General features: G+C 39.9%; 1 long non-coding RNA gene across 1 annotated transcript; it reads right to left on the bottom strand.

Moving 5' to 3' along the window:
• Positions 1 to 45,190: 45,190 nt before the first annotated feature.
• Positions 45,191 to 99,724, bottom strand: LOC134517423 (uncharacterized). The gene is made up of 3 exons (XR_010071625.1): positions 99,234 to 99,724; positions 56,013 to 56,388; positions 45,191 to 45,422 (listed from the first exon to the last, which is right to left on the bottom strand). It is a non-coding gene; the product is annotated as an uncharacterized LOC134517423 (long non-coding RNA).
• Positions 99,725 to 127,152: the final 27,428 nt, after the last annotated feature.

The following is a 127,152-nucleotide window of genomic DNA, read 5'->3' as shown; positions in this document are numbered from 1 at the left end:
AAGCTTTTTAAAAAAAATGTGATGGATCATCAGAGGCACATTTCAAAATATTCTAGTCGTAATTGAAACCCTTGCAGTGAAAGTGGTGCTCTCCGAACACCAGCAAGATAAAGGCAAGTGCTAAAGATTAACGAAACAATAATTACAAGGCCTCCAAAATGATGTCATATACACCATTTCCATCACAAAAATTTCCTCCCCATATGCATCATGTCCATCTCATGGGAACGAAGCTGTTACCAGCAGAAGGTAGAACCACTGCTCAGCTCATCCAGGGCACCCAGACCCTACAGGGCAAGTCAAAACAAGAGATTCATTGCCATGATTCCCGGTGAGTGACTGCTGCTGTCAAATCTTAAACACAGTATATAGGAATGAAGAACGAAGGTATGCCCCAACCTCCTCTCCAGATTTACTTGCACAAAGAGGACACAGAGGGTTAGCTCCTCTGTGCCCTGGCCGAGGCAGAGCTAGTCCCAAAGGAGGGGTGCCTCCTGCACTGATTGCCTTTGCTCCACAGAGCAGGACAGAAAGAGCAGAAGCAGCAGAAGCTGGGTCTATACGCTTCACGGGACTACTCAAGGAGAAATCACGTTGCCCCTGCTTTTGTCTTCTGGACTAAATGTAATTCCCATCCCATTTCTCCTTCAAAAGCTGTTTTTCCTTAAATCAAGGTGAGGAATGATATGCAGGCAGAAATCTTATCTTTTCCTAGAGCAGCTCATCCATTTGGGATGAGAGAGAAGCTCTGGGCCAGCTGACTCTCCTGGGCAGCAAGGTGCTGCCAAACCCGTGCCAGCCAGGACTGCCCCTGGCAGACGGCAGCTGGGGCAGCCTTTTAGCTGAGGAACTTCTGGGGCACAGGCTCAGCCTGTCAAGGAGCTGAGCAACATGATCCAGCAGAACACTTAAGGGTTCAGTTAACTACCCTTGTTTTCTCATTGACTGTAGACAGATGGTGAACATGCTTTAGCAGTCTACTAGACCAGGCACAGCACCACAGTACTTTGGAAGATGGAGCCCAGCCCAGGAAATGCTGCAGTACTGCCGCCTGATGCATAAGCAGAAATTTCCTTTCTCCAGGGCTTTCATTCTGGTACCTTTTATGACCACTAAAAAAAAAAAAAAAAACAACAACAACAACAAAAAAAAAAGAGAGAGAAGGAATCTCTCATGGGCTTTATCCTTCATTTCCATCTCCTTGCCCAGAGCAATTATTTACTAAATATTTGTAATAGCATTAACAATTTTATACAGCTGAAACTGTGTTCTCAAGTTCGGGAAGCTACAGCAGGTTGCTGTCATGTAGCTCTCATACTTACTACATATTTTGTGCTTGGTAGTGAATATTCCTATGAAGAAGAGTGTTTAGTGAAGAAAAAAATTATAAGAGTTACATATGATTGGCATATGGAAAAATATAAACAGAACACTATTTGCATAAGAGTACATTAGGAGAATTTCTTTTATGTTTATTCAACAAATGTTTCCTAAAAGGTTTTCCTCCAAACCAAGCAATTTAATTTTCTTTTTAATGTTATTCTCAGTGGTTATAAACTTAATTAGCTTTTTAAGCTTCACATTTATTTGCGTTTGAGATAAATGTAATCTGTTCTTGGTATAACTTTTTGAAATCAAAATATGGACTAAAAAGGTGCAAGTTTGATTAGTGGAACAGATACTGTAGCAAGTAATCATAGCAATGAGATGTTAATTGGTGTCTGGGTGGTTCTATTCATAGCAACAATAGGCCATAATAACACCCGGTGTCCTCTACTGTTCAACAGTACTTTGCCTTCTCATTTATCATACTGACAATTATATTGTTCTCGAATTTCCTGCCTGTCTTAACAACAGAAAGGTATATAAAATGAGTCAGACACCTGTGATTTTTTGAGGCAGAGGAAACCAGGAGGAGTGTGCTGTAGTTCACCGTAACTCCTGTTTGTTTCTGGAAGTTAGCAGGCTGGAACCAGTCTAATATTTTTTTCCACAAAAAAATAAAATAAAAAAAAAGTATGTGGTTTTTGTTGTTGTTGTTGGTTTGGTTTTTTTTTTTCCCCTCTCCTGAAAATCCTGCTCCATATACTTCCCCTAGCAGATCTGAGGATTGCAGTGATACTTCACCCAAGAGGAAAGGGATCAGGATGTGTCCCAGGTGTGGTCCTACCTCCTTTCAAAATGCATGCAGTAAAGGACAACATTTAGGGCTTGACACAACAATCTTCACCCTCCAGCCTAATTGCTCCTACTTTTGCTCCTCTCTAGGCATTTTTCCACCCCCATCAGACTTTCTTTATTCGACTAGAAAGATTTTCAGTATTGAGATTCTCTGGTTAGAGGCTCAACCGTCAGGATTCAAATCTACATGGTTTTCAATTACATGTCAAATAATCACCCATGCCTTAAAGCACAAGCACATAGGCAACACAGACCTCTGTGCTCAGGTTTTGCCCAGTTTGGTGGGCCCAACAGCAACATCAGTCGTGCCCAGTGATCCCAAGAGCGTAGAAGGAAACATTTCTCCGTGGTACATGTGAGCAGGCACAGGCTGAGTCAGAGACAGGGCTTTGAGAGGGAGAGCAAGGGCAGAAAGAAGAAATGCAAGAGCCCAGGAAAAATGCAGCCCCGATGCATTGCTCCTTCATTGCATGGCATTATATACCTTTAATTTTTACTCATTATTTTAAAGTGAATGTTACTCCTTTCTCTCCTTACCTCCACTACCATCTGCAGCGTTTCCAATTATATGGTCAACTTTATGCTCAATTGCCTTTAATTCATAATCCCCCTTGCATGATATTTGTACTGTTTAGCCCACAAGTGCAGATTTCTTTATTTGGGTAATTTAATTTCATTGATACTTCTGTTTTTCTGTTCCTAGCAGAAGTCTGGGATTCACATTAACTACCTTCCTTGCCATTTTCTGCTAATAGCATTCCCCTCAGTGAGCCACCCATACTTCTGGGTCAGAAGCCTTTTCCGTTTCCCTTCAGAATTTTGTTGTTTAATTCATCTGAACGTCTGCCAATTTGGAAAGTTACTGCATAGGTAGCAAGAGTAATGGGAAAAAAGAACAGCAAGTTCCCGAAATCCAGAAAAATACACATTCGTGAAAGGAAAAGAAAAGCCTTGCAGCTTATTTGAAGTTTATGAAAAAAGTGTCACATTCAATTTAAGAAAAAAATAACTCACTTTATGCACTAAGGTGCATAGTACCTGCTTAAGACATGCAGACCCTGAAATTGCATTTGGGCTGCATTAAGAAATCAGTGATGATACCAGGAAGTTTCTCTTTTTTTTCATGGGTCAAATCACTTTGGTGGATTGCAACGTTTACCTGCCAAAGATTTCTAAAAGCCATATTACATTCCAACTATAATGAAGTTTTACTTCCATTTCATACACAGAAGCATACATCCAATGCAGTAACTAGCTCATTCTCAGATAATGTACCTTACTCGGGTGGTAGACAGGGAAAATGACACTGCAAATGAAAAGAAGTCGAAGAGGAGAGACTTTTCCTCTATCCTAAAAATTTTGAGTAGATGAACTCTTCTTATCAAGAATTCCAAAAGTTGCCCTTAGAATTTATTACATGGCTATCCTTCACAAAACTCTTTCTGCAAACACTTTGATGTACTGTCTTAAGTAAATAAACAGCCCTTCAAAGATAAATGAGAGTTCTTGCACAGAAATCCTTTGGATTTCACCCAGCCTCGGCACTCTGCTACATATTCCCCAGCATTTTGAGAGCTTCAAGCTTTCATTCAAGAGACAGGATCGATCATTTAAAGGTGTCCGTATCAGTGAAGTAGGCTTAAAAGCTGTTAGAAATATCAGTCCTGGAGAGGGTTCCTCTCTTTTACCCTTTTATTTCTCTTTAGTATGGGGGTGAAAAAAATGAAAAAAATAAAAAAATAAAAAAAGCAGAGAGAGAGGGGGATAAACAGGTTTTAGAAAAGCTGAATCCAGAACAGTCCTATCCACATGCTCCATACCTTTGTTTTCTCATTATCAGAGGAAACTTTAACCCTTCTGAATTGTTAAACCATTTCAGCAGTTGTTATCAGAGGGATCTTTTTCTCTGACTTGTATACAAAGTGGCCATAATCACTATCCTCACAGCTCTGCTCATACGTATTCCAAAACCAGTGTCACCCAGTATATGCAAAACACTTAATCTCTTGCAATAAAGAAACAATTGACCTAAGGTAGTTTTCACTGCCACTGTGAACTGCCTGGAAGCAAACAACTCCTGCATGTAAAATAGGTTCCTGATCCCCTGAAATTGATTAGCTAAAACAATTACAATCAATTAACACTCTTCAAAGGATTGCTGCAATCCACAGAAAGAACAAAATCAGCCAGGTGACCTTTAGCATTAATAGACGCCAGAACATTTACATATTAAGCTCACATTAAAAAAAAAAAAAAAAAAAAGATTACTCCAGGCCCTGATCCTCAGCTGATGTGAATAAATAAACCTGAATATAAGAAAAAACAGGGAGCTCAGCAGCTTTGACCAGCTGAGCATGTAGCACTCAAGCACGCTCCAAGAGAAGAGTGCATCAAAGGAACAACTAAGTATTTAATATCAAAAAATGTGAAAAATGAGATGCTGAACTATGATTGCACTATGCAAAATTATGGAAAAAATAGGAAGATTTACAATCCATGAAAGGACACACAACAGTTTCAGCTTCTACGTACCCAACATTCCTCGACAGAAAGCCTTGTGAGCACGTAGGTTTTCTTCATTTTAAGGAATGTGAATTAAATCTTAACTTCTTGCATATAAGTAATTTCTGTATGGTTTTTACACATGCACATTCAGACTAGAGTGTACAGATTGGCTACAGGTGCTCCCAAGAATTGTATTACTGCTCTTCCCTGATGACTTCTGTTGATAAATGTGCTGGCTAAATTTAATTAGGCTGAGCTGCTTTCTTTCTTTCTTTTTTTTTTTTTTACTAAAATAAAAGTTGCTTAATAGTTTAGCAGATTGGTTTTGAGTACCAGAAAGTTCATTTTTGAAACTTGTTTCAAACAACAAATAATATTTTCACTTGCTTCTACATTTTATATACATTGCAAAAGAGATTAATAAGGAGCCAGTGACTTATTTCACAGTTGACAAGGCTCACGTATTTTTCCCATCCCTGTAGACTACAAATTCCCACAGAATTTGTATTTATGCGACTGATTGTAAAAGGCATAAGTATCTAAAACTTATTCGGTTATTAACAATTTGAAAGCCTGGATCAACTTCAGTGGTGAGAGGCCAAAGCAAAGACACCTGCCAGTACAGAAAGTGTTCTACATGCAAAGTGCTATGACTTGCTCAGGGTGACAAACCGTAAAAACCAGAGGAGATACCAAGGAGTTTTACCCAAAATGTCACATTGCTTGCCATTTCCAGCAATGAATTTTGCAGATTCATTAAAAAGAGCATTAGAAGACAATAGTGAACCTGCTTCCCACTAGTGGTATCACAATGACCAATTTCACTGTCTCTTGCAAGTCTGATAACCTCCAAGATACAAGCGTCAGCATTCATTAGCTATTGATGAAACATGAGTATTTCTCCAGGATAATAATAATAATATAGAACACAACTTTTCATTACTTCCTTAGAGAAAGCGGCATTCGTAGTTTTAGGATTAGTCAGTTTGGAAAGCCAAACAGTAGGAAAGGCCTGTCTTCCTCAATCTCGTTTTCTTTAAAAGGGTATTGGAAGTGGTAGGTACCGTGTAACACTGGGAAGAATGATTCTGACTACACACTGTCTCCAAAAATTAAGCGTTTCATTGTGTTAGATACAGAATCTCTTCTAAGACTTATGAAAGTGTCTCTGATTGTGAAGAGGCAAGGCTGAATCAACACTGTCTCACTGGATGCTTCTGTATCTGTAGATTAGACAACTCTTGTTCACAGTATAATGGCAAAAAATACTATTATTTCTCAGAGGATTAATACGTCTGTGCATGCTGCAAAGACGCTCGTTTCTGTTCTCTTCCTACATTTAAAGCTGAGGGAGTCTCAAATATAGTATCTGCTGCTCTCCAGCTGTTTTCTGTCTCCCCTCATACACATAGGATGCATCCAAGGTGCGTGTCATATTATGCACCTTCGTAAGTGTATTACCTACCTACAGACCAGTAATTTGTTACAGCAGTAACATTTATCTGCAAGCCTTTAACAGCAGCAGCAATCAGTGCATCATTCCAAATACTCTAAATGTTCTAGAGAGACGATTAACGCTGCCTCCTCTCACCCAGGCTGACCAAGTGCAAGCCTGGTGTACGAGCACCACACTAGCCAAGCACTAAGGATGTCCCACAACGCCACTTATGGCCTTCTTGCCACAACCAAGAAGTGGGATCACTTTCCTGAGAATGAGGAGGGAAGAATCCTCGTTCCTGCCCCCTGGGTAAAGGAGGAAGGAGAAGGCAGTGGGCTTCTGCATGGCAGACTGGCTGGAGGCAGCAGCATGGGTCCCGGCTACGGGAAGACACTCAAAGTTGATGAGTCAACCAAGGGTCAACGCATGTAGTCTAAAGCACATTGCTCTCTGTATGATCTAATTTCTTTGTTGGGGCCTAAGAGGAGAACAAAGCTATAGTAACCAAGATCAATTTACTCTGAATGGGATATTCACAAGGGAGAAGGGATAGCGGTTATGTGCATTAATAAGCTAAAAGTATCTTATTAAACTAAACCTCCCCCAATTGTCCCTTTGTAGTCCAGCCATCCAGCTCCTGCACTTAATACCAGATGAGTGGCTTTAATATGACCTTTTATTAAACCAAAGTCTCTTTCAAATTATCATAGATAACCGTCTGCTACGAGAGACACATAGGCCGCCAAGCTGAGCTGAACAAGGAGGAAAGGTAGATCTGGCACCGCCCCAAAGTAAGTGGCGTACTTAGTAAATACAATGTTTACAGACCCCGCTTGCAAAATGCCAGGTCTCTCTTCCTGCTTGAGGGACAGGAGCATAATCTGCTAAAAGACCAATTGATCCAGTATATATATATTTATATATATATAAAATATATATATATATATTTTATAAAAAAAAAAAAGAAAAAGAAAAAAAAAAAAGGAAGCAAGGGTAATACAGAGACCTAGAGAAACTGGGAAGCCAGCAGAGAAAAGACTGTAAACTGAAAGAACAATTTTATGGTTTTTGACAAGCAAAAGAACTAGGGAGTAAAAAGCTCCACCTGGAACATTTCTCACTTGCAAAATAAGCTCTTAAAAATATTTCCCATAGGATTTAAAGCATGTACAAAAGCTACTTAACCTACAGAAAAGTGGGTTGATGTCACTGCCTGCATATTTGTTCTTGTTCCAGACACCGTTACACAGTTTTGCTGATTTTAGTGATATATGACTTAGAGTGACCTTATGTTTTAAGGAGATAAGAACCAAATTAATAGTGATCTAGAAAATTTTTTTGAAGATCCACGTATCTTAGAGAATAGAGCTTTTAAAATTAGTGATCAGAATTCTGCTGCGGGTTATATGTCTCCAGTAAAATGTAGAGACAGTGTATCCCTTTGTTACAGCAGGACCTCTAATAGTGAAAATATAGTCCCTTATGTTTACCATTATTAGCTTAAATTCGTGATCAGACATTGAAATATTCTTGAGCTCTCCTCAGAGTTAAAATGACTTGTGCTAAAGTTCAAAACTCACTGAATTAGAAGAAATATTTCAATTAGGGGGATAAAGAAATGTCAGTGAGATTAATGGCAAGCAGGTACTAAAGATTTGTTACCAGCTTATCGTTGCTCACACTGACCCTGTGCCTCCACACCTCGTCTTACTGACCGTCCCGCTTGCACGTTAAACTGTCCCTACCTTTATCAGCGAGTGACAAAGAACACTCTTACATGGCAAAAAATTTTCTGTCACTATTTTCTTTAGTAATTATTGAAGCTATCCTTACTCTATACACACCACACACACGTTTTTTGCACTCATGTTAACATGAAAAAGATAAGGTGCAAAACCCTGAATTGTCTTTTGCATAGCATCACTTACAATAAAGCAGAAAAATTACTTCCAAAAAGGAAAAAGTCTATTACACAGGACCCGACGTCTGTTTAAGCTGAGTTTTACACGTAAGCTGCGTCTGTAACAATGAGGTTTATTGAGCTGGAATAAAATTTCCTTTCCTGAGTGACGTTCCATGCAATGCAAGTATGTGCAGAACACACTTCTTTTGTCATAAATGTGACATGTTTAAGTTGCACTGAATGCAGAGGAAAGCTGTGGTGAACTTTACAGACTCGCTGTGGTAATAGATCAATTCTGCCACTTCAGCGCTGAGCTGGAAATCACCCCCAGCTAATTACCAACCACAGGTCTTGGAGCCTGCGTTATATTCCCCAACGCCTTCCAGCACTTGCCCTTACCACCACCTTATTCCAAAATGACCTATACCATCCAGAAAGAAAGTAGACCCACATTGGCTTCTCACACTGTTAAGTCTTACTACCAGTTCCCAGGGAAAGGAAACCTTTGGTGGAGAGAAGGGAAAGTCCTTTGTCACCTTTGGAGTGCAGAACGTGCAGAGAAGCTGCAGACCAGTACTCCCTCCCTCTTTCTGGGTAGATCATGCTCCAGGCAGACACCTCTACCTCCTCCAAAGTCACCACAATGTCTCCTAACAGCTGACAGACTAAAATATTTATTTGTAGCTTTTAACTAATTTATAGTCTGCTGTTGTATATGTCATGTTATATTTTATGCAATAAGGCACTTTGGACTAAAATTTAGCATTTGACAGGGCCAGAACTGCAGAAGCAGCAATGAGGAGCAGCAGAATTTCCAGAGCAAATCTGATTTAAACCTCCAGGAATTTTAGACAAGAATTTCTCAAACTGCTAGTATAATCCAGTGCACGAAAACAGCAGAATGCTTCGAGAAAAAATAATCATTGTAAGAGATATTCATGTGGTATAAAAAAAAAAAAAAGATTAATTTTTCTGTTAACAGGGTACAATCAGCTGCTCCACCTCCAAACACTCAGCTAACAAAGACATCTTGCAGTATTTGAAGCTCTTACGACAAGACACTCTGCCAACACAGGCTGTCCCAATTTTCACCAGCTGGAGAGATGATTGGATCATTGAGTCAACCTCTGAAGTTGACTCATCTTGGCTGAGGGCAAGCTGATCCTCATACCTTATTGAGAGGAAAGGGCAAGGATCTGGAGTCAAGAGACTCCAGGGAAGCTCCAGCCCAAAGGAGACAGTGGCACAGCCCGGGGGCTCCGGCTCCCACCGCCCCACTCAGACCCTCCACCCTGGCAGCAGGGACGGGGCCTGCAGGAAAGGTCCCACATTGCCTCCTCTGAAGTTGTTCCACTCGAAAAGCTGCCACACATGAGTTTTATATCTATAGTGGATGGCAATCCAGCAGAGTGCAGCATGGATTACCAGATATCTACCCTGGCCCGTATTAGCACAGCACATCTCCCGATTCATGCATCTGCCGTCAGTCCTACTGGAAGAACTAGAAAAACAAAATCTGAATGATTACTTTCTATCTATAAAAAAAAAAAACAACAAACCTTTTTACTTGCTAACAAATTAAGTACTTCTAGAATAAAGAAAAAGAGGAAAGTACAATACAATCTAATGCTTGTTAAATTCAATATATATAAAAATGGTGGAAAAAAGGCTATTGCTTTTTTAATAAACCAAGAGCAGCTGTAATAAGCACACACACTTCCGATAGTCTGAAAGAATGAATAAGATGCAATCCAAATTTTAAAAAACATGTTTTGTTATAGAATGCTCTATGTTATTTGCCATCAACTACACAGTTAATTCAGATGAGTCAAAGAAGATTTCATTATATGAATAAATTGACAATTTTTTCAGCACCTCTGTTATAATTCCATGTAAATTACACACATTAAATAGAAAACACTACAAGGAACAGTCATGGTATCGTATACCGTAATTCTAATAGATCCTATATTGGGGAACAAGGGATAATCTATATTTTCTGGATTCCACTGTACTAAGATCATAATGTTATGAAGGTTTTGCAACTATTGCCTAAGCTACAATTTTAAATTCTAAACTGCTTGCATTTTTACTTCAGAATTCACCTCATTCATTGAAATGTTACCTCAGCATCTATTAAGGTTTTGCCTTGAGCAAGGAATTATTGGGCTTTTTGTTTTATTTTGTTTTTCATTTTTACATATAAAAGCTGTCTGCTTCCAAAATGAAGCTATTTAATCCCTTGTCATCACATGGCCATAAAAATTGCAGGCAGACAGAAGTTAGCAATGGCTGCTTCACAGGCCCCACAGCAACGCATGGTAACAGATTTTCAAAGCAGTTCAAAGAGTCCAGTTTCCATCTGTGTTTGGTGAAGGGTGCAAAAACCTTGGGGCCATGTGAAAACTCTGCTTCATCTCTAACACTTGGAATAACAAAGGTGTTATTTTTCAAAGCCACATTCTCCCCTCCTGGGGTGGCTCTGCAGATATAGTTCAGGGAAGGTGGGAAACTTCAGAGTAGATATTCTCCTTCTAGACTTTGCCTCCTTCAGGGAGTTCTTTTGAGGATGTCACAATGGTGGCCTATATAACATGGGTTACTGCCAGCAGAGGCCAACAGTTAATGAACCCTATAGACAAATTCTTTCTTCTGATTTCAGTACAAAAATCTGCAGGAAAACAGCATCGATGTTCCCCCTACACACCCTTCTCTTCAAGCCCAGGAAAGTTATTTGATCAAAAGAAAGTAGAGGGTGCTCTACACCCATTGTAGAACCCAAAATCATGCAATACAACACAGATACCCAGTACATCCAGCTAAGCCAGCTTCACTAAACAAAACAATACGAAAGCAGTAACAATGAAAGAGGATTATTAGTTTGCTTTCTTCTTGATAAGTGGCCAGTTGCTAATCTGCGTCTCATTGTCATACACAGGGCAAGTGCTTCTCTGATGTTTATTTCCACTTTGCAGCTGTATAAAGTAAAAAAAAGAAAAAAGAAAAACCAAAAAAACCAACTTGCTAATTATTTGTCAGGCATTTTGTGTAATATCCCTCTATTAACCATCTGCTATTGCATTTCTTGTGACCTGGTATCACACAAACACATACCAGAACAGACATACAGAGAACAAGTTGACCAGAGAACACCAACATATGCAAAAGGAAAGGGCAATAACTACGAGAATCTCCTTGAAGTTTCCTTAAAAAAGGTTCTGGGCAATAAAGGTTTTTGAAGTAATAAATTCTAACTCTTTTAAGCAAACACTTCTGCTTTGCACAAATGCTGCAATATATGTATAATATGTATGTTTAAATTCAAGTCTAGATGTTCACTTACAGTCAAATCAAAGCTTCAGTATATTCACATGGACTTCGATGGGCTTTGATTCAGTGGACTTCCAGCCCACCCAATGCGGTTGTGGTCAGGATAATTTCACAAGGCTGAAAGGAGTGTACATCTATTTAATGCAATATTTCTGTTAAAGTCCGAGAGACACTTTTATATGGAAGGGCCGATGAATGGTTTTGACTTTTGTGTTTTAGCATGCAAGTCTTAAAACTTAACATCCTCAAGAGAATTTGATTGATTTTTAAAGGTGTATTTTCCCCTAGGTAGCTTATTTGGTGATATCTACTGCAGCAAGACTTTATGACAGGTTATGTTTTGAACTTAACCTTCTTCATTAGCTCAGCTTCTAGAATTGGATGCATCTTCAATATGCCCTTCCATACTTCCCTCGAGACTCCTTCTCCCCTCTCCTAAAGACAACATGATTATTTTCTAGCCTTTTTACATTAGTGTTATGCAAATCATTTCAGTGGAAATAAACCAACACAAAATCAGCATGAAGGAGCTCTGTTCCAAGGTCCCTGCCTCTCCTGTAGTGCTGGGATTGGTAGGTGGGAGCATAGATGGTGGTTCATTTTGGGGAGGAGGTGTAACGTGCCATCTGTTCCCACTGCTGGTAGGAATCAAAGTGGAAGAGAGCACAACAACTGTACACTCACACCACCATTCCAAGAGCTCGCTGTTTATTTTCTACATTTGAATGAAATTCCGTGCCTACCACTGCCTACAGGGACCCACATTTGTCTGCAGGCATTTCTTTCTTTGTTGGAAGGCTCCAGGCCTCCTCTTTTTGTTCAAAGCTTCCCTCTCAGGGCAATCTCTACCCTGACTCACATCATGTTGCTTCCTCTTTGACGTCATTGCAAGTGAGAGTCAGGACAGAAGTCGGTCTTAAATCTTATGCTAAAGTATATTCTTTTGAGATCAAGAATTATTTCTTCATAGTTTTATCATTACCTCTATGCTTTGACTAGTATTTAAATCAGAGTTGGAAGGATAAATTTCCAAAATGAAAACTAGATTACTTCCTTTTGGCATGTGCTTTGTTGTCTTTATATTAATTATTCTATCGTTCTGAGCAATTCAAAATTGAAATACAATGAGAATTGGGTTACAGTGATTCTGATTTCTGAATAAAGATGGTTTTGGCAGAAGACTTTCTAAGGCACTGGAAGGTTTAGAAGGCACATGGAGGACAGCAAGACTTAGTTTAATAGATGATGAGGCTATTCTTTCTGCTCGTGCAAAAGCTTTTTAGGACTCCTCTGTAGTCCTGGCATATACTATTTGATGCATGGGAAGTGCTGGGGAATGGGGAGCAGTGACATTTTTGGTGGGAAGGGGAGCACTTTGAAGTCATGCATTGTTCTGTCTCTTCTCGTCTTGCACACTTCCCATCACCATGGTAACTGCCGGCTTCAGTGAAAGAGGAAACCTGCTTGGAATTTGTTTGAGTCATGCATGTACCATTACAACAGTGGTTTCTGACTAAATTATTAATTTCATGTCATCATCGAGCTTAGGTAAGCTATGCAAACCTGCAGCAGCTGAGGAATGAACCCTTGACAAGAATTTTTGCAGTATGTGCAGGTTGAAAGCAAACCACTGTTTTAAACTGAAGGGATTAAATATCACAGTCTAAGTCTAAATCTATCTAAAGTAGCTTTCCATGAATTTTTGTATCTTGTGCCATTATTTACCGACGATAGCTAGACCATTTCTGAAAGCTGGCATTTAAAGTTTATATTTACAGCTTGTTGAAAGATATTTTTATGGCATAGCAATCGTTGCTTTCTTTGCTTCAAATTTATACTCAAGAGTCTAGGTAGGCTATGTAGTTGGGAATAAATAGTTAAATACATGCTGATTAAAAAATATGAAATACAACACTTCCTAGCAGGTACAGAAAGTCTGAAGTGACCAAGTCTGTTCTTTTCATAAGGGAAAGAAGATAAAAATCAAATTATCAGGGCTACTTTGGCATGAGAACTCTTAACACTGATCGTCAAAATACAACTCCCTTCCACAGGCACTGCAGAGGCTTGGACTGATGCTTTAAACTCATCTTTCACCAGGTGCTACATCTAAAATCCAACTCAGTTTAGAACTGTTTCTGTCCCTGTCACTATCACAGTGCTTCAGGGAACATGGAACACTATGTCCAGCATTCACCAAATCCAGACTAGCACATATCCAAAATCTAATTCACACCACAAATTTTAGAAAATCTTTGTGCAGGGAGGTGCCCCTTGTGTATTTTAAACGATTCGTCTACTCTAACACTCACACTGTATTAATAGAAAGAAGTAATGGCTTATGCTTTCTTCTACATTGTGTTGTTATGTATCATCATAAAAGTATGAAAATTATTATTTTAATGTAAGGTATGCCATTTACTAGGCAAAGAATTTTCTTTATGTTGCAATAGTGGTACATGACAGCAAATTTTCTCCACACATTAAATCTCTAGACATTTCTGTTAAAATAAACAAACAGAACAAACCCACCACACTCCACGTTCCTCTTGATGTCTCTTACACCAAGAAATGTGAAAGTTATATGAAGTGATCTTTTAGGCCTAGGCTTTAGCATAATCCATCCCTACGCACATGCAACATAATACATATCTAAGAAAAAAGTAGCATCCGTATGTTGTATTGAGCCATTGTCACATAGACACACAAACACAACAGACATTAAAAGGCAGACTGTAAATGCATAAATTGAATGGGAAATCAGGCCTGTGCCTTTTACACAAAATCACTGGGTCTTTCTTAAGCAAGTTTATATACATTTCAGCTTAATTCACTTGTCTGCCCAGCAACTGGCTTGGGGCTGGAGCATACAGGCTTCCATAAAAATCAGCTTGTGAGTTCCAGGTCCATCAATACTACTGTGGCTGCAGTTCACAGAGACAAGGCTGAGCTAGTTTGTAGTTATGGAGTTCTGACTCCACCTAGATGGTAACTGCCAACATGAAACTTGGTCTGTGATGCCAAATGCTCACATTGTTGATCCATATTGAGCTTAAGCACCAAAGATACTCAGAATTGATCTGATTGTACTTTAGTACTTCCGTCCTGTATATACAATCACTTCAGTATAGACATGATTTTAATTAAATTACTGATGTTAAAGGCAAAAAGGCCAAGATAGCTTTACTGAAACTTGGTGGGTTTTTTAAAGATTATTCCCTATATTTAAAAACTTTTCCAGCTTTTATCTGCAAACCCAAACTCCCAAGCAAACTTAACATTTTTAATTAGTAAGAAAGACAGCTACACATTAATAAGTACTTAAATACTCTCTTGAAGGAGATAAAAAGTGCTAACACAAAGCAGAAAAACAATAAAGATATTATTATACTAGCATTCACATTTCCTCCTTAGCCCATTTCCTCACAACTTGCAATATACAAACCAGGAAAACCAAACAGAGTAATTTGACCTTAATAACTAAGCATAGGGAAAAAATTCAAAGCCTTTGAAAGAGAGAGACTGCTGGGTGCAACAGGAAAGCAACTCCCTTTATCCATTATAAAATACAACGATATAAGTGGATCATTTATAATCAGGTGAATTGTAACAAAGCATCTTTTCTCAGCTTTTGACCTGAATAGTATCCTGGCATAGCCATGCATGGCATAATTTACACAGTCATAGAGTCATAGAATCATAGGGTCAGAAGGGACCTCTGGAGATCATCTAGTCCAACCCCCCTGCCAGAGCAAGGTCACCTAGAGCAGGTTACACAGGAACACGTCCAGGTGGGTTTTGAATGTCTCCAGAGTTGGAGACTCCACCACCTCTCTGGGCAGCCTGTTCCAGTGCTCTGCCACCCTCAAAGTAAAGAAGTTCCTCCTCATGTTTAGGTGGAACTTCCTATGTTCCAGTTTGTGCCCATTGCCTCTTGTCCTGTCCCCGGGCACCACTGAAAAGAGCCTCGCCCCATCGTCCTGACACCCACCCTTTAAGTATTTATAAGCGTTGATAAGGTCACCCCTCAGACGTCTTTTTTCCAGACTGAAGAGACCCAAATCCCTCAGCCTTTCCTCATAAGAGAGGTGTTCCAGTCCCCCAATCATCTTTGTAGCCCTCCGCTGCACCCTTTCCAGCAGTTCCCTGTCCCTCTTGAACCGGGGAGCCCAGAACTGGACACAGTACTCCAGGTGCGGCCTCACCAAGGCAGAGTAGAGGGGGAGGATGACCTCCCTTGACCTGCTGGCCACGCTCCTCTTGATGCACCCCAGGATGCCATTGGCCTTCTTGGCCACAAGGGCACATTGCTGGCTCATGGTCATCCTGTTGTCCACCAGGACTCCCAGGTCTCTTTCCACAGAGCTGCTCTCCAGCAGGTCAGCACCCAACCTGTACTGGTGCATGGGGTTGTTCCTCCCCAGGTGCAGCACCCTACACTTGCCCTTGTTGAACTTCATAAGGTTTCTCTCTGCCCAGATCTCCAACCTGTCCAGGTCTCTCTGTATGGCGGCACAGCCTTCCGGTGTGTCAGCCACCCCACCCAGCTTGGTGTCATCAGCAAACTTGCTGAGGGTGCACTCTATCCCCTCATCCAGGTCATTGATGAATATGTTGAACAGGACTGGACCCAGTACTGACCCCTGGGGAACACCACTCGTCACTGGTCTCCAACTAGACTCTGTGCCCCTAATCACAACCCTCTGAGCTCTATCTTTCAACCAGTATCTATCTATCTATCTATCTATCTTTCAATCCACAGAAAGGATTAGTGTGCGTAGTGCTTATTCCTATTCCTAAATTTATTTTCTGCATGAATCAAGACTACATCATTCAATAAAGTACAATCCCTTTGAAACAGACTACTTACATATCATAAGCACATTTCCATTATACACATAAATTAGGATCCAGGTAAAGCTTTGTCTTTGGGACAAGGCATAAGCATTCAGATCTAGAGATTAAAATGGACAGATTATACTTAAAGTTCAGTCTCAAAACATGTGTTTTGGCTCATTTTGTCCATGCTTTTTGCATCCACAGGACAGGGCAGGCACACAGAGGAGGCAAAGATGACTTCCCCTGGCCGCAGGAGAGCAGCGGTACCCTGGCAGTTCCCAAATGGCAGAAGGTCCCTGGACCCCAGCTCCCTCCTGGAGCGACCCCACACCTCAGCCAGACCCTCCCGGCAGGATTCAGCCACGCACAGGCTTGTGTCCAGGCAGGTGACAGAGCGCAGGGCATGGGCAGTGCAGGGCTGTAGGTGACTGCAGAGAACAAACAGGCTTTCACCATTCCTCAACCAGATCCACTGGCAGATTTAAATTCCTTTTCTTTCATAGCAGCAGCTGGCTCATTGGATTTTCCTTCAACTAGGGACAGGTAGCTCATGTTTTCTCCATCCCTTTGTACTTGAAATTCATTGGAATTGAGCTTTTGGGGGCTGCTCGTCACAGGTCTGTCTTTTACTCCCCCAAATTCTCCCTCAGACATGGTTGTCCACCTCATTATTGCTTCTGGACATAATTGTGACTCTTCCATCACTCTGACAGGAGCTATTCTACTCTTGCTTTCATTAGGCCACTGAAAGTTGACTTGTACAGAACAGAGGGAGCTACCCTGCCTACCACGTATGATTTTGGTGTCATCTGCAAGGATGGGTATTGCAGCCTTGCAGCAAAGAATGATCAGTTTTCCTGGAAGCCTTCACTATTAGAGATTAACATACAAAGGAGAGTGCTGTTTGTACCCGACCACAATAAATTTTTAACTGGTTATCGCTAACTAGGCAGCTACATATGAAAACAATCCTCACAAAAAGATACAGACACTTACATTAAACACACATGTTTGCCTTGGTTTGGGAAATTAACTTTTGTATCCTTCCTGTTTCAGCAGTACAATCTAAAGGTAAGTCTGCATTTGGCTGCTAGATATTCCCATCCTGCTCAAATGAACTCAAAAATCTGGTTTCCATCCACGCTATGAAAAGATCAGCTAAAGCAGATTTAAGTGATTAGCAAAGCACCCCATCTGGTAGGAGGGCTCCATGCATGTCCTTCACACACTGACATCTGATGCTCCCAACCGGGAGCCTTATGGTCCAAATTCAGCAGCACTGCCGGTGGGTTGGAGAGGAGCTCACCCCCTGACCAATGGCAGCAGCTACGCTAAGCTTGTCTCAACTCGAACTTTTTTGTGCTTGCATTAGCCAACTATAAGCAGATTGCTGAAGCAATCCCTCTATCTGTCCCAGCAAGAGACAGACAACACAGATTTGACCACTTTGCCTTTATCAAGAGGGGCGCAAGGGAACACCATGGATCCTCCTTCAATGTGTCAGCACATGCCTCTTCCAGTCACAGGATACTCAGCTGGGCAGACCCATGGTCTGTTCCAGTATGTCTAATTCCACTAATAATAATAATCCCCTGTAATAGGCTCATGGCTTGAGCTAGAGCCATTAATCTCACTCCCCTCACCCTACCCTAATTCTGAGCAGCAGTCAGGGAGTCTCCATCCTTCCCCGTCACTGAGCTACAGACTGTGTCAACAGGAATTAAGCAGGCACCTGTGATACCACCTGCTGCAATCTATTTAATTCTTTGTCACGTAACCATTTGGGGTTTTTTATAGTTTGTTCAGTGCAAGAGGAGGAGGAGGGGAGGAGGAACACCGCTGATGGTAACTTTCCACTCCCACGAGTGATGAAGTTGCCCTTAGAGCACACAGGATTATCAGTGAGATGTTTCTATTTGGTCTGTGTACTTTCCTACCCACGTTTGTGTTAAGCTTTAGTAAACTATAAATGCTGTATCAGTTCCAAATATACTCAAGAACCAAAGCAATATATCTCAGTCCTCTGAATCTATACATCGACGCCTTTTTTTTTTTTTTTTAACTCTGCAGCAAGCAAAGAAGTTGGGAAACGTGTTCCCACGTGAAAATGAGAAATCCTAGATCATGGCACAGAATGAAAAATCTCAACCTAATTAGATGTTATGGGAGGTAGCCGCCTTCTCTAACAGAAGAGCAGTTCACTGATCATAATCTTTATTTCCAGCCCCTTCCCCAGCAAAAAAAAAAAAAAAAAGCCCTTACATTTTTATGCTTTTCTAGTACTGTTGCTCAAGAGCTCGAGACAAGACAGAATTTTACGTAGAAAGCCACTCTTCTTGCATGTTCCCTCCTTCAAGACACCCCAAAGCAATAGACACCTAAAAGCTTTGCCCATAATACAAAGTTGCATTGAACATTGTAACTCACCAAACGCATCCTGTGACACACCATATGAGCTGGTTTATCTATAGGCAGCAATAGGGTGGGGGAAAGACGTCTAAGGGCAAAATAAAAGGCTATCCACTGTACAGAAACATAGTTCTGGAAAGCCATGGAAAAAAACGTGGTTTACAAGAATTTTCATTCTACGGTAATATTTGAAGTAACAGTTACTGTAGAATATAGTGTTTCTCTCAGCAAACTTGAGCCAGATATAACGATATTTGAAGCCTTAATAAGGAATTAAATGAATGGCAGGGCGTTAAAGCAAGCTGTGAAAAAGTAGCAATATAGTGCAGCCTTCATTGGAGTGTAACCGAATTCCACTCTTCCCCCGTAATGGTATATTATAACACCAAACTGATGGGCAGTTAGGGTTACCAGGTTACAAAGATACATTTACCACACTGACTTTTACCATAATTGTAGTAGGTTGTCATTTCCTATAATGTAATATGTGAAATTAATAACAGACCTAGTTACGATAGATGGATTTTGTGCAGGTTTTTTCAAAGGCACACCATACAACTGTGGAAATAGAAGAGCATCAGAAGACAGAAGGGTAGATTTGGAGCCAAAACCAGAATAACCTGTATCAAAAGTAGTATCTGTATCAGCCACTCTAAATTGTAGGTAAAGGAATGGTGTGTTTCTACTAAGGAGACCGCATGGGCTAAAAAAAGACTTGATTTGAAGTATCACATTCTTTTATGAGGTATCACATTCTCACAGCACATGAAAAAATAGGAGAAAAAATGGAAAATGGAGGCTGGCAAAGCCTCTCACTGAAACTAAGATACGAGTAGTTCATAAGAAGTCACTCCCAGCAGATGCTCAGTTCCAAGACTTTATGGAGTTCTGTGTTCATTTTCTGAATGTGGAAGAGAAATCTCAGAATGGATTTTATTTAGGACAAGGCTGCGCATGCTTTAATTTATTCAATTTGAGTCTCTTTCTTTATGTGAAAGTGAGTCCTTTAAATGTGTATGAACTTCTTATTTGTGTTAAATACCTATTTTTAAATGCACCTTCCATCTCCCAAATAAAAATTACGTTGGCTGAAAAAAATGCTTTGCTTAAAAAAAAAAAAAAAAAAAAAGCTAAGTTTTCCATTTTCAGAGGTAGTATACATCTACAGATAACCTGGATCAACTCAAGACGTCAGTGGGCAAAAGGTGCTTTTGTAGTAGCACCATGTAGTAGCACATGACAGTGCTTTACTTTCTGCAGTTCATATCCCCAATCAGACCATTTTTAGTGGGCATTTTAAGCCTGGTTCCTTCACAAACTCACTAATATGCCTTACATAAGTGTAAGCAGTCCCACCAAAATCAGTGTGAAGGAATAGTAGGTAAAATTAAGAATGAGTGAGTTTTTTCCAGAATCAATATCCTCTTTCATCTTACTAATGTAAAGTACTGCAATTCCAAGTAATTTTGTACCCACACACACAAAATAAAAATCAAGTATTGCACAATTACCTGTCAAAGAGTACAGCAGTTATTAAATATCTAGCTAAAGAGACGGAATATTATATTTTCTTTTGTCCACCTCTCGTGCTAAGCCTATGTCATCAAAGCCTGCCCCCTTTCACACTAGCCACCTTCTTATCTCTTAGAGCTCTCCTTAGTCTCACTTTTGCTGTCTTCTGAGGAGAGTTAAAAGAAAGTGAGATAAAGCTTTACTTTAGAGTTGCCTCCAAGATGCCCTTACATTAATTCCAGGAACGTTATTACAGAATTATCTTGGATGCTCCCTCCTTGGATCCCTTTCAAGGGGACAGAGGTTTGGGTGTCGCCACTCTGTGACTTCAGACTCAATTTGCATCTCTTTATATTCCGAGCAAGTTTTCAGTCATGTCAGCCTTCGTATCTTCAGTGAAGGCTTGCATTGCTTTCTGTATTTTTTGTTGAAGAAAACATGTAGAAGCACACTGGAAGGCATACAGCAAGCCTGCACAGATGATTCATGTTAAGTTGTGCGCCAACTTCGATTCAGCTTAGCACCTTTCAAATGAATTGAATTGTTCTGATGAAGAAAAAGGTATGACTCAAGAACACCTCCCTCTTAAACACTGCTGTTATAAGCACACTTTGTTACCTGTCTTAGGATTGCAAGGCCTATTTACTTGGTCAGTCTGAGATGGATAAGCTGTAATTTCCAAGCAGAAAAGCTTATTTTTACTTTTTGAGTGCCTGGGAATGTTGATGGTCAACGGCAGCTAAGTTTTTCCACCCTGGTTTGTCCCACCTTTGTCTTCAGCAAGTTCTGTTGCTAGGGGGAACACTAAGGCAGTGAAACATCATTTTTGCTGGGTACAATGTGCTTTTTAATAGTTTTATTCCATTTTGCTTATCAAACTCAGAAGCCAACTATTGATCCTACCGAGACCTTGTGAGTGAAGATTAAAGCATTCCAACTTGCTTGTCTACAGGTGTGCCATGGTGAATTATGATCTTCGCATAATTCATAGAATGAAAAAGTTGCACCAAGAAACCAACTGTTAATCAGTGTATAGGCACAGGAGATCAATCTTTGATTCATATATTCACAAATCCTGTTTACTTGGCCACATTAGAGAACAGACGGGTGTTCTGGAATGGATTCTTAGAAATGATGGATGCAATTGTCAAAACTGCCAAGGTCAATGTATAATGTTCAAAAAAGAACCAACTCATTTCAAGCACCTTCCATTTATCATTCGTGCAATTTGACCCCCAGTTCTCTTTGTAATAACATACTATGAAGGAACAACTGCTGTGTTCATTCCTATATACTCCTGTGGACTTTTAAATATCATGCAGGTCACAGCCTTTCCAAAAGACTGAGGACATTTGTATATAACTTTTTTCCACCCTGAAGTATGTGGAAACTATTAGATGAAGCCTGACTTTAATAAGAGTAAGTTTGTTTCCTATAGAATTGTTATGCTGCAGCACTATACGCATTCGAAAGAAACTTGTTCCAGAATTTCATGGTTTTTCCATTTAAGAAATGTACATTGATTTATAATAAGTTCTGAAAAACATGCCTAAATAATTTGCTTTTCAGATCTGAGATGTTCCCACCATTGATGATGTATCTTAGTTGCTTAACATCATGCTGTGGAATATCAGCCAACTCTAAATAATGAGGGTTAGAGAAAAACTGTCCCTGTGGACAGTTTACTCCATAACTCAGCCCTTTCTTTTAAATACCAGCCTTGATCAGAGTCAGGATAATGAGTCAAGGGGAATGGCCTGGTAGTTTGTATTGGTATGTAGGTCTAAGTATCTGGAAGTAATTCAAAGGGTTTGATTTTCAGATTTAAAGAAAAACAGAAATGTAAATTTTAGCTTTTCAGGTTTTAAATGTGGCATTTTAAAATGCCAGAACCTCAAAATCTCTATTTTCTGGTATTATTTTCATAAAGGTTAGGAAGGGGAAGACATATGCTTCTGTCAATTTTTTGTTACCACTAGGTACACTTTTTTTACTTTTGGAGTTTGCAACTTTTACCACTCTATTTTCACAAACGGTGGTATAAACTAGTAGAGTGAACCTGAAAAGAGGTACCCAGCACACCATTTTCTCTCAGCTAACACAGAATAGGACATTGTTTCACCATTGTGGTTGTTCACAATTATTTTTAAATTTAATAGAGAAGAATAGAGTCATAACATACATGAATAACACAATGGATGTTTTCCCCTGGAGTGTGATGATAACCAGACTCTGTTTGCTTTTCAAGAAACAAACACATTTTGGTTCATATTCTGTTGAACAGTTTAGAAACAAAGGCAAATCTGAGGATGTGGTTCAAGATTAGTACAACCTGCTAGCTGTAACTGAATACCAAATGAAGAGTTGGCACCAAAAACCTTTATGAAGAAGGTGGAGAGGCCTGGGACCATCAGGCACATAAACAGCTACAATCACATGCTTTAATCTTACCAGTTTCCACAGTTTCAATAAGTCTGTGGACATGGTGAAATGCCATTCTGCGTTAAGTTAGCATCCCTAAAACAGATGTTGAAGAAAGAATATTTACTAAATTTTCCCTTCTCTTCTTACACCATTATCTTTTAATGAAAAAGTAACAGCCAGCCACACACATCTGTTGGGATGTCATATTCCTCCCAAATAAATGAGTTCATTTCTCCTCAAGCTCATGACATGGTAATAGAGTGGGGAGGTGCTTTGCATAATTTCTTCATTTCTCATATAACATTGAAACAAGACAGTTACTTGTAGGTGGAGAAACGGTGACACCAGCCAAAGGACAACAGAAAGGTGCATGGAGAAGCAATCATGTCTGAAATAGAAGATTGTTTTGTCTAACTTTTGCACCTTACAGCTGAGCTGTAATCTTGGTAACAGAGCTTTCTACTTAAGAAGAGGCACTTTCTCCTAAAATACTCTTAAAAAAAAAATCTTTGAGATCTGGAACAGAGAATCTCCAGAAAAATTAAGTGACGACCTCGGCTTACGTGATCGAAAAGTCTTTGCAGGGAATAGAAGGAGTAAAAGATTCTGCTCACAAGGAGCTTTAGAAATATGACAGGGGAGGGTGGACAATGCAGAAGAGCTCCACATCCCCTCACAAAACCACCTGCTGAAGGCTATAAATCTACAGACTGTTTGAAAGGCAGGCTGTCTTTGGATGTAGAAGTGGTCTCCCTGGCAGACATCAGGCGTTTATTAGATTTAAATGAACATGAACTATCTCAGCATTTGGCTGAAGAGCCACCACGGAGATGTGCGTAGCTCAGGATGGTGACGTGTGAGCCAGTGCTTGTTGGGAAGCCATAGTGGTCTGCTGGCAGACTGGGACATCTGTCAGGCAGTTACAGCTCATGGTTTGGAGCTGCCTTACACCCATCCATAGGGAACACGCATGGTGCTAGGGTGCAGTGGTCTGTGCTCAACTGAGCTCACAGGTCCACACTTTTATTTTTTTTATTGAATTAACATGCATCAGGGCCAAACCTTTTGATAGCTTCCGAATAAAAACTTGCCACTATGAGAATATACTTAATTTGTGATCAGTACAAAGGGAGATGAATTAATCTGATTAGTTTTATAATCCTTTGCACCCCATTGCTTTTTCAGCCAACTTGATATTCAGGTGTAAAACCACTGTAGAGACAAAAGCATGCTTTGTAAGCAGCAGCAGCTTTGAAGTATAACCCATGCTGCAGGTGGAGTTTGGGCAATGCTGCTTTTGTACATAAATCTCAGTCAAGAAGTCAGGCATACAACTTTTAAAAGTAGCTGTGGAAAACGTACAAATTAGTGCTCCTGATAAAGCTCCTGGTTGCACACTTCCAATGCATCCCGACATCAGGCTACTGCAGGCCTTCGCCTCCACGTGTGGAATTTATCAGGAAGAGCCAGTGGCAGCAACTAATCAGTAACCACAAATATCAGGGACACCCAGAGGCAAGATTGCACCCCTGCAGATATGCTACACAACACGGGATAACAGGCACACTAATGATGAGGGCTCATGCTTAGGTACTAGGTATGACCCACTTAACTTGCCTTCAAATTAGATCACGTAAGCTTGGAGTGCAAACCCATGGAGCTATTTCATTAGAAGGGTTGTACATGTTTCAGGTGCCAGCCTTACAGTATGAGGACAGTAACCGTATATTACTCTGGCCATCAGTACCCTTCACACACAGGCAGTGGTGTCAAAAGTTATCACTTGCAGATGAGAACTGTGAAAGATGTGAATACAAGTGTCAAGTTATCTCTCTCTAGAGCAGAGTGCTTATCCACCGAACATGCATATATTGCTTTACCTCAGAGACTCAGTATATGCGAACGGAAGCTGCTTTTCCATCTCACCTTCTTTATGTCTGCTGAGCTTTCCGCTGAGCAATTACTATTCAGCTTTTATAGAAGCAGGAAGTTTTATTGCTTCTTAGTTGGACCCTACCTCAACCAACACAGCACCCAGTCCTTAGAGAAGAGCAGAGGAATTTGCAATTGGGATACTAAGCGGGGACATGAGAGCCTTGCCCCGAGATATCTATTGTACTACACAACTGTGAAACGTTGGGCAAGACTCTGCCCCAGGCCCCTGTGCGCAAGGCTGGGTAGCAGAATTTCTGTATCTCACAGGGCTATTTGTGCCATCAGCTTTAGCTACTCTGAAGGGCTCAGACACTTCCTTCAAGATGAGAGGGTTAGCTTCCGAACATAACATACGGCACAGAACTGTTATTACAGGGCATTCCTGGATGCTTTGAATGAATGGAATTTTACAAGACAATGATTATAGCCCAAAGTGAAGGGTTTAATTTAACCCATACATCACCAAAAAAAAGATATTGGAGAAGAGTCACTGCAAGAAATAATGAGGGGACTGTCATTAATGACCTGAGCTCTATGTGCAGAGCACACACCCTCGCAACTGGGTAACTATCAGAACACCCCTGTCTGCAGCTGTATACCTATTTAATTGAAGCGGCGCAGACAGGCACAACCATTTTGTTAATCAGAAAGCCAGCTTCTGTCAGATGTCAAATTCGTCCTTTTCTCAATTTAAGTCGTCCAACCCTTCAAGCATAAATGAGATGGCCTAATAATCTTTGGATGTACAATTCCTTTTGAGTCTCCCACCATTCCCACCACTCCTCCCCAACTGCAATAGGAGCAGTTTTTATAAAGGTAGAAATTACTATTTCATAACAATCTGGCTGTATCACAACAGTACATGCTTTTACATTTTCCCTATTTATATAAGGTTGATAACGCTCCTCTTTTGTACGTGCAAAGCGTGATCTCGTCTTCACTGTTCAGCCACCGAGATATGAAAGGAGAAGAGAGTAATTATATTTCTGCTTCCATTTTTTGCTAACATTGTCAGATAATGAAGTGTGTATTACTGTAGGCTTCTGCAAAACAAACCAAAGGGACGGTAGTGTCAGAACGGAAAACGGAAGAAGAAAGTCAGCTTTGAAGTCTACCTGTACATCTTCACTGCTCTGCCAGCTCTGAGCTCGTTTTGAAATCAAAGAACGATCACACAAAATTCGAAGCAATCAGACACATATTGCTACATGGAGACTTCACATCAAGTTCTTTCTTTTTAGCATGGAAAAGTAAAAACCCTGATGTTTTGAGATGAAGACTACAAGCAAATTAGTCACATCTAGCGTCTAATTAATGTTTTCAGCATTCCAGTGAAGAAAACCACTTTGAAAACTTATAAAAATGTGGGGTTATTTTCTTGAACATATAGTATGAAAACCTGTCAGTTTTACGCAGCGATGGCAATCAGTTTTGAAATCTTCACAGATGCGCTGTTAAAGTTATTAATTTCACCAGGATGATCACAAATGCTTTACTCAGCTGTTCCACAAACATTAGAATAATATGAATCAAACCAAGTCCTAAGTTACAATACCCCTTGTCCTTAGCGCTGGGATTTCTGGCTTGCCTTGCATGCTTTGAATCTTATGGTTTTAAATGAGACAGTAGCTAAAAAGAGTTAAAAGCTTTATAAACACTTGAACAAATGAACAGAATGACAGCGGACACTCCAGTTATATTTAGTAGGCCGTGATATCTCAGGAAGAGGAGAGCTTTAGCTGCTCGTAACCTTCCTGTGAAAACATCTGGACATTAACACCTGGGAGAGCAGACTTCAATGGAAAGGAAAATGACTTGAATGATCTGACATGTCATACGAAGGGAGACAGTGAAATAGAAGACCGTACAAGTGTCAGACATGTTTGGTTCAATACCTGTTTACTGAAACACTGTGGATGTTAAAATTTGGCAATCTGTTATTTAAGACAAAAATTCGCTAATGTTATGTAACCCAATAAAATACTTGGTTAACAGCATCCCATTCAGCGCAAGACAAACAAAGCTCCTGTCAATATTCCTTTTAATTAACCCAATAGTATTAGCTGCTTATGACTTCATTCCCCTTGGTCCCAGTGGGCAACCTGAAAGGCAATTCTCACTATTACTTAGCTCCCGTGGCGCAATCCACAAGAGGCTGTCAGCTTGCCACCGTTTGTGACCTCTGACCCAATCACTTTCTTCCTTTTAACATTACTACCTTTGCACATTTAATGAACTTTGTACATGGTTAAAAAGATGTCAGCACAGAGAAACGATAGTTCCTGCTGTGAAAGGCTCCATTGTTTCTATAAGTCTAATTGACCTTTCACATCACAGAAAACGAGAAAAAAAAAAAATCAATATAGTTACTTAGTCACCAGTCCAATGCTATCTTTTATAATTAATATGCTAACCGCATTGCTTTTGGAACACTGACACCCAAACACCCCTCGATGTACAAAAATGAATTCTCATTAATAACCATTATATTAATCACTGTTGCCCAGAACTGGAACCTGACTGCGAAATCCCCTGGTGGAAATTGCTATAATCGTTCAAACTACAGGAATGAATATTTTTCCGGCATAATTACTGCTGTCCTCTTATTGAAAAATATCCATTAGATGGCAGCTTTTAGTTACGTAAATCAAGATGATTAATTTTTAATTTTTACCATTTATATGACTTTGCACAAGTAAAGATCTTTGATAATTTAAATGATTAGCTGAACAATTACTAAAGCAACTTGCAGCAGTTCAAATATTCATTTAGTTACTAGAAGAGCCGTACATCATTAACTTCCAATTAAAAAGTTGGGAAATTGTAAATGCTGATACAATAAAAAAAATGCTTATGTTCTTGTCAATAAAGCAGCATAAGGCTGTAAAAATATTGCTCTAACTTCAGCTGAAAGCAGGCAGTTCATCCAGTACCAGCTTTCTGCAGCTATTCCATGAGTGAGGAAGAAGAAATCCTCTTACGTGTCTGAAAGCCATTGGGAAGAGGCATCCAATAGCAGCCCAGCACTTCTGTGCTCTTCACCCCAGTCCTCCTCCTCCGGGATGGAAACAAAACCCAGCTGCCAGGTCCCTGCACTGGTTCAGCTCCAGAGAGCAGCCCAGTTAATAGCCTCCTCTACAGCACTGCTCAACACAGGGCCCCCTTAACACAACACCCGCCACTGTAGTTGGGTTGTTTTTTTCGTTTTAGACACCCACACAACTTTTCTGCCTGGGCTTGCCCATACTTGTGTGTTAAAGCACCCAGACCTCACCCTTATGCACCTCCGCTCACATTTGCAGACAAAGCAAAGGGTACTCCTGCCTCTTGTCCCATGCCCTTGACCATGTCAGCACAGACTACCGAGCCCAGCAGGTACCACAACAATTACCTTTCCAATAGAAGCATCCTGCAAAAAGTCAGCTACTTTTTTATGTAACAGCCCAGTGGTCAGACTAACATCTTCCTAAATACAAGGGGATTTCATTTCACATCGTACTCTCTGCCTCCCTTGAATGGCTTTAGCTGAGTTTTGCCTAAAAACCTTCATCTGAATAATATCATGGAGGTAGGAAAAGAATTTTGATACCAATGTTAAGCAATGAGAGTCATCTCCAACACGAAGTCCATACCTGTGTTGTATATGCACTTAAACATATTGCACTAAAATTCATTTATGCTATTTTGACCAACCTTCTGCCAGCTTGGCATTCAAAATCTTCAAATACATACACAGTGTTGGCATTCTCACAGTGCTAATGTAATTTTGTACCTTTCTGAACTCAACAGTTTCAAATATTATAATGAGGCATGATTAACTGATTTAATAACTGATCCAAAGAGGGCAGTTGTACGTGGTGCAGTGTTCAATGATCTGTTTCAGGATCTGGAGACAGTGTTGCTGCACAGGAGATGCACTTTCGTTGTTATCCCGCATGTCTGCTCAAAGCTGGGTCATGTACATCTTCACTAGCCTGCACTGTACCACATGGGCCTCCTCTGGCAGAGCACATTACAGAAAGAAGAGGTGGTTGGAGCTTTTATTTTGTTTGGGGGGTTTTTTGTTGTTTTGGTTTTTTTTTTAGTTGAAGGGTATTGGCTTTCTTTGGGAAAAAAAATAGGTTCCTAAAATAAAATGGTCAGTTAACCTCACTGGTACTCGTTTGCCAAAACAAAAAGTTAAAATTCACAAAAATTAAGTCTTTTGGCTTTTTTTTTTTTATTTTATTAGGGATTTTGTTGTTGATTTTCTGTAGTTGGGGTTTGGTGTTTTTGTTTGGTTCGTTTGGTTTTTTGTTTGTTTGCCTTTTTTTTTTTTTTTAAAAAAAAACCAAACTGTGCCATTGACCCTGTCACAGAGAAGACCGCCATCCATATGACTTATAGGAGTTCTATAGAGAAGAACCACACGATGTGCATAAAAGTTTTACCTGCATGGTTGTGAACTTCCTGAGTTTTTGCCTTTTACCTCCCATTGTTAAAATCCAACGCAACTTCTGCACTGACCAGGTAAATTACCTTACCACTTCGGTATTAGCAATTCTGTACCATACTCCCTCTCCTGCCTCTGTGTGCCTTCCCTCCTACCCCCAACAGAAATTGGAAGATAAAATCTTCAGTCTAGACTGGAACTGAAATCTGGATTGCCCTGAAATACATGCTTTTAAGAAAAATGTAAAAACCCAAGGAAGGGGAGAGGGAAATATACAAAGTGGTGTTAATGGATGTAGATCACCCTCAGTGGACTCAAGTCCCAGTGATGATTAAGAGTCATGGGAAAATCTCTCTAGATCGTTCCTAGACCTCACATTTTCCTTAAATAAAATCCTCAAGTACCACGGAGCCTTCTCATTTAAGGGAACCTCTAAAATAATGTCACAATACTTCCAACGTGCAGCAAAAGAGTTTTGATACAGTCTAATGTTTTTGTATACACGTTCATGTCAAATTTATTGAAAATGGCTTTTTTACAGCAGAATTGTTACCTAGATGATTTATAATCAGATGTTGTCATTGATATTAAACTCATGTGACTGCTAGCAGTGGAAAGCTTTAAATGTTCCCTTTTTGTTATTACTGCTATTTGTATATTTGGAGTGGTCATAAGACCTCACCTGTGACAATATTTCTACACTGGAGAGAAAACGGAAATGCTGAAATTTAGAACTGGTGACTTCCAGCCTATTATATAATCTTCCTAGGTACATGACAGGCTGCATCTTTATTCAACTGCTTTTTCCTTCATGCATCTTTAAAACAATACTCTCTGGACCAATTTATAAATTGTAATGGGCTCATATTTGCATTCTTACACAGGTATCTTGACACCTGTTTCCAAATAGAAGCTGAAATTGGGGGTGAAAAAAAAAATCAGGCATAGGTGAGTTACAAGAACATAGTCTTCCAGGGAAGTCTAACAGGAAAATCAGAAGAGCGATAACGAAACCTGGGCCTTCAGTGTCCTGGTTTCCCATCTGAAGCCATGGACCTGCCCTGCCTCTAGGCTACCAGTACCTTTACAGCAGCAATCATCTTTTAAGGCCATTTTTAAACAGCTAACTGTCTCTCCTTCATATCAGAACTTATTCTAAACACTCTGCTTGGCTGTTTTATATTCAGGATATTTGGCTTTTGGGCAAAAGAATATTTTTTAAAGAAGAAACTACTTTTTTTTTTTTTTTTAACTGGGGGGCGTGGGGTGGGGGGGAGCTATGAGTCAGTTCAATATGGCTCTTTAGAAGATTAGTGCTATCAACATGCAAAGGATAACATCTCCACAAAGAGAACAGACAGTATGAGCTGCTACTGTGTCAATTAAATCTTGGCATTCATTATGCCTATGTCCTTTTCCTGCCCCTTTCTTCCTTGGTGGTCTTCTGGTATTTTTCTTAATACCAGCAGCCAAAAAGAAAAAAGAAAAGATACTAGAGGCAATTTCTTTAGTACAGTCACAGACAGACTTTTTTGTAGTTTAATATTTGAAACTGCAGCCCTTGTAACTTCGCGGGGCCAGCACTCCACTATTTACACAGATGTTAGAGAAGGCAGCCTGTAACCGTCCACCTCCGCCCCTGCAGTCACCTTTGCCTCTGAGCAGTCTTTGGGAGGTACATTAATAACGTTTGTATTAGATACCCATTTCTAAGTTACAATATTTTTATTTCACATTGTCTGTGTGGAATGTAACTTAATACCTATCCTTGATGCAGGGAGATGTTTACATAGTATTTTATGATTAGTTCAATTGGAGACCACTGGGTTTCACAGGCTAGTATCAATAGTCCCCATAGTCAGAGAGCGAGCAAGATATAATTACAGTGTTCCAAAAAAACTGCACACACAAAGTTGGGAATAAATTTAAAAGGCATAATAAACAGCCAGCTACAAAGAAGGAATAAAATTGATCCAATCTTTAAATCTTTCTTATTGAAATGAAAGTAAAATATCCTCAAGAAAGGCTGAATAAAAGACCGAGAGAACCAAAGGGTGTATAGATTTTATTTTAAAAATTTAAATCATAATTGCTTGGTAATGCAGCCAGACAAGAATTTTTGTCTTTCCCTGACCATCTTGCTTTGGCTATTCTTTGAAGCGTTCCGAAGAAGCAATAACACAGTTAATAAAAAGTATTAGAGGGACTTACATAACATTTCTTTTGATTCTACCTTTTAATTCGCTTCTCTCCTACTATGGAATACAGAATGAAATTGGCAGAGGGCTTATTCCATAGGACCTTCCTGCCTCTTTAATCTTCAGCTTTGCTTTCTGAGCGCCTGCAGGTGCCCGTGCCCCGCTGGCAGGGCGAGTGCAGGTCTCCCACTGGGAATTTTACTCAGCCAGGTGTCGCGCTGCCCCGCTGAGCTGCAAACACTGAGCAGAACCTGCCGGGGGAATATTTGCATTGTGGCTTTTCCTTTCGAATCAAAAGGTGTTAAAGATGTCATTGAAGAGCTTAGAATAGTGACTAAGCATTTTCTATACTTCAGTCTCTCGTGGCCTAACTTAGTCATATGGCCTCCTGCAGGTACGCCTAATAACTCCAGCTCTAGTGCCTATATCTTTTCACACCTTTTTACCAAGAAGGAAGCATTGTCTTTGATTGTCCATCAGCCCTAATCCTTTCTCAGCATGAAGCTTGTTAGCATAATTGTAGAGAAGAAACCAAAAAGGTACATTATGTGCATCTATGTGTTTCTTTTTCAGTGAGGGAGGCTGCTTGGATGAAAGACCACTGTATTTATTGCACTAATCCAGCACCTACAGGTTTCCTCAACAGAAGAAAGTCTCTACGTTTTCAGTCTTTGATTTAATGCATGTGATGGAAATCACATCCCTACCTTTGTGAATGACAGTCACCATGCTTGTGAAAGACTTGCAGAAGTGCCTGCCTTCAATATTAGGCTCACTATCAAAAAATAACTATGGAAAGCAACTGGCATCCCTGAACCCAACTTCAGCTTCTTGGTCAGTTAAACTGTAAAACTGATTGCAAAGAAATTAGTGAAGATTACGTTTTTAAGCATCTTTTCCAAAAAGAACAAAGATTTTTTAATATCTTGCCCAGGACACTGGAGGCTAAGAGAATAAATAGGAAGGTAATGAGCCCTAAAAACTTCCAAGGCAGTTTCCCCTCTTCTACCGTCTTAGTCTTTAATGACAGGCAGTTAAAGGACTATAAGCACCAATAAGAGAAAGCCAACCATCCATCACAGGCACTCCGTATTAGGATTTACTTCATACTTCAGTCTTCATCTCTCATGAATAACAAGACACAAATGCCAAAATAAGTACAAATTATCATTGGATTGCACACTTTGTCAAGCTAGTAGAAGAATCTTTGGCATTTCTATTCACGTGGCCCAGGATTTCAGCACAGCCAGGTTAGGAAGACCAAGCAGCAGCAAGGTATTTGTCTCTTTTCTAATACATCAAGTGTGACATGATTTACACCAGCTCAGTCGTCATCTGATTCATTCCCAGTACAGTCAGTGCAAACGGGGAACCATAGGTCTGAAGCACAGCCACTTTCTCCATGTCCCTCACAGCCCAACGGTACATGTACATGTTCCCTTCCCCCGCTGGCAACCATGGCTTAGCAAGATAAGGGAACTCGCGTTTTCCAGACTACATTCTATCCATCCAGGCATAGCCGTGCCCCATGCACCATCTTTCATCACAAACAACAGAACAAATGGATACAGAAAAAACTTTGATGAATCAAATATGCATTTCCACAAGCTGCCTGTATGGTTTTTGGTTGTTGTTGGTTTGGGTTTTTTTTTTTTTAAGTGATTGAATCTCTGCAAATACTAAAGGACCAGAATCTGGAGAACAAGTCTCAAGCTTTACTTGGGAAAGAATTGCCTTTACTTGAAGGTAAAGAATGAGCATATCATTGCACTATTTTTAAACTTGTGTTTGTAGTATCTGGCTCAGGGTTATTTAATTTCATTTTAACATTCTGGATTAGGAAAAACAAGAAAAAAAAATCTATTTTTCTTCCTTATGTGCACATAAACAGGTGCACGTTTATTTACAAGGCATACTTATACAGAACTGAGCAGTGACTATCCTCATGTTAGGTATAAGAGCGTATGATCACAAAAACTTCTCATTTTACTTTTCTTTCTACTTATCAGGATAAACTCAGATTGTTACTCATACTAGTAACCTTTTTACTAGTCTGGAGTGCTGGCAATCCAGATAACATTGCCCGAGTTTCCTTAGCTTTGCACTGATAAAAATAACACTTTTTGCATAGATTGGGGATACAGCTTAATCAGTTGCACACAAGATTTTCAATAACTGTTCTAAAAATAATATATTCCATGGTTTGTTATGCAGCTTTAAAAATAATGTTTTGCTGAGCATGTTTTGTGAATATGTCAAATTCAGTCTTTCTAAATATTCAAGCACCCAGAGCACTAGGTACATACAAGTCAACTAGTAAAATTAAGCATTTCTCCACTTGATCAAATTAGAATATAATTAAATTACATGTACTTTTGTTTCTCTAGGGTCTTCCTCTAGCTTATGCCCCTTGGTCTTATTCTCCGTTGGTCATTGGTTGTGTGTTGAGATCCTTCATGAAGGACTATGACAGCACAAGGGAGGCCTCTCCCCCTTCAGTATGAGTGTGGTCTACCAGGGACTTGTGTTTATCTTTGCTAACAAGTTCAGTTAAACCTTTTTCCGTCAATCACGTTATCTTGGACTTTCTGCAACACATACCTGCCCTGATCTTCTCAGAGATAGCAATTTGATTTCAGTTAACTGGGTTTTTACTCGTCTCACCTCCTAAAACCAAATTGTTTCCTACGTTCCAGTACAGCAACACTCACAGCATACTGCCTAGAGAGTACTTTCTTAATAACAATGCAAGATATACCACAACCTATCCAGATCTTCAATTTTTCATTGCAATGGAAAACGTTTAAAATCCACATTTAAAATCCACAGAAGGGGAAAGTGAACCAAGCAGAACTCAAGAAAAAAACCAATCCCACAATAAAATTCCCACATCACAGAACTATGTGATATAAACATTTTATCAACTCTGAATTAAAAAAAGCGAGAAGACCATGCAACGAGAAACAGGAGTCCTCCCAGGGGTTTAGTAATCTTTTTGGTATTTTTGCTGCCAAAACTCTTGAACCAAAAGATTTTGGAGTATGCATACAGATGTCTCAGTTTTCAGCCACAACATTAGCCAGCTACTTTTCCACAAGTCTATATGCATACAGATACAGAAAATGGAAACCTTGGTCTTACCCTGGCAAATTAGCCTAGCGCAGTTCTCCAGGTAACTTAGCCATCTAAAGGGGTAGCAGTGTTCCTCTCCTAGATCATTCATAAGTCGTTGCAGAAGCCTATTCGGGAATTAAATATTTACTGAAATAACTGATGTGAACATAAACCACTATGACTGGTGTCCTCACACGAACGCGCTTTTCCACAAAGGATCACCTTAGGCTCCCACAGAATAGCATACTACATACTTTTGCAGAGCCAGAAGATGCATTTTCTTAATGGTTTTCCAGGACACTATCAGTATTAAATATATATCAGTCATTATATGTAAATACACATAACAGTTTTAACATAACAGTTTCTTCCCTCTGCAGGAAAGAAAAGGAAAATCCATCAAAGAATGGTGCATAGGGAAATCAAATATCAAATGCTTCCTGCCTCCAAGAAGAGATGTAATATTCTGTGAATGACTGACCTGGCTCTGACCTTGATCATGGTAAGAGATTTGTTTTGGTAGTCTGCTGTAGCCAGCAACCTGCAGAGCAGTTTGGGAATCCTACCAGAGGGAGTTCTCAATGCTGTAGTTAAAAAGCACATTTGTTTATGTGGAGATACTATTGCAGATATGGTATTGCAATAATATATTTAAGATTGCTTGACAAATACATTAAAAGAAAGCCAGATAATTAAATACATAAGCATGAAAAGCTTCTTGAAGATAACATAAGGTGAGATGTAGCGCTTACCGCTGTGATTCCTGTAACAAAGGCAGCATTAGAACAACATTAGTGGTTTTAATTATAGCCAGACAACAAATTAAAATAAATTTTTCTCACTCCATTTATGCACTGTTGACCCCAGGTATTGCAAAGGCTGGAGGAAAGTTCAGCTTTCTGTATAAAGCACCAAGTGTACGTACTACCTTCATATATAGCATGAGAAAACAGAGAAACTGAACAAAGCAGCAACGTTTTAACACAAGCACGAGCCAATTTTAATTATTCAAATTTTTTTTGCATTTAACTTAGGTTTGCTTTCCATCAAAAAGAATTAAAGAATGTTCAAAGTACAGAGTTCCAGCACTTTTTATTTAAATGCGTTTGACACTTACTAGTTATATACCAAAAAAATGTTGTGGCTAAGCAGCTTTCAGGGCACTTAAATGTAATTACTTTCTGCCTGAAGTTTTGAGTCGTTTTTTCCCCCCTCAAAACCAAGGGCTTTTTTTAGGTGCTGTGACAAAGATACAAGTGGAAAAACCAACACAAGTGCAGTCCTGCAATAATTGTCCTCCCAAAATTCATTGGTTATTGTTGTATATTAAGTGCGTGTATATATAATTTACATATTCTATTATGTATGTGTATATATGTATTTTAAGGAGGTAACATCAGAACTGAAGATAGCTGGGTAGCACATAGTGGCTTGAGCAAACTAGAGAACCAAGAACACCAAAGAAATTACACCGCTCAGAAGCCTTTCGGATGAGACGTGTAACCTATACCGAACATCTGTGGAAACTTGAAACTCAATTGGTAAGAGTCCTGCCAGTCCACAGACTTCCAGGTAAGATCCGGTAATTAAACAGAAAGCTCAACCTCCAAGACCATCTTTATTTCCACGGAACACTGATAACGGGGACGTTCATGGCTCTGGCAGGATCCCCCTGCCACACAAGCATAGGCACCCTGCCAGCCCACCACAGCACACTGTCCCGCTGCGCAGGAACGCTGCTATAACCCCCGTCCCAACAATACCAAAGAGCTCTCTGTGGAAATACTCTGCCAAGTCTACAGTAGCATCTTTGTTCGCTACCGAAATCACTAAGTTGTCTGGGGAGCGAATGAAGACAGGGACTGCCAGGCAGGACAGGCGCAGGGCAGGGGCTGCTGGCTCAGGCAGAGGAGGACATTGTCTGGGTTCGTGGCTGGAGATGTTCTCTGTGCAACGTAAGGAGCCCTCGGCATCACTTCTGCCGGGGGAACGCAGAGGGTACACCCCGAGTGATTTCAGCAATCAAAGGCAGCACATCCCTAATTGGCTAACAGTACTTTCACACGTGGCAGAAAACAGCTAACTAGAAGGCTGAGCATGAAATGTAAAAAATTTCCCTGCGTAGAGAGGAAAGGACCCAAGAGGAAAAGAACTGTAAAAGGTTGCATTTGTTATACAGGTACGAAAAGACACCGATAACCAGAAAAGCCTTGGCGGTATCACAGAAAAAGGTGGGAACCTTACCTCAGCATGATAGTAATTACGGATAAGGCATAATGTGTTCTCGACTCCAGTGTGATGGTGTTTATATTTCAGGTGTAGTGTGATTTTAACTTTAGTGGGTTGGTGATTAAATTTAAGGTATATATGAATAATACATGGGGAATGAAATGGGGCATTATTATAGACAAAAGAAGTGAAATAACCAGTTGGAGATGTTGTTACAGAACTCTGAAAGTGCAAGCTTCCAGATGTTTATGTTCCCCAGCTTAAAAGATTAATGAGAACACAAAAGATTTATACCCAGCCTCTGGAGCAGGATACGAGTGGGGTTTTCTAGGCATGAATCTGGCCACTTCCTGAAAGAGGCAATTTTCCAGGTTCAGTGTGGTTGGAGCTAATTAGCCTGGAATTACCTGGACTCAAAGCCATTTAAATTCAGTCCCGACGGAACCTCAAGGGAAACTTACTCTGCTGGCACATAAGACATTTTAACCTTTAGAGCAATTTCATGGCATAAAAAACAATGTGTATTGAATTCTTGGATTAGCAATGATTGTGTAGACTACACTGTCTTTCAAGCTCTGAAGCTGCTTCCAGACCAAACAGAAAAAATACAGAAGACAATATCTGGACACTTGACCTACTACAGCTTGCACTTCACACACTTTGTTTTCTTGCTGTTACTCTGGCATTCTTCACAACTAAAGAATGAAAAAAAAAAAAAAACCCAAGCCATTTCCATCATCCAACACCAGAAAGTTAGACTCCCGTTATGGCAACTCCATCAGTCCACTCGATTTGAAACACTACACAATGTTTATCCAAAGTGGTCAAAAAGCAAGAACTGATGTCATATTCACCATTCCTACATTAGTCAAAACACAAGCTCTTACCAAAAATTAAGCATACGTTTCCATATCACAGCTACATTTACAGTATCCACCTCACAGCAACTAGTTTTTCTTGACTGGCTGGGTGTTTGTCTTTCAAGAATACAAGAGTATTTGCTTCTGGAGAATTGTTTTTCAGGGAATCAGCCAGCAAACTTTTGAAGGTCCACACTTGCCTGTTCTTATTTACAATGACTACGAATTAATACCCTTCCTTCACTCTGCCAAACTGCCACTCTCACTAAACCCCTGTATAACTCCTCGGAGTCCCTGATATGAAAGAAGTCGGGAGCCACAGGAGTCACCACTTCAACAGTTAAATCCAGTTGGTGTCCAGTCACAAGTGGTGTCCCCCAGGGCTCGGTGCTGGGGCCGCTTCTCTTTAATATCTTTATCAATGATCTGGATGAAGGGATCAAATGCACCCTCAGTAAGTTCGCAGATGACACTAAACTGGGCGGGCGTGTTGATCTGCTTGAGGGTAGGTTGGCTCTGCAGAGGGATCTGGACAGGCTGGACTGATGGGCTGAGGTCAATGGTATGAGTTTCAACAAGGCCAAGTGCCGGGTCCTGCACTTGGGTCACAACAACCCCATGCAGCGCTACAGGATTGGGGCAGAGTGGCTAGAAAGCTGCCCAGCAGAAAAGGACCTGGGGGTGTTGGTTGACAGCCAGCTGAATATGAGCCAGCAGTGTGCCCAGGTGGCCAAGAAGGCCAACAGCATTCTAGCCTGTATCAGGAATAGTGTGGTGAGCCGGACTAGGGAAGTGATCATCCCCCTGTACTCGGCACTGGTGAGGCCCCACCTCGAGTACTGCGTTCAGTTTTGGGCCCCTCGCTACAAGAGGGACATTGAGGTGTTGGAGCGTGTCCAGAGAAGGGCTACAAAGCTGTTGAGGGGTCTGGAGGTCAAACATTATGAGGAACGACTGAGGGAGCTGGGGTTGTTTAGCCTGGAGAAGAGGAGGCTGAGGGAAGACCTTATCACCCTCTACAACTACCTGAAAGGAGGTTGTAGAGAGATGGGGGCTGACCTCTTCTCCCTGGTGACAAGTGATAGGACAAGAGGAAACAGGTTCAAGTTATGTCAGGGAAGGTTTAGATTGGATATTAGGAAACATTTTTTCACTGAAAGGGTTATTAAACATTGGAACAGCCTGCCCAGGGAGGTGGTGGATTCACCATCCCTGGAGGTGTTTAAAAAAAGGGTAGATGTGGTACTTAGGGACATGGTTTAGAAGTGTTTTTTGTCAGGATAGGTTAATGGTTGGACTTGATGGTCTTAAAGGTCCCTTCCAACCTCAGCGATTCTATGATTCTAACAGACTCACCTGATACTGGGAGCTCTCTCCTTCACAAACCTCTCTTGCTTATTGCCACCCCTGTTTAAAACATCAGCATTTTCCACTACCCAGCACGCATCCATGACCATAATATCCATGTAGATCACTTACCACTTTTAGTCAACCCCTCCAGTCTCCAAGCCAAAGCAGCACAAGGAAAGTCTCCAAATCAGCAGTTTCTTGGCCAACACAGGGTTGCCTCGCTCCTCCCCTCCAGCAACCAGCCAGGCAAGCCCAGGCTGCAGCCTTTGATAGCTCCATCCAGGGTGGGGCTGAGACCCACAGGTGCACAGCTGCAAGGGTGAGTGCTGCTGTTAACCCTTCCTGGGTGTCATGAGGAAAGGGACAGCCGGGAACCTTCTCCACCCTGGTTCAGAAGTGAATATGTTTCCTTCTGACCATGAAATATGGTACAGGTTATCCCAGAATTTTTCAGGCACTGTCATAGCTGTCTGACATTAGTCTTTTAACTTAAAGCTTTATATATACTTGGGAAAAATCCTATTGCAAACTCAATTCCCTGCATCTATTTTTGCTAACGTAAGGCTGCATGGCTAAGAGATGGCAGAGAGTTTTGATAGCATTAATGGTCAAAACCTTGCACGGGTGACTTTAGTATGTGGCCTGATGTGCAGAGATGCTGAGAAGTGGTTGCTCAGAAAACTCTTATGACTCCCCTATTATAAAAACCTGCATAAGTGCAGGTGAATTTATGGATCAAAATCAAAGTTGAGTATGCAGGACATCTTTAAAAGCTGTCTTTGCCCCAGATACGTGTTTTAAGCACTCCTGTGCTCCAAGGAGAACAAGGCCTGGATGGTGTTTTTGGGAAGAAGAAGTAAATCAGTATTTTCAAGTGGAACATGGTGCTTTCAAAAGCTACTCCAGATGCTCTACATTTACTCAGCTTAGAGGCACTGCTACAGCAGTTTGTGTAAGTTAGAGTAGTTCCACAGCAGCTCCCGTTGGGTTACATGTAGTGTGTGTGTGTGCGTGCCATTAACTCTCCAAAGACAGTCAGCTCTTGGTACTCTGAGAATGAGGGACTTGGTTGCAGTTGATGCAAATGCCCAGAGGAGAAAAGTGTTATAAAACTCAAACTCAGCACAGTACACATGTATCTCACAGCATCTCTGAGAGAAATCAGACTTGGTTCAGTTAGACTAACCAATTATCTCCAAAACAGTATGAGTTTTGCTCTATCAAAGCTGTCTCCTGCAGAGCTATTCAGTATACCTGTATTATGCTCTAAGCACCTGGTTTCCCAGAGGTTATTGTATTAAGGTCAGTGTTAGACATGAATGGGTCCATGCATTAATACAGCCATATACCTATCCGAAACACCCCATCTGAAATCTGGCTGCTGCCAAAAGAGGGTTTCCACACGTTCAGTTCAATGGGCACAACCTGAGTGGACTTAGCAGACCCCAGCTGGATCTGACTGGCTTTGAGATAGCGCACTTCTCCTCTACCTCCTTCCCTGGAAACACAGCCAGACAGCCCGGAGCTGAGCACGTACACAGCCGTCATAGATCTCGCAGGTATATAGGCTCAGGCCCTGCGTGGCAGGAGACCAGCTGTACTTGCCTGCTCCCGAGAGCAGCTTCGGTGTTGCTACACTTGAGCTAATACACTGAGGTGGTCCTGAGCTGTCCCTGTGCCTGTGGCACAAGTAATTCACAATTCGTCTGAAAGACAGCTGATCCCATCAGCCTCCAAAACCCCATTTCCACTCGGGCGAACAGAAAAGAGACGGCAGCCAAAAGATATAGGAATCATTTCCTGCAGCTCTCCTTGCTAGACTTATTAACTGGCATCTATTGGTTGACAATGCAAATAGAATAACAATATAGCTTATTTTTCTGTTAATACTGTTTAACTTAATAACTTCTGCCGAAAGTGTTTGCTACCAAGCACCAGGATATCAGATCAAGCCCTTCATATAAAATGAGTTTGACATGACTGCAGGCTCTCTAGATATATACTCCTGCTCAATGTGAGGTTATGATGTAGGAATAAATTGATGAATTTATAGAAGTACATGTTGCGCACAAAACCAAGCTAGATTATCATCAAAGTGGTTAATCTGGTTTTACAAAGCACCCATGAATTCCCTAGTTCATTTTTCTTTGTTTTTCTTCTCCTCATGTGAAAAGATCATATTTATAGACCTATCTCGCAAAACCACACCCCTAGTTTAGAGACTTCTTTTTCAAACTTTTTCACAAATCCTGAATTAGTTCTTGACCTGACCAAAGATAAGGGGCACAGCGGCGCTGAGGCGTCACGAAGCGCATCCCACGCTGGCAGAGGTCCAGGCACCAGGTGCCGCGAGGGCCGCGGGTCAGGTGCCAGCCGCGTGTGCAGGATGATGTGCTCCAGCTAACGCGTCCTGCGAGGGGCTGCCAAGCGCAGCCGCAAACACGGCCTGGGTAATAACGAAGTTAAACGCTGCTTGGACAAGCTACACAGCGCAATTCTGCCTCGCAAGCTAAGATCTTCACCAGCTCACGCGTACCAGCACTGCACTCACTTTCACGGTGTAGACACTTTCTACGGGTCAAAACCTGTCCTGACAGATATCAGTCATTTGCTTCCTATCAATTAAACTCAGGGACTAATCTAGGAAATAGAAACTTGAGAAAACTTTTGACGAGATTTTAGGGATACGAAACCATTACTCCGTTACTCTAGTTTAAGTGATAAGGCAATTTTAGGAACCACTCAAGCACTCGGCACAAGTTGAGTTTCCAAATCCCTTCATATTTCTCATTCATATAATAACTCCATGCTTTAAAAACACCATTTATGTGGTCACTCTAATATAAACTTTAAAGACGTTCCACCGTAAACTTGATAACTACCTTTCCTATGCTGCATTTAGGTTCTCACTCACATATCATTAGTAGGAGTACTAACCCATAGACTGGATTACATTTGGAAAATCACCCTGGCGATTGAGTTGCTCTTACTTGTGTATTCAGAATCAAAACATGCTTATGATTATCATGGAGATTTTTAAATTTTTTTCTGTGCTGATGGTTTTTGACAGGATGGTAGTGAAAATTGCTAAAATTGATTAAAAATAATAATTACGTGCACAAATTTGAATATTTTTGCCTGGAAAAATGAGAAAGATGTAAGGCTTTTTTTCCTTTTTTTTTTTTTTTAATTTATTTACAATAGTGTAAATGTTTGGATTTTTCAGTTATGTGTAGTTTGGGTCTATTTGGTAAAGCATATTTGAGATTGTTATAGGACTCCTAAATTATAAGCAGGATATCTATGATTAAAATATATTCTTTAAAAGTTGGTTTTTTTCCCTTTAGTTATCTTTCACTTTCATCTGATGGAGAGTAAAAGATAAAACGAGCTTTTGTTGTTTACTGTACATCTGGAGTATAAAAAAAGCACAGTATGAGGAAAGGATACTCCATGAAACACCATGTCAGAAACACTCGCAGTCAAAATTCCAGAAATAGCAAGATGTTAGATAGATAATTAAAATGTCTTCCAGGTCTAAACCATAGGGAGCTGGAGTTTTAATCATGTAGAGTATATTCATGAGAAATTTCCTCTTTTATCTACACGATCAGATTTTGATGCTTTCTTTTAGGAAGAAACAAGATCCCGGTCTGGAGCACAAACGTCGTTATATTTGGTTGGTATTGGCAGCGCTCACGGAGTTGAACGCTTTCGTAGAAATCCCTGTTTTTGTTTACCTCTGCTTTAAGAGCGGCCCGCAGAAAGGGTCACGTGCGGTCTTTCCCCAGAGTACATCCATCCCTTCGGGTTCAACCCACCGGGAAAGCGGCCAAGCAGAGACACCCTTCTGCAAACGCCTCGGTGCCTCTGCTCTAACATCACCCCAGAAAAGCAGCAGAGAACCAGAGCCTTGTTTTACTGCGAACCGAAGATCCCTCCTTAAAAGGCTTAATAAAATGCCTGCTATAATAACAAGGTAAATGTAAAGGGGACATTTCTGCTGTGAGGCCTTCACTGGGCTGCGGAAAAACGAGAATGAGCTTAGTGGGGGAAAAATAAGATTAGCCGTTTTCTCATAGCTAGAAGATGGTTTCACGGCTAAAGCAATTCACTAATCTTATTTTCTAATTCCACCACGTCTTTTATTAACTTATTTTTCATCTTGTAGCCCACACGCAACCATAACATTTAAATAATGTTACATTCGTATCTGTACCATCTTAGTCTATGCCTAGTCAGATCTAGTTATTGAGCAGTATTTTAAAAGCTACTGTAATTTTAAGGGACAATTTAGATCTAGGCTACGCTAAGAGAAAGGAAAACACATCAGTGCCAAATTAGGCTCTGATGAGGCTCTTGATCACTTTCCCTTCTCCTGACAAAAACAGAAGGTGCTAGTAATGCTGAGAAGGTCTGTGTCCCCGATGAACAGATGTTAATAACAAAGAGCATCTTCCTCATGTTAAATAGCCAAAAGAAGAGATATTGCAGCCATTGATAATGATACCCATATATCATGCATGCTAAATCATGACTAAATAATTAAAATCTGTGCATGATACTTGTTTCAGGCGAGTAAAGCAGATCACAGTTTTAGTGGTCAGAGGAAATGAAATGCAGCTTCACAGAAGTGATTGTCACCGAGCACACGGAGCATTATAATGCGCACAAAGAAAATTAAACTAGGAAAAAGGCAATTGCCTGTGAGCGGCTTATTCAGGAAAGCGGGCTGGCGATTCGGTGGTGGTTTGCCTTCCGGTTATTTTGATGCATTGTTTGAATATGCATTAACATGTGGGGAGAGGGAAAGGAGGGAGGTGACGAGCAGAAAGTTCTCCGGGGGTGAGGCTGGTGGCTGGGTGCTCCCTCTTGCTGGTGGCAGGGCCACACGTGCCGCCTCGTGTCACCACACAGGCTCACCTCCTCTCTTGGCCAACAGAAGTCAGGGATGGATAGACGGACATACTTCCTGCAGTGGGGGAAACATCTGAGCAGAGGCAGCTATAGCCCGTTACAAACGCCACACGCTGTATTCTCCACGTCCTCCACTTTACCAGCTCTGCTTGCGTTGGCAGCAATGCTGGAGCGATGGTACAGCCCCAAATCTGCCCAAGCACACCTCACCCGTCTCCCAGACTCCCTCTTTGTGCTCTGCCTGTGATCTGCGATGCCCCCCACTAGCAGAGACACGCACACACACCCCCGCACACATCTGTGTGCAGAAGAGGGGGAGAAGTCTCCATTTCCTGGAGCCTGCCCATGTGCTGTGGCCAGCTGAACTCGTGGAGACCCATGCAGAGAGCATGTTATCTCACGTCTCATAAAACGAGGGCTACAAAGCCAGGGCAGCTTTGTTAGCTGTCACACAGACCTTTCCTTCAAAGCACAGAGAAGAAAAAAAAAAGAAACCTAACCTATGATTCAAAACATGAAGAAAGAATTGGTTGAAATTAAATTTGCCCTCCCGTCCATTTATAGGAACTGATTAAGTGAATTTTGAGGAATATAAGGAAGTATCTGCTCTGTGAAAGGTATATTGACTTGGAGTATTAAAATTGAAGTTAAGGTGTAGCTTTTTGCACAAATTTATTTTAAACTGATCTCACTTGATAAATTTGCATAAGCATATACTGCAAAAACACTGAGAACTATAGCAATAAGAACATTTTAGAAAATGAATTAGCAACTTAGCTAACAATAAAGGGATATTCCCTAGGAAGAACACGCGTGCTGTACTCACCTGCACTGCTTTTCTGACACTGGTGCTCTTTCACAGTCTAAATTCTAGGAGAGGGAAACCAAACACATCTATATGTCATGATATCATGGCAATCTACGCTTGTTTTCTGCCAGTTATAAAGTTTATGAACATCAACATTGCCTGAAAGTTTAATTTTCAAATTTAAAAATGTAGAGAAATTTTTCACTCATATTCCAATCAATTGGTAATATAGCAATACTGAGAAGTGAGCTGTTTCCTGTGCACAGTTGTGCGTGCTGATATTAATTACAGAATAAATACAGTAATACAAATAACTCACTTCCCATGATCCTCATTTTCTCTTTGTACTTTTCTATGATGCCCATCCCTTTCCTATTAGAGTACTAAAGAAGCAAATAGCATAGGCATACCTATTTTAATATTGGTATTTTTAAACATGGTACTCTTTTCTCTGCACAAGCACCCCAAAGACTTTGTGCTGATTAACATCAGTGTGTTTCAGTTATAGAAGGAAAGCTTTAATTTTGTAATTGTTTTCATAAGTGTAGAATTTGTCTAAGGCATAGAGGCATAAGTCTGAGTCTTCTGGGACTTTGTTCTATATTATATTTCTTGCTTCATCTCCAATAATCTCACGTGCTGTAGAGTGCTCCAGGTTAATGATGTAATTTAATCAAAGATTGTTCTTTCTATACAGCTATGGTAATAGTCAAAAGTTGTGGCCAAAGAGTCATTAAAAAGAACTGAAATAATGGCAAGAGATCAACAGAACATCTAACAAAGTGTGTCCTAAATGTTGTGATGCTTAAAGTAGATATCCACTGGTTGTACCTTTGTGAGAAACCAAAAAAGTTTTTACAAATGTTTGAATTGAAATATACACGTGGGACAGCAGGTAGCCATCCGTGCAAGGAGATAAGAATGCATGACTGGGACATGGTTTAGGTCTCTTCTGTGTCACTGGAAGTGTGTCCATTGGCTTTAACCGGCAATGGAGAGCAGTCCTAATTAAGTGGCAGCACATGAGGAGTCTTCCAGCTAGAAAGAAATAATAAAAATAACGGAGTCAATCAATTATTTTTCTGAGTTAGTTATTTTTTCTCTTTTATTCTAAACCTACACTTTCCTCCTTTCTGGTAGGGCTTTTTTTTTCCTTTAACAGCCACTAATTATTGTAATTTTTTGTTAGTAGTACAAGGTGGAGGCTTGGATTTATATTCCTGCCCATGATCTGGAGTTATTTCCTTTAGATGTATCTATATTGTTTCCTCTCTGAAACAAAGACTTGAAAAAAAAATAAGTGTGAAAAATTAAGATAGATTGCTTCTTAAAACCCTAAAAAATGACTGTTAGGCTGGACTGCCAGTTGAAGCTGAATCTGGAAAGCACAGAGGATAAAAGTATACCAAAATCCATATATTTCCGATTATAGTTTTAAGCAATTGTCTTTCTGTCTTAGAGGTTTGCATGTGTGTGAGTAAAAAGAAAAAAAAAGCACAAAAAACCCTTATAACACATTTGAGAGTCATAAAGCAGTTCTTTAGTGTACAATAACAACGGTAAAGTCTCCAGATTCGATAAGTAAAATGGAGAAGAATATTTTAGCAAAAGGCTATTTTGCCAACTAGGAAAACACTTTTAATTGTAGAGAAAGGAATCCTTTAAACTAACATGACAAGGTACATACAAAAATTAATATTATACGCTAATGTTCTTTTTAGTGAGTAGCTTAGGTTGATTTATTCATTTAGGTAATTATGTACCACAATATTAGTAATTCAGAGTTAAATTGAATTAGGAAACACAGAATAAATTGAAACCGTAGTCATATTTCTTTCTCCCTGTGTAACGAACAGAGATGTATTGATGTAAGTTCTAAGTGTACTACATAAGTTAAATTCCCTAGACTGCAATTTGATCAAAAAGCATTAGACATTTACTTAGGCTATAATAGGTCCTTGCCATTGGATGGCAGTAAAATTCTACATCAATCACTAGAGGCAAAGTGAAGCTAGGAAAACAATAGGATTTTTCTTTTTTTATTTAAGAGTAGAAAGCTTGAGGGGGGATGGTGACGCCTTAAATGCTGTGATAAGCACTAATATTAAAACGTGTTTCCTTTTTCTGTGTTAAGAGCATTTTAGAAATAGTAAACTCAATTTTCTATTATATGGAAAATAATTTATTTCTTCTTGAGAAGAAAAATCAAATCCGAGCATATTGCAAAGACAATGCAAATATATTCTTTTTATTGCTACTTAACTATCAGAGGTTTCTATATATGTCTGCTTTGTTTACATTTTTCCTCAACTGATTTGTTAAATTTTGCACAATATGCATATTATTTTTTCAATAACCAGCCTAGAGTAGAAGAAGATGGCTTCCTTTCTTTTGCATCTATATTATTATTGCAAATACTATGACCAAAAAAAATCCCATTTTTAACAAGAAAAGGATCCATCCTTTCTGCATGTGCACATGAACAAAGCACATGTACCTGAAAACATCCGCTACGTAGACGGAGCCTTTTTATACAGCAATTTCGTACCATAGGCCATATTTTACCACCTTTGCTCAGACCCATGCCAGGATCAACGCCCATTTAATTCTATGAAGGAATTAAGCTTCCTTGAAGGTGATCAGCATCAAAAATTCCCAACTTATTGAAACAAAATCCCCCAATTTAGCAGTATGCCTTGGCCTTGACTAGTAACGTCAAGATTTAGACCAACAGTAAATACAACACCTTTATTTTAATTGATATTACAACTAACAAAGAATAAAATGCAACCACCAGGTTCTTAAAATACTGTTTATATAAACTACACATTAAATAAAGAGAAAAAAAGACTATCTGGCAAATTATCTTGCAAAATTATTTTACATTTTCTACTTCATACCAAAAATGTTATTGGGAAGGTTCCTAAAACACGTGTGCAAATTGGTTTCACTTTTAAATGTGCAAGTCCTGATCAATGAAAATCAATAGGAATACTATTAATACAATTACTTTCACACTAATTACACTGGGTTTGGATTAGGCAATTTTTATATTAAAAATAGATTTTATGTGGTTAGCAAATATACAGAATTATACATTTAGGAGACTGAAATAAATAGAGAAAGAAACGTGTTCAGCATATGGTCTTATATGAAGAAACATAAATTCTTATGTCTACATTTAGTGTTTTTAAAAAAATCGTTATAAATTTGGTAGGTTGAATTACAATCTAAATTGCCATAAAATGAGTCAACTGTTTTTCACAATGTATTCAGGGTGGTCTAAAAAAAACTAAAGGCTATTAATCAGGATTTCCTGGGATCAAACCACAGACTCCCTGGCAATTTATTCACTCACTTTATGTTTAAAGTCTGTTAAAAGTTTATAGCTTTTCGAAGATCATATTAGGCATTAAAATTTGGAAGTCATGTAACAAAAACTGTTATGGAAAAAAGGAGAGAAAAAGGCTTATCACAAACTCATTCTTAGGAAAGATGGTGTAAAATATACACAATGGAACAATATTAATCTGGGTTTTATGACAGTGACTGTAAAGTGAAGCAATGCCATAAACCTGGTGGTATAGTCTTGGTTTCACTCACAAGGACTTATAATTACAATGCTCCTAAACTGAAATAAGAAATCCCTATAGAAATGTTTCTCCCCCACATTAAGGCCAAGGTGCTACAACTACACTATCAACTTTAGGGGCTTGAGCAGTCACAGATAAGTCACTTGAATTACTCATGTATTTAAGATCATCATATACTGGCAGGATCAAAAGCCTAAGATTTTGTTGTTGAAATCCCCCAAGACTTAGTACATGGGACTAAATCTTCTGAGGTCCAGAACACTATAAATTCACTCACATTTAGTGAGACTGAACAGCCAGCAATTGGCAGTTCATACTCCTCCTGCATTTAGTCCAAGAATTGGATGTGGTACTTAGGGACATGGTTTAGAAGTGGGTTTTGTCAGGATAGGTTAATGGTTGGACATGATGATCTTAAAGGTCCCTTCCAACCTCAGCAATTCTATGATTCCATGATTCTATAAGTGTCAGTAAGACTCATGAGCAGAATTTCTTGAGGTGTTTGGAGTTCTTAATGTATCAGAAATTGAGATTTTTGGCATTTCAGAGAAGGGGTTCGGTGCAACACAGGATCAGACTGCAACTGAAATAAAATTTGCAGTGCTGTGATGCGTAAAATATGTCAAAAGGTCATATTCTTCTAGAGGCATATATTAAGCCTACAATTCCTTATTAGCAAGAAACTGAACAAGCTACTATAACTAATCACTCTCAGTGATATAAGTGAAACCCATGTAATATCTAGTAGTCTTTCAACTACCATGGAGACACTTCTAGACAGAATCTGACTTTACTTAACTCATACACCAAATGAATTCTACTTTTCTTTTTAGCTCCTAACTTGCTGCTGTATAAAAAAATCTGGGGTGAGAGTGTGAAAGTTTCAGTCAGCTTTAACCTGATCTTTGAAAGCATGCTTTAGGTTTTGCAAGAGGAAAATACTAAATTTGCATTTTCAAAACCTTCAAAAAATGCAATGGGATCACCAGATACGCACAAGTGTATTAAAAAAAAATAGCACAAGTTAAGAAAAAACAACTTCCAAGGTCTTTTTTGTACACAGTGGCCAACTGTACACAAAGGAGCTGAACTAGAGAACGGCACTCATTTTTTGCTGAAAAACTATAGCATATATACTTAAATTTCAAAATTAAAACCAGCTTTATTAAAAAGAAAGGCTTGGGTAACTCAAAAAACAGTAATAAGATTAGACCCAGGCTCAGACGGCACAGGCTTTTACTGACTGTTGTTAATAACCTATTATAACTGCTTGTTCTTTAGTTATTATTCTGTTTTACAGGTCAAATTCCTTGGGATAATGTCCAGCTAGTCAAACTGCTCGAAGTACCTTCCATGGACAAGAGTTGGGAGAGAAGGAAAGAGGTGTGGGGAGAGCAGTAGAAAAGCACTAGTAAGATGCAAATGAAAATTTCAGAGTCAGATGAGTTGTGGACATCTGACTAATAAAAGATGGGTAGAATGGGACCAGCAAAAGTGTGCAGAGAACCACAGAATAAAGCAATAAGGCAGGAAGTTGGAGAGTCAATAAGGTGGACGAAGTAGAGTGTTGAAATGTCAATGAGTCATCGCAGTGGGGAGGCAGCTGGATTGCAGGTGCTGAGCTTAGGGAACTATGGCAACACCAGCAGAGAAGTTTTTCTGAATGTCAGAATTTAGTACCATCATCAGAGGGCAGGGCTGGTGTTAGGTAGGTGCTGAGTGCTTCTGTTAGTGCTCCAACTTCTCCTCAGTGCTGGCAGACCTTCCTTCCAGAGAAAGGAGCGATTTCAGTCTTCCCTTCTAATTAAGAAAATGACCAGAATTTCCACAAACTCTCAAAATTGCTTTCCTACTCTGTCCAACAATTATTATTTTTTTAGTTATTGAAATAAAAAGAGCCCACTTATTACTCAAAAGTCTTCTTATTCTAAATAATTTCAAATAAAATTATGGTCTAACGTGACTGAACATCGTGGTTTCAGTTGGGATGGAGTTGACTTTCATACTAGCAGCTGGTATAGTGCTACCTTTTGGATTTGGAATGAGAGTGACGTTGATAGTGTATTGATGGGTTTGGTTGTTGCTGAGCAGTCAGGGCCTTTTCTGGTCCTCACGCCATCCCACCAGCGAGCAGGCTGGGAGGGCACAAGAAACTGGGAGGAAACACAGCCATGACAGCTGACCCCAACTGACCAAAGGGATATTCCATACTACATATTGTCATGCTCGGCGTATAAAGCTGAGGGAAGAAGAAGGAAGAGGGGGATATTCGGAGTGATGGTGTTTGTCTTCCCAAACAGCCATTATGTGTGGTGGAGCCCTGCTTTCCTGGAGACAGTTGAACACCTGTCTGCCAATGGGAAGCAGTGAATTAATTCCTTGTTGTGTTTTGCTTGTGCGTGGCTTTTGCTCTGTCTATTAAACTATCTTTATCTCAACCCATGAGGTTTTTTTCTCATGTTTAGCCTTCCGATTCTCTCCCCCATTCTATGTAGGGTGAGCAAGTGAGCAGCTGTGTGGCTCTAGCTGATAGCTGGGGATAAACCACGATGCTGTGCTAACAGCAAACTTTAACTTAGGACATTAGACCTGAAAAGAGGGACTCCAGTTACGCTTCTTAAGACCTAGGTCTTTAAAAAGGTAGCTAATTTACTATGCAATGCCTTATTTCCTATGAAAATCTCAGCCCAAGACTCATAGCTGGATCCGGTAGACACTCATTCACTTTTCTGGAGACCGAATTCTAGAGAACTGAAGCTTACAATCACCTTCTATGACTTACTAAATTGCTGTATTGATTGATAGAAGATTGATAAAAGATTGATTGATTGATAAGATTGATAAAAGAAAAAATATACTTTTATTCCCTGGAGAAAAACCTGTAATGTCACCAGCTCAAAATTTGGGCACACCACCCCGGGTCAATCAAAATAGAAAGATTTTGTATGTGACAAATACCTGAAGAGGGAATTGAGTAAGGAATGACTAGCTGAAAAAGCCAGCTGATTGCTGCTAATTTTTTCTTATATGAGAGTCCGTCATTAATACATTTCTAATGTCCAGAACCGGTGGTAGTCTTACAGTTCTCTGATGTCCATGTAAGATCCAAATTGGCAATGCAAATAAATGTACAGAAGGAGAAGGACTGAAGTGCTGACCTAACTCTATAGCATTGTAATCAGCTACTCTTCCCACATAATGAGATATCAGGTCAGACTAAATGAAGCAGTTAGCAAATTTTTTGCACAAATTGAAATTATTTCCTAGTCTCTTTTATACATATTGATGCCCTAAACACTCCCCCAAGGGAACTGAGAGGCTGAAACTTTTATCTTATGTTATTAAGTTGGGCAGCAAGGGTGATCTGGCTTGATAAATGCTAATTATTAGTATCTCATTTCATCAGCTGCAGCATTTGTGCAGACAGAAGACTTCCAGAACACTGACAATTTTTGTTGTCTTTTGGAGAAGGAGTATGAAGGATCTGTACTTCCAAATGGGTCTCTCAGTGCTCATAAAGGATTTACATTCCTTCAGTCAAGTAACAGGCACAAAATTATGCCAAGAAGTCATTAGCTGTAAAATAAGTAGCAGGAATTAGGTGCTAAAAATAGATTTTGAAGACAATCAAGTAATTTAGAAACTGTGATACCTTTACTTGAAAATAATTACAAATAGTAAAACAACTTGTCAAGAATCCAGTAGTTCAAGAATTAACAACTCTGCCTAGAAACAGTGAAATGCAAGTCGTCTACAAGAGCACTCACTAGAAGCAGTTGTTTCAGCTATTAACTAGAATCAGCTACAGACTGTCTCCAAAGGATGTCTCCAGTGGATAACGTCTGGTGGTGAGGATGCACAGCGTATCAGCTCAGCTCTTCTCTGCCCTGCCAGGTTGCCCTTTTGCCCTTGATATCCCCCAACCCACCAGGTATGTGACTGCAGATACCTACAGCTACCACACAGCCCTCTTAGCGGGGATTAAGCACATCTATTAGACTATCGGTTGCCAATGAACGCTTTAGTTTCCTGAGCACAGACTTCCATATGTAGGCAAGCCCCAAGTTAATTTCAAGTCATGATTAGTTTTTGACAACATTTAAGATCTCTGAATTGGTATTTATTTTGAGGCTCTTGATATGCAAATCACTTATGCTAAATTCTGCAGCTTTGACTCAGTTTAGATTATCAGCATTTACCTGCAAATATTTGAATAAACACAAGTGAGACCATCCTTTTACAACCCTTTTAAGATCAAAGAGTCAGTATTCTGCCTTTGAGGCTTGTCAGTTTAAAACCTGCACTAACAATTAAAGGATTCCCCCCTCCTCCCTTTCTGCTGTCTCCCCCTCCCTCCCTTCCAAAACCAAGAATGAAAAGATTCCACCCTGCAAGAAATGTCCACTTTTATATCAGAACTTCTCATTAATGAGTAAACATGCGCTGTTCTACAATATTGTTTCACTGCTCTTCTGTTTAATGGGCTCCATCCTGCATGGCTAAAACCTCAGGATGAAAAAAGGACTCTGGAGACATCTAAGCTTCCATTAAAAATTAGATTTATTTTGTGCCATTTAACTAGGAATACCCTAGGATTTTTCCCAGGGTAGTTAATGTCAGAATGCCACAGGAAAAACACTGTATGTGTGAGTAAGTATTAATATACCTACTGCTGACATCCCCCAGTCAATAAGATGGAGTTTTGCACTTCTTGGCTAGGTAGAATAGGGCATTGTATTTTTCACACATTTTTACAACATTTGAAAGCCTGCGGAATAATAACAAAAAAACATATTCCATGTGGTAGAACCCATTTTTATTACTCTACAGTGGTATTTCTGAGCCAACATCACCCTCCTCACTGGGATGTAGAGACTATAAAGAGGACAAGAGTAGCCCGCTTCTGTTCCTTAGGAGAAAGCATCTTTTGTTTCTTTTTAGAAGCAAGATTATGCTCAGCATCAGCTTTGGAGTATTTAGGTTTTCTATGTAAAATAAATAGTTCTTCAAGCTGAAGATATTCCAAAACAGAATAGGATTATTGCCTGGTCCATGGTCTGACAGTGTCTTGACTGGCACGCATCTCTAGCCACATTTAGCAATTAGAATAACTGTGGAACGCTTCAGAGTATTCAGTCTGTCTTGCAAAAACTATGACACTGTTTTTCTCTTCAAAAAATAGCCAACCACACACACATATGGGGTGGATGGAGCTATAAATGCTCATGGTCTTGAGGCTGTGTTTCTGCAACAGTCTACGGCCACCTGCACCACCCACAGTTGACCACCCAACATCTTTCGTTCTGAAAGGGTAACTCTGAAAGAGCAGGACTCTACAACAATATATTTTTGCAACCACAAAGACAGAAAATAGCATTTTCTGTGTTATTTCCATGATTCCGGATGGGTGGGAACAGGCATAAAAACAGGCCGTTCTCTAGCTGACCTAAAGCAAAAAGTATAGGTTTGCATGTAGAGAAGGATATTAGGAGTATAAAAATGATAAATAAAATTTATGAATGAGTACAGCTTGGACTCATAATGGATTCCAGTTCACTCTAGGTTTGAGTTATGGTTCACTGCTTTGCACGCAGTCTTATCAAAGAACTTTTTGTAATTTTTCCAGTGATTTGAGAAAAGACAAAGCCAAAAATCTGTTTGGAAAGCATAAATACACTTCTATATCTATGTTTTCTGACAATTTTTTTTGAGAACTTCAGTATTTTGACTACTCACTATTATTTCCTGACTGTATGGATATAAAATAATTTCCCGTAGAGTGTATTTTCTACAGTGATTATCCAACAGTTAAGGTCTTTGTTGTAATGGGCAGCTAAGATAAAAGTGTGATAATTCCTTTGGCAAAACCAGTACATAATTGTCACAAACTAAATTAAGATGGAAGAGAAAGATATAGAAAGTATGTATCATGACTGAATAAACATACTTTGTTGTTGTTTGTCTGCTTCTCTTCCTCCCTTACAGTAAGGTCTTTACACAGACCCTTTAGTGTACTCAGTGGTACTCTGTGTGCTACTTCTATGATTGTATTAGACTTCTTAAACATTGTGCGCTCAGCTAGTGGCTTATACCAGCAGCTGAAGTGTCATGAAGTAAATTAAAGGGCATGTTTAATGAATATCACCTTAGTTGACAAAAAAGTCATTTGATATTTTCAGACCTCTGGGATATTGAATATTTGCAAATAAAATGGTTCTGGTTGTCTTTGAATGATAAGTTACATAGTCCGATTATTTCGTTTGTATTAGAGGATTTCAAAGCTACAAAGTCAGTTTTCTTCATGCAAAGTAAATATTTATTGATGTCTGCGAAAGACTTGCATAAGTGGGATGCTAGCAAAATATCACAAAATACGTGAAATAGAGAGATACTGGATATTGTCACACCACATTGAAATATGCAACCTGCAATCAAGTCCAAAACAACCTCTATAAAAAGATAAGTCTATTTATTGTAGGTATGTATCATTCTACAGACAGAAAAAGATAAGACTGAGTGAAATGGATTGACATTCTAATTTTAAAAAAAAGAAACAGAGAAAGACAGAAAAAACTCGTGTCTTAGAAATAAAGCAGAAAACTATATAATACTTAAATGGTCCTTGCAACCCTTTCCCACAATGGCAGTGATATACCCCTTCAGTGGGAATAATAGGAGTTATGTCTTGGAGGGGTTTTATGACTCCTTATTTCCCAGTTGCATAATGTTCATTAGGTCTTAACGCATTTTCTAGAGAGGACAACTCAACCATTTCTCTTCATTTTGGCTAAGGAAATAAGCAGAAGGTCAGGTGAATATGAGAATGACATTTGCATGGGATTCTTCCATTTTTATTTGACTAGAATTGCCAAATAAAACATGTGTTTCATGTCCTCAGATAGTAAAGATGACAAGATACTAGTATGAAATAACATAAGCAAAAAGCATAAGCGTAAGCAAATAAAACCAATAGGAAGGGTTAGAAAAAGGAGGTCACAGTCAAATCTTGCAGTTACCATGATGCCTATAAATACATGCCTTTACATGTATTTATTTATAAATGTATTTATTCATACATGAGAGTAAGTTATCTCAAGGAGAAAGGTGAGGAAATGTGAAATTAGATCTGAAGCAGATTGGTATGAAAGAAAGGAAGATGAAGACAAGATGCACGCACAAGGGAAAAGACAGAGTGTGGGAAGGAGAAAATGAAAGATCAGAGAGTTGAAGATAAAGGGCCCAGTGACAAGGGACAGGGGAAATTAGGTGTTTGCTGATGCTGTGAGAGTTTAGTCACAGTCTGGAAAAGTTCTCTGAGCAGGCAGGGTGTAGACTCAGGAAATCAAAAGCTCCTGAATGTCTGGAAAAACACTGATGGATACACTGAAGCTGTTGTGGAAACCTAATGTTTGGAGAGATAAAGAAAGACGGGGGGGGCTCTTTCTTGGAAGACCTGGGGAGATGGAGGAGAAAAAGGACATATATTTTCTCAAGTTGAAACTGTGAAGGTATCAAGACTGGAAGGAATTGTATTCTAATCATTCCTTATATCAGCCCACATCTGCAGCTTCATACATGGTATCTACAGAGTCCCTGGAGAAGGTAAGACTGTTTTGTAAGCAATAGCCTTTTCTTTATTGGGCAGACCTGGAAATTATACTGCCTTTGAAAGACAAAAATGGAACAGAATGGGATCAAACACAGAAGTTATAGCTTGTGCATTCCATTGTCATTTTCTTCAGAGCAAAGCATAGGCTAGGTTAATGAAAATTAAAAAGGATTCATAAAAATATGTGAAAATTAATTTCACAGAACAATCCACACATTACAAAGACCAACATTTTTTCATAGAACTTGTATCTGACAACATCGCTGGCTTTAACTGCAATTATTTTATGAAATTAATCACAGCACTTCTTAATGTGGAGAATGGATTAAATGTTAATCATATTTAGATATTTAAACCTAATCACAGAAGTCTTCGATGTAGAACCACAGAAACTGAAAGAGCTGTTCCAGCCCTGGAGGAACTTACTGAGTGCACAAGTGGCCCAACTAAATGGGGTAGAACTTTGCTGGTTAAATCAGGTGCATAAAATCGTGCAGGTAAGTACTCTGGCAAGCCTTTAACTCAGCCAACTGCATCCAACGATGTCAACTTTCATGTCTCCTTCGCTGGCTTTGGTGACAGTTGTTCATACCCTGAGAGGGCTGTCATCCCTGCAGCTCCCTCTGTGGCACCTGACCTTCCTCAGGGACAGCCGGATGAGCCAGGCAGGGTGGACTCGGGGCAATCCCTACCTCTGAGGCCACAGCCTGCCAGGAACTGCAAAGACATTCTCATGTCGATGTGCCAGCTTCAGCAGGGACGTGCAGGAGATGCCACCAACCACCACCACAATGTCCAGGCTCTGCCAAACCGAAAAAAAAAAGCAGAAAGGAATCCAGGACAAAGAAGGCCACATGCTTGGCAAACTCTGGCTAAAATCTATGGCAAACCTCTGCTCTGATAAAATTATTGTCACCAGTTCTACCGATAAATGTTTACCATGATTAAGGAAAATGTAATGACCATATTGTTTCAATAAGAATTTTTTTTTAATATAAGCTGTTCCACTGTACATATCATTAATAACAATTACTAATATTAGTATTGTGTTAGCATCCAAAATGTGCTAGTGCTTTCCAGAAATCTCTTTTAGAACATTCGGTGAAGAAAAATCAAGTGGACGTGAATGTGGATTGCTGAAGGTATGCTTTTGAAAACAGAAGACTTAATTAATAGGTCTGTGATACAGAAAAAAATAGAGCTTTCAACCTGAAGGGAATGCAAATGTGCCTGTTTTAATGTACATAACTATGTCTGCTTTATGAAACAAAGATGTCTATATAGCGTCAGACTGAGTTCCAAACAGAAAAGACAAACTTCTACTGAGAATTGACGTTAAAAAATAATGAATAGAAATATTTCCATGAAGCTTGGCAGGAATATGTACACTGTAGATGAACAACTGTTTTAACAAATGTTCAATAGAAGTATCCAGAATCTGTGGAGGAAATAGCATAACTGCTGATGTCTGATTCCATTAGGATCAGTACCAATGCACTGCTGAATTATTACAGGGTATTTTATGAACTGTTATTGATGATTTAGTGGCAGGCTAGGTTATGTAGCTTACAAGCTGTCACCTTTAAGGTGAGGCCAAAAGCGAGCCCAAGGATATATTCTAAAAGAAAATGTAACAATTATTATAGCATGTGTGTCAGCAAAGTTCATGTGATTCATTGTCCTTCTGGTAATAGGAAAGCTGTCAGTGGGCGCTCTTGGGCATGGTTCAGCTAACTATATAAAGAATGTTCTCTTAAACATTCACCTACAGCTTGGGATTCAGAGGTTGCTTGTCTGATTAAATGGAAAGGAGGTAATTTAAAAGCATCTTCCTTTCCAAATATGTTACTGTCAATTGGCTTTGGTTCAGAGGTTTCCAATCTGAAGTACATGAGGCGGCTGCAGAAGAACTCTATTAATATTCTGCATAAAATGCTTCCTTAGCCCAGGTCAGCTCCCCTATGCACTTTTGATGAATTAGAACTTTAATGTTTAACTGAATTGACAAGTGATGGGTGTTATAATCAATGTGCGCAAAGGACATGCCATTCCCAAGGAAGCTCAACATTTATTAAAAATAATGATAAAGAGGAGCACATCGGGTGGAGGCTACTGTGCAGTGTTTTGTTCCTCTAGAGTTCACATACTGTGGAAGATACACCTATGATATCATCAGGTTTAAAACTGGGCTGAAGCTCAGCTCTATTTCAGTATTAAGTAAATGAAAGTTATGAGTTTAGTTAAAATGGAGAGTGTCAATCTAAATGTTCAAGACAGGGCAAAAATAAATCTGTGGCATATTTTCCTTAACGTTTTGCCACAGGGTGATTTGTGAACTCGCAGCACAGATGTTTTAAATATGATACAACCTATCTGCTACAATGTTCGATGCTAATTCCTTTGGAAATATGTACTAATTTAGGGAAGGTTATGTTTTCTTTTGATGAAGTAGCTCAGCTCCCACCAGCGTTTCCAGGAACTTTTTCACTGTTCTGTGTTGTTTTTTTTTTTGTCTTTAATGGGTAATGTTGGAATGAAGTGGCAGGGTCTTTCACAGAAAGGCTAACTTACAGTAGTTTTTGTATAATGCTCTACAGATGTAGATGTTCCCCAGATGTGAACAGACTAGAAACTTAGTTTTGTCTCTGGGTATTCATTCGCCATATAAATCTCCCAACACATTCTTATCTGCTATGTAAATAAGATGTGGAATTCCAATAGTGTCTCAGCCTTCTACAGCAGATGGTATAGTGAGATTTACCACACCATTACATTTAATGGGATTGAATTCATTTGGATTTCTTGATGTTCACTCTGTCCTTCTCTGAGCAGCAGTGTTGCCAATGTTCCTGATTATATATGATTTGAGAGAGTGCTTAAAGAAGAAAAAACCCTTTATCTTAGAAATATGAGTATTTTCTGTCAAATTTTAAAGTGTGTATGTATTGCATTTCATAGGATTTATAAGCCCTATGAGAAAAGGATATTTAATGAATATTCAACATAGAACTTGAAGTCATTACATTTGAAGATTTTTGTAAATATCAGCTATCCAGTTAACTGTTTTAGTACTAGCATCATTATATATTCATTTGGAAAGAAATGAGCTTTCCACCTTATCACAGCAGTGTAGACAGAGTGAAAACAATGTACGTTGAGGAAAAAAAGATCTTTTAAAAACATAACCCCAATACAAATTTTTTATTTTCATTTCAAAGTAAAGCTGGCTCACCGTATGCAATGGTTATACTAAATTAATAAATAATATTTTCAAAATTGAATTGCAAACTGACACTGCTAAAACATAATTAAAAATGACAGTGTAAAACACTGTCAAATTCTTCTAGTGAATCGTCTTTTCAAAAAATGCTGCTGCAAATGCCTTGATCTGCTTGTTCCACAAATTGCTGTGTACCCAAAATGACATCTAAAACGTATACAGATGTTGTATGCAGTCATCCATTAGCTGGTGCTTTAACTTACTTTGTCTGCTTAGCATTCTATCATTTCTGCAATACCATGTGTGGTCTAAAAACGTACTCAAACCAATCTTGTGAATTTTATCATGCTATTGCTATCGTTCCTCACGACAGTCATATAGATCACTGAAATACTCTTACAGGACAGCTGAATGAGAAAAAACATGTTGATTTACAATTAAATTTAGTAAGGATTTCAGGATTTTTCCGCCTCAAAAAGTACGCAGCTTTTGTAATTAAATAAAAGTTATGTCTAAAGTCAGGCTGCAGGCTCAAGAGATCTTAACTGTTTTGTTTTGGGGTTTTTTTTTATGAATTGTAAATCAGTCATCTGATGGGCAATAACACACTCTTTACTACAGTGCCAAGGCAAGGATAGCAATAATGCTGAATCTACCATGCATGAATGAAAAAGCTTTAATTAGCACAGTGAATGGCAAACATCTCACTTTTCTCAATAGCGTAAATAGGCGATAATACCACCTCTGCAGCTCACCTGGTTTACACCCGGAATTCCTATTCCAATGGGCACTACAACTTTTGCTTTAAATTTGAAGACAGATGAAAAATGCAACGTCAAAATTCCAAAACTAATGGAATAGCATGGAAAACTCTGAAATACTGATGTTTTGATCTAAATAATATAGGATCATGAGACAAACAGAGGATTCCGCTAAGCCACCGAACTAAAAGGTAACAGAGCTACAATCGCATTAGGAACTCTCCCCACTGTCGCACAGCCATCAGACGCTGCTGTACCGTGTGCTCCTGACTCCGAACACTAAAAAAACGTAACCATTAGGGAATACCTTCGCTTTACTGTGACTACCAGCAGCTTGGTCTACAAAAGAAAATGAGAAATCTAAAAAAAAAATCATGGAAGAGGCATTCTTAATTCATCTCTACTATAGTTTATAATTGAAGTAAAAATAAGAGCTCTATACATCTTTCATTTCAGTGAGGCTTCACTGACAAACTTTTTCCCCCTTCAAAGACAGTAGCTTCAGATACAGAAGCCCTACTTTTCCACACAGTCTGTGAATCACTTCTTCACGCCCTGGCTTTGGTGGCAATTAGATCAGAGTACCAGTATATCTCATTTTTCTATTTTTTACCTGTAGCTCTTGTTACCTTCTGCTAGGGATATCAACCATCTACAATACATTAATGATATATCTATATTGGTATTAAGGAAATTAGCTTAAGGACGTTGCTGTGGGCCCAGAGGAGTTTTCTTATTTCCTTTGATTTACTCATAGCAGGCTGTCACTTTAAGACTGGTTCTGTTCTGGGGTGGGGGGAAACACGCATTGTGGCTGGTTTCCCATGGTAAAAAAAAAAAAACCAAACCAAAACTAAAAAAAGCAGCCCTGAAAAAGCTCAAGCATCTGTTATTTTTTCAAATATTTATATTCTCATGGTGAAAAATCAGAGGCGGGGTGGGGAAGAGGGAAGGAAGCACTTGTCATGCAAAACCAAACCCACAAACTGTTCCCTACACTAATCCTGATATTTGTGTATATATAAATATATATCTTTCATTTCTGAACTCTAAAGCCTTCTGAAGCATTTTTTATGACTTTTAGATAGGAAAGTCTCCGAGAAGAAAAAAGTATAGTCTCGAGGTAATTCTATTTTGCTTTAACATTGAACTTCTAATGACGCATGCTGGTTTAAACTGAGTAGAGATTCCCCATGAGATGAACCAAGGAAGTATTGTTTCATTCTGAAAAAGTACTGGGATTTTGAATGTGTGTTTGGATCAGGTTATTTTCTTTGTAAACCCATGAGAATAGATTTTGTGTAAGATACCATTGGCACTTGCTTCTAGAACATCAGAGGAGCTCTGCTATTTAATGTGTCCTTTGCAGTCCTAGTAACATGAAAAGCACAGGAGAAAAAGTTCACTATGTGTTCACACATCAAAGTCACTCTTTTACTAGAGTGACAAATTCATCTGACTCAAACAAAGGTCTGTTCTGCTCTTTTTTGCCTTTTTTTTTCTTTTTTTTTTTCCGTATGGTTTGGAATCTCCCAAGCCTGGGTATGGAGGCAATAACTGCAGCAGGGAATTTAAGGCTAAGCTTAGGTGTAGGAATGATAAATCAGAACTCCACTTTTATCTAGTCAACACATCATTTACCCACTTAGATATATCAAACAGAGGAATTTTTCGACTTTTTTTCTAAAGCACTACAGGATGTATTCGTGAGCCAGTGGAGAACAAGAACGTTACATGAAAAATGTTGATACTCAAGTGAATTAGGAAACAGTAACTGAAATAGTTTTCATTTAATTGCTTGGGGGCTGCTCCATGACGTAACAAACAAAAGAGAGATCTGTCTAACAGCCAGCAAAACCAGCCCCAGGAGTGAAAGGGAATTCTCCAGTGAGATACACTTGATACGTTACAAGAGTTACTCTCCCTTTTCTGTGTAATCCCATAGTAAACCAAACGTATACACGCTTCCTAAAGTTGCTTACTGACTCACTGCCTGTGGTTATTTGTACTAGCCAAGTTACCTGTGTAACTTGCAGCTGCCTAAACAATTTTTTCATTTTAAAAAATCCTAGATGAAAATTTAATCTCCTCTTCCTATGTTTTCCTCAGTTTCATTTAAGGATTGGTATGCATTTTCACATAAATTATTCTGGAAAAAAACCATAGTATTTAACTTTAGCTTTTCATTAAAAGTGGGGATTAGCTCTGTCTACTTTTGAGCTTCTTATTTAGCTTTCTCTAGAAATTCATGGTTTCTGGGTATAGGAAGATGATGCTGTTGACTTAAATCACCTTTTTATGCACTAGGCATGGCTTCAATAGCCATCATGGAATTGCTACTCCAGTTCACCTTCGCTGTAACACATGACTTGGACATTCCCCTGTTCAGACAGGAAAAACAGGCTTCTTCCACTAAAGTACCTATGATAGAGACTCCAGATGGGAAAACATTTTGAAACTATTGAGAGCCAGTTTCTACATCTTTGATCACACTGAGTAACTTCTTGCTCTACAGATGGTGCCACTGACATCAGTGGTTCCTGCTGTAGAGTCAGGTGCTCGACCGTATGAATTTGATGTCTAAACCTGGCCCTAAGGATAGTTCTAGCACCTGAAGAGGCCTATTCTTTTGTAACACAAAAGGAAACGTGTTTATCGTTCCTGTTGTTATTTCATAGTCACCATTTTGATATTTATTTTGTTTTAATCCTATCGCTAAAGTGAAAATTTTGGCTACTTCTTCTATTACACTTCTGTGATAGCTACTCTAAATTTTACATTGCTCATGCAGTTATGAACAAGATAAATTTGAGTCATGGACTGAACCTGGAAGCTTGTAAATCAAAAGGCACCACAGGTACTCTGTGTTCTTGTTAGTCAGTCCCTAGGATTTAGATAGGAAAAAATTTTTAAAACAGGAAAATAATATACTGTTAAAGTTGATTAGCTGGCTGTAGTCTCCTAGATACAGAAGATTTCCTCCTCTTGCACAGCAGGTGCATGCATGACTTATGCAGGCAAAGCTCAATTTTGTAAAGGTTAAATTTGATCAAATTGATTAAATACAGATTTTTCTTCCATTCTATCAGTACCAGGTTTATGCTCACTGGTTAGAAACCTGTTTCCCAAAAGCTGTAGTCATTTCCTTGCTTTATTGGGTCTCATTGTTAAGTAACTACAATTGCAAGTAAAGAAACAATCCTTTTACTTGTAACTCGAAAGTGCATTAAGTAGCGCCCTGCAAAAATGTTCCTGTTCACCGGTGACAAAGAAAACAAGTAAAAATTAATTTCTCCAAACCCACTACGTTTGGCACATCAATGCTCAGACCAGATGAAATGATTACTTCAAGTAAAAGTACTTTTTCTTTTAGCAAGTCAGAAGAACAAAGTTTCCAAAAGCATCACACACTGAGAGAAATAAATTACTTTTCTCACTTGGGCAAAACTTGAAAACACAGGTCTGGAACCTGAAAACGTTTAAAAATCAAGCTAAGCACTATGTATACGATTAGCAATTTTGACTTTGACAAGGGTTCTCATATAGATAAAGTTAAACGCGTGCAAGAGGTTTGCATAGGAGCGGGGAAAAGCTAGCCCCGTCTCTGGGAGACTGGATGCATTAAGTTCCCATTTGAAGTGTCTGGTAGCGGATAATGTTCAACACCTTGTGGAAGATAGTTGGCCTAGGGGCTAGACTGCTAGCTTACACCTGGGCTGATGGCTGGTGGTGGGCAGGGTTTCAGCTCCTCACCATGAAAAACCTTTGCACCATCCAGGAATTATAATGGAATTTATTCAGGGTCATTAACTACGCAGAGACAGCTGTGAGCACTAGTAAGATTTACTTAGCGCGAGGATATAAGAATTAACCAATCTCCGAGATTATAGATACAAATCTGTGCTCCGAATCCATACAGATCAATGCTAAATGAATCATTAATATTCTGTATGAAGCAGAAAATGAAGCCGATGAAAGCCGATCCCCCTACCTTGTCATTACATTCTCTATTACCACAAGTTCATCCAAAATTGCAAATCATTACCGCTTCTCCGGCATCTGCCACACTCCACTACTGTCCCTGGAGCACTCAGAGAGTCAAATATGTTTACTAAAGCATAAAACTACTAGCACCACTCATCCGTGGTTACACAGACACATCTGAACATTACTTTAAAAGTGTCATAGACCTTATATTTATTGTTCTGAATAAACATTAGTCTCATGAGCAGAGAAGCACCAAAGACTGGAGACTGGTAATTACTCACAGGATAGGTACACTGCCATTAGCGGCAATGAAAGCCTCTCTGTCTTTCCATGTCAGCGGATTTCGGCACTAAGAAACAGTATCTTGCCTCAGACGGGAGAATTTAACTCCCTGCTTCTTTAGTCTTATGTACTTAGGCAAAAAGACCGTAACATTGCTGGGTGCTTGACTGGCTTTTGACACAAATTGCACTAGACACGGTACATGCATAATTAGCAGTGCGTACAGGCTGGTTTTAATCCAAGCCTTTTAACATAAGTCTCAAAAACTAATATTTGGGCCACCTGAAATATTTAATGACATTTTCGTTTTTGCAAAAACTGTAATCCCTCTTAAAAGGGTGATAAATTTCTTATTTTTTCAATTACATTTTGGGTTTTTAACCTGTTTTAATCTTTATTTCAATTTTAAAAGCTGAATGCTTTTAACAGTTTAAAAATAAACATTCCAATATGGACCATTTTTATGAACATTCAGCACATTTTCAGAGCCAACAAGCAGAAACATCAGTCACTAAGCTCTAGCAGTGTAATTTTCTGTGAATAAAGATTCAATTGTCTATCTGGTATCAACACACTATAAACATCAAGGCGAAACAAAATTATTTCTATTTCTATTTCTAATTAGAAGGGACAAGAATCTTTTCAAAGTGTCTTTCTTATAGTCTAATCTAGGTCTGCGATGAGCAGCAGCAAGATGTCAGGGAAAACAGAATCCAGTCTGATGCCCAGATGGTTCTGTAAAACTCTATTTGAAGGACCATGACCCAGGAGGAAGTACAGACGTTCACCTAAGACACTCAAATGTGCTGATGCTCACTGTATTCTCTAGATAGAAGAGAGATTTGTTTCTGTAACACAACTCCCAACAACTTTTTAACCCACATCACTTATGTCGACCAAAAATGGGAGCTACCTCTGCACTGACATCCAAAAATTAAGTGTTGGACTCATTCCAGTTTTTCATTGGTGTGCTACATGAAATCCAGGAAGAGAAGAAGAAAAGCAAAACCAGTAAGATACCGAAATTTTCCACTATTTCTCTGGCAGCCCCAAAACCAAAAGCCAATGTGTGTTTTGGCAGAGTACTACTTCAAGACTGACAGGAATTGGGATTATTCTGGTTTACATCAGCTACTGGCCCGACCCAGGGCCTTTGGCGTTGTCCTCTAAGGGATGAGTTTGGCAGACGGAGACGCTGGAGAGCCCCCCTCCCCACACCACGCTGCAAAGTGTCCCCGGGGTGGAAAATAGGGCTGGAGGCTCCGCACGCCGGCTGAAACCGAGGAAACGCGCCATAAGGCTTTTTATAACTCGTCTTTCAGCCTCACAGAAGGCAATAGGCAGCCTTTTTTTCTTCAGTAAAAATCTGCCTTTCTGCATTGCTCATATTCAGCTCACAATCAGATGCTATGCAGATCAGTGCCCAAAATATCAATCCAGCCAAATGTTTGCCAGAGCTTTAGGGAAACCTTACGGTCTCAGAACTATTTGCATTCTGAGTTGAATGTGCTTTAATTTCAATCCTACTGGCATCTGCTATGTTTTCACAATCTTTTAGATGGGTTACTCGGATTATTAACAAGTAACTACTGTGATTTGACTCTTGTTTTTACTTTTCCCTCCCCCTAATATGGAAAGGCAGCAAACTATGTCTGAAACTCTGCTACAGATTGGTCCATCTCTGTTCATTTGATTTGACATTTTGTTGGGTTTTTTTAGTTTGAAGTTTACTTTCTAGTGTTCACCCATGCCTTAGACACAATATAATTTAAGTGCCATTACAGATACCTCCCGAGATATATTCCAGTTGTATTTGACCTTTGGTCTGTGTTGATACCTTTCCTTCCCAGTCTATGTTCATCTACTGAGTCGCTCCAAAACGAGTGCCTCCCAAGTCCACAAACCAATTGTTCTGTAAAAGACCTGTCACTGATATATCCTCCTTGCTTTACACCTTTTATTCCCTGAGCCTTTCATTAGCAGATGCCAATCTCTTCTATTTATCTGCCGCCACCAGTGAAACCATTGGATTTTCTCTTTTTCTTTCCAGACCCGTACTTCAGGTCCAGTCCAAGCTGGGAAAAAAGGCGATGTCGAAGAGAGTCATGGGGAATTGCATTCAACTGTGGAAGCAGCAGGCAGCAGCTGTGGTCCTTGAACAACAAAAATTTAGAAAATTCACCTTTGTAATTTTTATAATAAAAATGGATGATACTGATGTGGGATGGATTCTAGTTGCTTTAGGCTGGTGTTTGGATGAGCAACAACTGAAGGATCCTCAGGAGTCCTCGCTTAAGAGAGTGCTGATTCTCCCTCTGGTTTGCTTTCCAATACTTGGGAAGCACTAATGAGTGTTTTAAATCAAAGCGCATCTCAAATATTAATGATGTTTCAATGTGCCTCCCATTTAACGTAAAGCAGCACACAGCGCTTTTTGGCTGATTTTATTTTTTTTAATAGATTTTGCACTCTAACTGGCGTTAGCAGGAGACCTCCGAGTGGCGTTAACATATTAAGGATGCTTAGTTCCCTGCCTGTCTTTATCCCAGACACCCAATGAGTAACAGTTACGGTCGAGCTTGCGGAAAATCCCTCCAGAAAGAGTTTCAAATGCAAACACCTTTCATGCTCTTTGCTTGAGTGTGTCTTTTTATCTTACATTTTTGTAGGGCTTGGCTGTCAGGAGAGACATATCACATCATATTGTTTATATACAACGCCATTACAAAGACTTCATGTTTAGCTGCAGCTCACTAGGGCTGTTTTCCTTTTGGGGGGTATTTTGTGCCAAAATGAAAGGAAATAGCATTTCCTCCGAGAGTAATGAGCAGCTGGTGCTTTTGCCCTGGTGTTTATGGGATGTAATAGGCACAGTGGCACATTTGGAACTGGTTGGGGAGAAAACTAAATGCTGCTTTCTTTTATCTTTATCACCTCCTTTCCCAAGAAGGTTTTTCAGTTTCTATGGTTTATACTAATTTTAGAAAACACAATAAAAGTAAAACCGCAGCACTTTGCCACAATGTAGTCGGATATTACAATGTATGCTTGGTAAAGATGGACTGTTTTTATCAACTGGAATCATAAAACCTAGGACAATAAAATATTTTTAAAACTTCTCCAAATAGTTCTTGGAAGAATTAAAGTGCAGGGAATACATCTGGAAATCATATTTGGAGAACCACCAGCGAAATCGCCAAAAAACTGTACATCTGCTCTTCTGGCCATCATCTGACCTTAACTTGCGTGTTCATGGCTGCCATTCTTATACCACGAAACTTTAACCCAGCAACAGGACAACAGAAGAACAACTTTAAAAGTACCTATTTCTCCTAAATAGCATTTACCAGTTCTTAACCAGCGTAGCTTGGTTAAGTTAATGGAGATCGCTCCATTAACTGTGATAGAGCTATGCAACTCCCTTTGAAAACAATATAAAACCATTGAAACAGAACCAGGATCTGCTCCTTTATTCACAGCACTTCAGACTGACTGATTAGGCCATTATGGATTGTGAATAGGGGTGGCAAACACTGTTCCACAGAAAATGTCCTCTTCATCAGCCATACTAATTGGTATTTGTGGTGATCTTACAAACATTGCACAAACTAATGATATGCACTTGATAGCACAGAATCATAGAATCTTCATGGTTGGAAAGGGCCTTTGAGATCATCGAGTCCAACCATACACACACAAAAAAACCCCTACAATCTCTGCCACTAGAGCATGCCCTGAAGTGCCACATCTACACGTTTCTTAAACACCCCTAGGGATGGTGACTCAGCCACCTCCCTGGGCAGGCTGTTCCAGTGCCTGACCCCTCTTTCAGTAAAGTCATTCTTCCTAATATCTAACCTAAACCTCCCCTGCCGCGACTTCAGACCATTTCCTCTGGTCCTGTCATTATTCACTCGGGAGAAGAGGCCAACACTCACCTCTCTCCAACCTCCTTTCAGGTAGCTGTAGAGGGCAATGAGGTCTCCCCTCAGCCTCCTCCTCTCCAAGCTAAACATGCCCAGCTCCCTCAGCCTCTCCTCATATGACCTGGTCTCCAGCTCCCTCACCAGCCTGGCAGCTCTCCTCTGGACACGCTCCAGCACTTCAATGTCCCTCTTGTCCAGAGGGGCCCAGAACTGAACACAGTACTCAAGGTGAGGCCTCACCAGTGCCGAGTACAGAGGCACCATCACTTCCCTGCTCCTGCTGGCCACGCTATTCCTGATACAAGCCAGAATGCTGTTGGCCTTCTTGGCCACCTGGGCACACTGCTGGCTCATGTTAAGCTGGCCGTCCACCAGCACCCCCAGGTCCTTTTCTGCCGGGCAGCTTTCCAGCCACTCTTCCCCAAGCCTGCAGCATTGCTTGGGGTTGTTGTGACCAAAATGCAGGACCTGGCACTTGGCCTTATTAAACCTCATACAATTGGCCTTGGCCCATCAATCCAGCCTGTCAAGGTCCCTCTGTAGAGCCTCCCTACCCTCAAGCAGATCAACACTCCCACCTAGTTTAGTGTCATCTGCAAACTTACTGAGGGTGCACTCAATCCCCTCATTTCAGGCATGTTTGAACGCAGCATTTCTGACATGCTTCTGGAATTATAGAAGATGATGCGAGGAGGTACCTTGGACACACTATCATCCCATGAAGCCTCCTGCTTCATCAGTGTTACACAAGAGGAGAGCTCCTCACTGCAACCCCTATCGCCATCAGCATCACCCAGAGGCCGGCTCAGTTAGCTCACAAGGCAGTACTGGTATTTTCCTCACATTTCCTTACCTCTCCCACATTCCTCCTTTTGACATAACCCTCGGGATGAAAGACAAGACATGCTACTGAAGCAATGGAGGAGATTAATCCAATCACCAAAATGTGCCTCTTCTTCCACTGGCCACAGCTGCCTTCACCATCCCTTGCTGAGGGTGCCCTGAAATGCCCTGCGGAGCCTGGCACTTGGGCATCCCTGAGACTACCTGACCATGAGCTAGCATGGCTCTTTTTCCTGCTTTTTTCATGCTGCCCTGAGACCAAAACTTCCTGTCTTATCCAGAAGTTACTATGACTTGTCTTGTCTTGCTGTCACCGACCAGCCTTTTTTAACATCTGGTTAACCTCATACTCCATTTACCTTAGCTCTTTCACTGTAGGATGCCACAGCCTGCCTCCAGAAAGCTCTGCAGCTGGAGGGGCACGGGGAAAACCTCCTCATCCAACGCAAGAAGAATATACAGGACCATATTTACAGCCAGATATCTCAACTATTAGTTGGATGGTGCAGGAATATATTGTGCCCAGTTTGCTGAAGAGGGAATTTATCTTGCTTACCAGCGTGAGGCTGAGCACATTGCAACCCCCACTATTACTGGTTCTCCTTTTCCTTTTTTCTTTCCTTTACATTCAGATGTTTCACATGTTTTAAATAAACTAATAAAATCCTGGTTAAGCCCGAACACCAAATCCTGTCTTGCAAAACTTCACATACTGCAAAACTGTGCTCTTTTGAAATCACTGCATATCTTGCCATTCACTTCAGCAGCAAGCCCCAATCCTACTTGCTCTTTAAAAAGTACCTTGCATGACTCTTTCAGAGAAGAAGGGGCTGCAGTACTATTTGGATTTTCTTATCTGAGTTATGATCATTACACGAGTTCCCAAAAGAGACCAGGTGTGCTCCAGCCTGACCTCTGCTACTTCCACACTGCCCTTGGAGCACAGCAACTCCAGAGCAGGCACCTGAACTCCAGCACTCCTCTTGCTTGCAGCAATTCCTTGTGAGACAAAAGAAATGTATCTTGGAAAAGCATGCCAGAGAAAAGTGCAACACATAAGGCTTCTAGTCCCTAGACTGCGTGGTTAAATAGCGTTTAGGAATCAAAACAGACAAGCAACTAGTATGAACATTTGTACAATCCCTCCGAGAATGGAGAGAGGTTTTCTAACATTAGCAACCTCTTTAGGAGAATTTCTGCTTCATAAATGCTTTTCATACTGTTCTGCCGCTTCCCTTAAGCTCTTTCCATTTAATCCACTGGCTCCTTGCTCTCTTTTTTCAGAGGCTCTAAGATGGCACTTGCCATGGTCACAAGGTTTTGCACTGCTTGACACAAGAAGATGAAGAGGCTCTGACAGCAGAGTTAAATAACTATTGGTAGCTAATACACAATATTATTCAGTTTAAGCTGATGGGAACTCAGTCAAAATCACACTTGTTATCACTAAAATCTACATCTCATAGCCCAATTAGGTTTTTTGTGTTGTTTGTTCCACCCCATCATTAGTCTGTATTTGACATAGCAAAGCTTACTACCAGTAATCTGTGCAAACTTTCCCTGATCAGGAACAGATCACTGTCATCTTATGGTAGAGACACAGGAATTCACCTTACTGGCGTAAGAGTATGGCATACTTCACAATGTCTGTCTCTTTGCTCCATTTAGGGTAGATTTTTTCATAGTAGTAAATCTGGAGTTTTAATTTACATTCAATAAGGCATCTTGACCTGCGGCACCAACCACCCAGCAGGTGACAGACCTAGCAGGTACTCCTGGGAGAATTTAGCACACACCCTAATATTCTTACAAATATACCACAGTCAATTTGAGCCCTCGGGCCAGGATTAAAAAGTACAGACATATTTCAAACTCCGTCTTTGCAGCCTGGGCATTGGGCTGCTCTGGCCTATTTGCCTGCGGTAATCCCCTCTCCCAGGTGTCCAGCTGTCTAGGACCCACATGGTGGTTCAGACAAGGCGAGTCTCTCCCTGCCTACCTAGCGAAGACTCTCTTATGTCTTACAACAAGCAGTGAGCAAACTCATTTTTAGCCTGGTAGGGTGTTGAGCCTGGTTACCTTTTGTGTGTCTTCTCCAATAAGTAAATGGCACTTCTGAGTTGTGCTTATCCTGCTTGTGGAGTTTCTGTGCTCATGGCAAAACGTGCCCCAAGCGACCACCAGAGGAAGGTTACACAGCCACCTGACTGCACATCAGATCCGACCCAAAATCACCAAAGGCCTTTTCAGCTACCTGGGGTTGGTGGAGCACAGCAGTATCTCAACAGCCTGGCCACAGCCTCGCCAAAACAGCTGAAGAGGAAGGTTCATAAGCTGAAGCCGCTCAAAACACAATCCTTTATTTGGTGACGGGAGGGGGACCTATGAAGCAGAGACCACCATTGTGTATACTGTAAGGCTAACCTGATAGAAGCTGTGTTTATCACAACCAAAATTCTTCAAATGGTTGGCAGGCAGTTGGCTGCAGCCCCATGGCAGGCACAGCACAGGTCTACGTTGTCAGCGACACTTTGGTAGCAGTCTGTACTCAATGTACATATGGCTTCACATAGGATGACAAGCCAAGCCCCAATAACTCCTAGGAAGACTCCCAAAAGGCACACACTTATCAGTTCATTCCTGTTCCATTTCAGCTCTTTTTAAAACCAAAAATAACCTTTCCCCTGATTCACCAGCCATAAACCCACTGGAATATTCTACAGTGAGTCGATCAGTTTGTCATGCCAGGATTGCACAGATCGGTAAGAGAACAAGTGATAGATTATAATTGCACATAAAGGACTGGAATGATCTTTTGCATCTTTATTTACTTCTATTAGAAAATGTCTTGGCAGACTTAGCCATTAACATTTTCTGCTTTCTCAAGGAAAAGATAATTTATCCTCTTAAGGATATTAGACTCCTGTGTATTGTTTTTCCCCATTTGGTATCCTTGATTCCCCCTTCTGAACACTTGAGTGCTTGCAATCAGCACACAATGACACTTACTAATAACAACTGAACTACAACACCCCACCATAATGTTGTTCTAATACCATATATAACACCATATAACACCAGCAATGTAGAGCAGCTTCGCTCTGCAGAGACTCGAGTCTCTCCATACCTACATCTGTTTTCTTTTCCCTCTGGTACATCTGCTGTGGAGCGTGACCCCTGCTGAGCACAATGAGACCCAAACTCGTGTCTTTTGCTGTAATTCTGAGCCCCAATTCAAATTCTGGTGCTTGGCTTTAATTTCGTAGAAACTGACAGATGCTGGATCAACACAAGGGCGCGCAGAAAGCTGTGTGTCATGTTCTGCTGTCTTTGTTATGCTTATTATATTCTACGGGAAAGGTGGCCAACAAACAAATTCTGTAGCACACCTTCTTGTTACATTATATGCCGCATTGCCAGGAACAAGAGAAATATATGAGACACACATGGGAAAAGGGAGGAGAAACGTTAGCTGGCTAATCTATACAACAGACCGCTAAACTTCAGCTCTGCTTTATTTGCTTCAAACAGCAACAGAGAAAAAAAAACCATTGACTGATGAAATTATCCATTTTTTTTCTGCTAAATTATGTCCCTGTTAGTAACAGACATACACATAAACACAGTAATAGACTGAAGCAGCTGCTCCACCAGTGTTACAAAACTGCAAGGCTTGGGCATTCCTGGGGTCCCTGAGCTCCGCAATTCCTCCTTCTCCGCGCCTCCTCCAGAGTGCAAGGAAGTCCAAACGAATTCCACATGTAGCCCTCTCTTTCCCCAGGAGGAGAAAGCGAAAAATATAAACCCTTATTCAGAGAGAGGACATCTTGCATTTGTACCAAAGATTATTTTTTTCCTCTATTTAATTCTACAGGTCTAATGAATAACCACTGGAGTCCTACATTGGCATCTTCCTTTTAAAGCCCTATAGGTTGTTCCTTGAGAGACCACTAACGAAATCCTTAGTGTGCTTCTTTCTCCTCATTTTGTTTATGAGTAACATCAGCATCATCATCACCAAGAGTGAAATAAATCTATTTCTATTGCTATGAAAAATAAGGATTATATGCATATACATGCATACATTCCTACAGACAGACATTGTTCAGCAGCGTGGGAGACACATTATTGAGCTAAAGAAACTTTTAACGCCCAGAATGGCTGTTCCATATACCTCTAGATACAGATCTCCAGAGAGATCCAACAGATATTTCACAAATATTGTACCTTCCCAGCCATGTACCTGAAGGGTAAACGCCAGGTGATCTGGCTTACTGGTCCTTCCCGATGCGTGAAAGTGGATAAGCGCTTTGCCAGGCTAAGCACTTCAAGGCACCTCAGACCTTCGCTCTTTCATTGGGTAGACGTAAAATTCCTGAGGCTGAGGAGGAGCAGAGCAATTGCTGGGCATGAAGGAAGCCGTCTCCCAAGTCCCCCTTCTGTGCTCCATCCCCCGGATTTCAATCCTTCCCCGTTTAATATGAAACACTTCAGTTTTTTGGCAGGCTGTTTTCCTAGAGGGCAGGCTGATGAGAAGACCTGGGGAAAGCCTAGAATGTCTTTGACGTATTTAGCTATATGCTCTTAGGAAGAACAATTTAATTTTGTTAAAAGTATAATTAACAGAAATCGCTGGAGGACACCTTGTGACTCGGTGAAAAAACTATGCTGAGGTAACAGATCAGGCTTATTCAGTTTATTTAGAAAAGCAGGAAAATTCCATGAATAACAACAATAAAACTTCTACTTGCCTCTTTAGAAAATGAAGAGTTTGATTAGCTGGCTTTTTCACAAGCTTTTTAAATGAGAATTTTTACTTTTCTTGCATGGTAACTTTCCCCACATTTTCCTCTACTCCACCCTCTCCCCCATCATTCTTTGCTGGACAGAAAGAGAAAAAAACTGACCAGTAATCCTTTTTCTTTGTTTGGGGAAAGACAAATTTGAGAGGAATTTGTATCAAGGTGATTTTTTTATAATAAAGATAAGCGTTCAGAATGTTTTGACAGCTCTATTTTTGTTAATGTGGCATGGGATAGATTTATGACCTTTTCTATGCTATTTTATAGCGTAAGCACTTGGGGGAAGATGCCCATCTTGTGTCGTGCGGTGCAGGTCTGCATGGCAGCGTGCCTGTGCGTGGAGGGCTGCGGTTGCTTGAACCATTTCTATATCCACAGGGGCCAGAGCAGACCGACCAGTGCTCTGCAGTGGCAAATAAATGAAAGCCCCGCTATTTTTCCTGGTAATATTTCATACGTCAGAAAATCACATATGAAAATACAATGATTAGGAAACTAGCGTGCTCCCAGATTACTGAGCTAACAGTAGCTCATCCTAGCAGCGTGTTTTACATTGCTTTCATATCTACAAGGCACTGGCAAGCTATCAAAATAACACCAGCGAAACAGTCAAGCACTATGCAAAGCAGACTTTCAGAGGACTGCGCTTCTGTCAGCTATATTACGAAGACCTTGTGTTATACCCAAGCCTTCCTTTTCTCACTGTTTTAGATTTGACCATAATATTTTTATGACGTGTGATTTGACAACACTGGTTAAGCAGCACTAACTGCTTCCAGTCTACACAGTCTTGCTGATAGTTGTCCTAATACATGCTAACACTTGCAAGAAACTACGTGCAAACATGAAATAGCAGTAAAAATAAGGCTGAGGGCTTGCTAATGCTAAACATACCAGGGGGTTTCAGAGGACTTTAGGGTAGTGAATGTCCACACGCATAATTACAAATATGGGTATGGCAATTCATGTTTATTTCTATGTTCTAGACATGACATTTATTCTAGACAGTCTCTCTATTTTTTTTATAGTTGTTAATCTTTCTTCTCTAAAGTAAGATTACTGGGGAAGAATCATATTTGGGCAACTAATAGATTCGCACTGTCAAAGCTCACAAACTATAGTGTTATGAGTAACACAACATTTTTAAGTAGTATTTATTGGACAAAGGACAGTTAAGAAATTTGATGGTAGTGAAGCAAACGATTAGGCAGTCATTGTCAACCACTGTAGCGCAGAGCCTGGGTTTCTGAGACATTACAGCTTCGGGAGCTATTTAGACTCATTTATATTGTGCGTAAAATAAACATCATCTGTGCGAATGGTAAGCGTGAAATGTTAGAGATTTACACCTACTTCATATTTATGCTGTACTCCTTTAAGTAATTATAGAGATGAACAAAACTGGTTAGACAGTATTCTTATGGTTAGCATTTGTAGAGAGGAAGCCTTGAAGGCTTGATTTCCCCTCATCTTCACAACCACTGGAAAGGAATTCAAAGCAGAAATAAAATACTGCCAATCTCATCTGAAACTGATGTAAGAAACAACTCTGCTCTGATGTAAATGAGATTAAGCCCAAAGGAGAAGTAGACTCACAGAGAATTTAAGGATCTCACCTGCGTTCTTCTTTTTATTTCTGAAAAAGAAAATGAGGTTGTAGTAGCAACTAAGCCTACAGCAGTCTCAGAGCTTTCTCTTTAGGCCCTCGTATATACATAATTGTTAACAGCTCTGTGTCTGCTCCTCTCTGCAAGGGTTACAAAGAAAATTGCAGAGTTCCACCCTCAGATCCACTCTTGCACTGATTTTAGACAGTAAGCGCTCACGTGTGCTCCAAATCTCCCTTCTGCAGCCACAGATTTTGTGACTGATCAGGTCAGCGGCATGGGTACTTCTGAACTCTACTCCAGAGTCCAAATTAAAAAAAAAAAAAAAAAAAGCTTGGGCTTGCAATTCTAATTTATGTCCCTAACACTTGAGTTCAGCTCAAGTTTAGCAACCTAAATCATTTATTTAATCTTGACCTGATCATCATCCTCCACCTACAGCCATCCACCCACTAGCCACCTAAAACAGAGATAAATCCATTTTATGTGCAAGCCGAGTTCTTCGATCTTTTAATTAGCACCCAGTTTAAGTCACAGTGAACAGGAAAGATAATGAATAAATCATTATTCTTCCTCCATGCTTTGTCTGGTCTTCCCTGCTGGTGCCTACTTTCTTTACTGTATTGTTGGAGCAAACGTACTTCAACTTTGTGTAGATGTCAGAGAAGACGGCCACATGTGCTGTAGCTAGCGTGTATGTAGCATGTTGTCACCAAAGCAACATCTGTCTGATGACTCAGAGTAGAAGTGGTTCTGTTTGTTCTGTGTCAAAAAGAGAGAAACGCTACTTTGATGTTCTAGCATGCCTCAGAGTACCAGACATATGCACAACAGAGACAACGGCAAGCAGCACAATCTGGTTTCGTTCCATACACTTAAGGTATTTTCCAAGGTCAAAAAAAGCAGTTTAATTCTCCCAGCAGTGATTTGCTTTATGACACTTCTAAATAAAATAACCCTCTCTCTTTCTTTAAAGCACCGACCACCCGTATCTAGTCCTGCCAAAAATTATGACTGCAGTTTCTGCCCATTTACGCACGGGAAGCAAACTGTTGAAATTTGTCCTTTCTAAACACACGATTTTCACATTACCGCAAGTGAGTTTTTCAAAACGTAAAGCAAAATAATTAACAGAATGCAAACAGCTACGGGAGGATTTTATTTTTGCCGTATAAGAGTTCTTCAGCTGCTATTCACAGCTGACTAGCTAATTCACTATTCTCAGCTCCCACACACCTTTAAGAAACAAAGTTTTCTGCAGCCGGTTGCACATGGCATTCTTTCAAAATCAGGAGTCTTTCAGGTGTTTCAAGATGAGCCTCCAGAGATTCAGGCACCAAATTATATTTGTCACTCTACAAAGCGTAAGCCTAAAAGTCCAGCTCAAGGCATCCCTGATCCAGATGAGCTACCAAGCTCCTGCCAATCATTCTGGCCAGCAGCAGGGCCAGGATGCCAGAGATGCCAGGGACTCGAGGACAGAGTGAACACTTTTGGGTCTATGCCTAAAGAGATTAGGGGGAAGAAGAGCCTCCTGCTAGTTAAGCATGGAGATTCAGCTTCCAGGGAGGAGATGGAATCAGCCGGGAGCAAAGCTTGCCAGAGATGGCTTCTAACAGCCAGTTCAGAAATCATCTGTGATTTTAACAACCAGTTGTGCTGAAATGTGCTCCAGCAGAGTCCTGCAGCTAGTTATGTTATAATGGAAAGAGCCTGTAGCCAGATTGTAATCCAACTGCCCAAGAAGAGCAGAAATTAGAGGGGATACAGTCACTAAACCCAACGTGTCGGCTTGGGCTCACTGCTCAGGAAGGCACTCAGCTCAGAGCCGCTCTCTTCAGAGGAAGCAGTGGATGAAGTCTCCTGCTACAGCGCGAGGCGCAGTCTTCAGCAACAGGGTAAATCTAACCCTCAGGATTGCAGAGTCAGCTAAATTAAAATGTCATCTTCCTGCAATAGAGTGTTACTGCAGTCGTAGTCTGCTCATCATCTCCACGAAGAGCTTTTACTGCTGTTTGTGCAATAACATCCCATCTTGAAATGGTGTTTGTTAAACTTGCACCATATTTCATTAGCTCCTGCCATTTCCCATCACAATCTCTTTGAATTGCAGAATGTTATTCAATTTAGTTACTATTTGGATTTCTTCCAGAGCTGTATGGCTCTGAGAACAGCGCACAAAATAACAACATTGGCTTGTATTATTTTCGACAGCTCCCTTTGTTGTTTTCTGATGATGATAAATGTGTGGTGAAATAGCTGAGAATGTAATCAACGGTGCTGATTTTGTATTCACCTATATTACACCGTATTATACCTTTTGCGGGTTTCGTAGTCCATGCCCTTTTATGCTCCTAAGAACAAAGTTGTTGCTATTATAAGGGTAATTTTTTTCTTACCAAAACCAAAGTGAAACTAGGAAACTTCTGTGTAAGTCTGTCATGGAACCGAGAACAAAACTTAGCCCCTTTTTTCTCAGGCATTTTCAACAATTCCTGAAAAACACCAGAGATAAGTGAAAAGCAAGATAAAAAGAGAACATACTCTAGTACTTTCCACCGTGAATGATTGATTTCTTAGCAGACAGAGCAACGTGAACTTTATAACTTGAAGTTTTCTTTGTACGGCTATAATATTACAGCTTATGTTGAGCAAAAAATGGCAGCTCTAGCTTATTGTTTGAGATTTAAAGGGAGCCCTCATCACTTAAACCTATATTCTGGAGGTTTGCATGTGATTCACCAGTACAAGAATGTGTCCGATAGCTTTGTAAAGTTATGGTACATAGAACAGTTTACATGGATGATGGGGGTAGTATCAAAGGGTTCGACACCACACTAAAATTTCTCTGTGGCTTTAAATGCAGTTAAACAGGATCCATATATTTGTAAGATTGTAAGCAACTGTCTGAACAAAACCTTATCCCAGTTCTACAGCAGGGATAAGACTGAAATCCTGCCCTTAATTAATTATTTAAGTACATAACTTGATTTTAATTTTAGTCTCGGCTTGTCTTCCTTTTTTTCTGCCTGTAGCTTCGAAAATCAAATCCATTACTCTGAAATTAAACAGTTCAGAGACAGAAGTGATATTAAATTGGGAAATTAAAAATTGTAAAGAGGGGGACACTTAAAAAAGACCCCATCCCATAGCAGTTTTGACAGGACTGTGCCGTTCGGGTCGTTGTCCCGGGCTGGGTTCTGCACAGCATCGCGCTGCACTAGCATGGGCTGCGAGAGCTGTATTTTATGGTAACTTCTCTAGACCAGCTGCAGAGAAAATTCAACAATAAAATTCAAATGATGTTTGTCATAAGCTTCTGCTCTTTCATCGCTACATTTGTGTACATGAAATGTAATATACTAGTGAGAATGTCCCCTGACATGGAGCTGATTTTTATATCCTTTAAATTTACCACTAGTTTTACAGATGCCGCAATCTCTTTTATTCCAGTTCTAGCAATTATAACGTAATCTGTGCTAACACTGCAGATTACTAGGGCAATTTTGAAGATAAATGATCACATCTCCATTTCCATCTGCTGGTCCAATCAGGAAAATGGTGAGAATAAAACCTACCCCTTATATTGGTGCATTTTGGTGCTTGTCTGGCAGTCTACTCAGTCAACTGTATTGGGCCATGTAAAGAACAATTCCCATGAAGACAGGAAGAAAGCTCCCAATTCCCCACTCCCTTATGTCTTCATTTTACAACATTATAAAGGTCCAGGCATTTATATTTCTCCACCATTGGGCATACTCCCAGACATGAGTGACATACAGGTTTTTTCTGCTTAATAGAAGGCTTTTCTAGATGTAAATTTGGCACATTTCTGTCCCCACAGCTGCCATAATTACAAGCTCTGGTCGGAGTCCTGAGCCAAGCCACAGCCACGGGCAGTCTGTCTTGTCCGAGCACCCCCACGCAGCCAGGGCACTCCTGTTTCATCTGGGTTTGTTGGTCTAAACTACGCCCAGGTACCGCTTTGCAACGGACCAGGGTGGATAGAAGAAACACATTCAGAACATGCTTAGGTGTCAGCTGATTTTAGAGCACAAACTAAACAGCCAAAACAAAACAAACACTTCTCCCTGCCAAACCCGACAGACTTCTCCCTGCTTTCCTCCTCCCCCTCTCTCTAAAAACCCGTCTGATGAAGATTTTCCAAGAAAATTAGGTTTGCAAATCTCCTGAATATAATGATACCAGGTCATGCATAACTGCTCAGACATTTCTTATGTCATCAGGTGCAAAGTTTCATACCGTTGAAATGTGTTTCAATCCAATGATTAGAAAACAAAAATATTTGGGGGAAAAGCATACTAGAAGAACAATGCAACTGTATTTTCAAGGGAATTATTTGCAGCACATTTCTACTAGTAATTATTTTTTGTTCTGGTTTGCAGCGCTTCTGCTTCTGGCATCTCATCTCCTTCACAGCAGCCAGCAATTGAATTAGAACCATTGCTGAACAGCAAGAAAAAAAATCTGTCACAGAAGTCATGTTGACAGACAACTTTGTTCTGTTCTCATTCCTATTTTCCCTTTTATTGTATTTACATCTGAAAGTCCACACCTAGAAGTGAGCAGAGAGAGACACAAATCATATTTGTCTAGCCTCTTCCTCCTTTGTCCTGCCTTTGTCTTTAATAGCGCTTGCATTCAGCCGCTGGCGTCGGGAGGAAATAGCCAGGCACCGCTCTTTACTACCCACGGCGTCTGGCAGCACGTCAAAAACCTACCTTTTCTCCAGCATGCTGCGGTAGCGGTGCACGTCTCCCATTATCATCCTGAATGACTAACAGGGCTAAAAGATGATCGAATTCTTCCTTTGTAAATACTGTATATCACCGGCTTTCTGTACGGTGCTGTGTTTCCCGGTGTGACGTCACGGCGCCAACAGCACCCCGTCCATGGGCCTGTCATTCGAAGGCCAATCCGTCAAAGCTGCCTTTCACAGAAAACCATTGCAGATAACGTGTGGTGGGGTTTTTTTGTGTTCTGTTTTGGTTGGTAGTTTGTTGGGTTTTTTTTCCTTTGGGCAAGCCCAATGTTTTACTACGTAACTCATGGATCATATAATGCTTTCACAGGCACAAGCAGGCACCAAGCCCTCCATAATGCTGACTGCTAAAAAAGGCTAGTATAGTGTCGGCCCCCCACCCCACCCCAATCTCATGACATTGCATACTCTAAGGTTATAAAAAAAAAAAAATTGAAAATCCTAATGGTGAGAGAAATGGAGACAGATTTAGTGAAATAAATGCATCTCCCCCTCTTTCAAACTGAAAAATATAAAGAATACCAAGGATTACCTCCAGACAGAAACACCCTCCAGAAGTTGATTGGCAGAAGAAAACTGCACACAGCAAGTTTGATGCAGCTCATGTCTTCCAGAGTATTTACAGATAAAACAACTCCCTCCAAAACCAAAGAACAAAAAAAAAAAATTCTGCTAAGAGCTGTTTCTGCAGAAATCAACACATCCTGTTTGCTCTATAAAGCACACGTATGGAGGACCACTCAGCAGCCTCACTGACTGAAGCCAACTTATAATTAATTCACCGATGTCTTTTAATCTGTGGCACCTCAGATAAAAGCACTGCTGCGGAATGAGCTACGAATCCCTTTGCGGCAAGGATGGATCTGGCTCACGATACGTCCCACAGGTTCTTCCAGGGAAGAAAACCTTTGTGGGCTGGTGACTTGTTTTGACATACAGTGAGGTACAGATCATACGGTGGCCCTGACTTCACAGCCCTGCACGTATGAATAATGCAGGGCTACGCTGTCAGAGGCAGGAACAAGCTGATGCCAGAGGATGAAAACCACCATGCCAAAACACCACTTCCGTGTTGTGGCTGCTCTTGGGAAGTTTCCTTCCCGCTTCTGCCCTTCTTCCACAGAAAAAAAAAAAAAAAAAAAAAAAAAGACTGCTGCCATATGTTTATGTTAGGAAAGGAAGGAGCACAACATACTTCCTATCCTTATGCACCCACAGAAAACACTTCTCATCTAAACCTGGTTTATTAAAGAAAATGAAAGAAGAATCTGAAAGCCAGGCCAAAATGCTCACAAACTTGTGGAGCCCAATAAGCCTAGGCGGTCATTGTAAAGGAAAGAGTATCCTCACATATCTATGGTGACCATTCTTTGGACAAGTTCATTCAGATTTGTTTTTTCCTGAGGCATCCCACACCTTTCAGCTCCCTGAATTGTTTGCACAAGTTTTGCAGATGTAGGACCTACATGGTACCAACTGAAAGAAAATACTTGTTAACGCAGAAGTTAAAAGTTCTCCAACTCCAGGACAAGATTCTCCATTTGCACATATTGGTCATCATTTTACAGTCATATTGACATTTGTGTAGTCAGAAGTCAAAGAGGTGTAAAAGAAGATAGTGAAAAACAACGAAAATTTTATCATCTTGCATGAAAAAAATTCAGTGAAAGACTAAACAGTGAAAACTAGAAAATGCCATTTGATATTTAGCTCCTTGATGAAGCGTGTTTTTTCCTCAACAGAAAGCAAGATTCACTACGGGAAAAAGTGGGTTTGGGTTATTTTTTTTTCCTTCAGGAATAGCACTCAAATGCAGAAAGACATTTTCTTTCTGGTGACAGTGACAGCTCCTTAAAACACATTGACTGCATTTTCTTTGAATAGACACAGTTTTTACATACTCCCATGATATAACATATATTAGGCCTGTTACTGACACAGTTATTGATATCCTGGGTAGCTTTCAACAAAATTGGGGCTGCAGCACTAAGATAACTGCTAGCCTTGCCAAAAGGTCAGATCACATGGAAAAATGAGTGACATGAGTCTTTAAGTATGTGGTCCAGCTTGATAACATTAGTGTCATCATTAGGGTCACCATTAAAGCTAGAGCTCTCGGTACTTGGAATTTTTCTACTTTACTGCCCCAATTTACATGCTTTAAAGTCATGCAGCAGGTGCACAGTGTTCACTTAACCACAGCTACACACACACACAGATCATCCCAAGTGACGCAGAAACAAGGTCCATACAGATTTTCACATACTCATATATATCTATTCATGTACATACTTAATTAGTTTAGATTGCATAGAAGTGATTTTAGAGAAGTGGTACGCTTTAGTGTGCGGCTTTTAACAGAAATGCCCCATCCCTGGAGGTGTTCAGGGCCAGGCCGGATGAGGCTTTGAGCAGCCTGGCCTAGTGGGAGGTGTCCCTGCCCATGGCAGGGGGGTGGAACTGGGTGGTCTTTAAGGTCCCTTCAACCCAAATCATTCTATGATTCTATTTTGAGATGACAAAACCAAAAAAAAAAAAATAAAATCAAAGTGCTAGAGCTCAAAAGTGGCTTGGCATGAAGAGTGTTTGTAGAAAGCCATGAAGATAGTTAACTTTTATCATTTGATAAAAGTGAAATTATAAATAATTGTGTTCACTGAAATCTCAACAAGAACCAAGGGAAAATATTTTTTGGTTTTTAACCAATCTTAACATTCAGATCATACATAAAAATAAAGAGGGTTTGTATAGATGCTATGGGATGGAACATCATGGTATATATCTTAGATATGATCACTTTAAATGTTATTGCAATGGGGAGAAATTAGCTATTACTATAGAAAATAATCGTCATTACCTTGTCAAAGCCTTTCAACTGGATGTTTCTGCCTTGTAACTTCACAAATTACTTTGTGTAAGAAGAGATATCATTCATCTCCAAATCCCATGACATCAGTATGCCACACAAACTTTCTCTCATAATACTGAAACAATCTGTCCTTTTCCCTTTTAAGTCACAACATTTAAGAGTATTGCCAGATGAGTATAAAAGGGGTTTGGCATTCACATGCCTTTTTTTTTTTTCTTCCCTCCACTTGGTTTTGTTTAACACATGCCGATGTCTTTAAAATGCAGAGAAACCACCGCTAAGAAATAGCCGGCCCGTGGGACTGGAAAGGTGATCTGAAGGTTTGCCCCGCTGGGTCACTGGCTGCGTATCCGGCTTACTTCTCTGGTTGATAGCAAATTAAAGTTACTGCCATCTGACAGGTGTGCAGCAGCCTATGTAAAATGAGTTGGTGCGGCGAGCGCTGCTGTTGGTGGGCAGGTGTCCCCTGGCCACCGCGGCACGGCCAGCGCTCGCCTCGGCCGAGCGCTCGGGGGTCGCCCAGACACGGAGTGCAGCCTGCGCCTTGCCTCTTACAGGTGGTCCTTCTGCTTCCCGCCCCAAGCACGGGGGCAGCGCCGCAGAGGAGAGCCCAGGACTTCACTCCATGTGTGGTACTCCTAAATAAGCACTTCTGCTTTCACTGGCAGCAGCTGGCTACGTGCTAGAAATTAAGAACTTAACGTCTGAATTAAAAAAAGATTGTGCCATTATGTAAATATTACACACCATCCTCATAATCTTAACAGAAAAATACCTATAAAAACCTAGATCGGTGATTCATTGGGGGAGACCATCCTGCCTGGTTTCTCTCAGTATTGGAGTGGCAAACAGCCTCTCACTGTAAGGAGCCCAGAGACAGCTTTTTACATGCTCCCTGTGGGAAGCTGGATGCCTTCAAAGGAGTCAGAAGGGAAAAACGCGGGAGGCATTCTGGCTCTGCTCCTTTCTCTGCTGTGGCCAGCAGCGCCGGGAGGACTTGTTTGTAAGAAGAGAAAAAGAATCCTAAAGTGATCAAATGAAGAACAGCACAAAAATACAGCTGAAAAAAAAAGATCAATTAAAAAGGGGAAAACTGTTGACTTTTTCAAACTCCCAGAAATCCACACCTGATGTTATAATACCATTGTAGAAATAAGCAATGCTGCCTCACTTGGGACTATTTGCTTTGATATCATTTATTTTTATTAAAAATACAGATGAATTTACCTAAATGTAAGACCATGGGGACATCAGATCACCAGAAAATAAGAATTGTCTGCAACGTCACTGCTGACATTATGAACAAGACTGCGATAGAAATCGAGGGAAGTAAACGCGGATAATGAGACCACTTCCAGGTACATGAGAGAATAAAGTTTAAAAAAGGAGAATCAAACTCATGCTTCAGGAAAATCTGGAGAAAAATGGGAAAACAACAGTATCTCACCATGAGCAGGTTACATGAGTGATTACTGAGACAAGGTATAGAAAGGAGGTCAGAAAACATTGGCACAGGAACTGCTTTCATTAAACAGTCAAAAAGTAGTGAAAAACTAAAATCTGCTTTATGTCAAACTGATATATCTCTCAACTGAAATAAAATATTTTATTGCAAGATTGTTCTTACATTTGGGTTTTCCCCCCTGTCCTTCAGTTCAACTTAGTTTATAGTAATCAATGGAAATAGCTATTTTAAGAATCAAATTAAGCATTATGCAAAGAGTTCAGGCCAGCCCTTAGCAGTCAGAATTTAAGGAGTTTCTCTCACCTTTGTCTGAAACATCTCTGCCTTGCTCTAAATAATTACTTGGCTATTTGGAACATAAGCCTATTATGATAGAGAAATCACATATTCACATGCAGGTTGTCTCTAGAAACTGCCAGGTACAGGGCACCAGATTACAGAGGCTCGTTTTTCCCCACCCACTGTGTCAATTTCTACGCTTTTTCCAAAATGATGGTCTTGCTCGAATTTCTGAAACATACCTATTCTTTTTTTCCAACTTGTGATTTCCTGAAAGTATTTTCTCCCTGCATTTTTATGCTTTCACTCTTTTGCATTGTGTAAGGTAGCTAAGCAAGATCAATTACTGTGTTAAGAGTTTCAATAAACTTACTCTCCAAAGCAACATCTTTCTTAAACTCTAATCTTTACTGTTCCACTACTCTGACAGTTGCCATTGAGAACTACAAGAAGAAGAATTAGGTAATTGTACCTAATTGTGTTCTCCCTGACTGTTGTTTAAACAAGGAAAGCCTTTCAGTTGTTGTGGAAAGTATTAACAGCAGACCTTTGCTGACCTTCTAGAGCCGTTTGGGAAAACTTGACATTACACAGAAGCTTACTCAAACAAGCTATAATTAAGTTGAGAGTGGAGTGACACCACTTACAAGAGAAAACGAAGTATAGCCATTTAATCCAAAAATTACTTAAGGACTCCCGGGAGCACAAAAGTTTACCTCTACTAAAATAATTATGTTTTGCCATTAGATGAAGAGGCAGTACAAATGGAATATGCGTGTTCTTTTCAACATCACTACCCTTCGCTGCTCTACCAAAACCGGAAGGGGCAACAGAAAGACCTTTCAAACTAATTTTTTGCATTCAATTAGGTAGAAGCATCTGCTCTGCCTTTAAATAACCTGCCAATCATTCACAAGGTAAAGGACAAATTCTGACTGCTGCTGCGTACCCCAAAATCCCAAGGACTAACTGAAGTATAGAGGCCGTGGCCTTCTGAGGTTCAGGACAACAGTGCTTTATCTCTGGCTTAGCATATTAGTCTATTCTCTATTCTCTCCTTCATCCGTCTCTCCCACTATCTTCCTTTTACCTTTCAGAGCAAATATTTGTTATGAGCTGTCTCTGGAGTCAAAACGTACAGTGCATTAACTGCAGGATGTATGTCAAAAATAAGAGCGTCAAATTTCCAACGGTCCTGTATAAAATATTAGGCATTTATGTTTATGTGAATGTTATTTAGGAAACGTCTCACACACATCCCTCCTTTTACAAAATTCCTACTTTAATATTCTCAAAACTCAAACATATAAAATCGTTCCCAAAATATATACTGTAAGTGTCTCTTCTAGCACTCTCTGAAATATTAAATGAGGTATTTCTTGGAAAAGAACAGGCATCAAAAATCAGACAGCCACAAACATCCCCATCAATTGCAGGTTCAATGGTACCAACTTCTCAGATGGTTTCACTGCACCAGACACAATCCCTCCCCTCAGAGCGGCAGGAACCAGCAATACCACCCAACTGTCCTGGCCTTCTTTTACATTCTTCTCATGCTTTCTGCTGTGCCAGTCATGCCAGCTTTCATGCCCCTTTCGGCTCCTTCCCAAAGGCGGCCTTCTGTGCATCCTCATGCATGAAAATTATTTCAAGTCTATTTGCCTTCAATATATTTACATTATTCTTTAAAAAAAAAAAAAAGGAATAGCTCCTTCAACATCATCTATAAAATTCTAGAATGCAGTCTTAAAATATATTTCATGTTCTACTCCTTATCTCTAAATATACATCCAAAACTATGAAAGACCTCCAGAAACTGGAGCTAAATAAGTTCTGACAAGCTGAGCATCTGACCAATGGGAGTAGATAATCATATTCCTGTAATTAAAGACTACTTTAACGCCCATATGCATGATTTCACTCCTGCCTGTTTTCAGTCATATGTACAGTATATATGCCCCAAACATCTTTGTCACTCATTAACATTCGGACTGTGAGTACAGAAATCTCTTTTCCCTGTTTACTCAGTAAGGTACTTTCATGTACTAAGTGCAAAGCAATTAAGAACAAAAACCCATTTACTGAATACCTGCAGGTCAATAGCCAAAGTTATTTCTTCTGGTTATACCTGTTTCTGTATTTTGAACTACCTCTAAGCTCATTACGTTTGTGGGAAAGCACAGAAAATTTAGAGGGCCACTGAAAGCACAAAGGGGATCTGTGGAAAGTTTTCAGTTTCAGAGTAATGCCCCCGCTAAGACTGTTGTAACGTGACCGTAAGATATCCTTTTGAAGGGTATTCACATACATAATTTAGGTGTCTGGAATCGTAGGGTGTGAATTAGGAAATTAGTTTTCCTATTGCTCCTCTATAGTCTCTGGAAAAGGTCAGCTCTTCTGGATGACAATTCAGGCACGATCATCTTCTTTTCCCCCTCCAAGAACTTGTCTCCCTCAAACGCCTCTCAAGAAAGCACAAAAAGTCAAGTCAGCTAACTTAATTACCAAAATCAGGCTTTTTGAATTCCCTTTGAGACTACTGCTTGCAAGAATGCAGTATTTCAGAAGGCAATAAGAGATGGTAGATTGATTTTTGGGAGGAGAAAATTGTTTTCTTTTCATCTAAATTGGCTTCATTGTAAGAAGGTTTTTGCAAACGCATTCAACCAAAACAGGTTGGAAGTAAAACAATTTTAAATTATTTTTATTTTTTAAAAGATATAATGACAGAGTATGAAATGCTTTCAAATTCTGGCAAACCAAACAGCAAGAGAATGGATTTGTTTTAATGCATCCAGAGCAACCTTTTCTCTCTAATGCAAGAAAAATTACATAGTAACCTAGCAAATAAATATAAAATCTTTTTACGGTGGATCTATCTGTGGGTGATTCTTTAATGTTATCCTTTTTGATACATAGTAGGAGCAGAGGTTTAGAGGTAACTTTTCTACTCCCCAGAATTATTCTGCTAGTGAACTAAATGAAAGAATTTTCATTGGAATGAAATTTTTTTAATTCAGTAGAACAGCCATCCAGAACAGAGCTCCCAAAAATACTTTTGTTGTTGAAAAATGCTATTTCTCAGCACTGGAATGTGCACAAGTTTTCAATAAATTCAGTCAAAAGGATACCTGATAAAGACGACGATGAAGAAAGTTAGATAGCGTGTAATACACATCCCTTCCGTGAAATATAGGCTGGTAAACTGGGCTCACCTGGGATGCAGGACAGGACTTCGCACAGAAGGGAACTGGATCTAGCTTGTCTGCATTTCAGGAGAGCATCCAAGTCTCCAGTCCACACAGCCAGCCTCTGTCACCTATCCAAACTCTTCTCTTTATTTTCTCACATGTTAGATGAACGTCTGTTCGTGGGAGTGAAAGAAAGGCTCAACAGCAGAATAACTGAATTCAGGTTCCTTCCTCCACTGAGTATCAGATTATTTGGGATACAAAACCGAAGATATTTGGAAGGATTAGGCAGTAGCCTAGTGGTTAGACATTCTGACCTCAGGTATAAAAGTTGGGAGGGACTTGAAGGTAGGCATCCCGCATCCTGACTGCTATAACCTGAAATTCTGGAGACGTAAGCCTGCCTTAGGTTTTCCACAGCCAGATTTCTAGAACAGCTACTTTATACCCATTCCGTGCAAACATTTTGTGAGATCTCAAAAAGATTTGTGAAATCCACAAACCTATTTCATTTGACATTTCATTTGAGGTTCCAGTTTTACCTACAGTGTCATGAAACCTCTGAAAGTATATCATAGATACTGAGCTATAGAATCAACTTACAAATACACTTTCATTGCGCTCTCAGAATCTCACAGAATTAACTGGATTTGTACTTTGATATGGAGATGAGAGGAAAGCTTTTAAGAAATCTAACCTTTATTAAGTTCAGATGAAATCTACATTCAGTACTAAAATAAGATGCTATTGCCTAAAGGAAGCTGAATTCACTTCCTGATAGATGCATTTTAGAGTCTTAAATTTGCTTTTACCCAAAACAATGCAAAAAGCATTTTACTCTTCCCTTTTCTATAATGAAAGATTATATTGTTTCGCACACCAGAGAAAAATACCATAAACAAATTCCATTTCTGTCTTACTCCTTTGATATTTTTTTCCCCTAAAAAGCACCCAATTACTTAGTCCTCATTTTATTCATGGCTTTAATAATTTAAAAAAGCATTTATAAAAAATAAAACAACCAAACAAATCATAAAACACAAATAAGCCTATCTCTGACAAATGTGAACTAGAAGGAGAGAGGAAAAAAATCCTTGTTTCTAAACCACAGATAATTATGTAGATATTTTGTTTGTTGTTTGTTTTATAAAAGGCCTGATAGATGAAAATTTTATGTGCCGCCTTTGTGTAAAGAAAGTGAATTACAGCTCACTCTAAGTGTAGTCTCTCTTGATACTTCTGGCCACAGTCAAATTAAGAAAGCTGTTTTGAAGCACTGAAAACGAGTTGCAGCACGGATGCCCTTTTCTGTTGTGCCTTGTACGAGAGATCTTGGAAAAACAGAGTGACCTTTGGTCCAATATTAATTACACCAAAAAGGATGGAGACAACTCAAATCCAGGAGTAAGGCAAAAAGAGACAAAGACCTTTGCTATGCATTTTCTTTTCACAATCCCCAGCTCGCAAATGCTATGTAAGGCTCAGGATGTGTCGACACAGAGGAGCATTAGCTCCAAGGCAGGAGGACAAGTATAGAGAAGCTACCCAGAGAAGCTGTGGATGCCCCATCCCGGGAAGTGTTCAAGGCCAGGCTGGATGGGGCTTTGAGCAGCCTGGTCCAGTGGGAGGTGTCCCTGCCCATGGCAGTGGGGTGGAACGAGGTGATCTTTAAGGTGCCTTCCAACCCAAACCATTCTATGATTCTATGACATACTGAGGTGTCATCCACCAGAGGTAATTTCCTTACTTGCAGAAATTTCCTACTAGGGTTTTTGCAAATATTTTATCCCACCAAACAAGCCACCGAGGACATTGCAGAGAGAAGGTTTCCTGGGGCTGTCACCTGCCCTACAGCAAAAGGAGGCCCTGAGCTGGGGTGGCAAGAGCATACCTTTCCTGTTCAGATGGCCTGCAGAACCTGCATGGTGTATTCACCCTAAACCTCCAGAGGTGCCACCCAACAAAATAATTTGCCACAGAAACTCAGGAATTTAGGCAGTTGACCTTAGACCTGTGAAGACCAGCATCATGGATCAAAAATGACTTACTGGAAGCAACGAACAGCATGGTCTCTGTGATGGCAAATTCACTGATATCAAAACAGTTATGGTCACTAAAAGCCAAATAGCCTATTCTGCAGCTATCATTATATTGTAATCTCAGTATTTTCTTCCCCAACTTCTCAAATTATTTATTTATGCCCATGTTACTTGGCAAAAAAACCAAACTCAACACTTCTGATAAGAAGTAGTTTGTTAGGAGAAAGGTCAGTGGCGAAATATTTGTGTCATTTGTATTAAGATTTCTGCTTTTGCATTTATTACCACCACTGTGGTATACTGAAGGGGAAGAATAGAACGAAGTTCATCTTTCTATACATGGTAGATTGGAGCGGAAAGGTGAACATTTTCCTACTGAGTCACTGAACAGATTTTTCTGTATTTCCAATAAATTCAGTTTTGAACAACATTGAATTGCATCAATTCATTTACTACAACTCTGTATTTTTCTTTTATATTGCAAAGGACATAGTTATATGGCATGAAATCAGGCATTGCCCAAATCAAGCAACGTATAGTAAAAAGCACCGTGCAATCCTATCACCCAAAGTTAAGTTAAACATGTTCCTAAAAGCTCCCTATTTTGTGTGAAATATTGTGACCTTTCATTTAACAGTGGTGCCATAACAGTTGTTCTGTGTTGTGTAAGAAATATTACTACATGTCTCCATGTAACTCAGCTCACGCCAATCTAAATATTTGATACAATATTTTACAGTTTGGGGTTTAACATTAGTTTCAAATTCCCTAAACTAACAACTGAATCTTTAAAACTCACAAAACAAAACAGTTACCCAAGTGGAAAACAGCTTAAAAGCTCTCCGTAGTTGGGAATAAAGCTTTATTAAATACAACTGTTCTGACACGATGGATGTACTTACCATAACACCTATGGGCTTACACTATTACTGCTCTCTTGAACAATCCCCTAAGTGGAAATATATAATTTAGCACACCAAGGTCTCTCAAAATACACTGTCTTACAAGTTTGGCAGTGTCTATCAGCTCTAACAAAGTTCTTAGCCAAAGGTGCTTCCCACTTTGTCTTAAACAAAACCAACGTAATTGGGTTTAGAAGATTTGTTAAGTTGTTTATATAAATATACTAAAGATGTAAAGCCTAGCAGCTGGAAAATTCTGATACTGGCTTCCATACACCAGTGCCCTCAAACAGAGCAGAAAGGCTTGGTGGGGAGTGGCCGGGGAGGACTGAACAGTTTCCAAATGAGTTTCAGTTGAGTCTCTTCAGTTCATATATTATCCCCATTAGCATATCAGAAAAGTTTGCCTGAAGAAAGTTTTGATTAAGGGCATCTCAAGGAAAAATATATTCAGGCTGAGAACAAAATAATAAAATAAATATAATAAAATAATAAAAAATAAATATAACAAAATAAATAAAATAATAAAATAAAATTCCTTTTGTATACATATTGTTTAGCTATAAGAGGAGCTTATCTGTAAGAAAAATAGCAAATCCTGCATTCAGGAAAAATACCAGCCATCAAATGGCCTAGATGATACTGCACATTGAACCCAAAAGCAAATTAATTCTTTGTTGCGAGTAATCTGCCCAGTTACAGTCAAAAGAATCCACAGCTGCTTCATGCAAGCAGAAATCTTCCATGTGATTGTCATGAATCCATGTTCACTGACAGCATGAAATTTTCCTAGTAACTTCAGTCAGTTTGAACTTAGGTTGTAAGCAAGAATTGCCACGGTGGAATATATTTTTCAAAGTTGCATGACACCCTTCTGTGACATTACCTCTCATGTTTCAACCTTTACCAGGGAAAAGGTAAAACCACAGTATCTGAAAAAACCTAAGGGGATTCATAAGAAAGGATCTGATTTCATATATATATATATTTGTCTTTAAAATACTGCTCCTTACTGCACTGCTTTTCAACAACAACAACAAAAAGATATTTTCAGAACGTGTTAGTAAAACATGAAACAAACGGTTTCCTATGCAGTATAAATCTCTGGCAGCGCTCCCCTGCAGAACGCACTCTTTCCCGCTCCCAGTTAGTCTTGCATGGTAATGAACAAAGTAGTTTCTTTCTGTTTTAACATGCAAGGGAAAATAATTATTTGTGTATTTTCCACATTTATTCAGTCATTTTACATTTGTGTGTCTAGCTTCCCTGAAAATGGGAACACTGAAGATATACCACTTCCTATTTTAATCCTGAAACGTTGTCATATTGTTGTAGTATTATCATGTTTTGTTGATGTATGTGTAGAAATGGAAATTCAAGTCCACTCTAAAAAGAGAGGGAAAATACGTCACGTGGGTAAGTCATACAACAAGTGTTTGTCATGGTTAAAATAGAACTTTTTCAGTACTATATATTTCTTTCTTATTTCAACATACTGTAGCCCAACTAAAGAACAAGAAGCAACATCCAGAATATAAAAGTTTTAGGCACAAGTATTTCTTTTGCTTCCCTCTCAATGCGAAAGTGTCTTAATTTGAAAGGAAATAATGCCCCAAGTGCCTTTCAACCTTTAAAGAAAAAAAAAAAAACCAAAACCACAACAATTCATTCTGCAAAGCTTGTTAAACATAATCTACACCACACCACGCTGCAGGTGAGGTTTGCCAGCCCAATCTGACAGGCATTAAAAAAAAAAAAGAAAAAAAAAAAAGGCATGCCTTTTGCTAAAACAGAGGGGTAACTGCTCCTGTCCTTTGTGCTACACACGCGGGGAGCATTCAGAGCCTGCAGTCACCTGCGTCTCACAGGAGCTGTTACTAATTATTCATTATGAATAACTCCTCTTTAGGGAACCTAGGATCAAAGACTGGACCAAATACTGTTCCCATATACGACAGACTGCAGGGCCCGCTCCAGCCCGTCACACTTCAAAGCTGCTGCGGGACAAGGAAGGCTGACTTTGGGCCAACAGCACAAGGGCTACAGAGCCACAAGGGTTTGCCAGTGCCTCCTTCTGCCTTCCCCCTTTTTGGAGGGCCCTCATTAGGGGTGCTGTGGGTGATGAGGGATCCTGACCTGTCTGGATTGCAGCAAGTGTATTTTAGCTGCTTGTAGGGCAGAGGGAGGCAATTTTTGCTTTACTCTCAGACACGTCCTTGGGGTACCTTTTTCCTCTTTCCTTTCCTTGCCTTCCTTCCAGGAGCATCTCCAAACACCCTCCACCATGTGTAGTGGTAGGACCACCCGAGTACCACTTTGTGTTATCAGTCCACGCTGTTGTAGTGCACTTTATTTATAATCACTGTCAAAAACAGCTGAGGATGGTGAGGAAGTGGGGATCTGTCTGTGTCAGGGCCACTCAGTCCCCCCAGGCTCCCCTTCCCACAGGAGAAGGCTCACAGTGAATCACTCTGGGACCAGTTAAGGGCTGGGAGAGGGACCTCCCTCATGCAGGACAGATGGTGGAAGTACACTTGTCTTGAATGAACAAGTTCAATTCTCAGAGATGTTAAGTTAACACATATGCAGCCTGGTTAAACCACACTCTAAATCTTGTCTGTCTTTCTTCACCATCTGTGACAAGGTTTTTCTCTTTGAAACTATTAAGAGAAGTTGACCTTTTGTGCTTACATGCATTTCCTCTGTTGAGTTTTTTTGACTCATCATCCTGCCGTGTCAATGCTTTCCTGAGGAGGACTATGGTATATAAATAGCCAAGCTCAAAAGAAGAATCTTCTGATCTATTTGACAATTTGTCTTTCTTGATTATATGGGAAGACAGTAACTTGTAAATTTTCTCCTCCTCAAAACTTAGCAGAGTTGAAGGTACTGAGCTATGTTGTTTAAAGATTTCTAAAGGAGCCTTGATTTAAAGACTGGAATAACTGCAAAGTTTGGAAACATCTGGTACTAATCTAATACCTACTCCAATCTAAAGAGACTGATTAAACACTGCAGCAACAGGTGGTGCAAACACTAGTAAGTCAATTTTAATAAGAGAGGTCAACACCTTCAGCTCCTCATTTTTCTTTCCATAAGTACTAATAAATTCCTCTCAACAGGTGTGGGTCTAGGATGTATAATTACATTGTTCACAAGTAAAGGTCTAGCAGTTCTGTGTTAAAGATCTCTCTTAAAAGAAGAGGAAAAAACTTCCAATGTTTGAAACATCATCCCTGACTTCCTCCACTATTCTCTTTTCATGTGTATTTTTCATGTCATGACTGTTTATGGGTATCAGACTGGAAGCAGTACTACACACTGCTCAGTACTTCTCCAGGAAGTAAATCTTTCCTGGGTGTACTACAGATTCTTGTCCAGCATGTTCTAAACTGCAGTCGTCACTAGCACAAAAACCCAGTTCCTTCTTGCACTCAGTGGATACCAATACTTATTCCTACAAGGAGGCTCTATTTAATTGCTGGTGATTCTCAGAAGTGCACCAGTCTCCACTCTGCCTGATTAAATGACTACACAGGGAGGGGGAATATATAAAGTCTAGGACAAAAGAAAAGAAAGAAAAAAAAAGCTACACACAAGAGCGGGGCCTGACCCTTCAGTGTGCCAGGGCTCTCCTTTCAGAGTAGACAACCTACATTTTCCTTTCAGGGTGTTTAAGTACCTGATATGCAGCATGTTTAATTTTTATCTTTACATTCTTTGTTTGGCATTCTTAATGTTCTTCGCAACACAATGTAATGCTGGGACAAACTTTTCCTGGCACCTAAACTGAAAATGGCACTTCAGAGCTCAGTGTTCTTGTTTGACCACAACCCAGGTGAAAGAGGATAAAGAAAGCAAGATCTTCAGGCCAAAAGGTGTGTTGCTTAACTAAATGGTTCCTGTGCCTTTTACTGTCTACAAGGTCTTTTCATTGCCTGATACATGGGCTATTTTTACAGAAATCCCAAGGGGTTATTTATTGTGGGAATAAGAAATAACAAAGCCAAGAATATCAAGGGAGTGTTCAATATAACAATCCAAAAAAAGAAAACAGTAGTGTCTGGATCAATAAAGAAAAACTTTGTCCTCCACCGTGCTGTGTAGGGGTTGGAAGGTCCAGTACAGAAGCAAATAAGCTAACAGTTATTATTCTGCAGGGACAAGAGTCTGAATAATCCCTTATTCCAGTTGTTTGGCAACACTGAGCTGATACAGCTGGGGGGTGGTTCTGCAGGCTAGAGGAAACTATAACAAATCATGAGAATACACAGAAAGTTTGGGCTCCCCAGAGGGTACATTGGAAAAGGAGAGGGCAGCCTGAGCCAGTCACAGCCCCAGGGAGAAGGGGAACGCGTGAGCTATACTGCAACAGGGGTGCCCCAGGAATGGGCAACCTCTCACAGGGAGGAGCACTTTCCACGTATTGCTGTGACACGCTTCCAGCCAAAGTACAGAATAAGGCTTTTTCTTGGCATTACAACCCACCAACAGAAGGAAAAATAGGTTTACTCTCCTGCCTCCCGTGGAGGCCGCATTTGTCCGTCAGTGCCAAGCGACATGGTGCATGCTCTGCACACGTTGGCATGTGGTCTTTAGCCACCTTCCTCTGCATTTTGTCAAGCCCTCTCTGAAAAAATCTAACTGCATAAATACCCAGTGAATTCCTCCAGCCTACACTGCTCCCCAAGGCCTCAGCCATGCATGACCTCTTCTTCCCCAAACCATGAGCGCTGGTATTAATCAAAGCCTGTGTGACAACATCTTCCACTTGATGCCTTAAAATCAGGAGCTTCACCCTACGAGTTCAGGATCAAGTTGGATTGCTTGGGTGAAACCCTGTGTGCTTCAAACCATTTAAAAAGTGATGTTCCAGTCCTAAATGATCTCTTGAACTCAGAAACAAAAAAAAAAAAAGCTCTGTAGAAATTTCTCTGGATTCAGTCCTACATTCTTTTAGCACAGCTGGGTATCTGCTTTCTGACTAGGAAGTCTTTTTAGTTCTAAGAGCCTTTTAATAACTACTTGCTGTAGAACTACACAGTTCTTTGTTTATTTATTAATTATGAATAATTAGAGAGGATGCTCCTGGGAGAAAGAGCTTTTGTTTTTGCAAGGTAGATATTTTAAGAACGTTCATTTTTATGTAAGACCCACTAAGTAATCCTCATTCAATCCATTCTCACCCAAAGCTTGGGGGTCTTTGTAAATGCCTATCTAGGCATGCTTAGAAGGACAACATAAAATTTGAATTCAAGAAAGTATATATGGTTTTTTTCCACCTAGGAATCATCTACACGAAATTCCAAGTAGTAAAATGAAAATACAGAGTTTAGTAAGAGTCTAGTTGATATTTCTCTTTCCTAATTCCTCTGTACCACCTGTGGCTTCAAGGAAACATACAGCTTTTCCTCCATTTTAATTACATTAGGAAAGCTATTATTAAAACAGAACCGTCACTTTTTTTTCAGCTATATTGATATAATGGAGTTAGCATTGATTTAACTTACTCCTTTGAATTTATGTTATGAATAATTTGCCTCCTCATATACAACTCCTTACAAGACAGAAAAGAAAATAAAACCAAACAAAAAAGCCCCACACAGCTCCATACATAACTTGGACATTACAACATCTATCTTTTTTATCTTATGGCCAGAAGGAAGGGCAGAGGAGAGAAGGAGAGAAAAGCCAATGGCATCCTGGAGTGCATCAAGAAGAGTGTGGCCAGCAGGTCAAGGGAGGTCATCCTCCCCCTCTACTCTGCCTTGGTGAGGCTGCACCTGGAGTACTGTGTCCAGTTCTGGGCTCCCCGGTTCAAGAGGGACAGGGAACTGCTGGAGAGGGTGCAGCAAAGGGCTACCAAGATGATTAGGGGACTGGAACACCTCTCTTATGAAGAAAGGCTGAGGGATTTGGGTCTCTTCAGTCTGGAAAAAAGACGTCTGAGGGGTGACCTTATCAGCACTTAATAAATACTTTAAGGGTGGCTGTCAGGAGGATGGGGCCAGGCTCTTTTCAGTGGTGCCCAGCAACAGGACAAGCGGTAATGGGCACAAACTTGAGCATAGGAAGTTCCATCTAAACATGAGAAGGAACTTTACTTTAAGGGTGGCAGGGCACTGGCACAGGCTGCCCAGAGAGGTGGTGGAGTCTCCATCTCTGGAGACATTCCAAACCCGCCTGGACCCGTTCCTGTGTGACCTGCTCTGGGTGACCCTGCTCTGGCAGGGGGTTGGACTAGATGATCCCCAGAGGTCCCTTCCAACCCCTACCATTCTGTGATTCCGTGGAAGTATTAGCATAGGTAGATAAAAAAAACCCAATTCATTGCCAGGAAAATAAATTCTTCCCTGGATACTCATCAGTAACTTTACAGCAGCAAATTAGTAGCTAAAACACTTATAAGAAAGCATCCTTTTTCTTAAGAATATGTGGTCAGCCAGGCCATATGAGTTGTCAGCATGACCAATGTGATGTCACAATAGCGGATGTAATAACAGAGAAAAGACATCACTCTTCCACTTTAAAAACCTGATGATCTAAGAGATAAGCATCTTGTTCACAGGATCACTAGATGATTCTTCTAATGGAGACATGTATAAATATTTTCTTCAGAGTCAAAATAAAAATTACTTTTGTTGTGCAAACCAAATCCACTTGAATCAAAGCATGTTGTCCCACAGTAAATTCTAGAAGTTTTGTGGAGGCTGTAAAACAATCATTTCAGTGTCACAAATCAGGAAGACACACCACCAGCACTGTACCTTTGCTGTGTAATGGGTCCATTTTGACTGATATTTCCATATTGCTAATTTACAGAAACGGCTTTCTGATAGACATGGTCAAAGTGGGGTTGCCAAAGATATAGTTATGGACGATTTATTTTGGGAGTATATTAAATTACACAATTTCATGCCACACTGTGCTGCAGGTGCCAGAAGTTTTTATGGCTCTAAGAGGTATTTTGACAAAATTAATGGAAGAAAAATTAATAAAGTACCATTGAAGACAAAGATAAAACTGCAAGTTCAACAGATCTCTAAAGGCTATGGGGGAAAAATATATATATACACACATGCTTTCTGTGATCTTCCACTTTAGAGAAGCTTCTAGGCAGCTGTGTGTTTGTTTTCAGAAAGATGAGGTTTTGATTATAAATAAATAAAATAGGACCTGAAGCATTTACTCATTGATATCAATGAGGGGGGTTTCATTATTTAATATTTAAATTCAAGATGTAATTGCACACTTCACTATATTGCTCAGCAAATATCTGAAAGCCAAGTGCCTTTCATGAGACTGTAAAGGAGTGAGAGAAGCAAAAATACATTTCTTTTTAAAAGGTAAATATGTAAACTAAAAGACAGGGCAGAGTCCATATCTCTAACTAGTGTCAGAGCCTAACGGGTGAAGGTCAACAGAGCTGCAAAATTCCTCGGGGAGGGATTCAACTCATTTTACTGTAATTACTTCGGTGTTTAATCTCAAATAGTTATCTAAGCTCTCTTTAGCATCAATGGAGGGAGCAAGGCAACCTTGTACTGAAAGGGGCTAAAAGAATCAGCTGCTGAAAGTACCAGCCCACTGATTACATGGGTGCTTAAAGGATGGTCTCAGTTAAAGTTATAACTTCTGGACAGCACGAGTTCAGCGAATGGATCCTGCCCATTGTGTCTCCTTTCGTATCTAGTGCTCCCTGCTCAAGGGAGGGCTGCCTGCAGGTACTGCTGCAGGATCTGACCCAACTCTTAATGATATCATGGGAGTCTTTAGGAAGCACTGGGTGAGACTCAGAGCGAGGTAGAATCCATGCCTGAGTGCCTACAGCTCCCTAATGTAAAAAGAAAAAAATCCTAGTCATTATTTCTTATGAGAGTGATACACAGCCTCTTACAAACTGAAAAGCCAATGCACATTTCTAATGCAGTCTCAAAAGCAGATCATTATGTATATCATTTTGTATAAACATAGTCATCAAGGGAATTTGGAATAGATTTATACCAACATTTTAATAAGTTTCATAAGAAAGAGGTTCATCAAATAAAAATAATGAATGATGGAATTAAAGAACCACTGAAAATTGCTAATGTGTTTAATCATCTCAACATCTATATTTATATATGACAAATTTGGATGATATAGTGGGTGTAATTCTGTTTCGAGTCTCTGAGCAGGGATTGCATTCCAAGATAGGCGACAAAAGCAAAGCCAGAGCTCGCCTCATCTGCAGGCAGATAGAAAGTAGGACTCTGTGACCATTTGCGTGAGGGTACTTGAAAGCCTTTCTGACATCCAGATATTCAGTTAATCAACCAGCAAAAGTCATGTGCGAGCCAAAGAGAAAATAAAGAGACCAGAGCTATGTAAAAAATAAAGACAATGCACAAAAAAAAAGCTGTAAGGTGTAATAAACCCTGGCATTTTTCTGAGACCTAAACCCACACCTCAGTGTCCTGCCCATTAAGCTAGTCACTCAGCTATGCTCACAGGTGCCAAGTCCCACAGCGCGCACACAAAGGACCCAGACGAAGAGTTAATGCAATCTCTGCTGTAATCCTGAAAGCTCTGCTCAGTTGCCCCACAGCTCTGAGGGTTTATAAGGACAAAAAAAAGTCATGATTTCTGACCTTTGTATTTACAGAATGATTATCATTCTTTTTTCTTTTGCTTTAACTCACAATACCTCACCTCTTCATCTTCAGCAGGGCTGCTCCACCTTGAAGGAAGTCAAACACGATGCCAGGGAAAGCACGCGAAAGATGCAGTTGCTGGGAGCATCACCTCGCACATCAGCACTAGCCCTGTCTCTGGGTCTCCCCAGGCTTCTGTGAGGAGATAACTCACACCGTCTCCCTCCAAATCACTTGCCCAAGTGCAATTGTATTGTTTCAGACAGAAACACACCTGCAGACACAGCAACCCAGCTGGACTGCTAAAACTCTGATTTGGCAGCCATGAACAAAAATTTTCCACAGGAAAAGACTTCCAGAAGTAAAAAGATGATATTTCTAAGCAAACATGGCTTGAGAGACTCTACCCTGAGGCCTCCATCCCTTTTTCATGGTCCTCTCCTGCCCTGTCCCACCACCAGGCTGACGTCACCCCCTGCTGCAGGCAGCCGCAGGAGGAGAGTGGCAGGTTCCAGAATCTCCAACAAAACTTATGCCTGCTCCGCCTAAAAAAGCTAGCTTTTTAGGGGTGAGCAAAGGTAAGAAAATCTGCAAGCAGAAATCTTGAGCAGAGAACCTGGGCATGTCAAAGGCGATGAGGCTGCGTGATGGACCTATTTATAACTGACCATATGGCAATTGATTTCCTGTTGCTCACACAGGGCATCTCCATGACTCCAGCCTCTGTGCTTCTTCCCACCTCGCTCCTCTGCCAGGTTTATTTATACTTTCCCCCAGCTCTGAAGGCAAATCAAGTTAATTGGCTATTACATGAGATTAAGCAAAATAACTAAAAGAATAAAGAGAGAATATAATGCTCTGATTCACTGTGCATCGCTCTCCATGGGAGCCGGGAAACAACATGATAGTTATTCCTGTGCAAAGCAAGGAAGGATCTGCGTTGTCTGCTGCATGCAGGACTGAACAACAGCGCAGGTTTATACCTGTGTTACTTATTCAAATGCTCATTCTTACCCAAAGTTTCACATAACTTTCCATTAATACTGCTTGTCTCAATTTGAGACACACTTAGCACCCCCAAAACTAAAGAATCATCTTAAATGCCTGCCAATTTTGCAACTGCATGATGAAAGAAATAACAAATTAAATTATTTTTTTATTGAACACTGTACAATATTAGTCCATTTGGAATAGAGATAAGGAATTAAGAGCCAAAAAGGCCTTTCCAGTCAATGATCTAGGATGAAGAGATGCCTGGGGGAAAGAGACAAATTTGGAGTGTAGGAAATGAGAAACAATTAGAAGAATTAAAATAATTGTATTTTCCATGAGGGAAAAATAGAGATATGGGATAAATTACTAAGATGGGTTTCTAGAACAAACAGTGCAGCATTCAAAATGGTAATAATGGGGTTTCAAGTAGAGCTATGAGAAAACCTGCTTAGTGAGCATAAGCCCAACTTAAAAAAAAAAATTCTAATCACAAATTTGGTGAACCTAGGGAGAGGTTAATTAAGGCTAGCAGAAACAAAGAGGGTAAGGGTAAGGCCTACTGCATCAGTTCCCTCCACTCTCTCAAATTTCCAGCAACTGGAAACAAAAGAAAGACTGCAACAGGGGCACAATGAGTGCAGAAGAGGCGAGAAAGCAACATTATCGTGCTCCTTTGTCCTACACTTAGCCTATTTCCCAACAAGACTAAGGGAGACAATCTGCATAGGGCATCTGTGGATGCCAACTTTTTTATGAACTACAACTCCTTTCAAAATGTGGTGTTAATTTGCTAATTAGTAAGAAGATAAACATTTCTGACAGGTGAAATATATTGCTATATTGTTAATTGAGTCACACAGAATAGATTGGATGTAGTAGTGTATTCCTTCTTTCCTTCTTTCTCTCTAGGGCTGGAGTTCAATCCTTACATTTTTTGCTTCCCTAAACACTAAAAATAGGCTGAGAATCAAAGAACAGCATCCTACAGTGTAGGGTCCTGGTGCTTAAGCTAGTTTCTTTCAAAACTCCAATCCATTTACCTGCAGATCAAAAGTATGTGCTACTCCTGTCTTTTCATCATATGTAATAAAAACCCTTAGAGATATTTGAAAAAAAATCCAGAGAATGATCCATCACTGTTTAATGCAAGTTGCTCTCTTCGAAAGCAGCAGACCTCACCCAGGTATCAATTTCTCAGTTCCTTCTCTACAAGGATACAAGTCAGAATAATGTGAAATGTTACGTACAGCAGTACTTGCAGAACTAGCCAAGACTCTGTCTGGGAGAGAAAACAGCCCATATCCCCACAGCTTTAGTAGTACTAAGCCCTTTTAAGCTGACAGTAGTCATGTCTGAACTACCAAATATCAAAACATGTTAAAAATCACACCCGTAGACTGCATTAGTTAGTGCTAGGATCCCAGTCTCTTTTCGCAGGGCCCATTTTGGACTAGCACCTGGAGGCTCCAGAGGAGCACCATCAGGAGCAGAGCACCAGCCCAACCAGCCTTTCCATTGGCTCAGGCTGCCAGGGACCACTGCTTGCTCTCATCCTTACCTTCCACTCTCCTATTTATGTTACTGCAAATTTCTTTATCACTTATCAGTCTTACACTGTGAGCCCAGTATTTTCACAATTAAGAGGGAGCTCGGAGGAGTCAATTAGTTGATAGCTTGTTCACCACTGCTTCATTATTGTCAGCTTCCTGGCTTTGGTTTTTTTGATTCACCAGTTCGTGATGTCGGGATTAGTACCCACTTTGAAAACCAAACTTTCAAGTCCAAAATCAGAAAACATCAAAATACGGAGGGAATCATATAGCGCTTATTTCTACTTCCTGATTTTAAAGCCATTTCTATAATTTTGGGAGACCTGGCTCATTTTTCTCCTTCTGGTTTAGAAAAAAAATACAGGATAGAGTGTTTTGATCCACAGTAGCAAAGCAGAAGTTAAAAACAGAAGGCTCTGCTGTCCTTTTCCAGTCTTAAGATTAATTGCATTTTCATAAAGATTTTTATGCTCCATTCACCCTATATCCCTTTGCCTTACCTCCTCATCCTGAGAGTTTTAATAAATGACTCATCCTTACTAATTCAGCCCTGCCAGCTTTCTTTCGGTACATAATATTTCAGTACTTAATGCAGTATAAGAGAGTCTGCACTAGCCAATTTGATTAGTCATAGCCTCATCTTTGCTTACCATGCTATTTTTCTTTTTTTTTTTTTTTTTTAAAGTCATCTGGAATGTATTCCCTGCTCTGGTTCACGCTGTGTTGCTTTGTGTTGGAAATCCTGAACAAGGCATACTTTATTTGTAATATGCGGGAATGGCCTAGCATTCAACAAATGCTGCAAGCACTGAGCTTTACACTTTGTTTGAACTTTACTAACAACTTTAAAGGCAGCTGCACTAACTCCCCGAACTGTCCCTTTCAGTAAGGAATATCTCCAAGAGCGTGGACCCACTCCAGCAGCTTGTACAGGGCCACAGCAAGAGAAGGCCCACTGTTCTATAAACCTCCAGATCTTCACTGGCGCGTCACCTACAAACTTACCCCTCTCGTGCCTTATCTCAAGTTTCCCCATCTCTTTCAGAAAAAGGTCTCCTTAAGATTCCCCTCCTCCCCAAGCACTCCATACTTGTTTCAGATCACTACTGGGTTTTTTTTGTGAAGTTCTGATTTTCTATGAAAAGTCTCAGGTTGTTGTAGGCTTACCTGAAAATTTCACTAAAATGTTAGAAGCTCCTTCTTCCTAGTCATTACTGAAGATGAAAACACAGTGTTGATCCCTGTAATATCCCATTAGCACCATGTTACTCCTTCGCACTCCCTTCAAAAAAAAAACACCAAAAACAACAAAAAGACCCTCTAAAACCATCACCTTATATAAAGAAAAAGCCACATAGCATTTATCTAGTCAGTACATCCATTCTGCGTTTCTGAAAAAAGGCTTCAAGAATGGAAGGATCTCACAGGTTTACTACATTTGTCAGATGGCCAAGTGTCACCCCGCTGAAATAGTTTCACCTGTTTTAATTGCTTGTTAGTTAAGCCAACCTGCCTTCAGTTGTGGGAAGAGTTTTATTTTAATTAAGATAGGCATGGGTACTTAATGCCAAAAAAAAATGCGTATTATTACCTTACCATCTTCATTTACAGAATGTGCTATCTCCTCATTTATAATAAACCAGAGAGATTTGATCATAATTAACCTAAAAAGGCTATTCATAGAAAAGGGCCCAGTTGTGATCTGATTAAAGTAGTCTAAAATCCTAGGGCCAAATTAAAATATCTTGTAATGTATCAAGTGAGTTAATACACTTTTTATATCTCTCCCTACCCTCCACTCTTTTTTGTACCCCAACATACTCCTTTTTAAATTAATTTTGTCTTGTTTTTCCCCTCTCCAAAAGATAAAATATCGACTAATTTATTTACATACTAAAGCGTTAAACGTAGACCTTTGCAAAATGCCTGGGAACTGACTATCATTTTCATATAGCCACTATAAAGTGAGTGTAGACTACAAATCTTGCCATAAAAAATTCTAAGTTGACTTTTAGTCTGAATGCCACTGAAATTGGGGGTGGGGGGTGTAGTTGTGAGTCAGTTATGATGCAACTTGGCCCCAGTGAGGTAAAGAATAAGGATTAAATCCTGACTTCACTGAAGTTAGTGGCAAGGCTCTTCTTCACTTCAGCTGGTGCAGGATTTCACCCTAGGTCATACGGCAGAATTTTAGCCTCTGTTTGAGGAGAAAATGAATTAACTGTCACATGCCAGACAGATGAACATAAAGCAAATTAATCTGTAACCAGAAAACAAGCCACAGGGAACATCACCATCACACACAGCTCCATACATCACGAGACCTTCTGTTCAGTATGAAAGCTATGAAGGTGCCTCTTTCTCCCTCCAGTTCCATAGTCTAGAAGCCTCCTTTGAACCGGCTTCAGGAGACGTCTCTGCTGCCAAGTCCTTTTCCATGAAGGAAGTCCAACTGTAACATCTCCCCGATTCTTGATTAATTAGCAGGCTATCCCGCATACTCACGATATGTATTACATGTAGAAGTGGGCTCTGGCATGAGTCCAACCCAAAGTGTAGGAAGCTGAGTGAAAAATTCTCACCAGTAATAAAAACAGTTAGGGTAATGGAGCTTTTCAAAAAAGGAAAACATTTCATTTTCACTTTACATTTTTCTTCAAAACAGATGGATGTTTCGAATGTGAATAAATACTAGAATGGGTTGAAAAATGAGCATATCTTACTAAGAAACTTTAAAAAAAAAAAGTTTTGCACTGTTCAAAATTTGAAAAAATGAAGGCCAACATTTGTCAATCCAACTTGGATGACATTGCAAAATGGTTTTAAAGAGCTAACGCACGTATCTCTGAATAGTTCGTCCTGGAACACTATAAATCAGAAACTATTTCCAAGACTGTTAACAAAGATGAAAATCACACTAAACCTGTGTGCCACGCTGGTAAGGCAATAAACTTCTAAGGGTAGAGTGAATGCCACAGAATTAGCTCTTATTTATGGGCCTTCTAGAAGTGAAAACTAGAGTTGGACAACTGGCCATAAAGTACCAGTGAAATCTATTAATCAGCAGCATGTGGCGAGGCTGTGGAGCAGGCACTGCTCTGCCAGGCTTTATTTTGCTTGGTGTTCACATGTCTTTTTACTCCTTCCTTTCCACATGCATCAAAACTTGATCTCCACTAAGCGTTATTTTAATAGGTTAAATTCTGTTCTCTCTCTGTTGGCCTCAAGATTCCTGCAAACTAAGGAAAATAAATGTAGAAACAGGGAGATTATTATGACAACTCCCACACTCCATTAAATTCTCTCAGGAAAATACAAAGTGTGATAAGACAAACGGACTGAAGAAAACGGCTTAAAACCAGAAAGTGACTAAGGGTAAATGGTACAGCAAACAGGCAGCCTGGGAAACCCATCAGCGTTTACGGGACAGGGCCGGGGAAAAGGTGTGCAGTTGCACATCGCTGACTCGCCAGATATTTCAGCCCCTGTACACCCCACGGGCAGCGAGAATGGAAGGCTTTGGTCAGCAGAAACCTGCCTTGTCCACGCTGTGGAGCTGGGAACAGGATGGAAGCGGGACCCAGCTCCATCCCTTCATCCTGGCTGAGACCTCCCGGGCTCTGGAGGATCCTCCGCCCAGCAGCTGGAAACAGACAGATCCTTTGCACCTCTCAGGCAACACAAAGGGATCAAAAGTGGGGCAGGAAATCTGGCTGTGGGGCTCTTGTTCACGCTTAACATGCCTTTTTCTTTTTCTTTTTTTCCTTCTTTTTTTTTTTTTTTTTGAACAATGACAGGATTTTTAGGACTGGAGACACATCCAAACAGTGTCAGAAAAAGGAAAGGTTTTGATTACAGTTAGTTATCTGGCACTATCTATTTAGAAATGTCTGAACAAATAACTCCAATGTCAGATGCTCTAGTTCTGGCAGAGTAAAGAAATACGATTAGATCTGGCTGCCCAGATGTCCCAACGTTGAGAATAATATTTTTAAGCACGAACTCATGTACTGCTGCTGTCATGTACTTCAATAGACTTATTTTGTTCTCATGGGCTATAAATTGTAATAAAATTGAACCAGATTAATGGTTATAACTGGCCTCTCTTCTGTCATACATTATTTCAATAGAAAACAAGGGTCTTTATGGGCACAGACCTGAGTTCCTCTTCCCTGCGCTAACCTGCAGGCACCAGCCATTGCGCAGAACTGCAGAACTATCCAGAAGTAAGGGCTCCTAGTTTCTATTTCTTTCCACTGTGATGGCACATTTCCTACTGCCATATGGTGTTTTCCACCTGTATTTGTATAAATACACTTTTACCTATAAATATATTTTATATATAAACATACAAACCTATACATTTCTTCATGTTGTCATTTTCAATTATTTTCACCTGCTTTCATTCCTTTTCATTTCTAGGACCGCTGAGACGGCAGCAGCTCCTATCAGATAGTTTTGGCTCTTTTCCAGCTATTTTTGTGCTGGCGGTTTGTTTCAGGCAGAGCTCTGTGCACTGGTTATCTTCCTGTTGTTGCGTTTGTGAAGTTCTTACTCTTATTTACAAAAGCAAGTGCTTGAACATAAGTGACGAAGTAGATCATTTCCTTTTTTCTCACTTAAAGAAGAGCTCTTTGTTTGAAAAAGCACTTGAGGGTATCTGTTTTTCCGAATGGCTATCTATACTTTTTATTCATTAAAAGCAGACAAGCTCGAGACATGGAAGCGGGGTGTCTCATTTTTGCCTAAATCTTGTGCTATTTAGACCTGAATTTCAGCTTTATACACCCATCAGAAATGAACATCGAGAAAGCAGTTTTGACAGTAGGTGAGTGAAGTTCCCCAGTAAAAAGTTTCAGACAGATTGCTTTTCCCTGAAATGAATACGCAAAAGGCTGCTTTTGCTTTCTCTTTAAAATTGCTCACAGGGGTCTCATTATTTGCACAGAGGTTTATATAATTGCACCACTCATATGATTTCAAAAACTGGTTTTTGTCTGGGTGTATAAAAAAGAAGAAAATAAATATTTTAATCTTTTTTTTTTTCTTAATGTCTAGTAAGAAAGTTCAATTACAGCCTCTCTACTTATAAAAATCATACAAAGGCTTCAAGTCTCAGCATGTTCCAGCAGTAAAGTGCAAACAATCTTGTGGTTACAAAGGCTACTTTGCTGAACCTCATTCCTTCTTCTCTCTCTCCCACCAGCTGAATAAATGAGAGACATATTTAGCAGCTTCAGTAGAAACTATTTTCTCATGCTCCCACTAACAAATCAGGGCAAGAAATGACAGTAAGTCACAGGATAGGAGCAAAGTACACAGAGAAAGAAGTAAATCAGAATTGATAAGGGAGGATGAGACAAATGGCGGGGGGGGGGAAAGCCCAAACCCTAAATTCAGGCAGCAGATGAAACCTGAGCAGCACATACGAAACAGACAATGAGATGGTAGAGCATTACAATCTCTTTAAATCAGATTGTTTACATTCATAATCATTTTAGAAGAACCAAAAGTAATGGCAACTATATATTTTTTTTTAATCTTATTTTTTTTCCATTATTCCAGAATACCGTCATCATGGTAACGTAACATAAAGAGAAAACTACAAAAAAAAAGAAAGCCACAGTACCCTAACTGGGGTACTGACTCGATTAGAAAAAAAAACCCACTTGTCGTGAATAAAAGTTACTAAAGTCTCAGAGTGCTGTATTTCTTCTTGTGTTTTGGCTCAGGCTCATTTTTAAACAAGATAAAACCTTTGCAAAGCACCTCCCAGATTGCAGCCTGTGCCGGCTGCTCCTCACGGCTTCAGGAGGGTGATTGGGGTCTCCCCATCCAGCAAAGCTCTCGCCGAGTCCTGCGGCAACTGCTCCGGGGAGCGCAGGTTCTGGAAGTCATTGGTTAACTTCCTATCAAACAGCTTTATACATTTGCAAGAATAAAAAGTTAGTCAAAACTAACATCGCCCCACGACAGCCCCCAGCAACTGCTCTCCAGATGGATGCTGCTATTTGCTGTGTGGCCCAAGGAGCCTCTCCAGCCCCTCCCCAGCAGCAGATTCCTTTCTGGTACTTGCTCTTTCTGATGGAAAGGAAGAAAATTGCGCCTAGCATGTTTTGAATTAGAATGGCTAAAGATTGTCCCCAAAACCAGTGCATTTAAATATATACAGGTCTCGCTCCAAAATGATACAATTCAGGTTTGATTTCTATGACCTTTACCACAGGCAGTAAACTTCAGACAGAAGACAGGGTGAGGTAGACTGTCCTAATTGCTCCACATACCCACAATTAATCTATAGCCTCGCTACCCGGTTTTAATTTGCGGCAGAAGCTACCTCACCACATCAAAGATAGTGATTCACCTCTCCACTAATCAAAATTTGAAGAGCTACTACCAATAGTAATTAGAGAGCTAAGGCCAATCATTATGCAATTCAGCATTAATTAAACAATATTATAACAGTTTTCATTCAGCTCGCTGAGTGCACCAGGAATTTAGCCAAAATACCTTTCCAGAAATCTTTCGCTCTGTGTAATTAAACCCCCTCAGTCCCTCAGTAACTACAAAATTCAACCCCCTTTCACTGTTAGAAGGTGAAGAAGAGTGAACATTCATACTCATTTGGATGATGCCCTCTTTCAATAATGATTAGGAAAAAAGGAGCTCAGTCCAGCTTTGTGCTTTTCAGCAATTACATACGCACTTAAAGAAAAGGCGACATAACAGACAATCTACAGAGATGCCATGAATCAGTGTAGGTCCATTGATTACAGACAGTTTGGGATTAAGGAAAATATTTGTTAAAAGTAGATGCACCAGTACTGCCCTTCAGTGACCCTTTCCACTCTCTTAAGTCCTATTTTAAACTCAGGACTGTCTGTAATTGGAAAAAACCGTGGTGAACTGGAGTCCAGCAGTTTTTCACGTTCTTGTGAAACAGGTTCGGATAAAAGAGAGAAAGACCAATTCCTCAGCTTCAATGAACTGACCAAAGTCCACCCTGGGACACAGCACCAGGCCACAGCACCTTAAAATCTGGATCTGGGCATGTAAATATGCAAAAAGCTAAGACAAATATCCTGCCAAGCATTTAAAAAGATGTAACAAAAATTTTGATTGTGAAAAAAACCCAGTATACTAAAGACAGGAAAGAACTCAACATGATAAAATGAGCCCTTATTTGAGCTTTGTTTGCAACAAAAAAATCAGAATATAATTTGGCCAAACATATTATTATAACTCTGCCTACTGGGGACCAAGCCTGAGACAATGGGAGATGGTGCAAACCAGGAGAGAGACACCAGACTCATTTTATATGGGGATGCTCATTCCTTTGAGTATCCGCACGTACTGCTCCATGAATGCCATACAGGCAGGTGGGGTAAGGGATTCATCTGGAATGAAAGAAGTCAAAAGCAAACCCCTCAGGATTTCCGCTTGGAGCATCTTCATGTGGACTCAGCCCTGGAGGTGCTGCTGCATGGCATCCTGGTTAGCCGAAGCAGCAGAGTACACCACAAATAACTAGCCAGTGAAGGCAACCACTTGTGTGGCTAACACACAAGGACTTCAGGAGACCACAAGAGCTGTGCTTCAGACCCAGGTTAAGCTCAGTTTGGACCTAAGGCTCCTTTAATAATGCATTGATTAAATCTGCCAAACGCTTGGCTATAGCCGCAGCTATGGGAATGACAAATGTTTAGCTGTTAAGTCTCCATGTTCTGCAGAGTCTTTTCTTTTTAGAAATCCTTCCTCTCTTGGTACTTCATATACCTTAAAAGATGGCGCAGATGATATATATTGGGGCTCCAGGGCAGCTGGGAATGGCACTGATGCTAAAAGGAAGCTTTGCAACAACAGGATACAAAGGGACAAGACGTAACGAAACATGAGCTTCCAAGTCAACCTACACGTCAGGGTTTATTTCCTAAGGAAAGACGAAAACAATGACAGTGCTCAGCTTCAAATCAAAATATTTTATTGGCATGCCACGCTGTACAAACGCTGTTGATGTGTAAGAAAGCAGAAACCTTGAGTAACTGTCAGCAGTAGATACAACACATCGTGCATCTGCCCAAGATAACACTTCACAGTGTGTTTGGGGTTTTATCCCCTGTGTCCATTTGTCATTATTGTCCATTTCTAAGTTGGTGGCAGGTTGTTACATAGCATGATGCTATCCCTGCCGTCTCTTTCCTTTCTCCTAGGGTTATGCACAGTTTTTCCTCATCGTTTTTTAATGGAAAGTCTTTCATCATTTCTGGTAATGTAAGCAAATATCTTCCTAACACTGTCTTGTACTATTCATACTGGAACAGTAAGTGCCTTTTATCCAGTGTTGCCTTTTTTGTCACAGGGGCTGCACAGTCTCCCTTATTCCAGTTCTCCTTTACAGCAAATGAGTCTGGATTCTATTCCAATCTACCGTAGTTTTGCTTTCTGACTGTAATCAACAATCATAAAGAATCTCAGTATTTCTTTACTTCGCTTCCTGCATCCTGTCCTAAATAGTTAAAACTGTTAACGGAGACTGATTTTAATAAGGCTGGGAAGAAAGATTCAGTTGGATCCTTTATTAGAATTTTATTGTCCATTTTGCTCAGTAACTCGCAAGGCAATTTCATTCTGGTGTACCTCAAACCAGGACACCTAGATGGCACAGCAATAAGAGATTGATGTGTTAGTCTAATTCACCCTCCTGTACACTGTTCTGTACAGGATAGTGGCTTTCAATCACATTTTTTTGACTTATTTGTACAACAAACAACTTTTACAATATACACAACAGATTTAACTTTTATATACTTTGGTGCCAGCTTGCCATGTGAAATACCGACTGGAGTGGAAGCTCAAGTGTCATAAGCAGCACTGCTACATTCTGACTCCTTAACCCATCAATTATCTTCTTCTTGTCCACAAGATTACACAACACTCAACTTCTTGTCTGCACCCACCACAAACGTGAATCAGCAGCAGTGGTATCCATGCCCAAAGCATAAAGTCACATTTTGGATGTCAAGCTAGCTAGAATAGCAGAGTGGCCATATAAAAGCAAATGATAACATATGTTTACATTTTGTCCTGTTCACAGTCACTGAGTTATGTCTCATAAACTCCTGAAAATGCCCTGGGAGATCAGAAAAGAAACCTAGCCAGGACTACACAACAAATAAACATGGAGACTTGTGATTCTCAGCTCTGCTAGATTATCTGCCCCCATAGAGACGTACATGGAGATATATACACATGACTCCCCATGATTTTCAGAAGTGACTGCCTGGTGGACGCCTATATTTCTGCATGCCAAAAGGACTCTTGTTTTCCGGGAACAGCTGAGCGCTTCTTTCTCTACAGTCATGGTGTGTGATTGCAGTGGGCAGGGAGCTCTCATCTCCTTCTCCCTTGAGCTCCTCTAATAAAAAGTGACTGAATTTTGTGCCCTTCCAGGCCTGATGTGGTGAAGAAAGAATGCACATTTTAAAAATTAAAAAATAATGGAAACCATTGCAAAGTTACACTTACGCACAAAGATTTTTTTTTATCATCATTGAAAGCGGGAGAGAGAAAAACTGAAGAGAAGGCTTAAATATAAAGAAACTTTGAACTGCATGGATCAACATTTATTACATAAGTAGGTTTTTCAAAATATGTCATCCTCCTCAATAACTATACAGAAGAGCTAACCCTGATTTCACAAGTCCCCATATGTTTTTTGTATTCTTTTTGTGTGTATGTTTTATTTCTTGCATCACTGAGTCACAAGATGCAGTCAAGGAATTAATTTGAAGCTTGAAAGCTAAAAGGAAAAAAGCCTCTATGTGTAGTTCTGTAGCCTCAGATTCTTGTATCTAACTACATAACATATTTTCTTTCCACAGGAGGTAGTTATGACAAATTAGAAGTCTGAAAATTTTCTGATGGTGTAAAGGCTCCAGCTGTCACTAGGGAGATAGTGATCAGATTTCATAGCTGCATGGTCCCATGGCACCACTAAGAGTTCCATATGGTCATCCAAATGTTTCAACTAAACCCAGAAAAAAAAAAAAAAAAAAAAATTCCACCATGGCTTTTGCTTTTGGAAAAATAAAGCTCTTCTTTGGAGGAATTTTTCATAAAGTGCCACTGATAAAAAAATCTTTCTTGATTTGGTTGTCTGAAAAGCAAATCATTGTCAGAGTCATCCTCTTTGTTTTGGGTTCAAGTGGATAGGAATAGCAGCAGTACAGGACACGTGCCTGAGCTCTAACTTTTTAATCTAGCACAACTTATGTAACACGAAGGAGGCTGGTAAGTGGACATGCAATGAATAATTAAGGTGTGTATATGTACATGGTGATAAACAGTAATTTCTTCAAACCACTTCCCTTTTGGTATAAAACCACCTCTGTTAAATTGTTAATGCTATTACTGTGGACAGAGACTCTTTCGTTCATGTCAAAGATGTCAGCATAAGCCTCACACAATAACAAATGACAAATGCATAATTTATTGATTCTTAAATGGCTATGTCCTTGGATGTATTTCTTATAACTAATTTGCTTGGAGACACATCTGGCTCCCGAAGATAGCATCTGTTTTAAAGAAGGTCAGTGCTATATTTTAAAGTTAAAGGCGGAAGAACATAATCTTTTATCTGCTGTGCTTCTCTGCTCTTTTAGCCCACAAATTCAGCTCTCACTCAATTCTGTCTACTGATGTTTATATCAAATCAAAAATTAAGCAATCTGTCGTGCAGTTTTGAAACAGTGATAAACGTGTACAAGCACACTGTGTTTACAATCAAAACCACAAAGAGAGAAAGTATAGGCTTCCAGTGACCGAGCACTGTATGAACTGTATGGAATTAAATTCAATTGTGTTGGTACCGCTTTTCATTAACACTTCTTTTCTACAAAGGTTACTCAATCTATCTATTCAATAAATGCTGCTTGCCTGCCCAGAGTTTGTTTTATTCAGATGTACTGCTTATGAATGTGAGTCTGAGATCTTCTTGCATAAAACCCGCAAACAGTGAACACTGCAATGTTTATTCTGCGATTGGGCCATGAACCATGACTTCTACCCCAATTACTCTTGTACGTGCAAAGCCTGATCCTGCACACCACTGTTATTTCTGCATGATATTTATGCACATATATACTGTGACTTCAATCCATCTATCTTGGTTATTTCATCAAGTTTTCACTGAATTTTAGCAGTATTTATTCCACCCACCTCGTGGCCGGAACGATAAAATAGAAACAAATGCTTAAAATGAGCTTGAAGTTTACATTTAAATAGGCAGACACGAGTACAAATGATTTAGAAACTGCCATTTTAACCCTGTGATGAACAGCTAGGCACCTTTTGCTTTTATATTTCACCTTGCACCGTACACAAAATGTTTAATTATTTGAGGATTAATGGAGGTAGTTTATAATTAAGCTGAAGTATGAACTGATGTCATCATCTCAGTATGATGATATACATTTTTATGCCAAAGCACCTGTTGTTTTGGAAGGAAGCAGCTGATATCATTATCTACCCAGCCAGATAGCCTAGTTTCCTGCTGCTTAAAAAATTATCCTAAGGGTTACCTAAGTTGGGGTAATACAGCGTTTACTTTTTCATGCCCAGGATAGGAGAGAATGCATAAAATGACTTTATTCTCAGTCAAAGGTAGAGGGGGGTCGGGGGTGGGTGTGATGCTAAAACAGTTAACATTATTTGTGTGGAATACAAACCTTGCAATTTTTTTCATGCATGAATATACATGCAAAATGATATATAACAGATACATAAGTAAATATATGATTGGACAAGAGTCTCTTATATAGCACAAAGGAGAACATCCTCTGCTTTGCCATGGACTCACTTTTCACCATAGGACTGACTCTGACCACTGTATAGTAAAGGTTAACACCAGCCGAAGGTTAACTATCCAACGCCAGCTGGGGTTTTCTCCTGTGTTAGAGGTGATCAGCTGCCACCTTGTCCCTCGTCCCTGATGTTATGAGGAAAAGAGACTGCGAGGGCGATTTGGGAAGGGGGAAGCTGTGATAGAGGTACTCTGTTACAGCGGGTATTTTACAGCCATGAGGTCATTGCAGGATCTCATGCCAATACTATAAATTAAAGCCGCATGCATGAGGGCTGGAGAGCACCGAATCCGGGATCCACAACCAGCCCTGAGAGGTGCGTGCCTCCACCCGTCCGAGCGGCACTCCGACAGAACGTGGAATCAAGCCCAGAGCGTTTCTAGCGTGCCTCCAACTATCAGGCTTTCCTCTGAACTGTGGCACTATGCCAGAGCTGTTCGTTTGGGTTGTCGTCAACCTGCACTACTATAAGGAAAGCTGAGATGCAATACTAGCGAATGTGTCTCTTGGGAATTTTTTGCCCTCCCCTGATGATAATTTTCTGGCTTTCTCAGCCACATCATGCCATATCCACCAAATTTTCCTTTTGCAATAATCTGTGGTGTGTATTCTGAGCAGGTGTAATATAATATATTTTCTAGGACCAGTCATCTACAAACAAGCAATAATTGGAGAAGCATAATAAGTAACAGGTTTTGCTGTTTTGCTTCCTTCAACCCTTTTTCATACGCTTTGTCTTTTTTTCTTTTTTTTTTCTCATATGAACTACCTCTTTTCCCAGCCAGCTCTCAAACACTCGCGTTGAGCAGAATGTCTCTTCTCTCTGCTTTTAGGTTCTTTCCAAGAATATTCCTACGGCTGCTCTTTCTGTAGGTCTGATGCCATTTTAGAAGGAAGCCGGGACGAGTAGGAGGTAGATTTCCCGCCCCTCCACAGCTTCCCAGACCTCCCGTTGCTTGGCAGACCATACCACTTAATAATATGAAGAAAGAAACTTTTGACAGAACAAGAAGTTGTGACTGAAAGAATCCTGCAGTCTTTATCCCCACATCTTACATCCAGTTTTCCCTGGGAGGTGTTTTCTGTTGATCCCTCCACAGTTATCTTAGGGAAATAATGTTTTGCAAGTAGCTATTTGGGTCTTGCCGGGAGGAGAGACAGCAGGTTTCTGCGTTGTGTTTCTTCCCCTTGCACCCAATCTCTATTTTGAAGTTTTCAGATTTCATGTTCATGAACATCTCTGAGTCTTCCTTCTTTCCACTTGATCTATGATTATGCCCATAATTGTGTTATGCACATTTATGGTAATACTAAGAGAATACTTAAGTGATCTTCAATAGATAATGATACTGATACACTTGCTGATTATACCTCATAACACCTCACTGGAGTTAACACGGTTTTCTTAGCACTAACAAGTATTACGAAGTTAGCACTAGTTTAGGGTCTTACATTTGTATTGCAATCTGTATTATACACAACAGATTAATGAATTTTAGGTATTCTTACTGAGCTTCATGTCAGATGGGAAATAAGGCGTAGTACCTTCCTGTCAGAGGAATACTTATTACGGTGTTTTATAATAAGGGTATGCTAGAGATCAAATTAGTATCCTAATGGGCTGGAGTTCAGCATCGTGATCATCGTGACGTTGTGCACATTAGCTGTGTACGTGTGCGGGGGAGAAAGACACTTGTCTAGATATTTATGGATATTGAAAGCTACAGCCATCAGTGTTGAATGGAGCTAAGTCGTATCCTAATCTTCTTCCTCTCCCTTTCATATCATAAAACTGCCCGGCAAATTAGGTTTTCAGAAAGTTATTTAATAATACAGAAAGCTATACTGCCACACCGAATGTAGAGTAATTGCCTGTGGGTATGCAGTATGTTTACAGCTGGTGCATTCTAAGCCTTGAATGCTATTTCTCTGTTTGCTAGACTTCAAAGAAAGTATTGCTTGCTGCTTCTCATGATACCCAGCATTGGTATCTGACCAGCATAATGAAATGCTGACCATAGGTAACTGTATAAATTTATTTTCTTTCTTTTCTTCACAAACGGTGATGCACAGTTTCTCTAAAATTAGTTAGGGTAAAAAGAAAAATGACAATTGAAAAGTCTGCGTATATTTATAGAAATGAAAAACACTCTTCTAGACAAGTTCATAACCAGTGACAATGTATATATTTCCATGATAATAAAAAATTGGACTCTGTCCTGCACTTCCAAGAATTATAAAACTAGTTATCCACAACACAATAGCAACTAATTACAAATTTGTATTCAATCACTTCAATCTACAAGTTTCATTTCCCTTGAAATTTCTTTGCTGAAAATGACTTTGTTTTTAAAGAATGTACTTTAAAAGTAAAGCCAAAATAAAATTAAAATTGAACCTTCATGTTGAGCTAAAGGGAGAAAAACATGGATATATTTTTAAAAAGTTTTTGAATGGTTTGACCTTGGAATTATATGGATGTTTCTTTTGCAAACTTGAGCTCATGTCTTCCACCACTGACACCTTTTCATTTCAGGGTCATTAGCTGGATCAGTAATGATTACTTAAGAAATATTACTGTCTTGAACATTTTCTGAAGACCTCCTCTGACACTGCAATTTCAGGAACATTTTGTTTATACTAATTTATAGCTCATATTCTTTGACAGAATTTTGAAAGTTCCACTCAAGAAAACTGTGACAAACAATAATCCATTTCTTTAATATTTACTAACTCTTTGGTTCTGTAAATCCTAAATGCACTGGATCAACAAAAGCTTTGTCTAAAACCTGACTGAGTAAGAGACTCCTCAATTTTACACAAAACTGTGCAACTTTAGGGTGGCAAAAGTCTTCTATATAAAAATCTGTCTTAACCAAATTCTTCGAATTTGCTGTCTTCAAAATTCTATTTTTTCTGTACCTAAAATGAGGTTGTAACACAGAATAACCAAAATCTGGCCACTGGCTTCTGCTCTGTTCTGCTCCATCACCAGTAGCTGAAGATACTGGACCAGCTGCAACAACACAAAAGCATCCAATATAATGCTGGATCAAGTACAGCGATTGCCCTCTGTTTTCTCTTTTGAGGATGTTTGTTTTGTATTTTGCTTTTATGAAGACAAAAAGGATACTTTTTGGATCTAATATCTACACTCTGGGAATGTCTGTATAAATATGCAATTCTGTCTGTACAAACATTTCTCTTCTTCTGAACTAAAAATACAATTATTTTACATAAAAGCTTGGGAAAAATGTGAACCAAGTGAATCATGTGCCATACTGCTCTTTGGAATATTAAGGCTAAATTCCCTGCTGGCATAAGGTGACGTAGGTCTGATGAGTTCAGTGGAGCTATTCTAGCCCACACTAGCAGGGAATTATGGAGCAGCTTGGTTTTGTTACACAAAGTAGACCAGTGTACTAGATAATTAGGACCACCAATTAAGCTATGGGTTGTTCCTGTGTATACATGGATTGAATATACATGACCAGAGTTTTATTTTATATTTTGTATCATAAAATTCTGGAGAGGCAAATAACACCTGATTCTTTGCAGTAATGGGAAGGATGTTTCCTAAAGGGTGACAACACCCCAAAGAGGGCATCTGCATCTTTAACATTTGTGCATCTCACACGCTGTAAATCAGATAGTATACAGACTCAGCTAAATCAGTGTAATCCTTTACTGACACAAAAATTCCATTTTCCAGCTCTAGCTGAAGTATTTGAGATGTTACTAAATGTCTCATATACTCAATAACTAAATATAAAGTAAAACAGACAATTTCGGATCAGTTCTTAGCAATTTCACATACATATTTTTGTTGCACAGCCAGGAGGTTAGACCTCTTCCCTGCTATAGAAGAGGATGAAAAAGGATTCCAGGAGAATAGAACCTGAGCTTGATGGAGGTCTTTATAGTTTATAGGTAGGAAGTTAGGTAGGCATCTGTAGAGAAAGCAAGTACCTTTAGAGAAACTACTGCTCGCAGCGGTCTGTTGGATCTTCATTGAAGCCCTGTCAGGAAGAAGAGCAGATGAAAACATCACTCAGCGCTGTCTTTAAGAAAATGTGCATGCACCGTCATCCCACTTTTCTACAAAACTCCCTCCAAATATTCTAAGCCACCACAAAAAGCTTGGCTGGACAAGCAGCTTCCACTACCAAAGTATCTGCTACAGAGTCTGCTTCTAGACCAAGCTGTACAACCATTGTGCGTCTGGACAGGGTATAAGCCAGCTAGAACTGATTTATTAGCAGTAGTGAATATCCTCTAGCTGTAGGGTTGCACTTTTAATGAGGCATCAATATTACAATCACGCAGGTCTGCACTTCAGGCTGGAACTGGTTTTCCAGGCTATCCAAGATAGAGAAAGCAGCATAACTCCCCTACCCCCTACAGGTCTTCACCTACTGCTAAGACTCTGCTTCTGGCTTAGGTTTTTCATTACATGTAGATAAGGAAAAACAAATATGAGCAATAGATCCTTTGGAATAAAACTGCTCATAGCCATCCCCTCTGGTTCACAGCAACCACCAGCACTGAGATCAGCAGTGCAGATACTGAAGGATGATCAGACATTGACTGTCCAGATTCAGCTGTGTTTACTGTTCCTGGACTGTGACCTCTTTTCATCTTTCTCTTAGGGAAAAGGGGGAGAAATAATAATTGTAGTAAAGGGATGATCCATGTGCAAGCGAAGGAGAGGTTGTGCCTGATCCGAGGCTAGCGAGTGCTCACTGTGGTGAAAAGGGCAGCCTGGAAGGAACCAGCAGGCAGATGAGGGCCAGGATCCCACACAGATCCACACCAAGAGGCCTTAGGAAGGGATGTGGTACACAGGCAGACCACAGAGGAGATGCATTTTCTCCAGGACCTAAAGGGGCCTGGGACGTGTTTATTGTATCTCCCAAAGACACTGAAAATTTTTGGACTCAGAGCTAGATTAGAGAAAAGGATCCAACCTGCAAAGTCACTATGGGCAGGGCAAACAGTTGATTCTCAGACTGTTATTTTAACTTCAGACAGCTCATCTGAATTCCTCTGTTTTAAAAGTTCCTTTCCTCTACCCTGTGTTCAAAAAAATCTATCATTAGAGGCTGAAAGCCCTTTTGATGTCCTCACCATAAAGAAAGATACAATCAGCTTTATTTCATGGCCACACCATGGCCATATCTATGTGCCATCATATCTACGTATCCCAGTAAACACTTGGAAAGCAATGAAAAATGAGCCTCCTTTCCCTGTCCTCAGCTTTCCCTGTTGTACAGACCTGAATCCTCCAGTCTTCTGATTGATAACTGTGCCTTTCCATGCCTATTTGAGATAATCATGTGGAAAATCAGTGCAAATGATGCTTGTTTAATTGGGGCACTACCAGAAAACCTACATATCTGTCGACCTCTCTGAGAGAAATCTGAATCCACTTTGAAAGTCAACCAACAATTTCTGGCAGAGCCAAAGATACTCAAGCCTGTGATAGTAAACAAGTGACATAGTCAATGCCCAGAGAAAATGTAAGCCATTCAAATTGCTTCAGCTCCTGTAAAGCTACAGCAAAGGAAATATTAATTTACATTTAGTTCAATTATTGATTGGTAAAATTAATTCATTCTCGTGTATAAATCAGTGGGGATCATAACAATCACAGCCTAAATCCTGGTTGGCATAGGTTGTCTTCATTCTGCTGCTCACTGAGAAACTGGCTCTACAAACTCTTTGTTTGCATCCTCCTTTGTGAATATGACCATCACATGCACAGGCCAGGACTTTACGCTTCCTTGGGTTTAAACTTTGAGCCAGAGTCAGTGGGGAGAGAAAGAAGAAAGCTCCTGAGAAAACCTTACTGCTCAGTAGCTATTTGGAAATTAATTAACTGTGGGGTGAGCTCTTTCAAGCAACCATATTGTTTCACATACAAGCAAAATATCAGTCAGACAAAGCAAATATTATATAATCTGATCTCAAATAACATCGCACTCTGGTCATGAACTGTCAAGTGTTTCAGCAAAAAGACATAGGGATACCTTTTGTGCTACAAAAGCTCTTCGAAGCTACACCAACAAGACATTTGCTATGTCCCCACCTGAGCATATTTCATCATCGAGACACTCGTGTGCCTATTAAAAATACATTCCTGTTTCTAGACTACTTGCGGCAACAGGTAAAGACATTTATGGCTAGGAGGAGCTGCTTGTTTGCTGAGACTGTCAGAACACTTTTGTGTCAATAGAGAAAATATATGTGCACAGCTCTAATGGGGATCCCTCTACTGTAGTACCTTGTCATTTCGAGAGCGCCTTGCCCTCCATGCCCCGTGAGCATTTTTTACAGTCAAAATCAACATGCCTGAGTTCTTGTTTCCAACTTTCAGTAATGTTTATTATTGTTTGTCAGCAACTCAGCTCTGCTGGAAAAACCTCCTTCGGTGAATAATGAAGTCATTCCCACAGTGACTGCTGGGTTCCAAAATTTTCAGTACTCTACCTATGGCTATTTAGCTGTACATGAGAAGCGCAGAAAATCTTACTTTTCATGGCCCATAAATAAACACCCAATCCAACACTTCAGCACATTTCTAATTGTAATGCAGCGTGTAATGTTTCAGTGCACAATACAGATGTTTTCGGTTATTATATGAAGAGGAGACAATGATGGTTAAGTATGTGTTTGCATTATAGTCACGGCATGAAATCATTATGTTCAACTTTCCTGATCATTTTCTTCACAGAAAAAATAAAATTCTGTTCAGCCATGATTCTTTCCTACATGGAACAAGTTGCAAAAAAGTCAAAGACATCCATTTATAGCCCACTTACTTATAGCAAAATAAAAGGCAAAAGTTCTGTTTAAACATTAGACTCTTTCTGTCCTCTTTCCCTGTTGTTAATCATATACCACCACTTAGCTGAAATGAGCCCACAGGATACGAGGATATAAGCAAGAGCAGAGCTGTCCCATGGGATTTTTATCCTCTGTGATAACAGCCCAATCAGCCACCTCCCTTGGTCCATCCCCACTGGGGGTTTAAGAGGCGACTGTCCTCAGTGGAGCACCAAAGTGTTCTCTTGCTAACACCAGGGTACCACCAAGTCTATTTCTTTGATATTGGTTCTCATTAGTTTTTCTCTGCCTTCAGTCCTCTCTTCCTTTCTCCCCCATCCTTCCTGTCCATCCATCCCAGTAGTCTTTTGTAAAGTTAAAAAACTACCCAACTAAACCCTCTGCTGTCATTTCCTTTCCTATTCCAGAGTTATCTCCCTTTATATCTGCCTAACTCCAGTAAATTATAACTTGATGAGAATAACTCATTAGTTCACTTATAAAAAGGCCTGACTTCACAAACAGATATTTTTATGAGTTCTATTTGTGTAGGCACAAATAACTATTTTGGTTATGTGAACAAGCCACATGGATACACATAGGCAGTAAATATCTGGGCAACTCCAGACCACAACTTGAGACCATTTTAACTTTAGAAAAATCAAACCTTAAATGGCAAAAAAGTTCGATATTGCTAGATTGGCAGGCTTGGGTTTGTGTCTTCAAGAAGACTTATGCTTTGAGACCATTTGTGATGTACAAAGGCAGATGAAGTAACGGAAGAAAGAGTTCTGACACTCTTTGCCGTTGGTTTATAAGGTACTGAAATGAAAACAGCGTAATTAGAAGTGGTCCAAAGCCATCACTAAAGCAAGTCATACCACTAAATGAAGCAAACTTTAAACGTTCTTACTATGCCTTTCTTTTCTTAACGTACCAAACCGATGTGAGATGTCAAGCTAGACTAAAGGAGAGAAATCAGTAGCATGCTACAGCACAAGTTTGATTTTAAGTATAGCAAACCCTAAAATACTTGAACCAGGTAGACAATAAAACAGTGCAGGATGAAGTGACATTGCGTGTATTAAATGAAAGTATTTTAAAAGACATTCTAAGGCCAAAGGATTCAGGGACATAGACTTGAAATGAAACTGTTACTTTCAAATAAGTGCTGATGATATGAAAGTGATCAAAACCTCAAATTTCAAAAACAATCATATTTCAGATCCAGTAAAATTTCACATTTCAATGGTAAAATGATTTTACTGCAAGCATGAATTGGGCCTAACTTGAACGTACATACTCATACATGGGTTCAAAATTCAAATCTTAGAGAAACTCTAGGAAAAGAAGTTGCAAGAGTTAAATGACATGAGACTGCAGCTGAATTAGCCGGTTATAACACATAATGTTTTTCAAAAGATTCAGTCTGATTTGTGATTGCAAATTACTCACAAACAACTGATTTTTTTTAAATTCAGTTTATTTGAAAATACTGAACAAACTAATTATGGAAATATATTTCTCATACCTCTGTACCACGCGTTGCTACAGCTGGATGATTGGTTGTATGATAACAAAAATCTCCATGGAAAACTTTAACCCAATCCTTCCTTCCTTCTTCAAGCGGCCTCCAACAGCACTTTTGGATAGTGTTCCAAATACTGAAAAGAAAAGAAGCAAAATTCAATGAGTTTATTACTCATGTCAAAATAAATCTACAACTTGTTTAAAGCAGCCTTCTGAATAGGCTGCTTCTTGGAGTCATTGCCTGCAAAAAAACTGTACATGAGTAACAGTTATTACAGGGGAACTTTTCAATCAGCAATGGATATGGCTGAACACTAAGCAGTCAATAGAGTGACATTAACCCTTTTCCTGGTATGGTTCAGCAATCAAGTCTGAATTGTTTTAATTTGTTTGACTAGTGTTCAGAAATAAAAAGCTTTTGTGAACAAATGTCATGTGATGTGGGTTTTTTTATTCCTCAAAGTTTCATTTGATGTTGATGCTCTTTATTTTGTGCTGTATATCAACTAAATTTCGTTATAGTCTTCTTGTCACCTGACATAATGACAGAAGAAAGAACAAGAAGTATGTCATTAGCGGCAATTTTTGTTTATTCAAGAATAGCCTAATTGATATGTGAACAACATCTTTTCAGAGCACAAAATTAGCACAAACAAGGGGGAAAGATGCAGTAAAGGATATATTAGGAATTTGAAGAATGGTACATAAGCATGGTTATGCAGGATGGGATTATTTCTCTGGGTACCTGTACCTATTTAAATCTTGCTGTCCTCCATGCCACGCAGCTACATTAGTCCCTCAGTCCTTGAATACTTTTGCTCTGATTGCCTGTAAACCTTGAACATAATGTTTAAAGCAAACTCTTAGGAATCGTTGTGTTTTATCATGTTTCACAAACTTCATACTGTACCCTGCATTTTTATTTTCATATTTAGTAAAAGTGACTGTAAACTATTTTGACAATTAACACAATGTGGTATGCAAACTGATATCAAAGTGAGGTATAGTAACTGTCTAAATTAGGGCTTTCAACAAGGTAGTCAAATCTATTTATAGCATTGAGATTCCAAAGTAATAATGGAACAGATTTACACTAATTAAGCATTTGGTCTAATGCATTAAATCCTGATTGGGAATTTACCTTATTTACTTTCAGGATTGAACATGGGGTTTCAAAAATAAGACTAATAATCAAGATAAGATGATAGAGGTGAAAGGAAAACTCAGAAACATAGGTATTGTTTTAAAAGAGATGTTAAATTGAATATCTGAAGGCAATGGTAAAAACGTACATAATTTCAAACCAGATCAGACAAAACTCTTAGGAATATGTTCATCACCTCCACAGCTTTCTGGAAATTTCCCTGTGTTGCAGGTACAGAGTAATAAGATGGCGAAGTAGGTAATTTCCATCCTCAACTTATAAGCAACCAGGCAACACCCTTCTCAGAAGCAAACCACTGGAGAGAAATAAGTAGTGTTATACAAAACGTGTTAATGGTCAGGTTTCAAAATGCCTTAATTATAAATAAAGTGACTTTTTATTTAAACAGGCAAATTGTTGGTGAGTTAAGTATATATCGCAAAGTATGAATTCCTCACAATCAACAACTAATAACGATAAAAAAAAAAAAACCTGGAGAAAAGCAGCCAAACCATCTGACAAAGCCTAGGGCACATGTAACCCCATCACTACAAATGACTACAGAGCTTACAAAATGAGCCAGATGCTGCTTCTGGAAGGATTTCATCTATAATACCCGAACCGCATGACAGCCTATCACAACTCATGTTTGGCCTAAAGGTGCGCATCACTGGTGGAACGGGCAAATAATGAGAGGGAACAGGAGCAAAGCCTTAATCCTAACTAAGGAGGGGGGGTTGTTGTGTTTTGTTGTGCTTTTTTTTTTTTTTTTAATTTGAAAATTACATTTGTTTTACCTGCAGACACTGGCACAGATGGTGCATCTATAATATGCCGTTATAATAGACTGATTTGTTTGCAGTGCTGCATTCGTGTCCAAATTCATGTCCAAATGTATTGGGTCTTCCATAGCGTCGCTCAGGATTGGGTCAAATGTAGAGACGTTGAGTGTCTCCTTGGTGTATAATCAAGAAATTTGCCCATAGCCCTTCTGGCAGGTGCAGCATCTGTGTTCTCAGCCCCCTTCACTGGCTAGGCATGTGGCTGGATAATAAAATAATTGCTGAATGAATAGACTTTATGAAAGGGTTGCAAATATGCATGAGAAAGCTGCATTTCACAGACAGGGGTACTGGTAAGGGTTACACAATCCATTCATTCTGGCTTCATTTTGCCTCCTGGATTCCTCTGCAAAAAGGATGCTAAGCAAGGCCGGAGGCTGAGCGAGACCAAAACCCGCCGCCGGTACTGAGGTTTAAAGTAGAGAGATTTACGGGTACCGAGTGGGTTTGGTCCCATGTTGCTTCTGTTTGACTAGTCTGAAGTTATCCCCACGAAAGCCTGTCCTTGCTGAGCAATCATGCCTGTGTCTACCTTCAGTTTAATCTTTTCGCCAACTTACACTGCATTCTTCAACCTGCATTAAATGATACATATGAGAATTATTTACACTTTGTAAAATTATTTTGATGGTTTATGACTGTGGATTTCTCCAATCACAAAAAAATCATTGTGATTCCTAAAAGTAAACAAAACTGTCCCCTCTTTGTGACATTTAGGAAAGCAACTTCAGCACAAAATTTATCATCAACACATCAGCCTAAGATCATCACCATCAGGAATATGCTTAAATACATATTTGTGTTGCCTCTTGATAAGTTGAAGCAAGTCATAAAAGGGATTTAAGACAAGAAACTTGCAGAACATCACAGCTAGGAGACAGAAGAAACCTTCACCCAGTATAAGTTGGGTTAATTCTGGGAATTTCAGGAACAAGCACAATCCCCACATGCACACACTTGGGGGTTTTTTTACCTTTTTTTTTTTTCTTTTTCTTTTTTTTTTTCTTAGCCAAGCTAAGTCCTTGTTGATAATGAAAGTTCTTAATGAATAATCAATCTCCCATATGTTATTACTCTGTCAGTTCACAGCACCACACATACGCCCAGGTCTCCCATGAAGGATCTCTAAATTGCAGATAGACACTGCAACAAGTGATTCTTTCAAAATGAGTATTCCTGTCTTAACCTTGCTGATTAGGAACACAGGAACGAAAACAAATGCCAATGGAAGACTTGGTCCTTTTACAATGATAGTTTAATCCATTTAGGCAACTCAGACTAGTCAGAGAAGGTATAAATTTCCCATTATAAATTGCATTCCAGTAGATTATTTCCCTTGCTTATATCCCAGAATAGACAATGCTTAAAATGACTGGCACTATTCCCTCTGAATCAGTAGTTGAATAAATATTAAACTTGATGGAGAGCGGGGATACCATTACAGTGATGCTATCTTTGGAGAAGGAAATAAGCTAACAACAAGCAAGCATTGTGCGATATTCAAACAATGGAAAAATCAAGGCCTTAATCAGCTGGGATTTGTGTCCTGCTGAAATTGGGAAACACTCTATCTCTTGGTTATTGCCCTTCTACGGTAGGTCCCAAAACCCTTAAGGGTTGCTGGGGTCAGTGCAAGGTAGGTTTCTGCCATCTCTCCGTTCCCGACCATTATCATCCTTACTGCGGCCAGGAAAGGAAGAGGAGGACTCTGGACCTCTGCTGGCAATCTGCACTCAACTTTGGAGGTATCAGCAAGAATTGGTCGCCTCGTTGGATCAAAAGCCAGAAGTCCAGCCCTTACAAGTGAGTGCCTTTATACAGTCCTGACAGTGCAATTGCACAGAGAGACGCTCATGCAGGGGGATCCAGCCCCGATCACAAATGGCACCCTTTCTGAAGCCAGGAGGCCTCATCAGGTTGCGTGTGGGTGTCACAGCAGGCACACCACGAGCCTGCAGTGCAAATGCTTTCTTCTTCCTCTCTTAGGGATCAGTTAGGACAAGTCCTGTGCACACTGATAAAACTTTTCTTAATGGTTCCCACACCATTCACATTCTTCCTGTGATCAGGTATAAGATACCATACAATCACCATCTTTGTGAAGAGGCTGTTTGCTGAAGAGACTGCCTTGTACAGCACATAGCCCACGTGGACAAAATAAGCAAAAAGGGTAGAGTTAGCAAGTGGCAGTGGCATATTATTGAAGAGGTTTTATAGGTTGTCTATCACCCCATACATAACAATGTGAGATAGGCCAAAAACTTTGTAAAGCCTGTGTTGTGGCTCCTCCGGGACTCCCCGTCCTCATGTGTAATACATATCAGTTCCTAGTATACATAAAATCATAGAAAAATTCAGGTTGGGAGGGACTTCTGGATGGAGATTTCTATGTGTTTCTGTTTCTGTTGGCTTTGTAGCAGAAGATACTATGTGCTTTAGTGCCAGCAGCCACAGTAGTACTATTGATGAACACTAACGGCCAGCTAACTGCGTAGCTATTAATCAGATGTTCTTAACTCATGGCTTGTGGGCATTGTGTTGCCTGTGAGACATTGGTCATAGATAAAGAAGTTTAGAGATTAAACCAAAATTGCCACAGAGCATAAAGATGACACTAGAATATGCAACTGCTCCTCCCCCCTGTGAAACAGCAAGGGATCGGGATCACTGCGTTCACGTGAATCTTCTATTCTGTAGATAGTCTGTAAATAAAGACCTCATTGTATGTGAAAAGAAGGGACCCAATCATGTAAATTTGGGTTTCATAATGTTCAAACTGTTTAAGGAAACCTTGCCATTTGAAACGCAATTATAGGGAGAGAAATTAGGACAATAGATACGTCTTGACTTCATCTCACCTGTTCTATGGAAATACGGCACCCATAATGCATGCACGCACGTCGGCACAGGGTTGTTTGTTATTCACTCTTTTCATGTACTGCCTGATGCATCTTTGTCGTGATTCATTATTCCTAACAGCTATATCAAGTGTTGCAATTACTTCACAATACAGATTTAAGCCTATAATATTTCTAGATTGGAGAGAGAAAAATAATATATTAAGTGCTTATGATATCTTTATGTATAAGTTTGAGAATCATTAAATAGCTGTCACTCTTCCTTCCTCCTCAGCATCAATTACTCCACTCTGGTTTTACTTACTCCACTCTGTATAATGAGTCCCTAGAGCATGTTTCATTGCGGGAGAATGAACACATTCTTCACTTGCGGT

Source organism: Chroicocephalus ridibundus, chromosome 6 (genome assembly GCF_963924245.1).
Source record: "Chroicocephalus ridibundus chromosome 6, bChrRid1.1, whole genome shotgun sequence".
In the NCBI taxonomy this organism is placed as follows: domain Eukaryota; kingdom Metazoa; phylum Chordata; class Aves; order Charadriiformes; family Laridae; genus Chroicocephalus; species Chroicocephalus ridibundus.
Note: the sequence above shows the minus strand (reverse complement) of the source record. Positions and strands in the feature narration are given on the sequence as shown.